General features: G+C 37.5%; 6 protein-coding genes and 2 long non-coding RNA genes across 20 annotated transcripts in view; 1 reads left to right on the forward strand and 7 right to left on the reverse strand.

The window, feature by feature from the left end:
* Window positions 1-8,799: 8,799 nt before the first annotated feature.
* On the reverse strand, window positions 8,800-10,566 carry LOC125262923. 5 transcript variants are annotated; one of them, XM_048181767.1, is made up of 7 exons: window positions 10,407-10,566; window positions 10,270-10,305; window positions 10,148-10,196; window positions 9,705-10,043; window positions 9,274-9,567; window positions 9,073-9,157; window positions 8,800-8,964 (listed from the first exon to the last, which is right to left on the reverse strand). In XM_048181767.1, exons 1-6 carry the CDS (start codon window positions 10,407-10,409, stop codon window positions 9,081-9,083), a joined length of 798 nt encoding a protein of 265 aa, XP_048037724.1. In that variant the 5' UTR covers window positions 10,410-10,566; the 3' UTR covers window positions 8,800-8,964; window positions 9,073-9,080. The 5 variants fall into 5 exon arrangements, with proteins under 5 accessions (XP_048037724.1, XP_048037725.1, XP_048037726.1 ...); XM_048181768.1 differs by lacking the exon at window positions 10,270-10,305; XM_048181769.1 differs by lacking the exons at window positions 10,148-10,196; window positions 10,270-10,305 and having other exon boundaries at window positions 9,705-9,789.
* Window positions 10,567-17,847: 7,281 nt separating this feature from the next.
* LOC125261518 lies at window positions 17,848-21,600 on the reverse strand. 3 transcript variants are annotated; one of them, XM_048180086.1, is made up of 5 exons: window positions 21,449-21,600; window positions 20,425-20,730; window positions 20,051-20,249; window positions 19,457-19,570; window positions 17,848-18,402 (listed from the first exon to the last, which is right to left on the reverse strand). In XM_048180086.1, exons 2-5 carry the CDS (start codon window positions 20,431-20,433, stop codon window positions 18,269-18,271), a joined length of 456 nt encoding a protein of 151 aa, XP_048036043.1. In that variant the 5' UTR covers window positions 20,434-20,730; window positions 21,449-21,600; the 3' UTR covers window positions 17,848-18,268. The 3 variants fall into 3 exon arrangements, with proteins under 3 accessions (XP_048036043.1, XP_048036037.1, XP_048036029.1); XM_048180080.1 differs by having other exon boundaries at window positions 19,457-19,537; window positions 20,051-20,323; XM_048180072.1 differs by having other exon boundaries at window positions 20,051-20,323.
* Window positions 21,601-31,308: 9,708 nt separating this feature from the next.
* On the reverse strand, window positions 31,309-32,703 carry LOC125262924. The gene is made up of 4 exons (XM_048181770.1): window positions 32,546-32,703; window positions 31,977-32,297; window positions 31,558-31,839; window positions 31,309-31,400 (listed from the first exon to the last, which is right to left on the reverse strand). Exons 1-4 carry the CDS (start codon window positions 32,607-32,609, stop codon window positions 31,330-31,332), a joined length of 738 nt encoding a protein of 245 aa, XP_048037727.1. The 5' UTR covers window positions 32,610-32,703; the 3' UTR covers window positions 31,309-31,329.
* Window positions 32,704-35,809: 3,106 nt separating this feature from the next.
* Window positions 35,810-37,724, reverse strand: LOC125261535. 3 transcript variants are annotated; one of them, XM_048180102.1, is made up of 5 exons: window positions 37,588-37,724; window positions 37,215-37,376; window positions 36,408-36,701; window positions 36,191-36,286; window positions 35,810-35,965 (listed from the first exon to the last, which is right to left on the reverse strand). In XM_048180102.1, exons 1-5 carry the CDS (start codon window positions 37,649-37,651, stop codon window positions 35,928-35,930), a joined length of 654 nt encoding a protein of 217 aa, XP_048036059.1. In that variant the 5' UTR covers window positions 37,652-37,724; the 3' UTR covers window positions 35,810-35,927. The 3 variants fall into 3 exon arrangements, with proteins under 3 accessions (XP_048036059.1, XP_048036053.1, XP_048036050.1); XM_048180096.1 differs by having other exon boundaries at window positions 36,408-36,677; window positions 37,056-37,376; XM_048180093.1 differs by having other exon boundaries at window positions 35,811-35,965; window positions 37,056-37,376.
* A 105-nt stretch (window positions 37,725-37,829) lies between these two features.
* On the reverse strand, window positions 37,830-55,140 carry LOC125262694 (hemicentin-2-like). Its single transcript, XM_048181511.1, has 10 exons — window positions 55,071-55,140; window positions 53,950-54,255; window positions 53,501-53,779; window positions 42,590-42,895; window positions 42,141-42,419; window positions 41,337-41,432; window positions 39,431-41,122; window positions 39,055-39,333; window positions 38,707-38,826; window positions 37,830-38,416 (listed from the first exon to the last, which is right to left on the reverse strand). The coding sequence occupies exons 1-7, from the start codon at window positions 55,138-55,140 to the stop codon at window positions 41,112-41,114; spliced, it is 1,347 nt and encodes a 448-aa protein (XP_048037468.1). The 3' UTR covers window positions 37,830-38,416; window positions 38,707-38,826; window positions 39,055-39,333; window positions 39,431-41,111.
* Window positions 55,141-61,612: 6,472 nt separating this feature from the next.
* LOC125261555 (HMG box transcription factor BBX) lies at window positions 61,613-102,466 on the reverse strand. Of its 5 annotated transcripts, none has more exons than XM_048180116.1 (17): window positions 102,316-102,466; window positions 94,700-94,781; window positions 84,770-84,941; window positions 82,359-82,616; window positions 81,886-82,087; window positions 81,579-81,646; window positions 75,860-75,940; window positions 75,624-75,698; window positions 75,412-75,489; window positions 71,343-71,420; window positions 69,399-70,272; window positions 68,743-68,881; window positions 67,072-67,220; window positions 66,799-66,888; window positions 66,227-66,418; window positions 62,823-63,018; window positions 61,613-62,745 (listed from the first exon to the last, which is right to left on the reverse strand). In XM_048180116.1, the coding sequence occupies exons 3-17, from the start codon at window positions 84,926-84,928 to the stop codon at window positions 62,664-62,666; spliced, it is 2,721 nt and encodes a 906-aa protein (XP_048036073.1). In that variant the 5' UTR covers window positions 84,929-84,941; window positions 94,700-94,781; window positions 102,316-102,466; the 3' UTR covers window positions 61,613-62,663. The 5 variants fall into 5 exon arrangements, with proteins under 5 accessions (XP_048036073.1, XP_048036091.1, XP_048036081.1 ...); XM_048180134.1 differs by lacking the exon at window positions 102,316-102,466 and adding an exon at window positions 100,347-100,695 and having other exon boundaries at window positions 62,823-63,015; window positions 71,343-71,417; XM_048180124.1 differs by lacking the exon at window positions 102,316-102,466 and adding an exon at window positions 100,347-100,695 and having other exon boundaries at window positions 71,343-71,417.
* On the forward strand, window positions 67,067-70,338 carry LOC125261582. Its single transcript, XR_007183371.1, has 4 exons — window positions 67,067-67,173; window positions 68,703-69,645; window positions 69,798-69,939; window positions 70,036-70,338. It is a non-coding gene; the product is annotated as an uncharacterized LOC125261582 (long non-coding RNA).
* A 12,136-nt stretch (window positions 102,467-114,602) lies between the features above and the next one.
* LOC125262926 overlaps window positions 114,603-127,767 on the reverse strand; it is a 14,433-nt gene continuing 1,268 nt past the window's right edge. The window contains exons 2-3 of the long non-coding RNA XR_007183663.1: window positions 122,420-122,491; window positions 114,603-115,090 (exon numbers count right to left, since the gene is read on the reverse strand). This is a non-coding gene — a long non-coding RNA (uncharacterized LOC125262926). The remainder of the gene's footprint in view (window positions 115,091-122,419; window positions 122,492-127,767) is intronic.

The following is a 127,767-nucleotide window of genomic DNA, read 5'->3' on the forward strand; positions in this document are numbered from 1 at the left end:
TTTGTTCAAAGACCATTATTCCTAGTGAGAACTGGGGTTTTTGCATTTTTCACTGCAACCCACAAGTTCATCAGTGCCTAGATCGTGTGAGATAGCAACAGTTTGTTTTGACAGTAGAGTGGCTTTGACGCAAAACATTTTTATGACATGTTATTTACAAAAAATACACACAATTCATTTGTAAATAAAATACAGTTTCAATATCATTAGTCCAAAGACCATAACAAAAACAAAAGTCATGTGACAAAAAGTGCAAAGAGAGATCGCAATTCCCTAGCATTTTAGACAAGAAAAATAGATATGAATTTCCTGCTCATAATCATAATTTAATTTAAAGGGGTCATGACATGAGAAATCAAATTTGCCTTCATCTTATAAGAGGTCTTTATACCATTAAAACGTCCTACAAGTTTCATAGCACAAAACCGTCCTCCTCATTATAAACAAAGCATATATATTTGCATCTGACTACCTCCAGAGCAAGATATCGACGAATAGTTATACATCATCACACCATAGGCTCCACCCACCAGCATTCAGTCACTTAAAAGGCACAATATGTAAGATTTTTGAATTAAAATATCCAAAAACCACTAGCACAATGTTATATATTTTGCTGACTTGTGTACTTACATTATAGCAAATGTTTGCAAGAATGTTTAAATGTTTAAACAGACATATGACAAAGATATGGCATATGACAAACAGAGATATGGCTAGGAACTATACTCTCGTTCTGGCGTAATAATCAAGGAAGTTTGCTGCCATACCATGGGTGCAGCAGGTGCAATGATATTACGGCCATATCGGCCTAGAAAATCGCAACTTTTCTTTTTCCGTCGGAAGAGTCAAGTTTTAAATAGGAAAAATATTGAAACTCTTTGGTAATTTTTGAGCGAAATGCTAATGGTCTTATCAGATTCAATGAACTATGCTAAGCTATGCTAAAAAAGTGGTACCGCCAGACCCGGAGATCGGCTGAATGGATTCGAAAAACGGTAAAACTCAACTTTTTAACTCTAGGGGAGCTGGAAAATTAGCCTATTTTCAAAAAAGTGGAGTGTTCCTTTAAAGGGTCATGAAACCCCCCTCTTTCAGCTCAAGTCTAGCTCACAATCTTTTTGAAAAATGCAACTTAAATGGGCGTGGTGGCTGTGAGAGGAGAGGAGAGGAGAGGGGAGGGGGGAAACTCTCATCGCCAGTAGCCCATGCATATCGACTGTCACTAAAAATCAGTGGTAAAACGTGAGGAAATACTACAATTTTTTAAAAAACTGGAAAAGTTAAAATCTAATGAAATACACTGACACTTTATTTTTGTCTTTTCAAGAGTTACTGAATGCCCTGCTACATATATCCTACAGTAATCGTAATTCTATTTAAAACATATTAATGTACATGTGTAATTACAGTCATTATAAAATATATAGTTGTTTATATACACACTATACATGCATATATTTGGAAAAAAAAATAACGCTTAAAAAAAACCCTTGCGTACATAGCATAGATCTACGCGCCGAGCCTGCAACACGCTCAGTCAGTCAGGCTTGCGTGTCAACTGGAGCAGAGCAAGCGACCAGAGCATTTTTAGATTAATTCCTATGGAAGTTGAGCGTCACATTTAACTTACACGCGGCTCAACTTCCATGAACCGAAAACACTCGCGCTTACCCGCTCGCTCCGCGCCAACGGACACGCACCGTCAGTCAGTCAGTCTCTCTCGCTGTTTAGTGCCGTTAACCGTCCTCGTCATTGGAAAGATCCACGTGGTGTCATGAATAATTAAGAGAGTGTCTTCTCATTGGATAAAAAACTCAGTCTCGTTAATAATTATGAAACACCGATGAGTCATCAAAGTACTATTGTGCTCTGCCACGTCACAGCCTGTGACGTGGACAGGATGAAGATTTTAAACACGGAAGACGAAAATAGCGTACTAAAACTAAAATTTAACCATTTCCCCCTACTATTAAATCTAACAGATGCTAACATTGTCTTCAATGGTGTTCAACACACATACCTCTGTTAAAATCTCAGAAATTTTGGTTTAGGGTTTCATGACCCTTTAAAGGAGCCACCCCGTAAAAATGTATATTTTCAGAGGGCCAGAATGAAGGTTGAAAATAATAGTTTTTTATATATTTATATATATATAAAACAAGCGTTATTAACATTATAAGTGAACCTCAAGGAACATATACAATGTTTAAAAACAATGACAACACAGTTATTCTGAAAATATTAAATGTATGTGCCAACTTACCGTTTTATTATTATTATTATTACTATTACTGTTATTGTGGACTGTCAACATGAAGGCATTATAAACAATACAATAAGAATTTGCTTCACACTCAGAGAGCACACGATCTTCTCAGTAAAAGCGCTTAATACACTTTAGCCTACATGTTGCCTTTGTAGCAACTGTAGGGCACGTTCGGCATTAAAGCAAAGGTTAGTTAGTTCTTATAAATACACTCGTGGCTGTGGTTTAGCAAAGGCTTTATTACAGAATCAATTACATTTTTAGATGCATTTCCATCTCTTGTCTTTCTGCCTGCACAATCAAACAAACCCAGTGGGTAATGTTAGCTTATGTTAGCAGTTGCTAAATTTTAACTCCCATATGATGGCAGCAACTAAGGGGGCTTTAATAATGGCAGTTTAGTTCAACAAAGAATGGTTTGCATGAAAAATTAGTAATGTGTATGCTGTCATGAGGACCGGGTGCTCACCGGGGTACTAAACCTGAAACTACCTGTAGGAGGTGGTCAGAGATCATTTGCAAAGTAACTATGGCGCGATTTGCGTGAATGTGAAAGCAACTCACTCAATCTTGAGTCTGCACTTGTTCAGGAAGTAAAATATCATGCACAATCTATACCGACAAAGATGTTATTAGTTCAATGAAACATGTGGGGAGATGACAGTGCTGAAGATTTACTTTGGATACGAGTGTGCAGTGTAAGATCGAGTGCAATCAGAGTGGCAAATGAATGGCTCGCAATCAGTTGTCTCTTCAAAAGACATTGTAGCCTAAAATATATTGACCTGAGTTGTGTTTTCTATCATGCACTGCACTGTGCACTTTTGTGATGATGCAAAATGAACCCAAATTTTTTTTTTTATGCGTTTTTATGCGTTTTGGACTTGTTGTTTAAGCTCGGCTCATTAAGCGACCAGGTTTATGGAGTAATTAAAGTGAGCAGACACGAGTCGCGATATTTTGTTCTTATTTAGAGCATAAAGCATTTGGATTTATTTCGCTTTATTATGGGCTTGTTCTTGTTCGCTGATTTGTCTAGCAAGATCTGGCAACACAAAGGCTCGTGCTTTCCCTGTGATTCATCACCACACATACAGAAGAGATCCCAGATAGCACACGTACGTCTGCAAGATGTCTGTTAAAGATCACTTCATCTGGAAAGCATCTGCTGTTTACAAACATCTGATAGACATCTTTAAGATGTCAGTTTTACATACATTCTAAATCATAAACATCTTAAAGACATCTTCTAAACGTCTATTTGACATCTGACAGGAAACGTCCTATAGACGTATTGCAGATGAGCAAACACTCTGAAAAACAGCCTACATTTTCCAGACGTAAACACACACATCAAATAAACGTCTCCGAGATGTACGATGCACGTTAAAAACATCATTAACACTAGTTGTTCAGTTCTGTTCTGTACACACTGCACAGAATTTCTGTAAATGCGCTTGTCGCTACCCTTTTTCGGGAGTTAATATGGTTGTAGAATGCGGTGTCACTCCCGTATTTTACTGAACTGTGTGTGTACAGAACGCAATGAAGCACTAAAAGGTGAACTAATAACCGAATTGGCCAACGTAGGCTATAGCATTTTGTTCTAAAGTTGAGAATATTATAAAGTCTAGATAACTTTGAATTAACATCCTACTAACACTACTGAAAAAAGTTTGTTTGTCCTAAGTTTGAAAGAACTTTGCCAGAACATTCTGAAAATGTTCCGTTTTTTGTTTTCTCATAACGGGGATGTAAGGGTACCATATGCTACAAATGTTCATTCACTAATTTTAATTTTTAGCCTTCCTTAAGATTTTGATGTCAATGTGACAGAAAGCAGAAATAGACATAAGGAAGGATTACTGATGTAGGCCTATATATAGAGTTTCTTGAGTTCTTTTTTAAACTGCTGAACTACTCCTTAAAATGCATTGTGAAACATATGAATAAAATAATAAATTAAGACTCTTCATGGTAATTTACCAAAGTTATCACACATTTATGATCTTCATCAGGCAGGAAAATTATTTTTTGGTTATGGTTGATTGGATTTGACCAGTATAACAGATGCAGTGTAGCAATGCTCTGAAACAAATGGTTAAACCAAATGTCCTGTAAACCTCATTTCCACCAAAACCTCTTTTGTAGATCAACATCTTCATGCTCCGATTGGGTAGCTGAACTGAACAAGCGATGAAGTGGTCTGGCTATTTTAACCACAACGTGTGGGAGGTTGTAAATGTATGTTTAGGCAGGTGATACATCAAAGGTTGATGTAGGTCAATGATGAACGTGCAAAGGCAGTACATGTAAAATAAATTAAGATTACTTATCATGACCTTTACTGCTTGCAGTTGCACACACGTTTCATCTGCACATCATAGGGCTGGCATAAGATGCTCTTTTTGAAAGCTATTTCCTCATGAACATTTATATGATGTTTTATTAGCAAAGTTTTGGAGGAACATGTTCAAATTATCTAATTAATCACATAATTCCAACCAGCAGTCAGCAATCAGCAATCAACATGTCTACCCAATCAGCATGAGTGTTGTCATATGCAGTCGACTCACCTATGTTTTTTGACAGTTTTCAGCATCCCTTCACCACCCCGTCTCCTCACACTCACCTGGTTACTTTCTTAACCAGAAATACGAGCGGAGAACTCTGGGTTCGGGCCAAAATACAGAGATTGGGGCCCTCTCCTGAGACAGCACGGCAAATATGCATACTACTTTACTCTTTACTACTTTACTACTCTATCAGGGCCCGTATAAAACGTCTTAGAAATGCTCTTAAGAATAGTCTTAAGTTCAGGAAGCTTCAGAGCATTATGAATCAGCATATTGAATCATTATTCGAATCGCGTGTCAAACCGCCAAACTGCTGAAATCACGTGACTTTGGCGCTGATTCGAAACGCCGATTCATAATGCTCCTAAGCTTCCTGAAGCAGTGTTTTGAAATCGGCCATCACTATATAAGTCGTTATTTTGTTTTTTTGGCGTACCAAAAATATTCTCGTTGCTTTATAATATTAATATTGAATATCAAAAATATCTTAATTTGGGTTCCGAAGATTAATGAAGGTCTTACGGGTGGAACAGCATGAGGGTGAGTAATAAATTACAGAATTTTCATTTTTGGGTGAACTAACCCTTTAAGTCTAAAATTTGACTCTGAGCGGCTTTTTACATATGGCCCCCGATTATTTGTAAGAGTGAACTTGTGAAATAATATATGCAGTGTTATTTTAGGCTGTTGTGTGTTGAAGCTACCCTGAAATCATTTTTTTTTTTTCATGTCATTGAAATGCTGATACTATATCTAACTTGAGTGATAGATACAACAATTTAAAAAGGTTTACATATGCTATAATACCACATTCAATGCTATCACTACAGACTCAGGAAATTAAAATGTCAACACAATTCACATTTAGCAAATGGCATGCATTCAAAAATTACAACATTTCTCTTCAGGGGAAACGGACCAAAGTGACTCATCTACATATTTTCCTTCCCTAGAATTAGCATGACCCTTCATATGCCCTTTAATAAAAAATGTTAACCTCCCTTCCCCTCAAACTGGCGTCTTTTCTCTTCATGATCATGTCTTGGTAGTCTCAACCTCAGACGTCACGCCCACAGATTCTTGGCTGAACGTCTGATGCATATGGCACACAAAATTGGAGACTTCAGGAGTTTTGAAGTCATCATCTGATTGGTTAAATTCTACAGGATTTCTGGGTGATGTGTGTGTCGTGTTCTTAAACAGTCCACCTGGAAACAAAGATGCCGTGACGCCAAACACCCACAAGGAAGAAAGCTGTCTTGTTAACCCTTGTTAACCCCAAGTGTGAGTTTAAAATATTCTAGCTGACCCCCCAGAGTGAGTTTTTTTAAAGCGACGTGCTTGTCATGTAACATCGCAGCCACAATTACCTTATTTTTTTTGTTTTTCCTTTTTTATTTAAAATATTCACACACTTGCTTACCACTTGCTTACCATCATCAACTATCTGATATTCCAGTTTTCAAATACGTGTGAGTGTGTTTTGTTGTTTGAAAAACTTGATAAATGATCTTTATCTTAATCTATAACGCAAGATGGGCAACCACCATCTTAGTTTGTGCCACAGTTCACAGAGTCCTGTCGGACAGATTTACAGCATGTGAATTCATCAGAAATACACCTGAAATACATGCAAGTAAGTGGCTGGTGAACTGAAAGAATAATAGAGTAAACTTTATAGTTACTTAGGCCCACTATGTGTGCCTGATATGAATAAATGTCGGCAAATTATATTTGAATGGATTGTTATTGCTGCTTCCACTGATGTCTGACATCAGTGTGTATTTTATAAACTCTAAATGTACTGTTTTACTGGTGCTTATGCGTATTTAAATGTCTGAAACCTTAAAACAATGCATAGTTGTGATATATGACAAGTGCTGATGGCATCCGTCTCACAGCCAAAATGCGAAAGCACAGTTTGAATCTGGCAGTTATGTGACATCACTAAACTTTCTAAGTCCCATATGTGGGACCGTACCGCTCAAAAGGTTAACAACTGTGACAATGAGTGCTTATCAGGATCAACTACATGCTGGATTGTCAAGAGTATGTGAAGTAGCCTATGTAAATTTCATGACATAGATTCTTTAAAATATGTCTGTTATTGTAGGGACAACGTTACATTTTTACGCCACTAAGCGGAACAAAACAAACTGGTTGCTTTACATGTCAGTCAGATGGCCTCTGGGCAGTCCTTAGCCAATGAAAGCTGCTATGGAGTCCAGACCTTCTGCTGTCGGTCTGAAGGTCTGGCTACATGAGACTAGTGTCTCGGTGGAGGCCGGGTGGGCCTAAATATCCTCCACACCTGACTGCATACTGGCATTCAGCTCTGCCTCCATTTAGAGATAGCAATACCCAACTTCCTATGAACCAACCAAATAAAGTCTGATCTACATTTGTTGTCATTAAAGAAGCCGTTTCACTCAGATATACATCACAGTGGGGAAGAAGAGACTATTGCAACTTCTGTTTCATGCCGACTTTAGCTTGAGCGCTGTTTTTAGAACAGCATGTCTTGAGCAAGATGCAGAAAAATACGCAAGACGTGATCGCAGTGGTCAATGACATACGTCTAATGCAATGTTTGCATAGAAATGCAATGGAGCAGCCCAGTGGAATGCAAAAACGCATCAATTCATTCTTATGCAGTCTTGCATTCTTATGTTCTCATATTAAGTCATCATCAACCGTCGAATTTCAGTTCAAATACTCAAGAACACAATTACAGAGGATGCATGAAAGCACCCAGATGATTTTCTTGATATCAAGGGTGCAACGAATGCAGACTTGAGAGAACTGAACCGTTAGAAATCCTAAAAGTAATTGCAGGCTGATGACATACAGAAGCCTGTACATTTTAAGCTTCTCTTGTTCTCGCTTAGGCTGCATTTAACTCCACTTTTAGACACACACTCACAAACCTCCTTAAGAACTTTCTCACAGGAAAATTCCCAACGCCATTTTGGAGTGCAGTCAATTTCGTCAAGTGGATGAGGGAAGTTTATTTGGACAGACCCTCGACCCCTCGATTTTGACCGAGGGAGTGAATCTACTCATATGTACACTTCAGGCAGATCCATAGACCACACTGCAAAATGATTGTGACGTCATAACAGTAACTCACACGGCGGGCTCAATAGCAGATTCCAAGTGATCAAGGGCTCAGGGCGTTCCATTCAAACCCATTGCAAGGGTTCTGCAAGTAGTGGGCACTCGTGCAATGTAAGCAATGACGTACATCAGAGTGAGTGAGAAAGAGGGAAGATAGTGAGGGAAGGGCATAAATAAGCCTTAGTCGGCATGAAATGGAACCTGCTGTAGTCTTTTCTTACCTATTGTGATGTATATCCAAGTGAAACGGCTTGTCAAAAATGTTGGGGCGGGGCTTGATTCTGTCCATCTGGAATTGATTGGATCATTGTATGGTTGTGGTTTGCTATTGCTGTGATCTCATGTGAGTGACAGGTTGTCCCGCCCTCACATCAGTAAACACGTCATCAGAGAAAAGAAGAGAAAAGAAGAGAAGAGAAGTTGCTGCAAGAGGGAAGGGAAGTTATTTTGATTAAAGATTATGAGGGCACATGAATTAAAATAATAATGATGTGCACGGATAAATCATTTATAATAAATAGGCCTACTATTGCAATATTCAATAAAAAACAACAATTGTCCATTTTGATTCGGTTACATGATTCCCCTCTGCAAACTTGAAAAAACATGGTGGTTCATGAAAGAAAACATTTGTAATTTTGTTTGGCATCATTTTAACAAAGAGATAAATACCTGGACAAAATCTGCAGTTCTTTATTGGTATACTAAAAAGAGTCTTAACATTAACAAAGCATGGGAAACATTAAAATATACAAACTCATTTACACACTCATACATTTTAATATTAAAATAAAAAGACGTAAAATATAAAAAAACAATTTAAGTAAATGACATCTGTGTTGTTATGTTTTATTTATTGTGCATTGTGTGGTCCTGTACCTCTTATACATAAATTGTGATAGGATGGATGAGAAACAAGATCACAGCACATTCTGTGACCTTGTGTACTTCAAGGTAGCAAGACAGGTCATCAGAACACCGTTCTCCATTCTTCTTCATGTTCTTCAATTAGAATAGAGAAACAGCAGTTTACAGTTCCAGTTTCAGAATGACATTTAAAAGACTAATAAAAAAAGATGCTTACTAGAGAAACTCGTACTTGAGACTTACTGTAACATCTACACGACTACGATGATCAAAAAGACAGTCAACACTGCAGAGATGACAAAAGCCACTGCCAGAGCCACAGTTAAATCTACAAGACAGAATTATTGCAAAGACCTATAATAAACCACCTTATACTGCCCACTAATTATGTCATACAGTATTTAGTACATTTAAATAAGAAATACACAATATCTCAGAACTTACCTCCTCTTTCATAGCAGACAGAGCTTGATAAATTGGCCACAAGTGGTTTGTTTAATGACGAGTGGTTTACCCAGCAGGAGTAGATTGTGTCAGCGAAGGTTTGTGGCGGCAGTATAAGGTATGATTTCTGATTGAAGGATCCATTGAATGATTTGTTTGAGTATGAACTGTTGAGGACGTCTCCATCTCTGATCCACAGCTGTTCAAGAGAATTGTGGTAAAATCCCACAGAGCACAGAATCATGGGAGATCCATCAGGGCTCTTCACACAGGATAGGGACAAGATGGGACGTACTGTAAATAATGGAAGGATTGATACAAAAATATTACAGTAATATCACATCTTTCAGATCTATCAATCAATTGATCTATTAATCTGTCTATCTATCTATTATTTTTTTCTCTTTTAATTACAAAGAATTATTATTTACCAATAACTTGAACTCTTTCTATTCCCAGATCCTCTTCAGGTGGTTTTGCAATCCTCTTCACAGTACAGGTGTATGTGCCGGCATCCTGAATTCGCAGATTTAATAGCTCAAATGATATTTCCATAGTCTTATTAATAAGTATCAATCTTATGTGATCTTTACAATCTTGTTTTTTCCATGAATCCACATGTAAATACGAACACAGTGTATGATTTAATGTTTGAAGCTTCACTGTCATGATTTCTGTGTCATTTGTTCGTCTGTAGTTGCAGCTAATTTTGGCAGAATGTCCATGATTGACAAATAAGGCTGTAGTGTGATTTGCCGCATTGACAAAAGCTGAAAAAAGACAAATCATGCCAATCTGTAAAGTGCACATTTAGTTATAGAATATTTTATGTCATAATTTTTCATAAATTTAGCGTATTTAACATTCTAATTACCGAAAGCTGAACACAGAAGCATCCACCCACAATAGTTCAAAAATAAACACTGAAAAAGAAAGAAAGTCACAAGCAGGTCGGAACAATGTGAGGGTGAGTAAATGATGACAGAATTTACAAACCTTTTGAAGCATTTTTGCATGTAGTGATATGAATACCTGTGGTTTTAATACAACAACTAAAGCTAAAGATTAATTAAAAAGTCACATCACATCCATACACATATAAAATAGTTTTTTCATAAGATTCACATACTCACCATTCCTCTTTTCAGGGAAAGCGCTGCATGTGGCTGCTGTCTTTCTGTTTCTCTTAAAGGGTTACTTCAGGATTTAGCATTAAGCTTTGTATTAGTAGAATACCACTAGTATTTTCGAATTAGCGTGCTTTCCCCCTTCATATCAGTCCGAGATGAGAGATTTATGCATTTTTATTCTGTAAAAAAGCCTCCGATGACGCAAAAATCGTCATTTTGCGTCATCGGAGGCTTTTTTGGCCAGAGGCTTAAAACTACAGCCAGTAATAGCAGGTAGTTCCGCATTTTTTCACCACGCCCATACATATGCGCTTTTGAGGTTACTCACGGACATAGATCAAAGATTTTATCAAAAGTGGGTGTCAATTATATTTTTAAGCTTACAGTAATTCACTTTATTTTGTCTGCACTACATCAGTGGTTCATCTCGCAAATGTATCGGTCTCTGCAGTCATCTCAACCAATACAACAACAGGCTTTTGTGGTAACATTAGCATAAATAGATAAATAAACTCAGTTTTACAGAACAGAGGCTTTACTTTGATAACGGTCAACTTATATGCAACTTATATGTAATTGTCTATCTAACGTTACTTTGCTAAGTTTGCAGTTTTACTGCTACCTACAACACTACATATAGGCTACTGTGTTATCAGTCTAGTATCAGCGAGTCTTACCTCTAGGCGAATACGCTTAGTACCAGATGCCCAGGCTGTTCGTCCTCTGGGAAAGTGAATATCGATGGTATCGCGGTGTCCTTCAGAATGGTTCTCTTCATTGCAAGGATATTTGGTTCGTAGTCCTCGTGCTTGAAATGGAGACTACATATTCTGCGTTTTTTTAGGTTTTCTATAACGGTGTCATCTCCAAACTTCGGGTGTTTGATGGCCCGCAGCCACTGTTTACATCGCTCCAAATCTTTAACTTAATCGGAAAATGATGGAAACTTACTTGTCCTTTCCTGGTTTTGGGTGTACATCCAGGTACAAAGCAATTTAGCACCATTTCGCTGTAAATGTATGAACTAACTCACGATTTATTTGTTTGAATTTTCCTGAATGCCGCCTGTAACCGATAGGCGTGGTTTGGGTGTGGCCTCGCAAGGGCAGCAAAACAAGTGCATTCTGGGAGTTGTTGTCTTTCATCCACATTAGTCAAAAATACATTTTCTGCCTTTTCTCAGTCTAGAAAGCTCCAAATTCAAAAATAATTTCACATTTCTACTACATAAATGACCAATTTTAAATACACATTCATCTTTCCAGGGGTGAAGTACCCCTTTAAGTGTCTTGTGCTGTAAAACTGGGCAAAGGTGGCCATTTCCTCTTTAGGCAGTGTTGGGGAAGCTACTCTGAAACTGTAACAAGATGTCAACTTGTAGCTACACTACAAGTTACTATCAAAAAGTAGCTAGCTACATTGAAACTACTTTGATTTTTATTTTTTTTTAAATGACATAGCTTATTACAAATAACTGAATAACTGTTAATGAAGAATGTTTAAGTAAGATGTTTACAATTATGATGCATTACAATTATGATTTCAAAGTGAAAGATTATGTGTATTTTCATTTATCTTTTGTTAGATGCATTTACATTGTGACTGTGCCTCAGATGCAATCAACTCTGTGTAGGGCCCTATAACTTCCGCGATCACGGAATCGCGGAATCCATTCATAAAAACGGAATTTACAATTTGTCAAATTTTTGATGGATGAATTAAAAGCAGGTCAGTACACTCAAATTAAATCGCGATATAGACTAGTGTCTGTGAATATTAAACCGCAAAAAGACTATTTAAACATAAATCCTGCATGCATGTGTGCCTCTGAAATGAATAATGCGGAAGCGCAGTTTCATTTACCTCACACCGCCTCACACACAATCGCGCGGGCGCACGCACGCTGAAGCACATGCGACGCTCGCGGTGTTTTCGTCCTCTGACGCCTCACTATATGAACGCACGAATTCATCTCCAGAGCTGCTCTGAAAGTCACTTCATCAGCATTTAACCGCTTCGTTTGAGAAAACTACCGTCATAAACACAGAGAAACTCAAAGCTCTAGGCAAACCGTCAAAATAAAAGTTAGACAGAACTTCTGAAAAAAAAAAAAAAATCATAAAAATATATTTTTTAATTAGTAAATATTGTTGTTTTTAAGAATTCAATTACTTAGACATGCTTTTTGATTATTAAAATGGAATTAAACCATTAAAATGGAATCCAGAAAACAGAATTTGGTAAAAATAAAAGTTGAGGGGAAAGAATAAAACGTTTATCATAGGGCCCTAAAATTTATTTGTTAAACTTTTATTAAATTGTTGGTAAATTGGACAAGATTCATTATTTCAATTAATTAGACATGCTTTTTGATTACTAAAATTTAATTTAACCATTAAAATTGAGTCAAAAAATAAATAAAACGGAAAAAAACAGAATCCAGAAAAATTTAAATGGAAAAAACAGAATTTGGGAAAAAATAAAACGGAATTTGGGAAAAAATAAAACGGATTTTATAGGGCCCTATCTGTGTTTGTAAAGGTGTGAACCAAATGGCCCATACAGACGTATGGCCCACAGAAACTGATGGGTGCACGACAAACAAACAGCATTGCTCAGAGTAGATTGCAGGGAAGATCGATCTCCTGTGGGAGGTCCTTACAGTATTCTGTTGTTTATAGCCCTTTTGTGTTCATGTATAAAGTTCTGTCACACAAATAGAACTTTGGGTTAAGATGTTTTGAAGGCCGACACGCTGACATCGCTGCTGAAGAACTCCCAGCAAGCAATTTTATGCAGGGTTCGGAATGACTTAGGACTCTTGGGGGGTCCCCTAAAATTTAATTATTAAACATTCTGAATCCCACCCCCCACCCCCCACGCACCTCTTTGTTAAAAAAATATAGAATAATAGTAAATAGATATATTTAGTTATATTTGTATATTAGATATAATTAATAAACAGATTGTCTCTTTCAGGGGCGTCATGCACTCATTATTTTTGAGTATCAAAAATCTTTACGAAAGAAACACTAGTATGTCTATAAAGTTTCATATTTTATGCATTTGAGGCCTGAGACTGGCGGCGGAGAGAGAGAGAGAGGGGGCTAGCATTTGCCATCTAAGTTAGTCATAGCCAATAGCATACAAATAGCCTTAAATAGCCTGTGAAAACAGTAGTATTACATATACTACTATATATATAAAATCTATATAACTTTTAGGGGTGTAACGATTCACTCGTTTTCTCGATGCATCGATTACAAATCCTGACGATTTTTTGAATCGTGAATCGTTTATTTCGGTCGATAATCGATGTAAAATGCAAAGAATCGGATTAATCGAGATTCTATAGTGATTCAGTGCTTTAAATATATAAACATTAAATTACTACATGCGCGAATTGATGGAGACGTTGTGCGCCGTTATTTTGCGTCTTCCCTCGCAGCTCTCATTCACAGACACGCGCGGCTGCACTTTACCGCCTCTCACTGGATTGCGCTCGCGCTCAGTCCGTAGCCCACGTTTGAGCTCTCCCCAGGACGGCCACTGCTATTCACATGAGCATATGACAGTTCTCTATTAAGACAGCAATAGTCCTGAGTCAAACTACTCCATTGATAAAGCTGCCAAGTCATTGCGCGGTCACTACTGTTGAAATAAAATGCTTTTATTGCGTGGAAAAGTCGGAAATGGTTCATTGACATTACCTGAGCAGTTTCAAGGCGCACATTTATTGCATGGACGAAGCAAACACATAATGTAAGTTTCTAAATGCATACGCACAGTTCAATGAATGATAAATTACGAACTTAATGTCATTAAACTGAATGTGCGAGGAAACTGCTGAAATAACTACACCATTAACAACAGTGACATAAGAGCGCGCGGTTTATCAATCAAATGCGCGTTAAAGTTGCGTTCGTTAGTAGGCTATAGCAACAGTAGAAACCCAGCGCGTTTTCTTTCAGAATCACCATAAGGGAAATGTTCCGTATGAGAACAAAGAGGGATTTTTACTATTCCGTGAAGAAAAGTTAGTTTAGGATTAGTTGGGAAAGTGCATGATAATCTCTCCATGTAAGCATTAGTATTTTTAATGTACCTGGAACAGTTTAATAAGGTTGTGTAGCCTTTAACACTATCCTCCACTATTTAACATGAACTAGGCCTAACAATACTTTTAAAGCACTTTAAAATTGGCTTATGTAAATTTCCACAAATGCCAATTTTTATAGGCTGTTAAAATAAAGTTATGTAGCATCATTGAGAACTAACATTAACAATGGACAAAAGTTTTGTTTGTTTGTTTGTTTGTTTGTTTTTGACCTTACTCTCTGACCTCCTGAAGGCCGCTGTGTAATTCACACCCTGACTAAGACACGTTGAAGGAAGCATTTCAATATCCCTATAAATGCATATTAAAATGCAGAATTGAATCAAATTAATCGAATCGTCTCGAATCGAATCGTTCTGAATTTGCAAAAATCGTACACCTATGAATCGTGAAACGAATTGAATCGCTGTCTACCCAAAGATTTATAGCCCTAATCTGCACTTTACTATAGCATCCTGACTAATTTCAGGAGCACCCTCAGTGATTTGATTCTGGAACCTACACCTGCATCCATGCAAGAACAAAATATGCAACTTAAATTGGATACACTGAAAAATGCAGGTTAAACTTTGAAAAGCTTTGAGACGCAAATCGTGCGCTTCTTGCGTGAACATTCTGAAATCCACGCTACCTATTTTATTAGATCAGCCTTTGCCGTGTGATAAACGCACTAAGCTATATTGCGATTTTGTTTTCTGTTCAATTTACGGATGCTTTGCCAATGCAATGACGAAAAACACCGCGTTAGTGATCTTAGGTTCATTATAAAACTGTGTCGGGGCAGATTAAACTATGGCGGGTCACCACTATAATAAAATAGTTTGCATATACATTTGATATAGACTGCAATAAAGAAGGACAATCAGTTTAAAAAGACTATTATTCACCTGTATGTGCTTGAAGTCTTCGACACAGACAGCGTTTTAATCATTTGTTTATAAATTAAGCGAAACCTTTAATGCTATAAACAACCCATTCCTGTCCTTTACATAATCATCAGGCGATCTTTTCTCAATGAACTAAATCCACAAAATGCGTGATATAACAATATATGGCGGAAATGCACGATTTTAGTTCGTGATCTGAAGAAGCTGTGCTGCTTCAAAGCATTGCAGGCTCGTCAGAATCACAGTCTATAACCAGAACGCAAAACGCAATGTAGCTTGTAGCTTTTGGTCGGCGTTCACCCCTACTTGCTGGTAAAAGTAGTTAACTACTGGAAAAGCTACACTGTTTTAAAAGTAGCTGAACTACTGACAAGCTACTGAAAATGTAGCTAAACTAGTAGCGTCGCTACATGTAGTTAACTACTGCCCAACACTGTCTTTAAGTAATGGAGGTAGTTAGCAGCAGCCAGCAGTCAACAGCAGCACATAATCTGAATCCTGTCTTATTCTATATAGTGTGTGCATTACACATTTTACAAAGGATTTTTTTTCCTCAAAACAATATGTTCAGATCTCTGAACAAGTTTCCTGTTCCCATCAGATTTGAGTTTCTTATTGGTTTAAGCAAATCGCATGTGTGCAAAAGAGAAAGTACAATTGTCTAGAATTTGCATAATAACTAAATGCACATGGCTTGTTGAAAAACTGATGAGTTGATTCTCAGTGAAATTGTCGAACTCTTCACAACTTCTATTTTTTTCATCGTGTGAGCCATCACATGCAAAATGATCCATTCAGCTATCAAAATCTGTCAGACGTGTGTATATTCCATATATATCTGACAATTTTAGTAATGTCTGTTTAATTGGTAAATGGCCTTCCATAGTAATGAAATAGGAATCACAATCTTACCAATCAATTTTAGAATCATATATACAGTTTGCCTAATCACTACCAATTTTGAACATGGAGGAACGTCTAAATCCCTAAACTGCAGCAGCTACAGCAGTACTGTACAAATAAATGTACTGTATAAATACAAATGTTCATTTTCTTTTGTGTACAACATTGACTTGATTTTCCTAAATGTATACGTACTGTATCTAAAAAGCTCAGTGTGATACAACAGAGCATTAAGCTAGACAACTTGTACAGAAAGCAGTCAGTGTCAATAAAAAGCAGAAAAAAACATGAAGATTTAAACAAATATTTCCATGGTGAAAAAAACATCTAAACATTTTGAGCAGTATGGCTCACACGATGACAAAAACACTTTATATCTACTGACACGAACTTCATTTTAATGCATGATTGAAATGTTTTGGGTGAGTTACTACATTTTGCAGACATGCAATAGAGTTCTGATGTTCCAGCAAACAGTTGTGACATTTGCACTTACAGTTTAGAGAATGTTAAGAGTGTTTCAGGAATGTGCCAAAAAGCGATTGAGAAAAACTATATAAAATTTCTAATGACTATACTATGCAAAAATGAGAGAGTTACTGTAAAAAGAGAGGTATATTTTATTAAGTTAGCTTGATCTGGTTGGTTGGTTATCTGATGATGGCCTTGTTTTTTAATTAGTAAAGTTAGAGCGCTGTAAGAGTGAGAGTTGCACCTTTGTTCAGTTCAATAAGTTGGTTGGTAACACTTTACAATAAGGTACATAAGTCAAACATTAGTTCATGTATTAACTAACATGAACTAACCATGAGAGATACATTTGTTACTGTATTTACTAATCTTTGTTAACGTTAGTTAAAGAAAATACAGTTGTTGATTGTTTGTTCATGTTAGTTCACAGTGCATTAACTAATGTTAACAAACGTTGACTGTATAAGTGCAGTTCTATCTATCTATCTATCTATCTATCTATCTATCTATCTATCTATCTATCTATCTATCTATCTATCTCATTTCAAAACTACTTAACTAAAACAAACTATTTCAAACTAAAACCTTCAAACTTCAAGTTTTTAAAACTACTTAACTTTCAGGTGAGGCTTTTTCAAGCCAATTTAAAGTGTTTCTCGATTAACCTTTTTATTTAGTTTTATATATTCTTTTATTTTAACTAGTATTTTCAGCTTAGATTGTACCATTCAGAATAGTATCAGATTTAATGTTTAATATTAATGTTTTGATGTCTTATTCATGTGCGGTGTGACTTCATAAGTACTTGTCAACCACAAACACTCATGGCCATGACTCCCTGTGCTAAAAGGAGCAAAGTATGCATTTTTACTAAATAAACCCCTACCATTTACTCAGAACTGAAGACACCTTTGCTCAAACTATGACCTGTATTAAGTGATAATTTTTCATGGCAACCCAAAGTTCATCAGAGCATATGAGATTGGTGTGAGATAATGACTAAGTGTAAGATTATTTTCTGCTAAGTTTGATTTGATAGTAGAGACTACAAAAAAAAGGGCTTTTATGGTGTTTTATTTATTTATTTATTTTTTACAAGAAATGAAATACTACAAAATGTAGTCCAAACACCATACCAAAACCAAAAGTCACATGACAAAAAGTGCAAAGTGAGATTGTAATAATGCCCCAGCATATTATCTAATAAAAACAGATATGAAGTCCTGTTCATAATCATATAATTTAATTTAATTTACGGCACATAATAGTTTAGTAGGCTACTCCTATACAGTGCTTAAATACAACGAGAACTTCAAAAATACTCATAAAAGTACCTACTTACAGTTTTCAAGTCAGTAAGTGGCCATTTTGTTCACATTCAAGGTGCACCATCAAATGTCTTAGAAAAATACGTAACACGCGTACTTCGTTCGTAACAACTGTTCCCATCTGGCGTTAAACAAAGCTAATGTAAGCAGCAGCAGCAGTTAGTTCTCATAAATACACTCTTCTGTCTGAGCTTTAGCAATGGACGGTGTGTTTTGGCGGGACATGGCGAAGCTGAAGTTCTCATACACTTTATTGCTGAACACTATAGATCCATTTTCGTCTCGCTTTCTACCTGCAAAATCAAACAGACACCCAGTTAGCCAGAGAAAACACACACACACAAATACAATGAACATACACGTATTTCCTTTCCACAGATAAACCGTCATATTAACATATTTAGACCTAAATTATTTATGAGTGGTTTGTGCAATATAAACTGTTATGGCCATTATGGTAAAAGTGGATTTACTGAAAATTAGTGTCTAAATTGTCAAATTATTTAAAAAAAAATAAAAAAAATCAAACTTTAATTTAAAGAAAAAAAACTTTTTGTGACGATAATGGGGCTCATGTTTATTTACCGCATTAGTTGTCGCCATCTTGTGGTGGTCTCTAAAATATGTTTACAATATACTGGATAAGTTTTTAGTGATCCGTGAGAACTGTTAATACATCAGTAGACGAATGCAACAACCTCAGAACATCCTTAGTTACTTTCCCACGTAGACCTAACTACTACAGATATTGTTTGTTTTGGTCTTGGTCTTACTCATTTACTCAAAATAAGATCTACAACCAGCTAATTTGTTGTTTCTAGCTGAATGGTTAGGGTTTTGTTTGCTGGTCAGGCTGGGAAACCAGCTAGACTAGATTCAACCAGCTAGGACCAGCATTTTACCTTCTATTTAAGCTGTTTTTAGTTCACCACATGCTACAAACAGATATGTTCATTCACTTGTTTTTAATTTCAGATGATGTTCTGAAAATATAAAAATGCTGTCCTTAAGATTTTAACGTCATATTGACAGAAAGCAGAAATAGACATAGGGAAGGATACAGATGTTTAGAGATAGAGAGGTGTTGGAACAGAGGGAGGGAGATTTTTTCTGTCATTATTTCCGTCAAATTCTTGCATTCTTTTTTTAACTGCTGAACTATTTCTTAACTTGCATTATTGTGTAACATATGAATAAAGTAAGATTCTTCATGCAATGTCATTTTTTTGTTTTTGAAGTCGCAGTTACTGTAATTCGCCGCTCCCCTGTGGGAGTCAAGGTTTCTATAAATCAAAGTAATCTGAGGTGTATTAATTGTTAAAGAGATAAACATAATCATATACTCACATTTGCAAAGAACAACAATGATGATGATGATGCAGAGGATGAGGCCTGCAGCAGCACTGCATATGATGATTAACTGCTTAGCTGTCATGGTCACAAAGAGGGTATGATCAGATCCTACATATCAGACAGATTAATCTTTAATAAAGACAACAAGAAAACAGCAAGAATTTCTCCTTATTTAACCAGTCAGGTTGCTAGAGACCATCACATACTATTTGCAATAAAGCAAAAAAAAAAAACCCGTATAGGTCTATGTACTGGAATTAATGTGTATTAGCATTTTTAAGTATTAAACAAAGTTCCTTGATAGAAATGCTTAATGACATCAAAAGCATTAAGTATTTGGAGGCAGTGGTATTTTAGTATTTTAATACAATTGAAAAACTATGTTTTTTTTAGTCTGGTTAAAGTCAAATCCTGTTATTTAAACAAACTGCTCTGTATCTAACATTTAAACAGGTATATGTGGTTTCAGCATTATTTAGCAGTTAACAATAAGGCTGGTGGGAATTTGCTTACTTGACTCATTTGGTATATTAAACATTGTACTCTATTTTGTCCTGGTTAAAGTGATAGGTAGTTTAAAAGACACACCTTTGTCAGAAGCAGTGAGTTGTATACTTTTTTGGGTTTGATTATTTGAGTAGCTGGCGTGACAGGTGATCGTGTCTCCATCACTCCAGTCAGGTTTACACAGATGCAGCTCACTCTTCATGTCATAAGATGTGGATGGATGAAGTGACCTTTGACCCTCTCGGCTCCAGGTAAAGTTCACCAGCTCAGGGTTCAGACCCTGCAGAGAGCAGAGCAGATGAACACAGGTGTCATTACTGCTGTTCAGGAGCTGCAGGGACAGATCTGGATGTGCTGTAGGGGAGATGGAAAATTTGTTTATTACGGACATCTAGGTAAGATGGTCAACAACAACAAGCGACAGTTCAAATAAATCATTTATGAATGGCAATCACCTGCAACATGAAGTGTCACATTTGAGATGTTGTCCAATGATGGTGGTGGAATTATCCTTGTTGTTTTACAGCTGTAATTACCAGAGTCACTGGGCTGAACATTTTCTATACTTAGTGTAAAAGATGTTCTGTTTAATGTAAAACGAGGAATGCAATTACTGGAGGAAGATCCAGTCCATTCACAAATATTTTTGTTAGTTGCACTATTTTCTGTCCACTTTACAGACACTTGTACACTGTCATCAGGTGGAGAGTGGCAGGGCAGATGGACAGTCGCTCCTTCATCTGCTCTGATAGACTCCGCATCTGTGGATTGACACAAATTTCAGTGTAACCGACAACAGCACGTTCCCTTCAAATATACAGTACATATATCAAAATTATTGTTTAAGATTTCACAGAAAGTCTACCACATATAAGATCCATTGACAATAAACTTTACAATAGTTTCATTTGTTAACATTAGTTAACTACATTTGTTAACATGAACTAACAATAAACAATACTTTTACAGAATTTGTTAATCTTAGTTAATGTTAATTTCTACATTTACTACTACATTTAAAAAAAACAAAACAAATTAGTTTAAGCATGTGAACTAACATGAACAAACAACGAACCTGTGCTGTACTGTATTTTTATCGACTAACAGTAATAAGAGTTAATAAATGCTGTAAAAATATATTGCTCATAGTTATTCATGCTATCTTATGTTAAGAAGTGAGACCTTATTATGAAGTGTTACCACATTTATTAAGCCCATCACTGGCATTGTTGTCTTGTGTAACTAACAGCAGAATGGTCCCTTAAAATATGCAGTACATTTATTTAAAAAACAGATATCACAAAAAAACATAAAAACAACCGCATCTAAGATGCATTCATTTAGTCTATCACTGAGATCTTTGATTTTAGTAGGTTTATATTTCTTAGACAGTATAAGTTATAACTGAGACATTAGGCTATATTACTGTTTCTTTGCTTTAAATAAAAGACCAAAATAAACAGAACTGAAGTCTCTTACCTGTATGTGGGAGACAAATTAAAGTCAAAAATAAAAGACAGTTTGTAACTTGTTTTAAAAACATGTCGATGCGCTCAGTGTGTGAGACACTTCTGTGCTCGTACACACACGTTCTGAGTGATGAACTTCCTGTCCATGAGCCCACCCATAATCTAGATCACAAGCCAAAAAAAGAAAAAAAGTCCTTTGGTCATGCACTCAGAGATTCACTTTAACACAGATTGTATTTACTTACAATGGATATTACCATCACATCGTTGTTTTACACCATTCTGAAAGGACAGTATTCATAAACTTAATCTGTTTCTGTAAATAGAGATTCTATTATCTTGAATGAAATTTTTCTGACTCGTTGTTGTGTATTCAATGGCATGGAGGAAATGAAAATAAAGAGGTAACATTTTTAAAAATGCATTTTACTTTCAAACATGGAGGGGTAGAGAACATGGAATCTGTTGTCTAATTTGCTTTCTTTTTTCAGTGCTTCTGCTTTCCACATAAAAACCTACACAAGACGCCACAGAGTACTGGAAAGGGACACCACAACATTTCACAACATGCTCTGACTACTCAGTGTTCACCTCCTACTAGTGCAGACAGATGTGTCATGCACTTGATGTTTTGTGGGGGCACCAGTGACAGACTTAGCACAACCTCTTGTAATTGTGGGTCAACTGATAGTCTAGTGGTGTCATTTTAGTTTAGTATATGCAAGGGAACAAGGGTTTTTTATGATAAACCAAGCAAAGTGCAACTGAACTTGACAGCCCTTAAAAATGACAACGGCAAACACTTGACTGCAAAATCTGTTGTACAAATCATGTAAATCCCCTGTAGTGCTGTTCAGGAGCTGCAGGGACAGACCTGGATGTAATGAAGTGGAGATGGAAATTATGTTTATTACAGACATCCCTTAACACTCATCTTTGATCATCAAAGTTACGTATTTTAAAAAAAATCATGTGAAAAAAAAAGTGTCTTCATGCTTTAAAATAGCCTGAATGTAACTTTACACCCTTGCTTCATCTAATATACGTGGATCTATGAATATGCTAATTAACCACGCCTCCACTCACTCGTGTGAGATCAGAGATCCACTTGGTTAACTTAACTAAGGTTAATAACGCTGCACAATGGTATGGCTTTTACAACGTCGAACACATGACGGTAATTAAAGGTGCTCTAAGTGATGTCACGCGTTTTTAGGCCAAAACATTTTTTGTCACATACAGCAAATATCTCCTCACTATCCGCTAGCTGCCTGTCCCCTGAACACACTGTAAAAAAACGCGGTCTCTGTAGTCTCCACAAGCTCCGAAAACGGCAATAAAAACAAACTGGTGCAGCCTGGACCACGAAACATAATAAACATGCTCCAGCCAATAAATGACAAGAATGATTTTTAATGCGCGTTCATGACTGTTTCAGGAAGCACGGAGGGGAGGAGGAGGAGGGAGGGTCTAGCTAGCCTCTGTTTTGTTTGACAACACTTCGAACGTCAACAGGAAGTTATTCCACCCAGGATCGCTTAGAGCACCTTTAATATGATTAGCATTTTGTTTGACTACATTAGCAAGCAGCTGCTAATAATTTGTTGCTAATGTTACAAACCATGTTCCAGTTCACCATCTGAATCAGACAGATGCCTTCTAAAAATCAGTGTCCTTAGAAACGCTTTGAACAACTTTGAACGTCAATGGAAAAAGGTAGGCTATATTATTCATCATAACATTGTAATATACATCATACACCCACTATATTGTTAAATCTACCCGATTTTTCATATCAACTGAAAAATATACCAGGATATATTCTCTTGAGATTCATCTGCTTTAGAGCGGTCATAGTAATGGGTAACACTTTACAATAACAGTACATGAATAACCATGAACTCATGGGCGTCGGAACCATTGTATGTGGGTGGGACAAGACCCACCCACTTTTTAAGACCAATGATATTGGACCCACTCACTTTTACCGTCTCTAATTCAGCATTTGTCTAATCCCCCTCACGTGATGCTAGTCCACAAACCACCAACAGAGCATAAAAAATACCAAAAAAAAAAATATTTTTTAAAACATCGCCAAGTAAAACGCTGCGTTTATATAGAACTGTGTCTTTACGACCACAACAAACGGGACACTTTTCAGACGCGCATTCCACCTTCGCCTCAGCGCCAGGCGCAAGTCAAATGAGCGCGGAAAAGGTAGCTTCAGTTGAACAACAGTGAACTGTGGTCAGATGAGATGTTGTCAGGCTATGTCAGTAAAACTCCAGTCATCCGTTAGGCTATAGCCTACTGTGCTCGAAGCGTGAACTCAAGAATTGCTCGCGCAAATGCGCCGGCGCGCGCTGCATATTACTTTATTATAGGATAACTAAAGCGCTAAAGAAATTACGGGCATGCACCGTCGTTATTCTGTTGAAAATGAAGTCATGAAATTATCAAACATGCGATTGAAGCTGCCTCAAAACTGTGCATGCATGTATGTATTTGTTGACATGGTTTTAAAGCTATTGTTATCCAATTTGTTGGCCTTAAAATGCTTATATGTACACCAGGGAAATCAACATTTTCTCGGGGGAGCATGCCCTACAACCCCCCCTAGCATAAAACATTTTGTCACCTCGGTAAATATAAAACCCTGCGTACGGCCCTGCTTCTTTTCTATCTAACGAAATCAAAGGTAATCGTGTATTTCTCCAGTTGTGCGCACTTTGGGACTAAACTTTGTATGCACTGTGTAAACAATGTGTGAAAATAAATGGCAGCAAAAACGCGATTGAATGTAAAGGTTTGTGTCTCGTTGTTCTATTCAAAAAAAGCACTACCGATTGATCTTGCCATTCTATCTATCTATCTATCTATCTATCTATATGTGTGTGTATATAATATATATATATATATATATATATATATATATATATATATATATATATATATATATATATATATATATATAATTGCATTAAAAAAAATTTGGAGGGAGGACCCACCCACATTTTTTTTGCTTCCGACGCCCATGCATGAACTAATACCTGAGTTAATAGTTACTTCAACATGAACTCAAGATTAGTTAAGATATGAACTAATGAAGAGTGATCCTTAACTACGACAGGAGTCATAGGGATTCATGCATGAAAACAGAAGCCTTAACTATGCGTTAATACATGTTTGATAATTAATGCATTAATTAACATTTAGGGTAAACTAAATCAAACAGTCTCTATAAGAAGGAATAATACATATTTGGACTTTGAAATAAATGTAAACAATTTATTATTGTCAGAATTTAAACTACTGACATCAGCAGCTTCATTATAAACATTACTGAAAGGCACATGATTAGTTTTGCCATTATTTTCACTTATCCTCCTTATCAAACATATAAAATATTAAATACACTATTTATCTTAAAAGGTCTTAAATCTGTTTTGTGATATTCTTTCCTATCAAACTAAACTACTGTGACTTACATCAGTTCCTGAGGAATCGGTTCCCAAAAAAATAACCAAACAGGAAACATGAACTAAGGTCAGGGAGCGTTTGCTGGGATCAGATTCAGAAGTTCACTCTCCATCCAGACGCAGGCCGTGATCATACTGTACCTCCATTCTCTGACTTTTTGAAAAGTCACACAACATCACTTAACTGGGCTGAATACTTATATAGTTGTGTTAGTACATGTGTATTTGATAGTAAGTTAATGATAATCATGAGCTGAATTTGGTAAGTAGTTAACAGTGAATTAATTATGATTGTGCCCCCTCAAGTAAAGTCATGACATAAGTATACATTAACAAACCATTAGTTGATGTTAGTATATGCTTAGTTAATAATGAGTTAATTATGATTGTGCCATCTCAAGTAAAGTCATGACATGATGCACATATCACACATCATTAACTAATATATGAATAAACACTATAGAGTGCCATCCTTATTCCTTTACACCCCGGTACAAAAAAACTCAAATAAAAAGTATTTGTATTTTATTTTTATTTATATAATTAAACATATATGGACTTGAAAGCAAGCCATAAACATACCTGTAAAGAACTTCGGTAAAGTTGGTTTTATATTCGCACATTCGGACTTCTGATAAATTCAGACTTTCCAATAAATGTGCAATAAATTAATGTTTGCGAATTTTAAGCAGCGACATGATATTGACAACCAACGATTGTCAACTTACAACATTTTTCACAGTCGATCAAAATAGACAAGTATTGTTTTAATGGCATTTTTACTTGTGAATGTCCACTGAATGTCCAATGTAGTGTGATTAACAAGGCTATTGAATACGGATGTCTGAATGTGCGAATATAAAACCAACTTTACCCAAGTCTGTAAAGACACACATAAGCGTCCACAAGCTAATGCTAATCAAAGCATATACATTTAAACGACAAAAATACAAATACAGTTAATAACTGCACATAACCTCCTGAAAATCCCAATAAAACATACATGTAAATATGTCTTTAATTATTAATTCGGCTTACCAAAGCAGTCAACATTTATTAGTTTAAAATGCCAGCAACACAACAAACGCGCCAGGAGAACACCTAGCGTGCGCCACTAATGAGTGTCCCACCAGAAACAAACCCTACATACTTTAGTTCCGGGAATAAACTATGACTATTTAGCTATGACTAAATATAAATGAACTATAAAAATCAGAAAACAGTTTAGATCAAATTAAATTTATTAGTGGTAGTTAGTCTATTTTCCACATTTGATTTGACAGATCTATGTAATTAATGGCTAAATAATCATGTGCCACTGCAATTATTTGTCACAAAGCTGCAGATGGCAGATTATGATATTACAGTGTAAATTATGACAGTATTAAATCACGTTTAATTCAAATTCAGAGTACTTCTTGTTTACTCTTATGGAGGCTGATTCATTTAGTTTACCCCTAAATGTTAATTAATGCATTAATTATCAAACATGTATTAACGCGTAGTTAAGGCTGCTGTTTTCATGCATGAATCCTTATGACTCTTGTCGTAGTTAAGGATCACTCTTCATTAGTTCATGATTAGTTCATATCTTAACTAATCATGAGTTCATGTTGAAGTAACTATTAATTTAGGTATTAGTTCATGGTTATTCACGTACTGTTATTGTAAAGTGTTACCTAGTAATGATATGCTAAAGCCCAGCGGCACTTTGATGTGATTGGTTACAAGGTAGTTTGTGACATCAAAAAAAAAAAACACACAAAAAAAAAAAACAGCGATTTCAAATTCAAAATGCGTTTTTGAAACTGTCTATATATCACTGCGGTTTTAAACAAAAAATACTGGTGTTGACTTAGGAATTTGCACATGGTTTGTCTTAAAGCATATTAAAAACACCACATAGACATATAAACAACATTAAAAACTAAAGAACCCTTTTTTTGTTGTTTTTCATTTTTGGAATGTACATTAAAAACAACTTCTCAGAATCTGAGGGGTTTGAATGAGAACACTTCTGAGGGTCTCCTTATGAGGAAGAATTATGAACCTCTCAAAGGGATCCTAAAATAATGTAATTTACTCATCCTCATGTCGTTCCAAATCTGTATTAGATTCTCTCTTCTTTGGAACACACAAAAAGATATTTTAAACGATGATGGTAACAAAACTGTTTTGGTGACCACTGACCACCAAAAATAATAACTTCTAAAAATATTTTGTTTCATATTCCACAGAAGAAAGAACATCATAAAGTTTTGCAACAACATTAGGGTCATTGCTTCTTTCATGTTCCACAGAATAAAGAAATTTATAAGAAATGACATGAGGGTGAGTAAATAATGTACAAATTTTCATTTTTAAGTGCACTATCCCTTTAAGTGAGGCAAGATAACCCTCATGGACACCATATTTAGAGCATCAAGTTACAGTGGTGCTCAGAATTATTGGCACCCTTGGTAAATATGATCAAAGATGACTGTAAAAATAAATCTGCATTGTTTATCCTTTTGATCTTTAATTCATAAAATTAGTAAAAATCTAACCTTTCATTGAAGGAAAATAATTGAAAGTGGGGGGAAAATCACATTATGAAATAAATGTTTTTCTCCAAAACATGTTGGCCATAATTATTGGCACCCCTAGAATTTTTTATGAGTAAAATATCTCTGAAGTATATTCCCAGTCATATTTACATTTTTTTAGCACACCAGGGTGATCATAAACATGAAATTGTCCAGCCATGACTTTCTGTTCCACAGGAGTATAAACATGAGGAAACACAAAGGCCAAATTCCCTTAATCATTCATCACAATGAGAAAAACCAAAGAATATAGTTCTGATGTGCAGCAAAAGATCGTTGAGCTTCACAAAATAGAAAGTAGCTGTAAGAAAATAGCTAAAGCATTGAAAATCCCCATTTCCACTATCAGGGCAATAATTAAGATGTTCCAATTAACTAAATGTTACAAATCTGCCTGGAAGAGGACATGTGTCTAAATCGTCCTAATGCACGGTGAGGAGGAGAGTTTGAGTGGCCAAAGACTCTCCAAGGATCACAGTTGGAGAATTGCAGAGATTAGTTGAGTCTTGAGTTTTAGAAAGCGATAAAAAAATATCAAACAGCACCTACATCCCCACAAGTTGTTCAGGAGGTTTTCAAGAAAAATCCTTTGCTCTCATCCAGAAACAATCTCCAGTATATTAAGTTGGCAGACATGATTGGAACTTCAAACGGGACCGGCTTCTATGGTCAGATGAAACTAAAAAAAAAGAGCTTTTTGGCAGCAAACCCACCAGATGGGTTTGGTGCACACATGGATAAAAAGTACCCCAAGACCACAGTTAAATATACTGCTGGATCTTTAATGTTGTGGGCCTATTTTTCTGCTGGAAGTCCTGGATGAAGTCTTGTTCAGATACATGGTATCATGGATTCTACAAAATATCAACAGATAAAAAATCAAAACCTGACCGCTTCTGCTAGAAATCCTATAATGAGCCATGGTTGGATCTTCCATCAGGACAATGATCCAAAACAAACATCAAAACCAACACAAAAAATGTGTCACTGAGCACAAAATGAAGCTTCTGCCATGGTCTTCCCAGTTCCCTGACCTGAACCCTAAAGAAAATGAGTGAAGTGAACTGAAGAGAAGAAGCACCAACATGGAGCTGGGAATATGAAGGATCTGGAGAGATTCTGCATGAAGGAATGGTTTCTGATCTCTTGTCAGGTGTTCTCCAAACTCATCAGGCATTATAGAAGACGAATCAGAACTGTTTTCTTGGCAAAAGGAGGTTGCAAAAACTATTGAATAAAAGGGTGCCAATAATTGTGGCCAATGTGTTTTGGATATAAACATTTATTTCATAATGTGACTTTCCCCCCACTTTCAATTCTTTTTCTTCAATGAAAGGTTAGATTTTTGCTAAGTTTGTGAATTAAAGATCAAAAGGATAAACAATGCAGATTTATTTTTACAGCCATCTTTGATCATATTTACCAAGGGTGCCAATAATTCTAAGCACCACTGTATATGACACTTTCAGCTTTCATTTTATATTTATAACATTTGGCTTTATACAATCAGTGGACAAGAAAATTCTTTGCATATTAGATATTTATAAGTGATTACATAAAACAGAACAGAAGTTGACCTATAATTGCTATTTAATTCTAACAGCACGGTCAAGGAAAATTTGCAACTTGCATTAATTCTCTGGAAAACACAAAGCAGCTATTTTTAAGAAAGTATAGTTTATAAGAAAAGTATAACTGGTAAACATTCATGTAATTTATTGTTTAGTGTGTCTCCACGGCAACAGGCCAGAGTCTTGTTTGCAGGATGACACATATTGGCTCTCATTTATCAAACGATCCTATGCCAGAAAACTGGGCGTACGCTAATTTCTACGCAAAATTTGGCATTTATCAATATGAGCGTGAGCGGTGGCTACGATTAAATCTCACGTCAGGTCTCAGCTCATGTACGGAAGTTTTTGAGTCAGTGGGAACTTGCGTGTGCAGGTGGAGAACTGTTATGAGAACATTTAGATTATTTTCCTGACCGACAATCACTCACTAACCGATCATTAACCATTAAACGACACGATTAAAATGTTAAATTAAAATTAAAATTGTCTTAAAATACCACAAATGTTGTTGTTTTTTCCTTTCCAGGATTTAGCTTATTTAGATGCGCAAATGTCAACATCGACAGAACATTATGATTCACACATCATGCACCTGCAACGCAGAGAAAAACAGAATAATATAGTCTACAAGGAATAAAAAATAGGACTATACACAAAATATATTTCACAGAAATAATTAACAGATTAACAAAAGAGAAAAACTGTGCATAAAGTTGGGCTACAGTCTACGCTCGCGTTGTAGTCGTTTCTTTATTTTAAATAAAATATTTATTTTATTAAATCCAATTGATCGCGCGGGCGCCTCACTCACACAAGCAGACCCAACATATCAGTTCTAGTTCTAGTGTTGCTAACTTTACATTTTAGCCATTTATCAGCAAACTAAAATGCAGACAAAGTTAACACTGCTCAGTTTAAAGGTGCAATATGTAATATTTTTGCAGTAAAATATCCAAAAACCACTAGGCCAGTGTTATATATTTTATTCACTTGAGTACTTACAATATCCCAAATGTTTCCAACTATTTGTAAATCGTGAGAAAATTGGAATTTTAACCAAGGCTCCGGGACGTGTGAGGAGTCGCCTGTCAATTGCGTCATGCCTGGAATAGCAGAAGCGGCGCCGGCGATTGTGACATAATAAAAGTTCCACTGCTCGCGGCGTGTGTTGCGCAATCGCTCCAGCGGCCTCATTCAGCTCCCACAACACTCGGTTCCGGCTCTGCTTCATACTACAGTAACGTTAATAATCGCATCCATGAACATGATTTCATCCCAAGTCCTATCCCTATTTTTTTGCACCGTCCGTTGAGGTGAAGACCACATGTCCCAAGATTCCGCGCTCAAACTTGGCATCATCAAGCTACGCCTTTGTTTTGAATAGACCTCTATCGACTTCTAGCGGACAAAATTATTACATACTGCACCTTTAAATGCTCAGCAACACCCAACCAAACACACACATTTTTTGCGCATGTGAAGGATGATGTTTTACATGGATATTGAAACAATAGTGAAATACAAAGCCTTGTTTACATAAGGAACAGTAGTTCAGCAACCAATAAATGTTTCATTGCGAATATGGAAACATTTGGATTCTTCCCGAATGAGAGAGGTAGACTATGTGAGCCCAATCCAGTTTTACTTTAAATAAATTAATTTCTGCTTTATAATGAATGCCACTGTAGCCTAATTTGTGTTTCAATTTATTATAGCTACTTATTTTTCGTTCTTGTTCTGTTGTGAATAAAATAAATTTAAAGGATTTTCTGTGGAGTGAGGTAGGCTACTAAAATAACCAAGTTTATTAATAATGTTTGTAAGTATTTAGTTTTATTTATCATTTTATTGTTTGCAATTATGAGGTTGAGGGGTGTTTTAGAGTTAAATTTCTTTTTCATGCGATTACTTCCTCTTCATGGCCGGGTTACGTTTCTCTGTGTTGTAAACTATAATAGGGCGATGCTTCTAAAATTTGGGGCGTGTTTTCAGTCGGCACATTTATCAACACCTGTTCATTCGTGCGACGGAATTGGCCACATACGAAAGTTTAATGAATCACACTTGAGCGTTGTCGTACGCTGATTTTTTTCGTTCGGATGTACGCTGGTTTCTACGTTCATTTGATAAATGAGGGCCATCGTCTCTTAATTTAGCTTGTTTTTGTACAAAGCTAGCAGTGCCCCCCTCCCCCTCCCCCCTCCCCTCCCCCTTCTTCTTTTTTTTCTATTGTTTGAACATGCAGAACAATATCTAGATGAAGACGATGCAGATGAAGATGCTGAAAATGGCCACAAAAACAGCTGGAAAGTTCTGTATGGATTCTGGAAAAGACAGAACTTTGGTTAGCCTGATGGATTGGTTGATTTATATATATTTTTTTATATAAAAAAAAAAAAAAAATCAAATTTATTTCCTTTTGAGAGTTAATGGCAATGGAGCAGCTTTGCTAAAAAGTCATAGATACTTTAAATGACACACCTTTGTCAGAAGCACATTGTGAGTGGAGTTGTATACTTGTTTGGGTTTGGCTATTTGAGTAGTTGGTGTGGCAGGTGATCGTGTCTCCATCACTCCAGTCAGGTTTACACAGATGCAGCTCACTCTTCATGTCATAAGATGTGGATGTATGAAGTGACCTTTGACCCTCTCGGCTCCAGGTGAAGTTCACCAGCTCAGGGTTCAGACTCTCCAGAGAGCAGAGCAGATGAACACAGGTGTCATCACTGCTGTTCAGGAGCTGCAGGGACAGACCTGGATGTGCTGTAGGGGAAGAAGAAGAGCAACATGACAAGCATGTTTTGGTTAACATTGACACATTACCATTGTGCATTAGAGACATCTAGATCAAGGTGATTCTCTACTATTTAAAAAAAATAATTTATGAAAGGCAAAATCACCTGCAACATGAAGTGTCACATTTGAGATGTCGTCCAATGTCGGTGGTGGAATTATCCTTGATGTTTTACAGCTGTAATTACCAGAGTCACTGAGCTGAACATTTTCTATACTTAGTGTAAAAGATGTTCTGTTGAATGTAAAATGAGGAATGCAATCACCGGAGGAAGATCCCAAAATTTTATTAGAAATCCATTCACAGATAGTTTTGTTAGTTGCACTATTTTTTGTCCACTTTACAGAAACTTTTTCACTGTCATCAGGTGGTGAGTGGCAGGGCAGATGGACAGTCGCTCCTTCATCTGCTCTGATAGACTCCACATCTGTGGATTGACACAAATTTCAGTGTAACCAACAGCAGAATTTTGCCTTCAAATATACAGTAAATAAATCACATTGTGAAAGATACGCATCACAGACAAATGACCACATTTATTAGGTCCATCACTGGGATCTTTTTTTTATTAGTCAGTTAATACTTGTTAAGAAGTGTAAGTCACAAATGAGACATTATAAAAAACTTCTTTGATTTAGATGAAAGGTCAAAGTAAACAGAACTGAAGTCTCTTACCTGTATGTGGAAGATAAATTAAAGTAAAAAATAAAAGACAGTTTGTAACTTGTTTTAAAATCATGTCGATGCGCTCAGCGTGTGACACCTCTGCACTCGTACACACTATTTCTGAGTGATGAACTTCCTGTCCATGAGCCCACCCATAATCTAGATCACCATTAAAGGTTAAAAATACACACACACACACACACACACACACACACACACACACACACACACACACACGCACACACAATCTTCCACTGGTCAAACACAAAGAGATTCACTTTGACACAAATTGTGCTTATTTACAGTAACTGTAGATTATTATCACTGTTATCTGTTTACGCTGCTCAATACGGTTTGTAGACTTGATTTATTTCTGTGAATAGAACTTTATCTTTTGTTTTGAATGAAATCTTGCGAACATTTATTGCTGTGTATTGGCCTGGAAAAGAGGAAATGATAGTAAACTAGTTTAAATAGAAAAAGATAACTGTTCTGCTTTCCGTGTTAAGACAAAATATCACATCCTGGAAGGATTTCACAATCTGCCCTAAATAAACAATCTTCAAACTATTTTTTTTACAGTATCTTCATGAATCAGCCTCACACTCAATAAGGGCAAGCTTGCTATTATTTTATTTAAAAAGTTTGGTTTTATACAACTGGGTGACAGGAGGATCTGTATATTACAGGTTTGTTCAGTGATACTTTGATTACATAATCAGAGATAGTCTATATAGCTACTGTAAGGCAAGGCAATTTTATTTGTATAGCACATTTCATACACAATGGTAATTAAGTGCTTTACATAAAGAATAATAATAAAAATAGAACATAAGGAATAGAAATAACAGTAAAAACAGAGAAATTTGCTATCTGGATGAAAGAGCGAGGAAGTTTCAGGGAGGTTTTTTTGTTGTTGTTGTCCGTCAGAGTGGATCTAAACGGATCTATCCATAAGAACTGATCTAAAAGGATCTTCCTCACATGACAGGACCGCTGTCTAGCTCTACCTGTTAAGGCACTTCAAACTGATAAAACAAAGTTTCAATCTCCTTTTGCCAAGACACCTCAAACTGAGCCACACAGCCCTAATCCCCCTTCCGGAGATATCTTATCTATGCAACGCAGTTCAAATTTCCCCTTTGGAAAGTGTCCTGACTGTAATCCAGAGATATCTTAACTATGCACCACAGCTCAAATTTCCCCATGGTTTGTCCCCTTATCCAAATTTACCAAATTTTAACCTAATCACAAATGCTTTTTTCCTTATTCTCCCAGCTCTTTCAACCAGACAGCAATATTTAAAATGCTTAAAAAGTCAGAAATAACAAGATGATACGTAAAAGATATAAAATGCATTAAAAATGAAATAAAAACAGGAAAAGGAATTAAAAGAATAAAAAGATAATACGTATAAAATAAAATGCAAACAGTTCGGACATAGCACAGTGCTCAATCAGCAAATGCATAGATGTGTTCTGAGTCTGGATTTGAATGGGGCTACTGTTGGATCTCTTCAGGAAGCTGGTTCCAGCTGCGGCTGGCGTAACAGCTAAAAGCAGACTCTCCTTGCTTTGAGTGAACCCTTGGTATTTCTAAGTGACTTGATCCTGATGATCTGAGTGATCTGTTAGGTTTATATTCTATAAGCATATCTGCAATGTATTGAGGTCCTAGGCCATTGAGTGATTTATAAACAAGTAACAGTACTTTAAAATCAAATCTAAATGCAACTGGAAGCCAGTGCAAGGACCTGAGGATATATATATATATATATATATATATATATATTATATACAGTATCTCACAGAAGTGACACCCCTCACATTTTTGTAAATATTTTATTATATCTTTTCATGTGACAACACTGAAGAAATTACACTTTGCTAATGTAGTGAGTGTACAGCTTGTATAACAGTGTAAATTTGTTGTCCCCTCAAAATAACTCAACACACAGCCATTAATGTCTAAACCACTGGTCACAAAAGTGAGTACACCCCTAAGTGAAAATGTCCAAATTGGGCCCAATTAGCCATTTTCTCTCCCCGGTGTCATGTGACTCATTAGTGTTACAAGGTCTCAGGTATGAATGGGGAGCAGGTGTGTTAAATTTGGTGTTATTGCTCTCACTCTCTCATACTGGTCACTGGAAGTTCAACATGGCACCTCATGGCAAAGAACTCTCTGAGGATCTGAAAAAAGAATTGTTGCTCTACATAAAGATGGTGTAGGCTATAAGAAGATTGCCAAGACCTTGAAACTGAGCTGCAGCACGGTGACCAAGACCATACAGCGGTTTAACAGGACAGGTTCCACTCAGAACAGGCCTCGCCATGGTCTTCAGCGTCATATCCAGAAGTTGTGTTTGGGAAATAGACGTATGAGTGCTGCCAGCATTGCTGCAGAGGTTGAAGGGATGAGGGGGTCAGCCTGTCAGTGCTCAGACCATACACCGCACACTACATCAAATTGGTCTGCATGGCTGCCGTCCCAGAAGGAAGCCTCTTCTAAAGATGATGCACAAGAAAGCCCGCAAACAGTTTGCTGAAGACAAGCAGACTAAGGACATGGATTACTGGAACCATGTCCTGTGGTCTGATGAGACCAAGATAAACTTATTTGGTTCAGATGGTGTCAAGCGTGTGAGATGAGGAGTACAAAGACAAGTGTGTCTTGCCTCCAGTCAAGCATGGTGGTGGGAGTGTCATGGTCTGGGGCTGCATGAGTGTTGCCAGCACTGGGGAGCTACAGTTCATTGAATGAGCAGAGCATGATCCCCTCCCTTCGGAGACTGGGCCGCAGGGCAGTATTCCAACATGATAACGACCCCAAACACACCTCCAAGATGACCACTGCCTTGCTAAAGAAGCTGAGGGTAAAGGTGATGGACTGACCAAGCATGTCTCCAGACCTAAACCCTATTGAGCATCTGTGGGGCATCCTCAAATGGAGGGTGGAGGAGGGCAAGGTCTCTAACATCCACCAGCTCTGTGATGTCGTCATGGAGGAGTGGAAGAGGACTCCAGTGGCAACCTGTGAAGCTCTGGTGAACTCCATGCCCAAGAGGGTTAAGGCAGTGCTGGAAAATAATGGTGGCCACACAAAATATTGACACTTTGGGCCCAATTTGGACTTTTTCACTTAGGGGTGTACCCAGCAGTTTAGACATTAATGGCTGTGTGTTGAGTTATTTTGAGGAGACAGCAAATTTACACTGTTATACAAGCTGTACACTCACTACTTTACATTACAGCAAAATGTCATGTAACTTCTGTGAGATACTGTGTATATATATATATATATATATATATATATATATATATATATATATATATATATATATATATATATATATATAAAACTACAGAAACAGAATTATACAATAAATTTCTCATGCTGATGGTCCACTGCAGCAGGTCACACTCTTATCTGTGGGATGAGACATGAATACAGTTCTTAAACAGTCAAAGCTAAATGATCTTGTAATGTTTCATGAAATGGTTCACCAATAAAAATGAATCGGCTCTGTCTTTTTTATTTAATAACATATCACACACTTTTTTTTTTTTTGAATGGAAATTAATATTTAGTAGTTATTTTTAATGTGTCAAATTTGGCATATACTGAATGTGCAAAGTGCAGAGTATGTCTTACATTTGAAAAAGCAGAAGAACATCCAGATGAAAATGATGCAGATGATGAAGGTGCTGAAAAGGACCACACAAAACTCTGGAGATTTCTGGCTAGATTCTGGAAGATAGAAGATTTTATTTTGATTTTTATGGTTAATTTATTTACAAATTATTTTGCATTTCAAATATTTAATTTCATTCAATTTAATTTTCTTATTTCCTATTTTAAAATCACTCACCCTCATTGCTGAAATCAAGTGTAATGGTCCTGCTGAGGGGTGTTTGAGCGCTTGAGCAGCTGGCGTGGCAGGTGATCGTGTCTCCATCACTCCAGTCAGGTTTACACAGACGCAGTTCACTCTTCATGTCATAAGATGTGGATGTATGAAGTGACCTTTGACCCTCTCGGCTCCAGGTGAAGTTCACCAGCTCAGGGTTCAGACTCTCCAGAGAGCAGAGCAGATGAACACAGGTGTCATTACTGCTGTTCAGGAGCTGCAGGGACAGACCTGGATGTAATACAGTGGAGGGATCTGAGGAACATGACAAGCATGTCTTAGTTAACATTGATACATTACCATTGTGTATTAGTGACATGTAGATCAAGGTGATTCTCTACAGTAAGATGGTTCAAATAAATAATTAGGTAACACTTTATTTTACAGTGCCATAGTTATACGTTACTACATGTACTTACTATAGTAATAACAGTAAATTATGCATAATTACAAGTAACTAACCCTAAACCAAACCCTAACCCTAATTGTATATAACTCTATATGTACATGTAGTTAATTAATAGTATCAGTACTTATTTGAGTAATTATAATGTAATTACAGTACTGTAAAACAAAGTGTAACCAGTCATTTATGAAAGGCAAAATTACCTGCAACTTGGAGTATCACATTTGAGATGGTGTGAAATGTTGGTGGTGGAATTACTCTTGATGTTTTACAGCTGTAATTACCAGAGTCACTGAGCTGAACATTTTCTATACTTAGTGTAAAAGACGTTCTGTTGAATGTAAAATGAGGAATGCAATCACCGGAGGAAGATCCCAAAATTTGATTAGAAAACCATTCACAGATAGTTTTGTTAGTTGCACTATGTTTTGTCCACACTACAGAAACTTGTACACTGTCATCAGGTGGAGAGTGGCAGGGCAGATGGACAGTTGCTCCTTCATCTGCTCTGATAGACTCCGCATCTGTGGATTGACACAAATTTCAGTGTAACCAACAACAGCACGTTCCCTTCAAATATACAGTAAAAAAAAAAAAAAAAAAAAAAAATCTACATTTCAATAGGTCCATCATCTCTGCTATAAGTCAGTTACACATTATAAGTCACAAATGAGACATTATATAAAACTTTGATTTAAATAAAAGGGCAAAGTAAACAGAACTGAAGTCTCTTACCTGTATGCGGGAGATAAAATAAAGTAAAAAATAAAAGACAAATTGTAACCTGTTTTAAAAACATGTTGATGCTCTCAGGGTGTGTGACACTTCTGCGCTCTTACACACTATTTCTGAGTGATGAACTTCCTGTCCATGAGCCCACCCATAATCTAGATCACCATTAAAGATGAAGCACGCACACACACACACAATCTGACATTGGTCAAACACTTAAGAGATTTGCTGTGACACAAAATGTGCTTATTTACAGTAACTATAGTTTATTATCACAGTTATGTTTACTCTGTTTAAGCTGTTCAATACTGTTTGATATCTTTCCATCATTTTTTGCAAAGAGCAATTGAGAATATACTAGTTTAAATACAAAAGATAACTTTTTTTTTTTTTCTCTGGTGTTCTGCTTTCTGTGTTAAGGTGACATATCATGGCAAGGAAATACCACAAAATTTCACAATCTGCCCTAAATCTTCACACTTACTTTCTTTACGGTATCTTCATGAATCAGCTTCACACTTCTTAAGGGCAAGCCAGCTATTATTTTATTTAAAAAGTTTGGTTTTATACAATTGGGTGACAGGAGAATCATTTATATATTACATGTTTGCTCATTGATACTTTGATTATATAATCAGAGAAGTAGACCTTTGCAGTTTATGATACATAATTTGTATGCAATGTATGCATTAAATTAAGGATAGTGGAAAAACTTGAAGGATCTCAACAAATGTGTGTACAGTATATATATACAACATAATGAATTACAGTAACATAAGGATTTAATAAGTTTCTCATGTTGATGGTCCACTGCAGCAGGTCACACTCTTATCTGCGGGATGAGACATGAATGTTTTACATACATAAATTAGCCACAGTTCTTAAACAGTCAAAGCTAAAAGAACTTGTAATGTTTCATGAAATCTTTCACCAATAAAAATGAATTTCCCATACATATGTTCAATAAAGTCATTTGTCGGCTCTTTTTGTCGACTCTCATTTGTCTTTTTTTAATTAATAACATATCACACACTTTTTTAGTGGAAATGAATATTTAGTTATTATTTTTAAAATGTCATATTTTGCATATATTGAATGTGCAAAATGCACAGTATGTCTTACATTTGGAAATGCAGAAGAACATCCAGATGAAGATGATGCAGATGATGAAGGTGCCGAAAAGAACGACACAAAACTCTGGAGATTTCTGGCCGGATTCTGGAAGATGGATCTCAGGTTGGCCTGACAGATTGGTTGATATTTTAGTTATATTTTTTATTTTTATGGTTTTCTGCATTTCAAATGTTTCATTTCATTCAATTTAAAAATGTATTTACTTTTGAGAGTTTAAAAAACAAGGGACATTATAAATGCCACCCACACCCACAGTGCTCTTTATGCATTTCATTTTCTAATCAGTGCAGCTGTGTGGACAGTAATTTTATTATTTCTTATTTTAAAATCACTCACCCTCATTGCTGAAGTCAAGTGTAATGGTCCTGCTGAGGGGTGTTTGGGCGCTTGAGTAGCTGGCGTGGCAGGTGATCGTGTCTCCATCACTCCAGTCAGGTTTACACAGACGCAGCTCACTCTTCATTCCATAAGATGTGGATAGATGAAGTGACCTTTGACCCTCTCGGCTCCAGGTGAAGTTCACCAGCTCAGGGTTCAGACTCTCCAGAGAGCAGAGCAGATGAACACAGGTGTCATCACTGCTGTTCAGGAGCTGCAGGGACAGACCTGGATGTGCTGTAGCGGAGATGGAAATTATGTTTATTACGGACATCTACTAGGTAAGATGGTCAACAACAAGTGGACAGTTCAAATAAATAAATCATTTAATCACCTGTAACTTGGAGTGTTACATTTGAGATGTTGTCCAATGTTGGTGGTGGAATTAATCTTGTTGTTTTACAGCTGTAATTACCAGAGTCACTGGACTGAACATTTTCTATACTTAGCGACTTTCTGTTGAATGTAAAATGAGGAATGCATCCTCCAGCAGAAGATTCAGTAATTTTATTAATATTCCATTTACAAATAGTTTTGCTAGTTGCACAATACTTTGTCCACTCTACAGAAAATAGTTCACTGTCATCAGGTGGAGAGTGGCAGGGCAGATGGACAGTCGCTCCTTCAAATGCTCTTATAGACTCCACATCTGTGGATTGACACAAATTGAGACGTAATGTCTTCAAATGTACAGTAAATAAATCACATTCTGTTATTAGTCAGTTAACACTTTTTACACAGTCACAACTGAGACATTAAATGAAACTTCTTTGATTTACATAAAGTCTCTTACCTGTATGTCGGAGAAAAATTAAAGTCAAAAATAAAAAACAGTTTGTAACCCATTTTAAAAACATATGAATAGAACACATTTTTAAGCTGTGCTTAGCGTGACACTTCTGCACTCGTACACAATCTGAGTGGTGAACTTCCTGTCCATGCGCCCACCCCCAATCTAGATCACCATAAAAGATAAAATGAAAAACCTTTCTTTGACCAAACACTTAGAGATATAAATTGTGCTTATTTAAGTGTAGGTTATCATTACCATTATTATGATACACAATTCTAAAAGGACTGTGTTTGTAGACTCAATCTATTTCTGTGAATGTAATGTAATTTTTTTTTTTTTACCTTGAATGATATCTTTCCAACATTTATTGCTGTGCATTTGCTTGGTAAAGAACAGATGATAGCAGTCAGGTTGTACAGCGATCACGTGGTGCAAGTAGGAGCTCTTAGAAAATTCCCAGTTTACAAGTTGTAATTACGAGCTCTGCGAAGACTAAATCTTGAGTGACATGCTTGCGACATGCCGTGAATGTACCTATATAGAGTCATATGACACCTTTAGCTTTTATTTTATTAAAAAAAATTGTTTTTATACATTTGGTTGACTTGAATTATTTGCATATGTATTTGTTTAGGGATATTAATTACATAAAAACAGAGAAGTAGACCCATTGTCATGCTGTATCGTAGAAACACTTGCTAGAAGTAGGATTCGGATCCACAGAAATGTTATTTCAAGCCAAAAACAGAAGATTAGGGAAACGCAGGAGAAAATAAAAAAACTACGCAGCTTAAACAAGACAAATACTGACCCAGAGCAAACTGAAACTTTGGGCTTATACATGGAAAACAAGGGAGCAAATGAACAAGACACACCTGAACAGAATACTCAAATCAATCAGAAACAATGGCGACAAACAAGCAGGGGACAGTGACAGAAATAATTAATAACCTAGAAGATTAACAAAGAAACTCAGACATGAATAACACAGAAAAACCAACTCTAAACATGAACGTATAAACTCAAAATGAGACACTATTTTAAATTAATGATACATTATACTACATGTGAGTTATGTATTCAATACATGCCTTCAACAGTGAATAATCTAAAGGATTATAACAAAAGTATATATTTTTATAAAAATATTACAGTAACAGAATGACTCCATAACTTCTTGTGATGCTCTCATGTTGAGGGTCCATGGCAGAATGTCAAACTCTCACTCTCTGCCTATCAGTAAAAAAATGTTTCATTTTAGTAAGATCAGCTCATCTTCAATTTAAATGAATGCACGTCTAGAGATTCTAACCCAAATCACCCACTTTCTGTTTGCTGGATGGAAAAGCATTTATATACAATTATTTTACAAATTTTATATACAATTTATATATAGTTATTTTTTTAGAGTGTCATACTTCAGAGCAAATATTAGTGGAGGCCTTACATTTTAACACCCAGAACAATATCCAGATGAAGGCGATGGCAATGATGAAGATGCTGAAAAAAGCCACAAAAACTACTGAAAAGTCCTGGCTAGACTCTGAAAAAGACAAATCTCAGGTTAGCCTGATGAATTGGTTGATTTATATTTGTTTATTTCTTAAACGTTCAGATTTTATTACTCTAAATAATTTAAAGGGTTCGCCCAAAAATGAAAATTCTGTCATCATTTACTCACCCCCATTTCCGTTTGTGTTTGGTGCGTCTAACGTTACATTGCTTTTAAACTCACAAAAGTAAATTAATTTAAAGGGATAGTTCACCCAAAAATGAGAATTCTGTCATCATTTACTCACCCTCAGGTTGTTCCAAACCTGTTTGAATTTCATTGCTCTGCTGAACACAAAGAAAGATATTTGGAAGAATGTCGGTAACCAAAGAGATCTTCCCCCCATTGACTACTATAGTAATAATTTTTCCTACTATGGTAGTCAATGGGGGACGAGATCTGCTTGGTTACAAACATTCTTCCAAATATCTTTCTTTGTGTTCAGCAAAGCAATGAAATTCAAATAGGTTTGGAACAACTTGGTGAGTAAATGATGACAGAATTCTCATCTTGGGGTGAACTATCCCTTTAAATTAATTTACTTTTGTGAGTTTAAAAGCAATGTGACGTTAGACGCACCAAACACAAATGGAAATGATTGCCCCACACAAATAAGCATTACCCACTTCCTAAATGGAGTCTAATCAATGCAGCCATATGGACTGTGACTTTCTTATATATTTTTTTAAAATCACTCACCCTCATTGCTGAAGTCAAGTGTAATGTTCCTGCTGAGGGGTGTTTGGGTGCTTGAGTATCTGGCGTGACATGTGATTATGTCTCCATAACTCCAGTCAGGTTTACACAGATGCAGCTCACTCTTCATGTCATAAGATGTGGATGGATGAAGTGACCTTTGACCTTCTCGGCTCCAGGTGAAGTTCACCAGCTCAGGGTTCAGACCCTCCAGAGAGCAGAGCAGATGAACACAGGTGTCATCACTGCTGTTCAGGAGCTGCAGGGACAGACCTGGATGTGCTGTAGGGGAGGGAGATGAGGAACACCAACATGAACTCAAGTATTCATAACGTGACTTGGTTTACATTACTATATTACCATTGTATGGGGATATCTAGGTGATGGTCTACAACAAGCAGACATTTCAAGTAAATTAAAATAAATAAATAATTTATGAAAGGCACAATCACCTGCAACATGAAGTGTCACATTTGAGATGTTGTCCAATGATGGTGGTGGAATTATCCTTGTTGTTTTACAGCTGTAATTACCAGAGTCACTGGGCTGAACATTTTCTATACTTAGTGTAAAAGATGTTCTGTTTAATGTAAAACGAGGAATGCAATTACTGGAGGAAGATCCAGTCCATTCACAAATATTTTTGCTAGTTGCACTATTTTTTGTCCACTTTACAGAAACTTGTACACTGTCATCAGGTGGAGAGTGGCAGGGCAGATGGACAGTCGCTCTTTCAACTGCTCTGAAAACAAACACACCTGTGAAGTGAAATTAAAAGGTAATTCAGCTCAACTCTAAATTAAAAGGAGAAATGAATTTATAAAAACTTTTTCCCCAGTAAAAAAAAACAAACAAAAATTTTTTCTACATTATTGATTTTGTTCAATGTGCTCAAAGTAAAAAATAAACATCAAAATAGTCTTCAATAGAAATACATTCTACAGCACACAAAAACACTGGTACGCATACTGGAAGTAGGATAGCAAATTAGCAACAAAAAAAAAGACGGTCATGACAATTGTTTTTTTTTTTTTTTTAAATTAAACATAAATAATGTATTTAATTCTATATGCTTAACCCTCAGGGGTCTGAGGATTTTTGGGGCCCTGGAGAAGTTTTGACATGCCCTGACATTTGTGCTTTTTTCAGTTGTTCATAAACATATTAATGGAAAAAGTGTCATTACACTGTATTCAGCACAAACTAGGCTACAATAATATGTGAGGAACATGTATGTACATGTTTGTGTTTTTGAAGGAATAACGTTTATGCGTGGTTATTGAAAAAACAAAAAACTTAAGTCACTGAAATAAGGCCAAAAAAAGTATATTGAATCTGTGTTCATAAGACTTCTAGGTATTGGAGGTTGTAGACTAGAGTTTTTGCTTCAGAATGAAGTAAAAATTATCCTTCCTACTCCTTCATAAAAAACAATAGAGAGATTTAAATTTTCTAAGACACTTTTGGTCAAGAAACACAGTATGCGAGGAGGCGGGAATCCTCATGTATAATGGGTGATTCTCACCTGAGAAGACAAAAGAATTGAATAATAATGACCTGAAATGACTTGCATATTAATGAGGCCTTTCAGTCAGGTAGGCTGTGAAAAAACCCTCTGTGATCATGCTAATAACAGGATTAAAGTCCACTCAGGACAAAAAAAAACATGATTTTTGTGATCTCATGCATGCACGTATTATTGCACATGATATGAAGAAAATTTTGTATAGGCCAATGTTAAATTACACTACCAGTCAAAAGATTGAACACATTATAATGCCATTATAATGTTTTTAAAAGAAGTCTCAAGTCTCTAACCAAATAATGGTTTTCTATTTTAATATACTTTCAAATATAATGTATTTCTGTGATGCAAAGCGTCTGAACATTCCTACCTCTAGGGCATTTCATATAGGCTACTATATTTGTTATATTATAGAGCCTAAATGTTGATGTGCAGTTGACAAACTATACATCATTAAAAAGATCTAAGACTCAAGCTTCACATTTTGACTCTTAAAATCTTATATTGACCATAATTTCTTAATATGCTTAAAAGCATACACATTTGGAGAAATATTGATGGATTCTCATATGTTTATATCAATTTTCTATACAGAGATAATATTTATTATTCTATATTTATTGTCATTACTATGAGTGCTGGATACTGTGTTTTCATCATTCATACTTGCAGCCGGAGGGCGCTCTGCCCCTTTTGTCCACAAATGCCTCAGTAAAAGAAGAGGAATATCATGTGACAATCAAGGAACTAACAGAGGCAAGAGATCGCTAAATATGGCTATTCAAAACACTTTTGAAGACAATAAATACACGACTGAGATGATGAATGCATGTATTGCCTCTGAATTTGCGTCTGAATAGCGCTCGCTCCGTGGGCGTGGCCGCATTAGCGGATAATGAGCTGAATCACGGACTTCTGACATGGCTCTCTTTTCATACAGATTACATAAACACAGAAGGTTTGTTTTCGATTTGACTTAAATGTTTTAAAACCTGACATCTTAACGTTTTTTTAGACATAAGTGCAATTTTTTTTGTCATTAGTATTCACTAAGTTACAGTTCATTTTCTAAGAACTATCAGATTGGACTTCGTTCAGAGGGAGAGGAGAGATCACGCATCATGTTAGTTTTCTTTATTTTACAAAGAGCACAACATTTTGTTTTTACTCTGAGTGTACACAAATGAAAGAAGATATTCCACAGATTAAAATGGTGTATAACTCTTAATTGTATGTGCAACATTGACGGAGTATTTTGAGTCTCTTTCACACTGATAAGAAAAAACCACGGTGGTATCGCCGGCGATACCTTCAGACCTCAGAGTGTTAAAATACAATACATTAATATACACAAAAATGTATGCAACCATCATATTGTTACAACAGAGACACGGAGGCAGAGGTAAAAGCTATCCAGGTAAGTTTATTTCACAATTAGCAGAGCACAGGGTGATGGTAAGCAGGTATGTAGTTCTTGAGAGAAGGAGAGAATGTAATACTGTCCTGATTTTGTCTTGCAGATGCTGGCGGAGAGATGCAATGGAGGGAGATGACGGAGACACTCACACACACAGGCAGGTAGGCACACGAGGAGAACAGGAGACAAAGGAGATGGAGGAGATCGCTGGAGCAGGTAAGTATGTAGTTGGGAGTCCTTAAGGTAAGCATACATGTGTAGTAGTGCAAACGAGACCGGACAGTGAGTGTGTGTGAGTGTGGTGGTTTTGTAGTGGTGGTGATTGCAGTGCTGATGAGTAACAGGTGGCGGTGATCAGTACGCTGGTGATTGAGTGCATGGGTAAGGGAGTGAGGTGGAACCTGACGTGTCTGTGACAGTACCCCCCTCCCACGGCCCGCTCCTGAGGGCCGCGGACCCCGACGTCGTGGTGGTCTTCCTCTAGGGCGTAGGGCAGGTCTGTCTGGGTGGTTGGCGTGGAAGGTCTGTAACAGGATAGGATCAAGGATATCATTCTTGGGAACCCATGAGCGTTCTTCGGGGCCATAGCCTTCCCAGTCGACGAGGTATTCGAGTTGACCACCACGGCGCCGGGAGTCCAGGATCTCGTGAACCACGTAAGCTGTGCCGTCCTCCAGGATGAGTGGAAGGGGGGGCTCGGCGGCTGTCACGTCAGGTTCTGTGGAGGGAACAACAGAAGGGTGGTGAGGCTTTAGCAGTGATACATGGAATGTAGGGTGGATTCTACTGTACTGTGGAGGGAGTTGGAGTCGGTAGGTGACGGGGTTGATCTGCCGGATGATGGTGAACGGGCCAATGAAGCGGGGACTCAGCTTCTTGCAGGGCAGACGCATCCTGATGTCCCTGGTGGACAGCCAGACCTTCTGCCCCGGTTGATAGACAGGAGCGTCGGAGCGCCGAAGGTCGGCTGCCATCTTGCGTCTGCGCAGGGCTCTCTGCAGTTGGTGGTGAGCTGAGTCCCAAACCCTCTCGCTCTCCCGGAACCAATAGTCTACTGCAGGAACGTTGGAAGGTTCCCCATCCCAGGGGAACAGTGGGGGTTGGTAGCCGAGTACGCACTGGAAGGGTGTTAGTCCAGTTGTGGCTTGGCGGAGGGAGTTCTGTGCGTACTCGGCCCAACCCAGGTACTGGTTCCAGGAGTTCTGGTGGCCGTGACAGAAGGTACGCAGGAAGCGGCCTATCTCCTGGATCTTCCGTTCCGTCTGCCCGTTCGACTGAGGATGGTATCCAGATGACAGGCTGACGGTCACACCCAGGAGGGAGAAGAAGGCCTTCCAGACGTGGGAGACGAATTGGGGTCCTCTGTTGGAGACTATGTCTTCAGGAATTCCATAATAACGAAACACATGATTAAACATCAATTCTGCAGTGGCCATGGCGGTAGGTAGACCCTCCAGGGGTATCAGACGGCAGGACTTTGAGAAGCGGTCTACCACCACCAGGATGCACGTGTGACCGTCAGACTCAGGGAGATCGGTAATGAAGTCCACTCCCAGGTGTGACCAGGGTCTCTCAGGAACGGGCAGAGGAAGGAGCTTGCCGGTGGGAAGATGGCGTGGGCTCTTTGAGATGGCGCACTCCCTGCAGCCCTGCACGTACCTTCTGACATCGTTGGCCATGTTGGGCCACCAGAACGTTGTGTAGTGATTTTTACTTTGTCCATCAAAGGACACAAAGTAAAATAGGGATTGGTACTCAAGTCACCGCTGACGTTGTGATTTTTGGATCATACGTCTCTTGAGGTGTGGTTATGAGTACATCAGATGACCACTTTCCCCTTTTTCCCTAGTTCAGGGCACCAGTCAAGGTCTGTTACCTTGGCAGTATGAGAACACTCCCAACAGGGGCTTTTATTCATTTAGAATTAATGTAAAGTGGTCAGCTGATTTATCTGAAAGATTGGTGATATTGCTAACTTGTAGAACCTTTTCTGTATTATCAGCACAAGGAAGACACAAGTGTAATAAAATAAATTTTATTAACAAAAAGATAAACAAGAATAACTAACACAACTACTAAATGAATACCATGAATGATAAAGGAATAAAGTGCATAAGATACATAGAATACAAGTGGTTAAGTTGGGTGTGGCTATGGAAGAGTTACGCTATCTTATGGAAAGATAAACTGTTTCTCTGAAAATAATAAGGTGGAGAACCTTATTATGCACCAAACAAATAAACGAACGATTATTTGTTATTAACTAAAATCAGCTATATTACATCTAATGGAAGTTAGGAAATTATATACTGATAATATACAACAATGCCAAGGTCTCTGGAAAGAGGTTTGGTTAAGTGATATTTACGTTCCACTTGGTCGAGTCCGATGATGGTGACGTCTTCCACTGTTTGTGCTGGGTGACAGTGCAGTGGGGAGAGGAGCCAGAATCTGTTTCAACAGTCTTGAACACGAAGCTCTGTGGGATGCTGATCTCCTGGAGCACCAAAGGGTCCTAAAATCTGGAACACGCAGATGAGGCCCTGGTGTAGGTGCAGAAGGTCCTTAACAATCTGGAACACGCAGACGAAGGTACCTTGAAGTGAAGGTTTGCTCTCCTGAGCTTAACCTTGTTGCGGATGTCGTCACTGTTTCGCTGGATGGAAACTTTGAACGTAGTGTTGGTTAACGTCTCTTTCCTCAAAAGCTGGAGGCTTAGAACATGGTCGTCTCTGTTGTTGTCTCTTCTGGATGGACCAGAGGCTCAGAACGGTATATCTGTTAATGTCTCACTCCTTACAGAGTTAAGACCCAGAACCGTGTATCTGTTGTGTCTCAGCTTCGCAAGCCGGGACTCAGAACAATATCTGTTATGTCTCACCCGATGGGAGACTCAGAACAAGGAGTGTCTGTTGAAAGGGTACCTTTATCCCTTTCCGATGAGGAGGAGATTGCATTTTGGCGCTTCTCCATTCGAGTGCTGTGATTGGCTGCTGGCATCAGAGGGGACACACAGAGTGTGGCCCACCCTTCTTTCTCCTGTGGAACTCATTTGCATAAAGCACAAAGTTGGAAGTCTTTACAGTGTCTTTAAAGTTTACCAATGCATTTCTCATTTTCCAAACCACCACCAGAATACCTTTGGCAATATTCTAAACAAATAGAGACTAAACATGATGGAAAAAGATTGAACTGTCATTCAATTGTACATTAACAGCTGAATTTGTATCAGATGTTGCACTACAAATAGCTGTCACTGAGAATACTTATTTCTGTGAATAAGTATGAAATGGATGTGTAGTTTGCATCAGTTCTAAGGTTTTCAAACATAGTTTTGAATGGATTTGGATGGATCTTTGTGATCTCTCTTTGTTTCACCCATTGCTGCTAAGGTCCCGAGGAATTTTTATGGCAGTCTCCTTAGGAAGTAGTGACTAGATGGGTGAAGGGCAGTAACTGCCTGTGGACCAATGAGAAGCCTTGTCCTTCTCAGGCTTGGTACAAGAGGTCTTCTTCTTTCCCTCTAAGAGAGGTCTGGATGTTGTCCTTACATCTTTATCTGATGGCGTTGGACAGTTTGTTTGTGTTAGGCCACCAAGATCCAATCAAAATGTAGCAAACCTTTGTCCACTGTTACGGAGAAAGAGGGGCCCGGCCGTAAACTGGGCCCTGGAATTCACTACAGTTGTTTGAGCAACGAGAGGGTCTCATTGGCCCCCGGGTGGCCAGTGCCAAGTGAAGAGTGGGTATTGTGCAGGAGTGGAGTGCGACGTGCCCGTGTGACGTATTGCAAGCCTTGGGGGCAACCCGGCGGAGTGCGTGTGGAGGCATTGGAGGAGGGAATGGTTTCTTCGGACCACTGGATAGGGTTCACAAAAATGGACTCCGGCAGGATTGTTTCAGGATCTTCAGGCTTTTCCTCAGGGGAATAGAGGCGAGACAGGGCATCAGCTTTAGTATTCTTTGAACCAGGGCGATAAGAGATGGAGAAGTTGAACCTTGAAAAGAACATGGCCCAGCGAGCTTGGCGAGGGTTGAGTCTTTTGGCAGCCTTCAGATATTCTAGGTTCTTATGATCAGTGAGAACTTGAAAAGGATGAGTAGCCCCCTCCAACCAATGCCTCCACTCCTCAAGGGCAAGCTTGACGGCCAGGAGTTCGCGGTCACCGATGTCATAATTGACCTCCGCCGGGTTGAGCTTGTGGGAGAAGAAGGCGCATGGATGGAGTCTACTTGGTGTCCCCTGCTGCTGTGAGAGGACCGCTCCCACTCCGGTGGTGGAGGCGTCCACTTCCACGACGAATGGGAGATCTGGATTAGGGTGGACGAGGAGGGGAGCGGTGGTGAAGGCTCTTTTAAGGGTCTCGAAGGCGTTAGTGGCTTGTTGGGACCAGGACAGAGACTTGGGCTGGTGACGGAGTAAGTTGGTGAGTGGACTGACGATGGTACTGTAATTCTTGATAAACCGGCGATAGAAATTGGAGAAACCTAGGAAGCGTTGGAGTTCTTTGATTGTTGATGGAGTGGGCCAGGACTGGATAGCGGAGACCTTCTCCTCGTCCATCCGGATGCCACTGTGATCAATTATATACCCCAGGAACTGGACAGAGGGCTGGTGGAAGGAGCACTTTTCAGCTTTGAGGAAGAGATGGAATTGCCGTAAGCGTTGGAGGACCTCCGCAACGTGGTGGCGATGTTCGGCCAAGCTCCGGGAGTAGATGAGGATGTCATCAATATATACCAGCACGAACTTGTGGAGAAACTCCCGGAGCACCTCGTGTATGAAATCCTGGAATACGGAGGGGGCGTTGACCAGGCCATACGGCATGACGAGATACTCGTAGTGTCCGGTGGGCGTGACAAAGGCGGTCTTCCACTCGTCCCCCTCACGTATCCGGATGAGGTTGTACGCGCTGCGGAGGTCCAACTTAGTGAACACAGTGGCACCGCGGAGATGTTCCAGGGCCGCTGGGACGAGGGGAAGTGGGTAGCGGAACTTGACAGTAATTTTGTTGAGGGCACGGTAATCAATGCAGGGCCTCAAGCCTCCGTCCTTCTTCGCCACAAAAAAGAAGCTTGAAGCAGCAGGGGAAGTAGACGGGCGGATGTAACCTTGTTCGAGTGCCTCTTTGATGTATTCCTCCATGGCCTTCTCCTCCGGTATTGACAGGGGGTAGATGCGTCCCCTGGGCACTGGCTCACCCGGTAACAGATCGATGGCACAGTCCCATGGCCGGTGTGGAGGAAGCTTGGAGGCGCGTTGCGGGCAGAAAACGTCACTGAAGGGGGCGTAGTCCGGGGGAACATCCACGGAGCGCTTCTCTACAGGGCTCTCGATGGACGTGGCATTGATGGAGAGAGACTTGGAGAGTGGAGATTTCGAAACAGGAAGCGCTGGGAAACAATCTGGAAAGCAGTGGTCGCCCCACTTCAGGACTTCGCCCGTGCGCCAGGAGATGGTGGGATTGTGTTGTTCAAGCCACGGGCGCCCTAGAACCACGTCAGCAGTGGACTCCTCCAGAACCAGCAGATGTATCTTCTCCGAATGCAGGATGCCGACACAGAGTTGAAGTGGTCCCACACAATGACGGATGTTCTTACGGCTCAGGGGTTTGCCCGTGATGGATTGGATTTGATAGCTAGTCGGAGACGGGGAGATCTTGAGCTTGAGTTGTCGACAGAGGGCACCTGAGATGAAATTTCCTGCTGACCCTGAGTCGAGGAGCGCCACCACTGGAACAGAGGTATTTGCAGCAGTAAGGATTACAATAGTAGTGAGTGGTTTCATTTTCTGAATGGAGGGGAAAATTGCACTCACCACGGGCCGAGGAGGACGGGATGGGCATGTGGAGATGACATGCCCCGGAGATCCACAATATAAGCACAAGTTCAGGGTCAGCCTTCTTTGTCTTTCATTAGAGGTGAGACGTGAATGATCAATTTGCATCGGTTCGGTGGCTGGTTCTGGAGGGCTGATGGGTTCGGACCGACGGAGGAGGTTGGTGGTAGATGACTGGCCCTGGTGCTCTAAGAGACACGACTGCATACGAGAACCCACGCGGATGGCGAGTTGGATGAAGCGTTCAAGTCCCATTGAGTCCTCGTATGCAGCGAGATGCAGCCGCACATTGGGTTCCAACCCCTGACGGAATGTGGTGATGAGGGCTTGTTCATTCCATCCGCTGGTGGCGGCTAGCGTTCGGAACTGCAAGGCATAATCGTTAACAGATAGATTTCTTTGCTTCAGATTATAGAGTTTCTCACCAGTCGAAGAGTCCGCCAGAGGTTTCCCGAAGACCTCACGGAAGTGAGAGACGAACGCCGAATATGATTTGACAACAGGGCCTTTTTGTGTCCACAGGGAGTCTGCCCATTGCAGGGCCTTACCTTGCAGTTGCGAAATGATGAACGCTATTTTCGCCGTGTCGGTTGTGTAGAGGTGCGGCTGCATCTCCAGGACCAGTTCGCATTGGAGAAGGAATCCGCTGCATTCCTCCACCGATCCAGAGTAGGGCGCCGGTTTGGCCATGGGACTGGCGGTGAACGCTGGAGAAGAAGCGGTGATGGTGGGTGCGCAAGCTGCAGCGTTGGTGGATGACGGTGAGGATGGTTGTGGAGTGAGTGCTCGGCGCAGCGCGTCCACAAGCTCCTGAAACGGATCGTTGGTGCTCATGCTGTGAAGTTGTTATGGTCCGGTCTTCTGTTACAACAGAGACACGGAGGCAGAGGTAAAAGCTATCCAGGTAAGTTTATTTCACAATTAGCAGAGCACAGGGTGATGGTAAGCAGGTATGCAGTTCTTGAGAGAAGGAGAGAATGTAATACTGTCCTGATTTTGTCTTGCAGATGCTGGCGGAGAGATGCAATGGAGGGAGATGACGGAGACACTCACACACACAGGCAGGTAGGCACACGAGGAGAACAGGAGACGAAGGAGATGGAGGAGATCGCTGGAGCAGGTAAGTATGTAGATGGGAGTCCTTAAGGTAAGCATACATGTGTAGTAGTGCAAACGAGACCGGACAGTGAGTGTGTGTGAGTGTGGTGGTTTTGTAGTGGTGGTGATTGCAGTGCTGATGAGTAACAGGTGGCGGTGATCAGTACGCTGGTGATTGAGTGCGTGGGTAAGGGAGTGAGGTGGAACCTGACTTGTCTGTGACACATATTTGAAAGATCAAATGAAACCTGCACATTAGGTTCTTCAGAAGCTTAATATTTTAATAATCCAGTTATGAAGCAAAAGTGAAGATTCAAAAGTGAAATATTTTTGAAAGAGAACTCTTAGAGAGTATCTATCTAATAGAATCAGACAGTAGAACTTTTTTTTTATGTTTTAACCGGGGCCAGTTACATAAATTGCTAAGACTATTCTTACAAGTTAGTCATCCAATTTTTTCTTTATTAAGACTGTTAAGACTATTAAGACTTTATTAAGACTTTTAAGTCAGTTACATAAAAATGTAGATTGGTTTAATTTGATTCCGAACAGTAAGACTGATTACCCTTAACTAACTGCTAGTTGGTCATGCTGGTTCTTAAGACACCGTCTTAACATAATGGCTATGCAACTGGCCCCTTAACTTTTGTTTTCAAGAGTGTGCTCACATTAAAGAAAAAATAACAGTTGCTTACCCTCACATCCACACATTGTGAAGCTGAAGATAGTAAGAATCAGGCAGTAAACAGCCAGTAAAGAGACCATTGTAATCACTGCATGAAGCATCTGATTTACACAGTGTTGTAAAATGGTGCACGTCTAACACGTTCATTCATAACGAAGGAAGGCGTTACCTGTTTATCAGTGCGCACTATAGCCTAAATAAGTGAACCACAGAACTTCTGTTCTGCTTAGAACTTTTTTTTCATTTCATTTAATTTCATTTATTTATAAAGCACAAATAAACACAACAAAAGTTGACCACTGTGCTGTATAGAGAAAGGAATAAAATAAAAGACAGTAGTATTAAAAAGACATCACTAAATTAAAAAAAAAAACAAGATTCAGAATGAATGAAATGCAAGACTTAGATGAGACTGTAACTTTGATTTAAAATCATATAAGGATGAAGCAGATCTTGCAGATAAAGGAAGACTGTTCCATAACTTCGGACTGGCCACTGCAAACGCACGGTCCCCTCTCAACTTCAGTCTTGATCTTGGATAAGACAGAGTAATACTGTCTGAGGATCGCAAGCATCTAACTGACGTGTTCACGTTTAAAAGGTCTGACAAATAGGAAGGTGCCAGACCATTTAAAGACTTTTGTGTGAGTTTGAAAGCAATGTGACGTTAGACGCACCAAACACAAATGGAAATGATTGCCCCACACAAATAAGCATTACCCACTTCCTAAATGGAGTCTAATCAATGCAGCCATATGGACTGTGACTTTCTTATATATTTTTTTTAAAAATCACTCACCCTCATTGCTGAAGTCAAGTGTAATGTTCCTGCTGAGGGGTGTTTGGGTGCTTGAGTAGCTGGCGTGACAGGTGATTATGTCTCCATAACTCCAGTCAGGTTTACACAGATGCAGCTCACTCTTCATGTCATAAGATGTGGATGGATGAAGTGACCTTTGACCTTCTCGGCTCCAGGTGAAGTCCACCAGCTCAGGGTTCAGACCCTCCAGAGAGCAGAGCAGATGAACACAGGTGTCATTACTGCTGTTCAGGAGCTGCAGGGACAGACCTGGATGTGCTGCAGGGGAGGGAGATGAGGAACACCAACATGAACTCAAGTATTCATAGCGTGACTTGGTTTACATTACTATATTACCATTGTATGGGGATATCTAGGTGATGGTTTACAACAAGCAGACATTTCAAGTAAATTAAAATAAATAAATAATTTATGAAAGGCACAATCACCTGCAACATGAAGTGTCACATTTGAGATGTTGTCCAATGATGGTGGTGGAATTATCCTTGTTGTTTTACAGCTGTAATTACCAGAGTCACTGGGCTGAACATTTTCTATACTTAGTGTAAAAGACGTTCTGTTTAATGTAAAACGAGGAATGCAATTACTGGAGGAAGATCCAGTCCATTCACAAATATTTTTGCTAGTTGCACTATTTTTTGTCCACTTTACAGAAACTTGTACACTGTCATCAGGTGGAGAGTGGCAGGGCAGATGGACAGTCGCTCCTTCATCTGCTCTGAAAACAAACACACCTGTGAAGTGAAATTAAAAGGTAATTCAGCTCAACTCTAAATTAAAAGGAGAAATGAATTTATAAAAACTTTTTCCCCAGTAAAAAAAAACAAACAAACATTTTTTCTACATTATTGATTTTGTTCAATGTGCTCAAAGTAAAAAATAAACATCAAAATAGTCTTCAATAGAAATACATTCTACAGCACACAAAAACACTGGTACGCATACTGGAAGTAGGATAGCAAATTAGCAACAAAAAAAAGACGGTCATGACAATTTTTTTTTTTTTTAATTAAACATAAATAATGTATTTAATTCTATATGCTTAAAATACAATACATTAATATACACAAAAATGTATGCAACCATCATATTTGAAAGATCAAATGAAACCTGCACATTAGGTTCTTCAGAAGCTTAATATTTTAATAATCCAGTTATGAAGCAAAAATGAAGATTCAAAAGTGAAATATTTTTGAAAGAGAACTAAGAGTATCTATCTAATAGAATCAGACAGTAAAACTTTTTTTTATGTTTTAACCGGGGCCAGTTACATAAATTGCTAAGACTATTCTTACAAGTTAGTCATCCAATTTTTTCTTTATTAAGACTGTTAAGACTATTAAGACTTTATTAAGACTTTTAAGTCAGTTACATAAAAATGTAGATTGGTTTAATTTGATTCCGAACAGTAAGACTGATTACCCTTAACTAACTGCTAGTTGGTCATGCTGGTTCTTAAGACACCGTCTTAACATGGCTATGCAACTGGCCCCTTAACTTTTGTTTTCAAGAGTGTGCTCACATTAAAGAAAAAATAACAGTTGCTTACCCTCACATCCACACATTGTGAAGCTGAAGATAGTAAGAATCAGGCAGTAAACAGCCAGTAAAGAGACCATTGTAATCACTGCATGAAGCATCTGATTTACACAGTGTTGTAAAATGGTGCACGTCTAACACGTTCATTCATAACGAAGGAAGGCGTTACCTGTTTATCAGTGCGCACTATAGCCTAAATAAGTGAACCACAGAACTTCTGTTCTGCTTAGAACTTTTTTTTCATTTCATTTATTTATAAAGCACAAATAAACACAACAAAAGTTGACCACTGTGCTGTATAGAGAAAGGAATAAAATAAAAGACAGTAGCATTAAAAAGACATCACTAAATTAAAAAAAAACAAGAGTCAGAATGAATGAAATTCAAGACTTAGATGAGACTGTAACTTTGATTTAAAATCATATAAGGATGAAGCAGATCTTACAGATAAAGGAAGACTGTTCCATAACTTCGGACTGGCCACTGCAAACGCACGGTCCCCTCTCAACTTCAGTCTTGATCTTGGATAAGACAGAGTAATACTGTCTGAGGATCGCAAGCATCTAACTGACGTGTTCACGTTTAAAAGGTCTGACAAATAGGAAGGTGCCAGACCATTTAAAGACTTAAAAACAAACAGCAAAATCTTAAATTCAACTCTATAACGCACTATAACGGAGTAATGTGTTCTCGTTTACGTTTTATTTTGTAGGTATGTTCACTTTAGGGCTGTAAAAAAATGTTAATCATGATGATTATTTTTATTGATAACAATAATAATAAATATTATTCATATTGTTGTTATTGTAATTATTATTTACAGCCTACAAAATAACGTAATATCAAAGCATAATAATGTAATTAATATTTTAATAATAATATACAGTTGTTTAATATATAAAGCATTTAAATATAAAATATGCATTTTATTGCCAAATTTAAGTTAATTGTATTGCCAATTTTAGTTGATCAAAAATTAAATTGAAATTAATAGTAATAATAATATTGTGCATTTTCATTTACAACCTTACAATATTTTTAAATAATAATTTTAGTGAATAAAATATTATATCACTTAAAAATAACAGAATTTTGGTTAAAATTAAAATCAAATGCATCAGATAAGTAAAATTGATTCATATTGGTGAACTAATTGAAAATATATTGTCCAAAGCTACTTTGATTAGACCCAGCAAGTATCAGTGACTTTCATGAAGCAAGACAGCAAACAGACAGTTTCATATGTATGTTACTTTAATAGGTGTTTAAAGAATAACATTTGCGTCAGCAGACAGTGTTATGACATAAGACTCAGTGAGAAGGGCAATGGCAAAGGGGTCCCTCTCTCTACGCAGGGGGTCAGTAAGGCAAGGCTGCATCAACAACTGGGCTGTAACAATCAGATCCATACATTGCATCATACAGTACTAGTGACAATAATCAGATCAAGCACACAAGTATAAACTCCTTAGAGGAATAAAGAACAGGATCTCGGGTAAGCGTTTAAAAAGACGGCGCCACAACTGCATCTAAAGCCATGAACGTACATTCTTGTACAGAGCAGAGAAAATCCTCATCATTGACGGGGTGCATATTCAAGGTTATTAAGACTCGAAAACGAGTTGAGAAGGTGAAACGTGGAAGGTTTGGCAACTGATATCCGTGATCGCTGATATTGCACGTTTCAGGGCTAAATGCGTAAGAGTGAAGGTTATTTGATGTCAGATATGACGGTGGCAGTCGCACTGCACACTACGGAGGTCAGGGTGTGTGTCTTGAGGATGACTGGAAGTTTTTACAAATTATTCAGGTATTGTTAGGAAGCAGCCTAGAATTCCTCCATATAAAGCCACCGCATACAGAAAGACTGGATTGGAATTAGAAAAATACAGGTACAAAATCCATTACATTCAAGAGACAATCTAGCACAAAAGGGAAATATTATAATCTTTATAGCTAATATAGGAATTTCTGTTTCATAGAGGCATTTTGCTAAGAGGCATCTTCTAAATAGAAAAACGTGGGGTGAAATTCATGACGGGGGCATCATGGGATGGGATCAGATTCTAAAGATGCATCATGCGGGGACGTTCAAATAAGCCGTGTTTTCATTCAACGCGTAATAATTCTCGCTGACAATGACAAATTTTAAAATACATATATTCTCCCTCTTGATATGCAAGAGAAGTTGTGATTAAGAATGACAATCATGAGGGGACACTGGCGAGATGGGGAGATCAATCTTTATGGAGGAAGTTCACTCAAAAATGTAATTCTGGTACCATTTTCTCACCCTCATGTCGTTCCAAATATACATGAAGAGACGTTCACACTGCATTTTTCTGTACAATGAATGAACGGTGACCCAAAATGACGAAAAAGCACCATAAGAGTATCCACTAATGACTTCGATTTTCTCCACACAAAACTATTATATGGCTTCAGAAGACTTGAAATAGTCATATGAACCACTTTTATGGTGTTTTTTATGACATTTTTACATTCGCTTCAATTATTAAAGAGTGCAGCCTGAACATTCTGCTAAACTTCATCTTTTGTGTTCCTCAAAATAATGCAGATATTGAAACGTGATGACAGAATTGTAATTTTTGGGTGAACAATCCCTTTAAAAACATGATGTTGTTTTGGTATGGGTTTAAGGTGCAAATATTGTCTTTCTAAAATAGGCATTAAAAAGGTGCCAACATTTTGCACACCACTCTCACTGCAGGTTAATTCAGAGGAAAAGATTCAGAAAAGATTAGAAGAATTAGTTGTGCTGATAAAATACATTTGAAACCTGAAGACGGATCCGCTGGCTAAGCCCAGCGGAATAAAGCCTGGCTCTCTGCATCATGAAATTTCCCTTACAGACTATTTTCGCTTTTCTTTGGCAAATGTCTGAGAGAACGACGCGCGTACAACACGTCTCCTGATCGCCGGGAAGAACTTAAATTGCGTCCGATGCGCATTATGCGCGAGGGAAGACGTATTACAGTAACTTCCTGTGAACAACAAACATGGAACTCGGGTGAGTTGCGAAAATTATGATATATCGACCTTTGAGGAAACGGAACATTTTCCAATGGGCCTTACGCTGCGGTCACATTAGCGACGTTTCAGCTAAATTTTATGTGTGAAAAAGGTCCACTGTCTATTGTCAATAGCGAAGAGATGCATGAAGCACAGCTCACGCCGAAGCCACTTTCAAACGAATTACAATTGTAATGACTGCATTTCGCACACAAAAATCTCGCCGAGCAACGGTAAATGTAACCGAACCTTTAGTCAGGGTGGATGCATTTGCATAAAATTAAACAAAGCATTCATTCTGACTAAGTTATGGAAGCTTGTTTCAACCACTGAATAAAAAATAAAGTAATATCGCAATTGCGAGTTCATTGAGATGTAAACTCGCAACTGCGAGAAAAAAGTCAGAATTGCGTGATATAAATTCGCAATTGTGTGTTATAAAGTCAGAATTGTGAGTTACAAACTCAAAAATCTGACTTTTTTCTTGCAGTTGCGAGTTTATATCTCAAACTTACAAGTCAGAATTGAAAGTTACATAGTCGCAATTGCGTGTTATTAAGTCAGAAATGGGAGATATAAACTCGCAATTTTGATGTAGAATCTCAGAAATGTGAGTTTATAACACGAAATTGCGAGTCAGGAAGTCAGAATTGTGAGATAAAAACTTTTTTTTCCTCAGAATTAGACTTTATAACTCGCAATTGAGAGTTCATCTCTCACAATTCTGAGAAAAGAAGTCATAATTGTGAGATAAAAAGTCGCAATTACCTTTTCTATTTTTTATTCAGTGACGGAAACGAGCTTCCATACTAAGGTCCAAAGAGGGGATAATTCACGATCAGATTACTGGTTGATACAATTCAAATTGTCCAGCTGAGCAGGAGGTTTAACATCTTATAATTCTTGATTTATAATATTTTTACCCTACTATACACTTTTAAAGTTTTATAAGCGGGGCCGTACAGGTGATTTATAAAATTAGCTTAATAAAATGACACTTATAAAAGTGATTAGGTCCTGATTTTTCAGGTAAACATCATCAATACGTCTCACGACTGCCTCAGGCACAATTACAGCCTACAAGCTTTCTATTACTTAAAATACACTGAGGTTTAAACCCTTGGCTTGGAGTAAATGCCTCTATTGTATAAATAACAGGAAAGGGGGACATTCAGACACAGATCTCGCGCCCCACCACGCACGCCAGACGTAGGCCATATGCGGCAATGCAGTTGCCTCGCACGTGCGCGTCAGTAAGCAGGAACTAAACGTCTAGAGGCGCTGCATTCTTTATCAGTGCTTGTTGGCTTAACAGGTAAGCATAGGTATATATACACAGATATTTGTATATGAGCTTTTGACAACAGTCTCGATCCAGTAGAGCACACCTCAGGAAAGGCTGAGGTTTCTAAACGAAATGTTACGAACCAAGCGAGGAAAAACAGCGCCCTACAGAAGGTGTTCTAGGGAGAACAAATTAAATACAGTATTTCGAAGGAGTACAAAAAAACCTTATTAGTTATAAGTTCATAAATTCACAGACAATATCATTTATAGAAGAAAAACGGGTGACTTTAAAAAGCAAAACAAACAAAAGAACATCAATCGTCTTATTAAAAAGGAAAAAGCTTGACTGTAACAGTGAAAGAGTGTGCGGTTTTTAAACCTGTGATCTGGCTTATAGCATTCCTTCATTTATCTAATCTAAGGCTCCCTGCGACCTCAGGAGGGTTTCGGGAAGAAGAGTCTGAGGTTCGAACCAGCCCAAGAACACAGGGAACTGATGTGCACTGCAAAAATCATCTGGTTTTCCAGTAAAATATCTAAACAGCCTGAAAACAAGATTCATTTACTTGAGAAGCAAAACCGTTTACGATAATTGAACGAATCTGTGTTTTTGAATAAATCATTTGCATTTATCATCCACATTCAGTTCTCATAAAACTCATAAAACATTTTTAGGCACTCAAATTGTAATGAATGATCATAAGGCGGGTTTCGAACATGAATAACTCTGTGGTTTTTAAATGTTTCAGTTCATAACTAAAAATGAAACTCACATGCCACCATTTACTGGCATAATGACCTACAGACAGAAACACTGAATGAATCTTTTTAGTGAACTCATTCAAAATGTTTGAATCTAAATCAACACAACTAATCTCAAATTATTCTTATTTTTCTTTACTTATATCTAACAAAATTTTGTTAGGTTTTTTTTTTTTCTCCAATCGTAAAAAATACAATCAAGTCTAATCTTACACAATTTTGCTTCACAGATAAATTGATCTTGTTTTAAGAATTTTTTAGATATTTTTACAAGACAAAAAAAAAAAAACCTAATAACATGATTTTTTCCAATGAGTCGCTGATACAAAGCACATAATCTGGCTTGAAGACCAGAAGATGACCCTGGAGGGGTCTGACTCAAAAGTGCCTGAAACACAGGATGTGCACGTTTCAGAAGAACATGCTATGCTGACTCTCACAATTCAAGATGTATGTGTGTGTGTGTGTGTGTGAGAGAGAGAGAGAAAGAAAAACACCTTTCTCTTCTACATCAATCCCTGTTTTCTTTTCCTCTCCAACTCTCTCCCACCATGTGCTTGGAGGAATGGACAGAATCAGCAAAACTTCGAGTTGGAATGGCGTCTACAGCCTCGGGTACAAGAAGAAAACGAGGGCTGAGTATCTCAGTGATGATACAAAAGCTAATCTGAGACTAAAACGAAAACAAAGCAAAAACACAAACAAAATTTGCCGTTATAACAAAAGCCAATGACAACTACAAGCATCGTCTACGGTAGCTAGAAATTAGTGCAGTGTCTATTATTAAACTATATTAGAGAGGAGTAGCACTCTTTTGGATTAGCCAGCAAGATGCTACACACTGCAGTAAGGTCAAGTATTGACATAAAATGCATTTTTTCGTTCAAGTATCGCCATACTGCTCTGATAATGAACTTATCGATAGCTGTGCATGTCAGAGAAGAGCGCAGAGCTAAAAGTGACGAGGTGTCACAATATAAAAAGGTTTGACTGACTTTCCATCGGGTGATTCAGTCAGAAACACTTGTAGGCAGGGTCTAAAATTAACTTTTGCAACAACTGCCAACGGTTAATGAAAATTGCTGGCCAGAAATATTGATTACTTACAACAAACTTTGTTTTACATTATAAAAAATGTGTTGGGGGGGGGGGTATAAATATATATGTACTGTTATTTTTAAGAAAATACACAACCTTTCAAAGTTTGGGGTCAGGAGGATCTTTTTTTTTTAAGAAATTAATACTTCTATTCAGCAAAGTCGCATTAAATTAATCAAAAGATTTCCATCTCAAATAAATGCTGTTAAAAAAAAAAAACGAGTAAAAAAAAAGTATCACGGTTTCCACAAAAATATTAAGCAGCACAACTGTTTTAACATTGATAGTATTAAGAAATGTTTCTTGTGCTCCAAATCAGCATATTAGAATGATTTCTGAAGGATCATGTGACACTAAAGACTGGCTGCTGAAAATTCAGCTTTGCATCACAGGAATAAATTACATTTTAAAATATGTTAAAAAAGAAAATAGTTAATGTAATAATATTTCACAATATTACTGTTTTTACTGTAGTTTTGATCAAATAAATGCAGGCTTGCTTAGCATTTGATACTCCTTTCATAACCGACCGCACACTTTTGAACGGTAGTGTATTTCCATTCATACATATATATATATATTTGGTGCTATGCAAATGCTAATTTTTGACCCTGCTCGTCGGTATGCCTGCGGCTGCAGCGCATCTTGCGCAAACATCCGGCTTTCCCTCCGACACGTAGCGCTGCTGTTTGTAAGAGGATAACAGGTGGTTTTATCTCTGGTTAACTGTCATCTACAGAGGCACCAGACACATCGAGGGTCATTGCTTGAAAGAAAGAGGCATCTAGGCATTGACTGTGCATTATGAAGGTGAAGGTGGTGCTTCTGTGCAGAGAAAAAATCTGAACAGGGTTGTGAGGTATGAGGCTGAGGTTGAGCAGTCTGAAAACACTCATTCTCTCTCTCTTCATAAGATTCAGAGCAGGAAAGAGGGCAGGAAGCCACAAAACGTTCCTCTGACCAAGAGAAGGTGTACGCTGCTGTGTGAAAAAGACGTTTGTGCAATGAAGCTAACCAGGAACAGAAACGTAAAAGATAGACAAAGACAAAGAGGGAGTACTTGCTTCAAATGCACTTTTTGTAGGCAAAACTTGACCTTAAATAGTAGCCATTTCTTGCAGATTGTAAAGTCTGATAACTGGTCCGGAGCCACCAGAGGAAACAGGCTTAGGGACCAGAATTGGCTCCCCCAGGGCCCTGAGGGGGGTGAGAGGGAGGGAGGGTGGTGTTGGGTGTAAGGTGAAGGCTTCTGGGATAAAACATCTCCATCCATCTCAGAGCTTCCCTCATCCCTTTCCAGTCTCTCTCGCTCTCGTTCGCTCTAAACCCTCGGCTGCAGAGGCCGAGAGTCAAGAATAAGGCCCCAGCATGTCCATACATAAGCCCGGTCCGGACTAAACCCGGCCCGGGCCAGGCTGAGGCCTCACTGGTCCGCGCAGGAAATCAGCACAGGAGCCATGTCCTTCACTTGACCTTCGCTGGGGATGCTCACAGCACGCTGGGCTCTGGAACAAACACACAGGCTTTATTATCAACACACACACACCATTACGCCCATGAGTTTGCAGGGTGTCCCATCTACCTGTGCACATTCTCCATGGCTGCAACCTCAGCGAGAGCAGCTAAGCTGAAGAAGGCCGGGAGGCTTCCGGACGTATCCGGCGCGTCCTCTTCCGCTGATCTGGGGTCATTGTAGGAGACCCCCCTATTGCATAATGTCTCTTGAGTGAATGGCTTTTCATCCTGATTCTTGGTCTGATCCTTAGATTTGTCTTCTGCTGCAACAGAGAAATATAATTTTAGACTTTTAGACAAATATGTTACCCCTCCCCCCAATCTTCTTTTATTGGCAGGACAGCATAATCTAACAATCCAAGTATGTTTCAAGTGATGCACACTCACATGATATGAAGAATCCAGTCATATACAGTAAATGGCCTAAAAAAAATCGATTTTATTCAACATGAGGAAGTTGCGCCAGGTTAAGATGGTGTGGCTAGCTTACTGTTTTTTAGTAACCTTCTATTGGTGGACGCTTTCGGTTGCGGTATACATTGGTGACAAATACTGCATATCTGCAAATAGTAAGTCTACAATGGCTTCAGTGGCTAACTTTTTGTTACTGCAAAATGCTTCATCAGTGTCATTATAAATTTGAAGAAATGAAAATATAAATACAAAGCAGAACTGTTCATCTCCGCACAATGCACAGCAGTGTTTCATTTCTGAATCCGTGTTTTGAAAGAACCGTGAAAAACCAATTGTTCAGCGGACCATTCATATAATAATTGTTGGACTCACTACACAGACCTAATCGCTCTCGTGATGCTTCGATCTCGTACACCGACCGGTCTGTGTAGCACCGCTTCAAGTCCAACAAGCCTGAAGAGAACCATATACTTCACTCCAAAATGAATCAGCCATTTGAATGAAATGAATTAATGAACGACTTAATCATTAAGACATTTATTGCCACCTACTGGCAGTTTTATTGTTTGTTTTTATTTATTGTCTAATTTTATTTAAAAAATAATTTTATAATTCCATATTAATTAATAAAAAAAAAAAAAAAAAGTATAGTTCACCCAAAAATTAAAATTCAGTCATCATTTACTCAACCTCATGGTCCAAAGGTTCATGTGTAATAAATTCTGTGGAATAAAATAAAGTATTACTTTCTGAAGCTACTTTTTGTAATGTCTATTTCAGGGGTCATAAAGTACGTTTGGCATTGGACCAAAAAAATTTTTCGCCGCTAGTTGGTGGGCCAGAACATAGTCAACGGATAATTTAAGAAATTAATTGATGAAAAATGCAACTAGAATTGCCTGTGACAGACTGTTTACAGTGTCTTTTGTAACTGGTAGTGAGCTGTTACTCCTGTGTAAAATCCTGTAGTAGGACAGTCATTAACAAAAAGCCACATTTATGTGGGGGTGTCCGGGTTTTACACTGGATAAATTAATAAAGCAGAGTAGTGACACATAACCTGGCAAGTATCTTGATTCACCAACTTGCAACACAGACCGTCTTGCTAAAACACACATATGTGGGAGATGCAGAATGGATTAAAAAAACCTCAAAAAATAAAAGAGGACTTGAATAAGCCCATTAATGGCATGTTTGAGTCATGCTCTTAACGAACTATGTTTTATTTCCTCTTTCCATATTGTGAATAATAAATGTGTATCATTTTAATTTGCTTGTTACACAATGGAGCCTAACTTATTGTAATAATTATTTGACGTAGCCTACTTTTAAACTCAGCATCCTCACATACTAAACTGCATTTTTTAATTGTTTTTTATTGTTTGCATGCTGGAGGTGTGCAGAGAAGCTGGTGAGAGAAAATGGCACTATCAAAGAGTCTAAAAAGTAAAATTGACAGAAGAATGGAAAGCGTCAAAAGATAATAGAACCCATTATAATCAGTGATATTGTCTACACTGTATGCGGTGCAAAAAATGTTGCATCTGGTGTTGCAATTAATTAGATTAATAAATCGCCACATCATGCAATTAATTATTAACTGTTCTTTTGATCTTTCTAATCATGAAAAATGCAGCACAATATTACAATATTGGTAACACTTTACAATAAGGTTCATTAGTTAAACATTAAAGTATTAACTAACATGAACTAACCGTGAGCATTACATTTGTTACTGTATTTACTAATCTTCATTAACGTTAGTTAATGAAAATACAGTTGTTCATTGTTTGTTCATGTTAGTTCACAGTGCATTAACTAATGTTAACAAGATTTTAATAATGTATTAGTAAATGTTGAAATTAACATTAACAAAGATTAAAGGTCCCGTTTTTCATGGTTTTTTGAAGCTTTGATTGTGTTTATATTGTGCAATATAACATGTGTTCATGTTTCGCGTGTAAAAAAAAACACAGTATTTTTCACATAATTTACTTATCTGTATACCGCTGTTTCCACTGTCATAAAAACGGGCTGATGACGTCCTTGTTCTATGAAGTCCCTCCTTCAGAAATACGTAACGAGTTCTGATTGTGCCAGCGGTTCCTGTGTTGTGATTCGACAGCAGCTTAGCGAACCTTGCCCGGAAAGGTCACGCCTCTTACCATAACGTGGAGATGCACGCGCTCAGTGTTATTGTAAACATGTCTTTAATTTTACCCTATCAATTTGAGCCGGAATCAGACCCGGTGATTGGACTGCGGGATGAAAATAACAGCGTTTCGACGACATGGCGACAAACACACTCTACAAACGCAACTCTTGTGTATTCCTGTGGGCGGAGGTTAGTCAAAAAACTGTTTTAGTGACGTCATTAAAGAAGGAAGTAGAGGGATGTAGTCCAAACTGGCCGTTCGATGTAGGCGACTTCTGTTAAATAAAATATCTCGCTTGGCATTGAACTTTGAGCTTTAACATTTTACAGATTTTATTTATACTCTAACAACAACATTACACACTAACTAAAGTTTGAAACATGGGATCACGAAGAACGGGACCTTTAATAAATGCTGTAGAAGTGCAGTTCATTATTAGTTCATGTTAACTAATGTAGTTAACTAATGTTAACTAATGAACCTTATTGTAAAGTGTTACCACAATAATAATAATCATAATAAGAAGAAATGCTTCTTGAGCACCAAATCAGTATATTAGAATGATTAAGGATCATGTGACACTGAAGACTGGAGTAATAGATGCTGAAAAATCAGATTTGACAGGAATAATTTACATTTTAAAATATATTAAATACATGTTATTTTATAATAATATTTTACAATATAACAATATTACTGTATTTTTGATCAAATAAATACAGCCTCAATGAGCAAAAAAAAACCAAACAAAAAAAAAAAACTTTCTGACAAACTTTTGAACAATAGTGTACATAAAAAAACCCCAACCAAAACCAAAATGGGTGCAGAGCGTTTCTTGAAGGAGTTATCTGTTTAGAAATCATAAATAAGACAGTAACAGGATACTGTGTGCTCAGCTCACCCTCTGCAGGTGACACTCGGCCATCGGCTGTGCGCACCAAGTGTGTGATTTTACTCTTCCTGGCCTTCCTTTTCTGACTGCCCACAGGTGTGTCCAGAACCTTCTGGGGTTCAGGAGAGGGAGACACACACGGACTGCCCGACTTCACTATTGGACTTGATTCTGTACCCATGGGGTCAGGGGTGGTGATGTCTAAAAGAACACATGAAATATGTCAAGACTGAGATCTGGAATTCCTAATGTAGACATCCAGACAATAATTGGTGCTTAAGGATACTATATCGCATTTAGCTTGTGCCAATTGTACTAAACCACAACAGGCTGCATCAAAGTATTTACATAACTGGTTCACATGTGCCCCTTTAAGATAACCAGAGTATACAGTGACCTAGATATAACAGCGTTCCCTGCTATGCGGCAGGAAATACTGAGACACACTGGGCAAAACCACGGATAAACAACAACCAACACCACGCAGACACAGTTTCCAACACTCGTGCACACACTCTTGCTGTCTGAACAGAAAATGAAGCTGATATCTGAGCAGTTTCTAATGGCTGTGGGGGTGTCACCTTTGTCTGCGGCACTGGATTTCTCCTTCCTGTGTTTGTACTTGTTCACTATCTTGTGGAATAAGGTCTTTTTCTGAGATGAAGATGAACCTAATTTCAAAAGCAACAAAACAGAAAAAAAAAAAAAAAATACAACACAGCATGCTATGTTAGGTGGAAGTCATGTCATTCTGAACATGAGATGGCTACTTCCTAATAAAGTAAGCAAATGAGGAAATGAGTGTGGGGGCCAGGAGGATGTGATGTCAGTTTCCATACATGCAATACACTTACCCTTGCAGGTTTTGGGCGGTTCAGGAGGGCTGGATGTACTGTTTTTTTTCTTCTTGATGACCGCCACACTCTTTTTGTCAAATGTCAGGGGGCTGTACTGTGGTAAGCTGTTGAACTTTTTCTCGAACTCCTCCTCAAGCTTTCCTAGTCTGTGAGTTTTATAGACAGTAAAAAATTAGCAATCTGTGTGCAATGTCTGCTCACCTGGATTCAAAATCTTCTAGACAAACTGACTTCAATGTTGCACAATGAAACACGACGGAATGTTCTTAAAAACGTTTAAACTATGATGACGCACCATGAATACTATCATTAAGGGATGGCAAATATGAGCATGGCACATGCGTGAAATGTGAAACAAAATTCCTTTGACTATCTAATTAATTACCAAACTATAGTAATGCACAGTTGTGCTACACTGCTACAAATGTCACATAAATGCAAGAACAAAATATATGCAACTTAAATTGGATACACAGAAAAATGCAGGTTAAACTCACAGCACATGCAGTGATGATGATTTGAGACACGAATCATGCGCTTCTTGGGTGAACATAGTTCATTTCATTCTGAAACCCATGCAACCTATTTTATTAGATCAGCCTTTGCCGTGTGATAAGCGCACTAAGCTATATTGCGATTTTGTTTTCTGTTCAGTTGACGGATGCTTTGTCAATGCAATGACGCAAAACACCGTGTTAGTTATCTTATAGGTTCGGGACAGATTAAACTATGGCGGGTCACCACTGTAATAAAATAGTTTGCATACATTTGATATAGACTGCAATAAAGCAGGACAATCAATTTAAAAAGACTATTATTCACCTGTATGTGTAAGTCTTCGACACAGACAGCGTTTTCATCATTTTTTTATCATAACCTTTACTAATCGATTCATGTGAAGTATAAACCCACTCCTGTCCTTTACATACTAATCAGATGATCATTTCTCAGTGAACTCAAAAGCCGCAAGATGCTTTGGGGGTGAGGGCAGGAGATCAGCAGAAAAAAGAACACAGCAAAGAAAAAGCACTAGCTGCCATTGAACTTTTATAATTTTTAGTGAAATTACCACTGAACTTTTATCATTTTTGTGAAATTATTAATTATTGTTAAATTATTAAGATTTTTTAAAGGTTTAAGGGGAGGCGTGACCAAAAAAGTTTCAGAACCACTGCTAAAGCAATGGTAAATAAGGCTGCAACTAATCATTAAATTACTAAAAAAAAAAAAAAAATCAACAAATTTTTAATTATTTTGTGCCAGATTTACTAACAGCTTGCGTAAGCAAAAACACTCTATTGTCAGGATTTACTAAAGACATGCAGTGAGAAATTAGCACTGAAATGGCATGGACACAGTTACTTTTGCGGCTGACCTTACTGCATATGAATTTGTAGGAGTTTCCCTTTCAGACGCAAAATTTATGGAAGGAGAGTATTTAAATCAATCAAGCAACGGGATTCACTAAGGTTTGCGGTAGTCAATTTACTGGTATTTACGCCATTGTTTAACGGCATGTCAACCCATTTGTGATTAATCTGGAAAAAATTCCATTACAAAAATAGTTGTTAGTTGCAGCCCCATTCAAAAAACTCCTCTGCAGAAGAATAATCACTGTTTCCCTGCAGATTCAGTGATGTGATGGAGAAATTACATCACCCTGCTCACCCTGGGGTGGTTTCCTCCTTAGACTTGGACTTCTTGAGCTTTTTTGGGTTGCTGGTAGCAGCTTGAGAAAATCCCCAGCTTTCATCATTCCAGCCGCCCTCATGATCGGACACACTGCCTCGAATGGAACCTCTTTTCCCTAGAAAACAGATCAGCAGCATTTTTCATTTACTGTATCAAATGTTTTGAGTTTAAATATAAATCATGAGATAATGGTCAACTGAATCATATTAAGTATTATTTTAGTTTTATGTTTGTTGCTTTATAGATTGTAATTTTTATTTTCATTTGAGCATCTTAACCTGTACAGCACTTTGGTCAACCTTGGGTTGTTTTTAAATGTGCTTTATAAATAAATAATGAAATGAAGTGAAAATTCTAAATGATATTCGGCATGTCGTTCAACGTCATTGAAATTGTACTTCAACCTTACAGCGGGAGTAACATTGGAAAGCACTTCTTTAGAAATGATAGAAAGCACAATTTAAAGACTTTTTATAGTGTTGTCATTTCTGCAGAATAACACCAATGAGGAAGTATGTTTTTTCCATGCTACTATTTGTTACACATTATCAGCTGGAACTAGTGGGAAATGAGTTTCAAATCCAGTCTCTAACTAACAGGAAAGGAACCTGTGGGAGGTGTGTGTGCGTTACCTCTGTCTACATTTGCTCTCAGTGATGTGAGCATCCCTTCGGACACTAGAGTCTTATAAAGTGCTCCTTTACAGCTTCGCTCAGACTTCCTGGACCCACAGTTCTCTGGCTTAACCTCCAGGTCTTTATCTTCCTGTCTGGTTTGAGGTGGTTTGGTGTCTGTGTCTTTCTCCTCCAGTTCTGTTGGCTGCAGAGGAGAGCAGTGTGGTTCCATGTCCTCCACGCCACTAGGGGGCTCCACCTTCAGGTCTGGTTCACTCTCACACTCAGCTTTAGGGGTCAAAGGAGCTTCCTCAGATTTCATCTCTACATCCTGTGGCTTATTATTAGCCTCTTCGTCCCCTTCTTCCTCTTCTTCCGTGGCGTCGTCTTTTAACTTAAGATGTTTTTTCGGTTTAGACTTTTTCTTCTTCACAGCTGGAGACTGGTCCGCAGTGGGGCTGCTTTCACTCTCTGAGGGACGAGCTTTCTTCCTGGGCGTCTCTTCTGAGCCCCAAGCACCTTTTGCGACTGCTTCAATGGTGAACATCACGCTGTCCAGGTCCGACTCGGATGACTGGCGCTTCTTCGCCTTTTTGGGCGATGCAGGATTTTCATCAGACTCTTTATTTTCTTTCTTCTTTTTCTTCTTCTTCAGCATCTTACAAGGGCTGATGTCAGATGGGGTGGTGTCCGTAGGGGAGGATGAGGTGGAGCCGGAGCCAGAGGTAGAGGATGACGATGTGGGGAGAGGAAGTTCGGGAGCGTCCCCCTGCTCTTCGTGGTCTGGGATGGCTGTGCTAATTGAGCTGTGCTGAGCACAGAGAGAAGAGGAACCGCCAGAGGGCTGGGAGGATCGAGCTTCCATTTTCTCAGCCTCAGAAGCCAAACACATCTATATAAACACATAAGGACATCAGGTTATGGAGCTTTGCAATAAAAATGACCTCTGGCACAGATATTCATGTCTTACTGGCTATTAGATATCATGCAACATATCAGCTGCCTGAAGGCCGTTCCCAACCCATTTTACTTCAATAATGTGACATGCTGCTAAGTGAAACAGGATATTAAATTGGGAAAAATGTAGGGCCTTTAATGTTATCCATTAGTAATTTTTGAATTATGTGGTTTCTACATTGTTACAAATTCAATTCCTATTCAGTATCTTTGTATTGCTTTAAGTAAAAATATCTAAACATACTTAAAAATAAAAGATAAGTTAATTGCAACAAGTTATTTTAGAACATACTGATAGAATGAATGCTTGCCAGGGTGTTGCTATGCAGTTGCTAGGTTACTTACTCGCCTAAGTGTAATTAATATCTTGCCCAAAATTTGTAGCGTAAGATTTTAAAACTACTTTTCAGCAAAAACTTCTTAAATACAAGTGTTCAATTGGGAGATCGTTTAAAAATCTTGCTTTAAAATAAAAAATGTATTTAAATGTATATAAATTAATTGTAAATAAGTTACAATATTTTTATATTTATAATATAATTTACATAATCCTATTTAGAAATAAATATTACATTATATATATTTATATAATATTATATATAGGAGAAGTATAAATGTTAATAAATCAGTTTTTTTCATAAGCCTAGTTGTTTTTAGTACATTTTGAAATTTTTACAACATTTTTCAGGAAATGTGTACCGATTAATCATTCACAGCAGTAACGTATTAAGAAAGTAAATAGGTCATTTTTACCTTTATGTTGACTTAAAAATATAAACAGCCACCAGGTGGCAGCATACACATCAAAAGTTTCCTAGGATTTATTACATAACATTGCCTGCCACTGTCCATGCCAACTGGTCAACACCAGCCACTGCCTCAGTGAGCTTTAATTCTGCACTATAACATCAAATACTGTATGTAGCATAAGATTCATCCCCGTCTTGTATCTTTGTGTAACCCGGGGCAGTGATTGTGCCATGTGACTGTGGGTTGGTGATGTACCTCAGCGAGCTGGAAAAGAGCCGACTGGCCGCACTGCCTCACCTCAGACACTGACTGAGACCTACTGGAGGAGATCTGCTACAGAGACAGAGCAAACACGTATATTAAGAGCAATAACAAGCACATTATTTACCCACAGAGAAGAATACACGTAGAAATATGGAGCGTGTTTAGGGAAAAATATAGACTGCTCATTTGTTAAGGAGGATTCTGGGTAAAATCACAATGCTGTAATGGCATTTAAGTAAAATATATTTTAAATTGTATTTAAGTAAAAGACATTTGAAATTTTTTTTTACATGTTCTAAAGAAAATGCGAGTGGTACTCGCACATGCAAAACTCGCCGCCATAGGGGCACAGTGTTAAGGGTGGTTGCCAGGGTGTTGCTAGGTGGTCAAAAGATCCCGATCTCTATAATACTCTGGGTCCTATATGACTTGAGAAACTTATTCAATGTAAGGGATTTTTTTTAAATTTCAAAAAATTAATTAAAATTAATATTCACTGCCTAAAAGTGTTATTTTACTAAGTATATACTATTATAGCTTTATCCATTTTTTGAATAAGCTTTTATTTTAATTGTATTTTTATATTTTTATTTTTTGTTTGTATTTCAGTTTTTAAAGTTTTAGTAATTTTGTTGCTTAATTTTTTTTATTTGTAATATTTTTATAATACTTGAATATTTTTAACATTTCTATAAAGCCTTTATTTTTTATTTTATCTTTATTTTTAGTCATTAAACTAGTCATTCAAGTCAAAGTATTTTACTTTTTTCATCTAAAATGTATTATATTTTATTTTAGCTTTAATTACTAGTTTTTGTTTTATTTAACAGTAACAACACTGCCTAATATAACCATCCTCATGTGTCACATGCTGTCACATTTTGTGCCACTGTTTAAGTGCAAACTTCTCAAATTCATCAAACCAAACAAAATCAGCTGAGCGTCTTTCCAGTTAATGATGATGATGATGAGAAGTGCTGAAAACAAAAGCAACAACTTGAAATGCAGGAGTATCAAAATGGCCGCCTGGATGGAGGAAGTTGGTGTTTAACAGGTAATACACCAGCAAAAGCAGAAGCGAGACATTTTATTTGGTACTCTATGAGTTACTGAGGGTTTTTGCTGTGGTTTTAGTTTTATTTGTTTATTAACTGAAAGTTGTGGGGTAAAAAGGCAGAAGGTTTTATCTTAGATTTCTGGTATTAGTATAATAAAGCTAAATAAATAACAAAACTAAATTATTTACAAATATTTTACATATGATTTAGAAGTATTTACACTGAGTTCGAAGAAAAAGTTTATTCTTTTTTAGATAATTTTTTACATACCCCAATTAAATGTTCTATATACATTCAGCTAATGAATGACATTATTTTTTACTAGTGCTGTCAATTGATAAAAAAAATCAACTAATTAATTGCAAATTTTTTTGTAATTAATCCTGATTAATCACAACTAACATTAAAGTTTTTAATGTTTTTATATTGTAATAATTTCAATATATTATAAATATAAATACTCAATACTATATAAATATCCTAGCCTGACTTCGTCATACTCATATTCTAGGCAGAATGTGAGTCTGATACTGCTCCATTGCACTTGAATTATGGGGCGTGTCTTAACCGAACCAGTAAAAAAAACAAAACTCTGCACTCAATTGGATAGACCTACAACCAATCAGAGCAACGCAGTAAGTGACGTATGTTGAACTTGTACTTAAACTTTTGCCGAATCCCGTTGGAAGGACGGCAAACACATCTTTCCCATCGACAAATGCCTTGATTGCGGTTCTTTGTTCGTCTTTTAAAATTAATGTGCTGTCGATTACTTTTATTACAGACGTGATAGCGGAATCTAAACATCTTACTTCTCCAGCTGCAGTCATCGTTGGTGAAAACCAATTCAACCCAAGCGCTCTTTGATGACGTGGGTGGTTACGTAACCACAGATAGCCTGTCCATCATCGATTAAAGCCCGCCCTGGCAATTTGATTGGCTCGGCCTTCTGGGAGCCGAGCATAATTACTCCACAATGGATCGAGTCCAGACCGAACTTCCCGTCCAAAAAATGTTGTGGGCGGGGTTCGGGCTGGCACCCAGGCTATAAATATCCAGAAATTGAATCAAACACTTCACAGTCTTCACTGTTTCATTAGGCTATATTTATAAATTAAATATAGATTAATTTTTATTAAGCTACAAAAGTGATTCAGTCAAGAGCAGTGAGTGATTTTCTCTTTTTCTTTTGTTTTTTGATAAACATTAATGATGGACTGCAGCAGGTTTATTAGGCTGCTGTCAATTTAAGACTTGCCGCACATGACGCAGATCTGACACGCATCGTATTTTCTCACAACTCTTCATGTTCACTTAAAGGCTGGAACTAGTGGCGACGAAAGCAGACTGTGGGGTTGGCTCACATCAGCAGCGTCTGTGTCCAAAGTTGCCCTGACACACCAAACCAATGCTAGACAGCCGACGGCCAAGCAGCACGTCAGTTCTGCGCCTGCGTGAGATGAAATGCCTTTCTGTACCAGCAGGTGGCAGTAGCTGAACAGCCATCAGAATGATCAGATGGCCCGACGGACCGACGCTGATTCAACATTTCGAATCGGCTGAAAAAAGCCGATGAGGACCAACTTCAGCCGATGGTGTGGAACACACTGAGAAAACTTAGTCGGCCGACCGTTGGCTTGGTGTGTTTCTGCCTTAAGACTTTAACTCATTTAAAACTGTGCTTACCTGACACAATGGGCGTTTTGGCATAATTTTGTGCATTTATGTCTGTTAAAGCAAGAAACAAAGCGACATTCTGTGTGCAGTTCTGAGTCGTGTGTGTGTCACACAGACGGGGGATTCACAGACAGCGTGACTGTACTGAACTGAGTTCTCTTTTGTGTCTGTCATGCTTGAATGCTTTAATGCTTGAATGCGTGATCATATAAGCTAGTTAAAAGGATGACGGAAAAAAAACGGATGCTGCGTTAATTGCTTTAAATATTTTTAATGCGTTATTTTTAAACTGAAAAAATATATTTTTAAACTGAAAAAATTAAATAAAATGCTTTAACGTGTTAATTTTGACAGCCCTATTTTTACTACTGTGGCCAAATAAATTGCAGTCAATGTGAACACCCCAAAATGCATTTAAAGGGGTCCTATAATGCCCCTTTTACAAGATGTAATACAAGTCTCTGATATCCCCAGAAAGTGTCTGTGAAGTTTCAGCTCAAAATACCCCACAGATCATTTATTATAGCTTGTCAAATTTGCCCCTATTTGGGTGTGAGCAAAAACATGCTGTTTTTGTGTGTGTCCCTTTAAATGCAAATGAGCTGCTGCTCCCAGCAGCTTTCCAGAAGAGGGCGGAGCTTCAACAGCTTGTGCTTCGGTTGCTCAACAACAACAAAGCTGGAGAATCTCACGCAGCCAAAATGACGATTGTCAGAATGTTACATTGTTCAAACCGGAGTCGGACACTGATGGAAAGACTCAGGAAGAAGTTATAACTTTTAGAATGGTTAGTGGATAAATTTATATAGTTGCTGTGGAGCTGATTTAACTCATCGACTAGCATGTGCCATCATGATACTCTTTTGTGCAAATCCAGCGCTGAATTGACCCTCATTTGTGAAGCAGTCCGGCATAAAATGACGACATGGCAAAAACACTCTACTACAGCAAATCGCCCTCTTCTCTAAAGCAGCCCAACATGGCCTCGCCCCCTATGTTGCGTGTTCTTGGGGGCAAGGTTTATGTACATTTTAGGGTTAATGATGTCACTAACCCGGGAAGAAGCTCATTGTAGTCCCTACCAGCAATTTGTTGTAGTCCTTAAAAAGCGATTTCTTTAAAGAAAATATCTCCCTTTGCATTGAACTTTGCAGATGTTGTTTTTGCTCTTACAGCAACATTACACACTAACTAAAGTTAAAGTTAAGATAGATGGAGCAGGCTTGGCTCCAGCTCTAAAATGTACGGTGGGCCAGTGGACATTCAGGGTGGGAAGTACAGTGGGGGGTTGCAAGGGTGGAAAATTGAGTTTATTACAACTGTACCTCAGCCAGCTGAAACAGGGGTGATTTAACACAACTCTTGGGCAGGTCTGGTGAGCTTGGCTGGGATGGTCCAGAGGCCTAAGAAGGACATTAAAGCAAACCGAATGAGTGCTCTGATATCATTTGACATTAAAAAGATAACCAAACCTTCCACATTAATATAGCACCTATTACACTTAAAGTGTCCAAAACCATGTTTGACTGTCCCTCACCTCTACATGTGTGAGAGAGCTTGTGTCCTCAGCATTCTTACTTCCTCCAGCAGGCTGCGCTGGACTGGAAGAAATCTGAGGAGAAAAAGTAAAAGAGTGTCAACAAAATGCATTCAGATCATTAAGCAATTCATGTAGACGCACACAGCCAACCATCCATATCTGAGATGTCTCACTGCTAAGGAGGTTTTTAAGGGTCTGTTGTTAAGAACTGACAAGTCTTCAGGTGGTCTCACCTCAGCCAGCTGGAAAAGGGCTGATTTCCCAGTGTGCTTAGCAACATCTGTGCATCCTGTCTGGGAAGAGCTAGAGGAAATCTAAAATGAAAGCATGAAACCAGAAAAAAAAAAGAAATCAGTAAAGCAGAACAAAGCCATAAAAGTAAATCTTGAATCAACATCCTGTTTGAAATGACCACTGACATTTACAACTCAACACCTCCCTCTGTTGACAACTTGATGGAAAAGCCACAGGTAGATTCAATAAAATAAAAAATACCCACCAATTACATTGTCTAAACAGGAAGTGACAACGTGACAGCTTGAGGTGTCTACACTGGAAACTTGCTGCATGTCAACTCAGTAACTAGTACTGAAGACATCAGCACAGTAAAACAATTGAATAATTATGTATACTTTATATTCAATGAAATAAGTATTTCAAGTATTTATAAAAAGAAGTATTTTAAATAAATTGTTTTAAATAAAAATGATTATAATTATACTGTTTTTCAATTACATGTAATATATTTTTTCATAATGCTACATGTGGTTACATAATGTAGAAATTTAGAAACCAAAAATTATTTAAATAAATAAAAGTCATAGAAATTAATTCACATTTGATATTTATAAATTAAATATATTTTTGTCATTAAAGTGGCTGGAGTACACTAACATTTAAAAGTTTGGGGTTGGTAAGATTTTTTCTTTTATGCTAACTAAGGCTGTGTGAAATATTACAATTCTAAAAAACAATTTTCAATTGTTATATATTCCTAATATGTAATTTATTCCTGAATTTTTAGCAATCATTACTCCAGAAAGAAACTACAACAACAACAACAACAACAACAACAACAACAAAACTGCATTTATTTGAAATGGAAATCTTCTAATATTTTGGGCCCTATAATACACCCGGCGCAATGCGACGCATGGCGCAGCGCAAGTGTGTTTGCTAGTTTGCGTCCGGCGCCGTTCGCATTTTCCCGTTCAGCGCCACGTCCTTAAATTAGTAAATGCATTTGCGCCAGTTAGTGCGCCCATGGGCGTGCTGGTCTAAAAAAGAGGTGTGTTCAGGCGCATTGCTATTTTAAGGAGCTGAAAATAGACTGCGCCATAGACCAACTCAAACCTGGTCTAAAGTCTAAAGTCAATGGCGCAATATTTTTTTGTTAGAGAGCGTTGGTAGAAACTGCGCCTCTGGGCGTGTCCACAGTGCGCGTTGACTTTGTTTATTACACACAGGGATGCGCATCACACAAACATGCCAAATATTAAAAACAAAAGGATTACAGTGTAAAAGAATATTATTGTGTAGGCTACATAAATATAAAAATGTAATGATGAATAGTCATTGCGTGTATTAGAATTAGGCTACCTATTTTCAATTCAGCCTATTACTACTTATAAATGATGAACGAAATTGATTAATTATTTGAACAATCGTGCCAATACACACACATATATATTAACTGACTCATCGCGTGTACGCCATGTAAATAGCAATCCGCCATGGCGCAAGCGCATCTTGCTCTTAAAGGGAATGGGAGATGACACTCTGATTGGTTTATTGAATGTTACGCCCATTACTCATTAAGAGAATAGGGACAACCGATTTCAAAAATGCGCCCCGGCGCACGGACCGTTTTTCCGTCGTTAAAATAGCAAAAGTGGATTTGGACACGCCCTGAGTGCACCTGCGCCGTGCGCTTTACACTTTGCGTTTAGATCGTTAAAATAGGGCCCCTTGTTTTTACTTTCACTTTTAACATGTCCTTGCTGAATAAAATTATTAAAATATGTACATATATATTAATTATTAACATATATATTAAATAAAGAATATATATATATTTTACAGACCACAAACTTTTTAAAGTTAGTGTTGATGTACAGTGAAAGAAAACAGACACAGATCACAGGCTGCCCATAAACACAAAGGATTGCCCTGCATTGGGCACTAGAAATATCACATACATTTTTATGTAACAGTCAAAAAAATATTTGAATATATACTGAATTAAAATGATTAGAAATCAGTTCCCACTAGGGTTGGTTATCATTTGAATTTTAGCGATTCCACTTCCGATTCTGCTTATCAATTCCGATTGTTAACAATTCCCAGTTTCGATTCCAATATGTTAAAAAAATGAAGTCAAAATTTTAGTTATCAAACATACTTATTCTGTCATTTTGCAAAAAAACATTCTTTTGCAGCTGAATACAATGAACAAAAATTAGCAGCCTAAAGAACAAATAACTAATATAAAAAAAATATAGATTAATCTTTATTAAAGTTACAAAAGTTATTCAGTGTTACAAAAGATCATTGAGTGATTTTCTTTGTCTATTGTTGTTTGATTAACATTAATTACACAGACGGCAGCAGGTTTATTAGGCTGCTGTCACTTTAAGACCTGCTGCACGGATCCAATATACTGTTACACAAACATTTTCTGTTTACGTTCACTTAAAGGTGCTAAATAGGATGTTTTGTTTTATACATTTTTGCAATATTACTTGAAACTGTCTTTACTAACTGATAAAAGACTATTTATTAGGTGCACTGAAAGTAATAATATTAATATACATCATCTGTGCATGAGGTAGGGCCTTAAAAACATCAGCCAATCGTTTACGTGATCATCGCGTAAACGATTGGCCCTCTGGCTTGTCAATCATTGCCGTGACGTTCCTTGTGAGAGACGTGCGCGGATTGGCCCTCTGGCTTGTCAATCACTGCCATGACGTTCCTTGTGAGAGACGAACGCGGCTGCGCTCTCCAGTAACTTTCCACACTTTTTTGTCAGGAGACTGAAGTAACAACTGCAGATTATGAGTTACCTGCGGTGAGTCCGACATAATGAATCCACTAACACGACACAGCTAATGCCGGTGGTGAACACTCGTGTTCCAATACTCGTGCACGAGTTTTGGGAGGTGTTCCCTTGAAATGAGCTGTGAAGGAGGGGGGTTGTTCTTACGCATGCGCTCATTTCAAAAACTCAGTAACAGTCTTTGGTTTCTCAGTCGACGAAAAGATCCTATTTAGCACCTTTAAGTCATAACCGATTGTGTTTACAAGGATATTTTGACATAATTTTGTGTAAATGTCCATTCAAGCACAAGAAGATGCGAAAGAGGAATGAATTCGGTATCCGTGCACTATATGAGAGACAGCATTCAGTATTCGTGTGCACATGTGCCGAAAAGAGTTCTCTTTTGCTTATGCTTGCGCTTGAATGATTTAAAACCACATTAAAATGCGCACATAGGAATTGATAAGCAGAATGGAAATTATAATTTTATGACAAATATCCTATTCCTGACCTTGAGAATATTCCAGAATTAGAATCGATTTTCGATTCCCAACCCTAATTCACAAACATGCTATTGCTTTATTATTTTAGGCAAACTGCGAAAAGAAAGTAGCTGGCGTAACTACGCAGCACAAAAAAACGAGACGTCCGTCAACACAAAGCAACGTCGACATGGCGTTACTCTTAATTTAGCAGTGACTTTTCATTTGCAGTGCACCAATGCCAGGCACAGTCGCTTTGGATCAACCTGTGTGTGTGAGATTGTGTTTGACAACAGAGAGACTTAGAAGACAATTCCTGTTCAAACATTACAGGCAGTCAACAGGTAGAGCATTCAGCCCCGTCCCTTGAAAAGGACCAAACATATGATGTATATGTCTGCAAAACAGGGAGGCGCTGCCTTTTGTTTTGTATTAACCTCCCGTGGCCCTGTTCAGTGACAAATGCACTGCGCCGAAGGCAATTAGGATCACTTAGTGGCAGCAAAATGGAATTTACAGAGGATTAACCAGGGTGAGAGTCTGAGGAACCCACAGGAACACACACAAACAGCTCACATCCCTGAATCACACACACACATTGGCCTGATGTCTCAAACGCCTCATAAAGCTATACAATTTATGAAGTCTATGCACCTCCTAATGGTACACAAACCCAGTTTGGGGCCCAAAACAGTCATCCCAGTCTGTTTAGTCACAGACCGCTGCGGCTGCTGTATCCGTGGAGATGGGCTTGTCACAGTCTATTTACGTGAGCACTGATCATGTGCTCATTATATCAGAGGTCTGCCGTGAGTACAGAATGATGCAGATTTGTCTCAATCACATCAAGATATGAGGACATGGATCTAGACTAATAACTGTTATTCTCATCTAGAGCCCTCTTTGTGCTCCTGGTTTTAAAACCTCATTTAACTCGACTGTGGTTACACTGTGCTCCTACTACTAATCTGCATATTAACATGTGCAATTACATTGTAATCTTTTCTAAATGTTATTATTGTGGACTATTTGTGTTTTCGGTCGCTGTTCTCATCTGCATATAAACTACAGGAATATTGATATTAATAACAGATGCACTGATATTAAAAATCTGGCCAATATCTTCAAAACAATAATTGTTTTCATATTATGGCTGATAATAAAATCTATATTATTTTGTCTAATTAAATTAAAAATAAAACACTAAAAACTAAAATCAACCATTTTAAAAATGGATATACATTTAGGGATTTGTTAAAGATTACATTTAACAGTGTTTTTAAAGGGTTAGTTCACTCAAAAATAAAAAAATGTCCCATGATTTACTCACCTTCAAGCCATCCTAGGTGTATACGACTATCTTCTTTCAGATGAACACAATTTTAAATATTTAAAAATATCTAATGGTAATATATAATGCTAGTGAAGTGGCTCTAGATTTTGAAGCCCCAAAAAATGCATCCATCCATCATAAAAATAATCCATACAGCTCCAGAGGGTTAATAAAGGCCTTCTGAAGCGAAGCAATAGGTTTTTGTAAGAAAAATATCTATATTTATAACTTTATCACCTATAATAACTAGCTTCCGGCAGACGGCCGCACGCATCGATTTGCTGTGGAAAAGCAACCACTGACCTGAAGCATAACGTAATGACGAATGCGGGAGTGCAGAGGATAGAGCAAAACAAAACACCGGTCATGAATTAGAAGTCTAAAATGAGAAATTTTAAAGAGAAATGTCAGAGGATTTTGATATTAGAGAAGAAGAGCTTGAGTTTGTTGCCCAGCCATGTTTGTTTGAACCGCAAGAGGTGTCCAAGCTTACGCTACTCCTACATCCTGCATCACAGATCACTTCAGGGGTTAGTTTTGTGGCATAAGTTGGCGTAAGCTGGTTTGCGCAGTATGCGTGCGGTCGTCTGCAGGAAGTTAGTTTTTTTTAGCTTATAAAGTTTTAAATATGTGTATTTTTCTTACAGCTTCGTTTCAGAAGGCATTTAATAACCCCCTGGAGCCATATGGATTATTTTTAATATTTTTAATATTAATGAATGTGTTCGTCTGAAAGAAGATAGTCATATACACCTACAATGGCTTGAAGGTGAGTAAATCATGAGATAATTTTCATTTTTGGTGAACTATCCCTTTCAATCATTGTCTTTAAAGATTAACTTTTAGTGAGAGTTAGATGATGACAAAGGTATTCTAAATATAAAAATAGTATGCATGAGCATGCACAATTAAATATTCATAATCATCCAATAATGGTATGGTAATAAGCATCTCTAATTTTAATCAAAATATGGCATTACGTCATACAGTCCATAGTTTTGCATTCACAGAACAGTCTTGAATGTTTTAATTTGATCAAAGGTGGTTCTTGGGCTGAAAGGTTGTTTTATATATGTATTAAAATTATGTTACTGTACCTCTCTGGCGGTCAGCGCGTGCTCCCCGGCTAACAGCAGCATGCTTAGGCCCCCCATCTTATTGGGATCTATAAAAACAAATATTAAGTAGCTCAGCCATTTTAAACCTTGATAATAATAAGAAATGTTTCTTAAGCACCATGTGACAATGAAGACTGGAGTAATGATGCTGAAAACCTTTGCCATCACATACTTTTAAAAATACATTCAAATATAAAATTGTTACTTTAAATTGTAATAATAAAGACTTTTTTCAAAAACAGCAGTGTATGTATGTACACATTCAGGTGCATTATTTTGTTCCTACCAGCCATGGCGAAGTTGAGCTGAGGTGTGCTGTCAGTTTTGGCCTGTTTTTTGGCAACTGAAGGATCCTTACTAGGGTTGGAGGGAAGAGACCAGACCTTCTTGCGGGCGTTACTCACAGAGTGGGAGGGACTCTTTACTGGCTTGTTGGTGGCAGGACACCATTTGTAACCAGGGTTAGCTTTCATGAACGCATCCTTGTACTGTGTCAGACAGAACATACCATCAAATAATAATTTGAACATGTTAAAATTCACATTAGCCTTTTGACATTTTTCTCATCCTTTCTAACAACTGATAAGCCTATTTATATGTTTTATATGTTTTTTTCTTGCTGTCTTTGAGGAGTTAAAAACTAGCAGCTTTCCAAGCAGCTTAAGTCAATTTTATGTTAGATAAGAGTTTAACATTTCCAATCGTTATCACTACAAAAAAAACAAGGGACTTATCGTGTGTGGTCTGCCTCCTTTTTACCTCCTTAGCCATGTCTGTGTATTTCTGTTTTTCTTTGGGGTCCAGTACAGCCCACCAGTCTGCCAGGATCTTAGTGGCCCCCCGGTTGTCTAGTCGCGGATGCTCCTGTCGGACCAGCGAGCGGTGGCGTTTGCAGAACAGCAGAAAGGCGTTCATGGGCCGCCGAGCCCGCTGCTCAGAGGAGTATTCTTCACTGTCATCTTCCATCCCGCCACACTCTCCCTCCTGGGCTCTGGTCTCTGCACATAACACTGGCTCCTGGGGTGAAAAGTGGGGAAAAAATTGGATAGAGACATACAGGGACCTGGTTAATTTCAACAGCAACAGTGGACAAAGCTACACTAAGATAAAATCAAGGTCTATTCACACATTTTTGCTGCAATATTTCACCACAGTAAGATATTAAAATGAAACAATCAATATGGATCGCTTCACATCAAACAAGGGAGTCGTGTTTTTATTTTAAAATCATTTTAATTTTAATTTTAGATTTTAAAGATTTACATAATTATTAGCTTTTCATCAACTCACAAACTCCCTGCAGTTCCCTCATAAACCTCCAGGGATTCACAAAAAGTTTGGGAAACCCTGCATTTGAATTGCAAGGAAACTACCCAAGGTAATTGGATTTTTTTCCTTCCTCCATAAAATAATTGACCAAAAAATAAGCTTTGGCACATGATTTCATAGCTGTACTCATGCATTTCTGAAACTGAAACAGATTGGGTGGAAATGGCACATCTATTTTTAATAACCTTAGTTTAGCCCACCTAAAGTTAATCTTATGATCATGCTATTGCTATTTGATACTGATTATTCTCTTTCTAAAGAGTATTTGATATGGACAGTAAAGACATTAATAATGTTACAAAAGATTAAGTTGAAATAAATGCTGTTCTTTTGAACTTTCTATTCATCAAAGAATCCTGAAAAAAAGTGTCAGTTTCCACAAAAATATTAAGCAGCACAACTGTTTTCAACACTAATCAGAAATCTTTCTTGAGCACCAAATCAGCATATTAGAATGATTTCTGAAGGATCATGTGACACTGGAGACTGGAGAAATGATGCTGAGAATTCAACTTTGCATCACATAGATACATTTAATTTTAAAATATATTAAAACAGAAAACTGCTATTTTAAATTTTTGTAATATTTTGCAATATTACAGTTTTTACTGTATTTTTGACGAAAAAAAAAAAAAATGCTGTCTTGGTGAGCATAAGACACGTCTTTCAAAAACAGAAAAAAAATCTTACCAGTCCCAAACATTTGAAAAGTAATTTAAAGCTGCAGTCTGTAACTTATTTTTGGTTAAAAATGATCCAAAATAAATTTTTGAGCAAGTACATAACCAGCCAGTATTCAAAACTATCTCATTATCTTAGCCCGATTCACAACAGTAAGCTTGTAATAATGTTTTAAAATAAGAGCGACCTGGTGGATTTCTGCGTGAAATTCGAGCATGCAGCAGTTCATCTGTGCGTCATTACGTCACGTCCGTAAACAGAAAAAAAGGAGTCCAGGCAAGTCGGTTTTATCATGTGAGGATGCTGCTTGTAGCGAATCATTTATAGCTTGTTCTCACAGCAGCTGAAATAATTAAACACCAATCTGACACTGACAATCATCAGTGACAACTGGAGATTCACCCGTAGTCAAAAAGCAAAAGACTTTGGACTGTGGAGTGGCTACAGAAATTGAAATCTACAGGTAACACTAATATACACTAAATACACATAGCGTGCATCTCAATCAGCTCCCTAGTTCAGTAGTCAGGGCACTGATCAGGGAATCTGCCACATTCATTTACATGATACTGATTCACGACCTAGGGAGCTGATTGAGACGCAGGGATAGTCATGCAATGCGGATGTTGTTAACATTAACAATTTGAGAACAAAGTATAACAGTATTAATAATTTGCATGGTTTGGTGTGATCCGAGCTAAGCCATCATTAGATTTAATCATTATTAGCAGCACGATTTGAAAATTCTTATACTGGTCATACTTTCAAGACGTAGAATCTGTGATTCTGAAATATAGTATCCACACCGGTGTAATGATTGACAGCAAACATTAGATTCATCCGCGCTGAGCCGTGCCGATGCACAACCCACGTAACGATAACTATTCCGCATATGACTGCAATTGCATGTTTCAAACAGAGATGGCGACAAAGAAAAATGGCGGACTGCAGCTTTAAGTAAACTTTAAACGTTTAAATTGCCTAAAAGCTAATTTTGTCAATGTTTAGAAGTACACCAGCATACAGATGACCTCAAAACACGTGAACCAAAAGCCACAAAACTCTCATTTTACACACTTCCGGTCTTTAAAGAGCAACTGCCATAATGATCAAAACACTAATGGCAGGGTTAATGCAATGCAGTTTGATTAATCATTCACCTTCTCCAGCTCTTCTTCATCTTCCTCCTCCTCTTCCTCAGAGAAGTCTGGGGCTTTCTTGGCCAGCAGCGGGTGCCACTGCAGACACTTGCGTTTGGGCCGCTTTCCGCTGACCTCTCCCTCCACCGGAGGTTCTTTCCCTCCACCTCCACCCTTCATACTGCTGCTGACCCTGATGAGGGCAAAGGTCAGAGGTCAAACACGGCCCTTAATGCTCTTTAACATCAAATAACAGACAATAGGACAGGAAGAGGCCATGACACACTGATAATTACATTGTCTGGTAGTTAATTCAAGGTGAAATGTGTAATTGGTTACAACGAGGAAAAAAAAAAAATTAAGAGACAGAAAGGCAGTCACAGTCTGTAAATATAATTTGATGGTCGCCATAAGATTATAAGAAAAGCCAAGACTATAATAATGTATTTTTGATACAGCTATAAATCAAGTGGGGTGAATCTAAGTATTATTAGCTGTGGATAAGGAAACTTAAAACACTGTTGATTCAGCGCAGATTCAATGTACAGTGTGTTCCTGTGTGCATTGTTAGTTCAAGAAAAAAACAGGCGTGCTGTCGAGTGCAGTGCGGCGCAGTGTTCGCTGATGGAGAGCGGACACAGGGTTCCCTGTCTATCTCAGCACTGTTCTTCTGCATCTGCAGCACCGGTGCAGCTCTACTGTACATGTGACCTTCACATACACCAACTCTCTCCTCTCCAATAGGACCAGAGCACACATATCGCACACGTACGCCGCATGCACACAAACAGGAAGGGGAACACACACACACACACACACCCAGTCACATCACCATGAAACTTACCATACCAGCTCACTTTTAGCTAGACTGTTTCCTAACTCATGTGCCTCAATTATCACGTGTTACATTTTAAACTGCACACAGGAAGGATCCAGAATGGATCTGAATTTGGGAGTACAATGTTTTAGCAGCAGACATCTTCTGGAAGGTTGTCCATAGCTTGTGTCTGCTGCCCTCTTGCTGTTAATTCAGTTACAGGACTGAACAAATGCTGACGCTAGACGAGGTCTTGCACGTTCATTCAACGTTGTTAATGTGAGAACTCAAAAAATAGCAGGTTATTAGTGGATGTAAATGTCATTTAGTCCAGATGTTTTCATGTTTTTTCATGCCAAGGACCCAAAAATATGATAAGCATTTTAAAGGTAGCTATATATTTCCATGTAAAAGTATCATATAACTGTGTGAGAATATATGTTGGTAAATTAAATAATCTGCAAAATACAAAATTAAAAATTGGATTCTGTATTGTACTAAAAACAATGTGATTAATCTAAAAACAATTAAGCTAAATGTGAGAGTAGAGAGGAGAAATGCCACAGAAAGATCTCTCCCAAATAATGCTACAAACTATACAGGGAACCCTCTTATTTGGTACACTATAATATTAGAGGTTACAATTAACAACAGAGGTTCAGCTGCTATTTATTTTCAGATATAATAATTAAACTCAAATAAAAACTCAGTTGCACATAAGGTAGTTTTCATAACCACTCTTCTGTCATCATGGCAAATTTATTCAAACATATCATTAACAGTAAATAAGCTCCTCTCTAGTGTTTTTTTTTTTTTTCAAATTTTATAGCTAACTAATGAACTGTGAACATATACGAAAACATTCCTGAGGTAAATGTGACGTTATGTGACATATTGTTCACAAGACGTCTTTCTGCGAAACACAGATTAAGTGATTTACATGAGACATGATACATTCCAGTAAGTTGTACTGTATCTTTCAACATGATGTTCATGCATATTTTTCGAGATATAATTTGTATTAATGTGGAAGAAAAGACTCGCACTGCCGCTCGAACTGAGGCGCAACAGCGACCTGTCACGTCACACTTAAGATGGTCAAAGCACCATTTATTGTTTGAAATTCAAGATAAAATGGACAGAATTTGAAAACTGACACTTTATTTTTTATCGTAAGTAACAAAGCACAAAGCTCTTTGTAATTATTGGATTGGAGGTGCTACAAATAATGTTAGATTTAAAAAATAAATAAATAAAACACAGACCTGGTAACCCTGGCTTGAACTACGGATGATTCATAGGGTCAAATAGAGCCTGCTTTAATGTCGCTATTTTTTAACTGTTAATGCGTTAACCAAATTCAACACGAGAGATTTTCTTCAAAAACAGTATGAGGAAAGACGCGTTCAACACGTGTGCACAATTTTTTTTTTCAAGCACTCAAGTCACTCGCACATGCGCTGTTGTACGCAGACTGTCCATGCTTTCTCAAACATTGGGCTGGGTGTGCGGACGTCCGCGGACCCTCCTGAAAACAAAAATTACATCATACGGACGGCTGAAGCGTACTTTGGGCTTAAAGCATTTATAAATTTCAGTTAAAGGATTAGTTCATTTTCAAAAAAAAAAATGTCCTCATAATTTCCTCACCCCCATGTCATCCAAGAAATTAAGGTTTTTGATGAAAACATTCCAGGATTATTCTCCTTATAGTGGACTTCAATGGCCTCCAAATGATTGAAGGTCAAAATTATAGTTTCAGTGCAGCTTCAAAGGGCTTTAAATGATACCAGACAAGGAATAAGGGTCTTATCTAGCAAAACGATCTGTCATTTTCTGAAAAAAAAAAAAAAAATGTAAATGTATATGCTTTATATAAACAAATGATCGCCTTGCATGTGTTTCCGCCAAAACCGCACTTTCGTATTCCTCAAAAAGCTTACGCTGTATGTCCTACGCCTTCCCTATTCAACTTACAGAACGAACGCAGCGCCAGTTCCGTTTTTTTTCCGTAAGTAGAATAGGGAACATGTAGGACATACAGCGTAAGCTTTTTGAAGAATACAAAAGTGCGGTTTTGGCGGAAGCACGTGCAAGACGATCATTTGTGTTTATAAAGCATAAACGGTTGTATTTTTTTTGAAAATGACTGATCGTTTTGCTAGATAAGACCCTTATTCCTCATCTGGTATCGTTTAAAGCCCTTTGAAGCTGCACTGAATCTGTAATTTTGACCTTCAACCGTTTGGAGGCCACTGAAGTCCACTATAAGGAGAATAATCCTGGAATTATTTAATCAAAAACTTGAATTTCTTTTCAACTGAAGAAAGAAAGACATGAACATCTTGAAGGACATGGGGGTGAGTAAATTATCAGGAAAATTTTATTTGAAAGTGAACTAATCCTTTAATGTTAATTTCAACAGGTATTAACTAATGTTAAATAAAAAATAAATACTGTAACAAATGTACTGCTCATTGAGCCATTGTTAGTTAATGCATTACCTAATGTTAATTAATGGGACCTTATTTTAAAAAAAGTTACCAAAATATTTCACAAAACTATGCAGATTTGTCACTTTGTTGTTATGACTATAACTATGACTGTCACCAGAATAAAATAACAGCAATTAATCTAATGATCTGTTATGTAGAAAGCAAAATGAAATTAAACGAAAGAAAACAGAAAAATCTGTAAATATTTAATTGTTTGCTAATTTAGAGTAAATGACTAGTTCACTGAATCATGTGCTTTTTTTTTCATTTCAAAACTATCATTTGTGTAATTTCAAATCCATTTTTTCCTGTGGGCACACAAAAGGAAACATTTTGAGGTTGTTCATGTTGCACTTTTCATACAACGAAAGCATACAGTACCAAGTCGTTCATATGACATTCATCTCTTTTTATGGTCCACAGAAAAGCTTTTGCGGGTTTGGAACAACATGAAGGTGAGTAAATGATGACAGAAGTTTAATTTATGGGAATGCTGATTCTTTTCTGAAAGGAAAAACGAAGCACTGTAAAGCTCCATAAATCAGGCAAAAATTGTACACCAGCCATTTGAATGACACCAATCGAGTCTTGCAGGACAGCAGTTCTCCCTTTATGACCGGTCACTATGCACTAATGGGTGTTCAGCCTGAGTGGCAATAGCCCCTCTTAGTGTGTGACGGCTTGATAAAGTGCAATAAAATAGACATAACAGCAGCTTACATTATCAAAAGAGAATAAAAAGCACATTGGAAAAAAAAATAAAATAAATTCACATGGGAAAGAGTGTCATTGATATAAAAAAAATTTCATCTAAAAATGAATGTAAATATACATTAAAATATACTATTAAAAAAATGTTCTAGTAGCAAACTGTTGATTACCACAAAATCATTTTGGTGTAAAAAAAAAAAAAAAATTGAAAATTCCCATAGCTAAGTTTACAATGGCAATGTAAGGTGTTTTGATTAATAAATCTACTGATTAAACAATCAGACTTGAATAATACAGACTCTCGTAGATCTCATAGACATTTGATCATGTATCATTTGATTTTAGTGGTTAACTGTGTTTCTGCCTCTATGGTGTAAATAACATTACTGTCAAAAGAAATCTGAGTGAAAAGTGAATGCTTTGTTTACAGTTCAGGCAACATGATGAAATAAAATTGGAAATCTTGAAAGAACATTACAATTTAAGTTTTTACTCTTCCTGCTAGGGCTGCATGATATAGCGTTTCAGCATCGATGTACAGGATGTACGATGTCTAGCATAAGGATTATTAATCCATACGGACCAGACACCACGGTTCACGTGATTAATTGCAAAGATTAACCATCATTCAATGAAGGTTTATCATCTGAATGTGTTTTAGGTCCTGTAAGTTTAAACGTTTAAGAGATTCTAAACCATTTGAGCGCACAAAGACGCGAAAGAGAACTTAATTCTGAACGCGCAGGTGTTTACTGTGCGAATACGCGCACACACACACAGCCGTGCAGATGCACGTGAACACAGATTGCAGTTCTCTTCCGCGTCTATTTGTGCCTGAAAGGACACATACATGGAAAAAATTGCCAAAATGCATGTTAAAGATTGACTATCCTCGTAAACACGATTGATTATGGATTAGGTAAACGAAACAATTGAAAAAGAAAACCGGATGTGTAACAATATTTATTTTGGATCCGCACCGCGCTGCTTTCTGTTTCGTTAATGTTAATCAAACAAAAGACGAGAAAAATCATGTTTAAAAAAAATCAATATATTTAATTTATACAGTGAGACTATGCAGTGTTATTTTACATTTGTTTATTCAATTTCTGTACCTGAATACTGTTATACTTACCTGAAAAAAATAAAGCACTATTTATTTCATGTGTATCTTTCTATGATATTTATCTATGCTTGTAATTTGTTCATTATTTTCTATGCATACTCACTCACCTACAAAATCACCCCAATTATCCTAGAACGATTAATTCTTTCCAAATAGAGCTATTCAATTTATCTGGTGATTTTTTTTCAAATAGCAGAAAAACAAAATATCGCAATGTCAGTTTTTTCCAATTTCGTGCAGCCCTAATTCCTACATGTGTTTTATGTTTGCATGGATTCTATGACATTCCTGTCAAAAACTACTTTCAAAAACAAATTTTATCTAAATTTCCCAAATTTGAATGAAGCAAGAGTTTGATTCAGTTTGAACCCTCACTGAAACAAGACAGGGATACAGGACTTGCAACAACAGGTTTGCAGTTAAAAAAGTTATTCTTCATTAATCATAACTTTAATATGAATGTAGTCTAAATGCTTTATTTGAACAGCAAACATAACGCTTAAAAGAGCAGATACTGACAAACAGGTATGTGTTGTGGCACCTTGATACCTTAAAGGATTAGTTCACTTCTGAATTAAAATTTCCTGATAATTTACTCACCCCCATGTCATCCAAGATGTTCATGTCTTTTTTTCTTGGGTCAAAAAGAAATTAAGGTTTTTGAGGAAAACATTCCAGGATTTTTCTCCATATAGTGGACTTCAGTGGGGTTCACCGGGTGGAAGGTTTAAATTGAAGTTTCAGTGCAGCTTCAAAGGGCTCTACATGATCCCACCCGAGGAGTAAGGGTCTTATCTTGTGAAACGATTGGTCATTTTCTAAATGTTTTTTAAAAAATGTATATACTTTTTAACCACAAATGCTCCTCTTGCACTGCTCTGCAATCCACCATGCATGACAATATCACTTTAGAAAGGTCATGCGACATAGGTGAAAGTACAGATCCAGTGTCTACCAAGCGAACGTGCAAAGACTAAGCCAAACAGCCTTTATAAAACAGGTAAACCAACAATGTCGGACGATTTTGAAGTTGGAAGAGAAAATGAGAAATGTTTTTCGCCCTACCGCAGTACTTCTGCCTACGTCATGTGTGACCTTTTGAACGTGATTACATCAAGCGTAGCATATCACAGTGCAGTGCAGGATGAGCATTTGTGGTTTAAAAGTATATAAATTTAGATTTTTTTAGAAAATGAACGATTGTTTCACTAGACAAGACCCATATTCCACGCCTGTGATCGTGTAGAGCCCTTTGAAACTGCACTGAAACTGCAATTTCGACCTTCAACCCAGTGAATTCCAGTGAAGTCCACTATATGGAGAAAAATCCTAGAATGTTTTCCTCAAAAACCTTACTTTCTTTTTGAATGAAGAAAGAAAGACATGAACATCTTGGATGACATGGGGGTGAGTAAATTATCAGGAAAGTGAAGTGAACTAATCCTTTAATACCTTAACGAAGTTGTGGCACCTTGATACCTTAATATTGTCTAAAAGACTGTAATGTAAAACAATTTTAACTTATAAAGATATACCTTGATGATCAATTAAAAGGTCAAAATGTAAAGATTTTCAGACAGGATGGTGGAGAGGTGTTGGCAAAGTTCCTCATCTGATTTGTCAAAATGCAATAATACAGACCAAAAATGTGGCTTTAAAGGTGCCCTAGATTATGTTTTTAAAAGATGTAATATAAGTCTAAGGTGTCCCCTGAATGTGTCTGTGAAGTTTCAGCTCAAAATACCCCATAGATTTTTTTAAATTAATTTTTTGAACTGCCTATTTTGGGGCATCATTATAAATGCGCCAATTTTATGCTGCGGCCCCTTTAAATCCCGTGCTCTCCACCCACAGAGCTCGCGCTTGCCTTAAACAGCGCCTTAACAAAGTTTACACAGCTAATATAACCCTCAAAATGGATCTTTACAAAGTGTTCGTCATGCATGTGGCATGCATGCGTCGGATTATGTGAGTATTGTATACTGTTATATTGTTTACTTCTGATTTTGAATGAGTTTGATAGTGCTCCGTGGCTAACGGGTAATGCTACTCTGTTGGAGAGATTTATAAAGAATGAAGTTGTTTATGCATTATACAGACTGCAAGTGTTTAAAAATGAAAATAGCAACGGCTCTCTTGTCTCCGTGAAATACAGTAATAACCGATGGTAACTTTAACCACATTTAACAGTACATTAGCAACATGCTAACGAAACATTTAGAAAGACAGTTTACAAATATCACTAAAAATATCATGTTATCATGGTTCATGTCAGTTATTATTGCTCCATCTGCCATTTTTCACTATTGTTCTTGCTTGCTTACCTAGTCTGATGATTTGGTTGTGCACATCCAGACGTTAAAACTGGCTGCCCTTGTCTAATGCCTTTTATAATGTTGGAAACGTGGGCTGGGATATGCAAATATTGGGGGCGTACGCCCCGACTGTTATGTAACAGTCGGTGTTATGTTGAGATTCGCCTGTTCTTCGGAGGTCTTTTAAACAAATGAGATTTATATAAGAAGGAGGAAACAATGGAGTTTGAGACTCACTGTATGTCATTTCCATGTACTGAACTCTTGTTATTTAACTATGCCAAGATAAATTCAATTTTTCATTCGAGGGCAGCTTTAAGTCTCAGGTATAATATAGGCTGCTTTACATAAAACAGTATTTTGGGGACCGTACAATAATGGTAGTTAAAGGGATAGTTCACCCAAAAAATAAAATTTGATAAAATTTTAACTCCAACCATTGCCGTCTGTCAGCCGTATAATGGGTGTCAATGGTAACAATTTATAAGAGTCAAGAAATATGCATATACAAATCCAAATTAAACCCTGCGACTCATGACGGCACACTGATGTCCTAAGACACGAAACAATCGCTTTGTGCAAGAAACCGGACAGTATTTATATAATTTTTTACCTCTAATACACTACTATGTCCAACTGCGTTCAGCATTGCAACGCAGTGATGTCTAGCACTGATTGAAGTATGAGCGCAAGATATCACTGCCATTGTCAGAGTGCGATCATACCTCACTAATCGAGTGCTGAACGCAGCTGGAGTTGTATTAGAGGTAAAAAATTATATAAATGATATAAATACTGTCCGGTTTCTCACACAAACCGATTGTTTCATGTCTTACGACATCAACGTGCCGTCATGAGCCGCAGGGTTTAATTTGGATTTGTCTGTGCATGTTTTTTTGACTCTTATAGATGGAGTTCCCATTGACACCCATTATACGGCTGACAGACGGCAACGGTTGTAGTTAAAAATCATCATTTGTGTTCTACTGAAGAAACAAAGTCACCTACATCTTGGATGCCCTGGGGGTAAGCAGATAAACATCAAATTTTGTTTTTGGGTGAACTATCCCTTTAAACAAACTCAGGGTTTAAGGATTAGTTCAGGTTGACAAAACCAAACCAATCCAATCATGCTTTGTTGGTACCATGACACTGATCATCAACTTTCTCTGTCAACTCTGTCAAGATCCTGAGTTTTTGAATAACTATGGAGCACGTGCACATGAAAGCGAACAGCTAATCACATTCAAATTTCAGAATATTACGAGATCGAAAAATATTAAGTATTTAAACGAATTTACACAGCAAGAAAAGAGTTGTCTATGAAAGAGGACAATTAAAAGAAAACATCTTGTTATATCAGTGTTGTGAAGTAAGTTTATATACTTTGATAATATATTCACATGTAGTCAATTTTAAAATTATTGATTCTAAAGCTTATTTATATTACATACTATCTTTACATATATATTCATTTAAACTACGTGCTTAATAATAATTTACCAACTAAAATTGTGTGTAATGGATTAAGGGTATAATATTATTACTTAAATAATATCTAAATCATACAAAATTATTATTAAAAATGATCATGCTACTTACCAGCAGAAATAATGAAATCAAACTTTAATGATGCACTTTTAATTAATGGAATGCAAAGCTACAGTTTGATGATACTGTGTAAGTGGAAAGGTTAAAAAACAATAACAGTTTTTGGTATTCATATGTAAATATCAACAGTGAACTTGGGTTTGCATTATCAAACTATTAGCTAGAAAAAAAAAAAAAAAAAAACCTTGAATAGCACAATCATACAAACATTAATTGCTCTTTAAACCTCCTTGTGTCGTGTCCTAAGAAACTGCGTTCACCTGTTATCCTTAGGTTAAATTTGACCAACATCGAAAACCATTAAAAATTCATGAATTCTTAATTAGGGTTCAACGGATCTGAAGAAACATTAATTAAAGAAAATCACTTTTGCTGGTCTTAAAGTACATGATGATGAAAATCGTTATATACTTGTTAAATTTGAGAAAATTGATGGAGTATAACAATTTGATTAAGAACTTTTCCTTAAATTCATTCACTTTTGGCATTTCATAATATCTCACATTAGAAAACTATTTCTATATTACCTGTGATAATAGAAAATGAATGACATGTTATGGATTTTATAATATGCTGTCGTATGATTATCAAAAGTACAATTTGTTATTGATGCAGTCAATCAGGAAAGTAGACCATGTTTGAACAGACTGGCTCTTTGCATGATAAAAGGTTGAAGAATGAATATGTGTTTTATCTCGGATTGAGCACAACCCAATAAGCAGGTGATTATGTACAGACACAAGCTTAAAATCTGTGATGTAATGAGTGTTTGATCCGTGATGTTAAGGCATCAGATCCCAATTAGACTGTGAATTTAAGAGATATAACAACTGATGAAAGGGAAAAACACATGGCATGAAGTGAAGGCGTACTTACAGAGCCACAGAATATGGAAATACGGTATTTGAAAGATGAGGATGGATCTGTCAGTCAGGCTGTATCATGCGATGAAGATGACCTACAAAGTAAAACAAAAAAAAAAACACACTGTGCCCTCAGTACAGGAATAAAACGTTGAAAGCAAAGCCAAATGCACCAAATAACGCTGTCCCGAGTCCGACCTCGTTGGTCAGCGACATTTTAACTGTGTTGTGGATTTGATTAGTTAGAGGCATACGTGCACCGCTTCAGCTTCAAACTACGGTGGCATCTTTGGTGTTACTGATGGAAGCATAAAGTTATGACATAATATACAATGAATTCATTAAATACACTATAATTATGGCAAGCTACAGTAACATTTACTCCCTAGCTAGTATATATTTACAAATTCTTATTTTTTAATGTTACTAATACAAAAGTGTCATTTACAATGACAGTGATTTGCAGCAAACAAGTGAACAGAGTACAGACATTGATTTTCGGATTACTACTAAATAGTCCAATAGTGACTAGTATCTCTTTCAATTTAACCATTTATAATTTATTAATCTGATATTAGTTCTCATTCATTAGACATTTGTTCTTATTCTAACAGAGGACTCTATAATTTAGTCACCTGTACTTATTCAATAGATGCTAGTATTATCTAGCAGTGACAAGCAAATGTAGTAATAAACAACATAATGACTTGAATTCAAACTCGAATAAGTACAACTATTGAAAAATAGTCGGAAATGAATAGCTGATTTCTGAACCACAGATTCCCATAAAATTCAATTCAATTGCAACTGAACAGACACTAGATACTTATTGGAATTAGGGATGCAGCAATGTATCGGCCAATAATCGGTATCAGCCAATAAAAGCAATTATTATCACTATCGGCCATCGGTTTATTGTTTAAAAGCAGCCGATGATCAGGGCTGATTATATCCTGTCAATCAAAAGGGGGCGGAAAAACGTGTCAGACTTCAACTTATATTGTGTGTGAAGAAAATGTCTTGTGTTGAATTTAGGGCTGTTGAAGTTAACACAACAGTGACGCATTAACAATTTAAAAGCAATGTTAAAGAAGGCTCTATTTGACCCTATGAATTACCCGTAGTTCAAGACAGGGTTGCCAAGTCCATGGTGTTTCTCTACACCAAACATTTTTTGTAGCTCGCCTTCCATCTAATAATCGCAAAGAGCTTTCAAATTCTGTTCATTTTATCAGAAAATTCAAACAATAAATAGGTTTTTTTGACACTCATAATGTGACATGACAGATCGTTGTGGCGTCTTAGTTCAAGCGGCAACGCGAGACTTTTCTTCCACATTAATATAGCACGAAAAAACATGCACAAACATCAAAAGGTATATTGAAAGGTACAGTACAACTTACTGACTTAAATGTATCATGGTCTTATGTAATTGCTCAATGAGTGTTTCAACTGCGGAAAGACGTCAATAAAACAGCTTGTGAACAATATGTTACTTAACGTTGCATTTACCTCAGGAAAGTTATCCAATATTCACAGTTTCTTTGTTATAAAAAACAATAGAGAGAGGAGCTTATTTACTGTTAATTATACATGTATGTTTGAACAAATCTGTCATGAAGACAATTTGTGAAAACTAACTTTTTTTCTTAAGAAAATCTAAATATCTGTATTGGTAGATATCATTCTGAAAAATCGGCTATCAGTATTGGTGGAGAAATTTACTATCGGTGCATCTCTAATTGGAATAAGTACTAGTATCTAATGAATAAAGCCACGTTCATACTAGCAACTTTGTTGTTGCATTTCTTTAGTCGCTGCACTTGTTGGTTGCTAGTAGCCGTTCTTAGTTCAGGTTGACCTAGTCTCGCGTAGCCAGACCTTCAGACTGACGGCAGAAGGTCTGGACTCTATCGCAGCTTTCATTGGCCAAGGACCGCAAAAGAGGACGTTTGACTGACATGTAAAGCAACCAATCACAATTTGTTTTGTTACGCATCATGTTTAAAGGCGTGAAAATGTAAAGTCGATGTTCTTATAATAACAGACCGGCATACATCTAATAAATTATTCATTCAAAAACGTTGTGTAAGTTTACTGCAACAATGGAGCCGTGAACTTCACATACGTTTGAAAATCCAGCATTTAGTTTATCCTGGTAATCACTAATTGTCACAGGTGTAAACATGACAGCGTTCTTCTTCTACGAGGGGGTTTGGCGTCACGGCATTTGTTTCCAGGCGGACCATTAAAGAACGCTACGCACAATTACTTGTCATGCATTGTTTACATTACATTTTATATATATATAGTCACTGCATGAAGTCAAATTACATTTACATTAAAGTTAAAGTCGGTATGAAATGAAAATTCATCCTATTTTTTAAATGCATGTCACTGATCTTATAGTGAACAATTTATTGGATGTTATACGTTTCATTTTTGAAAAAAGTTTGACCTCGTAATGTTTAATCAAAACACTGGATTTTCTGGTGAAAATGACAGACTTCTCTCTGGTGACATATACCAGACTTCTCCAATCATTTAGCCCGCTTAAACTCTTGCAAGATCACATTCATCTGCCTCCACTTTTGAGTGCAACACCCACATCTCAATCAACAACTGATGGATTGAACCAAGTTCCCACCTAACATTTGATCTTTTTCGATGATTTGTTACACTTGGATATCCATAATTCCCTTTCATTGCTAAGCAACCTCACAAATAGTTGTGAATAGGGATGGGCGATATGGCCTAAAAAAATTATCACGATAATTTCAGGTATTTATTGCGGTAACGATACCAATGACGATAATATATATATATATATATATATATATATATATATATACCATAAACTTGATAGTCATTAGTCAGCAAGAAAAATAACAAAACAAACCATTTAAAACAAAACAAACTGGATTAGAAACTGAATTATTTAAGTATAAGTATCATAACTTTATTATTATTAAATATACTTAAACTGAGTGCTTGCCGGTGTGTAATCAAACGCATCATTTTATTCTGGAGACTGAACTCGTGCTCTGCTGCCACACTGGAGTGCACTTACCACCTACTGGGCAGGGGTGGGAATTACATTTACAAGCTACATCAGCCTCAGTAATCTGTCAAAATGACGGACGGCCTTCATATTTTTTCCGTCATTGCTAAAAAACAAAAACAGTTAACGCGACCTCATATATATATGGCGCGGTTGTCATGCCGACCGTAACAGCCCTAACTGTATCAAAAAGTAACAATCCCAACTATGTCTTCAGATAGTTTACAAAATATATCTGTGACACAGCTCTCCGTGTAAGCGCTTCAGATGAGTACACACAAATCTCCTCACAGCGCGCGCAAGTTCTCTTTTGCGTCTTACAGTTGAATGTTTAAAGTGGCAACTGGCAAGGTTTAAATGAGTTTAGTTTAAACAGTAGCGGCGTGAGATGTTCAGGTCTCACCTGCACTCGCGCGCTATCAACACCCGGGTGATGACGGCGTGAATGACATACGGCTCATTCATTGAACATTTGTTTATAGTGATTATGGTAGTTTGCTCTGCATCTGATTTTCTATAATCAAACCAGTTCCAAATTGTGAAGGGAACTCCTCGCTTAACAACAAGCTGCTCCTCAGCCTCACGTCTGCCTTTCGTCATGCTTGTTTTAATTCCGCACGTGAACAGTGAATCGGTCGCGCACGAAACTACGTCAACAACTAGACTTATCGTAATTATCGCGAGGAGACAAATTTTTATTGTGAGGAGAATTTTCAACGATATTTATCGCAAACGATAATATCGCCCATCCCTAGTTGTGAATGGTCGTTCATACTTAGAGTGTTGGACATTACTGAGTTGCTGTAGCCTATTGCTGGTTTCCAGTCTGCATTCCTACTCATACTCCTACTGATGTCGCGTCGCTGCACGTTTGCTTTTCAACTTTTTGCATCGCCAACAGTCATAATCACTCATGTCGAATGAACAACTTCCTGCTGCTTTTCCACTGCATATCACTGTCAGTGTGAACACCTTTATCGCCATATGCATTTACATCTAATGAATAGTTACTAGTGAATGTAAACAATAGGGCTTTTCACAATGTGCTTAACCCTGGGTTTTGTCATTCTAAACCTTGCTTTTAACCCGGAGTACAGGTAGGATTCACACTTGTAACTTGGAAGCGGGACTGGCACCGCTTTTTACCCGGGGACGGGGTTATGAACTCTGCTCTGAGCAGGGTTAGCATGGCTTTGGCAATGTTAACCCCATTACGGTGCCAAACTTGCTCAGTGTGAAACAATGCACTGTTAGAATGTTACGGCTAAATGCTTAGCATAAGACAACCAAATGCGTGCCTCATATTCACACGCTTTGGAAAGTCATGGAAACACTGCGTGTTGTATATACAGTATAGCGTTTGGGGGGAAAAACGTCTAATGGTGACAGAAAATGCGACAATTGGAGTGAAGAATAGGACACTTCATTCTTACCTTTATAGTCCAAAAAGTCCATTCAGGATAACTTTGATAATACAGGGCAATATATAATATGAGGTTGCAGAATGCTAGAGCATTTATGTAAATATTTTTCATGCAGCATTCTTCCAATGAGTGACAGTGACAACAAAAATGTGGAGCTAAAGGTTAAAGAATGTACAGTGTGGAACCCCGGGTAAATTATGAGCAATATGAAACATGAATTAAGATAACCCAGGATGTCATTTAGGCTGACCCAGGGTTAACTATTTCAAGTGTGAAAAGCCCCAATAAGACCTAGTAACGTTTCAAAAGATACAAGTTTTAACAAACCAATGTTTAAAAGGCTTGCCATACTTCGGCTCGTTCACGTAGGTCTTATTAAAGCAAATCCGACACAGTTTTGTCGAGTGGATGGACGATATATAGAGTATTGCAGCGTTTCGTTTTCAGGTACAGCCGGAGCGCGGTGCTCTCTCTGTGTGTGTCTCCCTGCACAACTATCGAACACCGAATCAAGAACTCCACAAAGCACCATGTCGACGATATCCTCTGATTATTTAAGCCATCGTGCTCATTTCATAACTCATTTGACCCCTTATTTGAACTGTGCTCGGTTTGCATCTCGGTGCAAAATGTCGATCTGGGCTCTGACAAGACAGACAGCCGAGAGTCCATCTTGCTTTGGGGAAGATGAAGTATAAATCTCACTCCTGTCAAACTCCGCCAGGGCATTTTCAGAGAGAGATACCCCTCCACAAGCTTTCATTACTTAAACTAGGGGTTTTCAGGGCAGACTTTTCAGATGAGACGGTTTTGTGCTCGGGTTTCTCGCTCCGTTCAGTCAGATAGAATAAAAGTAGCTGGCTAGCCTGCTAGCCCCTGTGATGCGAGATTGCTCTAGCTCGCCTGAACGTGTCATTAGCAGACCCATATGCAATAATCGCACGGTCGGTGGTACATGTTAAAATCGTCGTGAATTTCACAGAAACCCTGATGTTCGGTGAGAGCAGGTGTCAAACACGCCTATCACCAAAGTTGTTTATGCCGAAGCACAACAAACTGGCACGTATTTCGCACTGTCTAAGCGAGAGCTCCCGATCAATCGGAACTCGGGGCTTTTCGCAAACAAAATATGTCCAAGTTTTCAGTCATCGCGGCATATGTGAAGGCAAACTTACCCCTGAAATCCAGTCGAAACGCCAGGGCCTTCTCATTCCAGCCTCAAACTTATTGACACATCAGAACAGTTCTGCACTGGCCGTCCGTACAGTAGCCCCACAGACACTTATATTATTTTTACCGGATGCTTGGAATGGAGCGACACCTCAGCGTGAAGTCGACAAAACTACATCACGATCGCGCCGATCACTCCGAAAACGAATAACGGTGGGGACCGAATGCCACTTGCTATTGGTACTTTCGTTTCAGGCGAACAATTTTCTCAGTTTGTTTTCTCTCGCAGCCCTCCTCCCCCTCCGTGCGTTCAAGTGTTCCCACTGACTGCTCTGTTATGAAGCCCGTGTGCACAGTGTGTGGATGTTCACAGCGCTGGACTCACTGGCCTACCGTGTCACATCATCATCATCATTCAGTCAGTCGGTGTCCTGTTAGAAAATACAGTCTAATTTGATACCTGTTTTATATCTGGGGTCTGGCTGGTTGACCAAAAATCAGCTTTACCACCTTATAACGAGCTGGTAGGTGGTTTGCTGCTGGTCCAAGGTAGTTTACAAGCTTTAACCAGCTGGTCATCAGCTGGTCGAAGCGTACAAACTATCTTGACCAGCCAGAAACCAGCTACCACACCAAAACACATCTAGTTAGTTTGTGAACAGCGAGTAGCTGTTTCTAGCTGGACTATATCATCATCATAATTAGATGGTTGACCAGTCACAAGGTTCCATAAAGCAGCTTGACCACCTCACATGACTAGCCAGTAGCTGGTTTGTTGATGGTCTACCAGCTTATTTAATATTTTAGAACAGCTACCAACCAGCTAACACGCTCCAAAACACATCTAGTTAGTTTGTGGCTGTTCTGGACTGACTTGAATATATCATCATTATAATAATAATTAGCTGGTTGACCAGTCACCATGTTCTGAAAACTAGCTTCACCACCTCATATGACCAGCTCGTAGCTGGTTTGTTGCTGGTCTGCTAACTTAATGACCATCTTAGATCAGCTAGAAATGAGCAACTATGTTGCAAAAACATGGCTGACCAGCTTAAGCTGGTATTAATGACTTATAACTTGTTTGTTGATGGTCTAAGATGGACCATCATCTGGAAACCAGTACCATGCTTCAAACACATTCTAGTTCATTTGTGCACTTGACTACCTATATCATATCATATTTTTTGGCCAGCAATGGTTGACAAGTCACTGTGCTCCAAAAACCAGCTTGACCAGCAGGTAGCGATTTATTTATTTATTTATTTTTGCTGGTTCAGGTTCATTCTAGTTCATTTGTGCACTTGACTACCCATATCATATATATATATATATATATATATATATATATATATATATATATATATATATATATATATATATATATATATATTTGGCCAATAAGCGTTGACCAGTCACTGTGCTCCAAAAACCAGCTTGACCAGCAGCAAGGTAGCTGTTTATTTGTTTATTTAATTTTGCTGGTTCAAGCACTTAATGACAATCTTAGACCAGCTATAATGCTGCAAAAACCTACTTGAAAAACCATAAGCTGGCATGACCGACTGATCACTGGTTTGTTGCTGGTCTAAGATGGTCCACCAGTTTAATGACCCTCTTAGACCAGCTAGAATGTTTCAAAAACATGCTTGACCACCTTAAGCTGGTATGACTGTTATGATAGCTGGTTTGTTGATGGTGGACCATTTTAGACCAGCTTGTTACAAAACACACTTATCATTTTAAACTGGATTTCCCAGCAGGTTTTAGAGTCAAACCATTCTGCCTAAACTTCCGTGCTGCATTTAAGTTGACTCACTGCACCTACTTCTAGAGGATGACACGACCATACTGGGAATGCTTTTCTGATTCAGATCCACTATCTCTAGAGCTTCCTGGATGTTGTATATTAGTGTCAGATCGGCGTTGCGCTGGCAAAATAAAGTCTAATAATGCCTGTGCGTCGCCACTTACCTGCAACAGGCCACCAAAGTGACTTAACAGCTCCGTTGTCCACCTCTCGCACCCCTTCGATGGTGTCTTTCTCTGTTCACTTTTTTTTTTTTTGCAACATACAGTCTACTGTACATGCACTGAGTGAAAATATAGTTTTCATGTAAGGACAGTTATGATTGGCCGCACGCTTGAGTGACAGCTAGAGACAGCCACTCAGAGTCCGCGAAACATTTCGGCACGGTTCCGAGATAGAGAGATTAAAACCACATCTTCATAATGTCCTAGACATTCACATAACCCACAAAACACACAACAGTTACAGAAGAAGTGTGCACTATCATTCATTAGATCAACAGGAGGTGTGAATTTATCGATATAGAGACGCCATCGAGAAAAGAGAGCGAGTGACATACGCTTCAGAGCAATCCCAACACACACTAAACAGTCCCCGAGTGCAAACACACATTAGTGAACAACATTGATGTTTTTGCCCCGTATTCACTCTTTGCATGCGACTATTGAAAGCTCGTTGTGGCTAAAAGACGATAAGCCATGCGTGTGTTCATTCGTGTCACAGCCTCGTTCTCTCACATACTGGTCCACCGTTTTCCTGTCTCGTTGCCCTCTTTATGAGAGTTTTTCATGAGATGGCTCTACGTGCTAACAAGAGAGTGGACATCGCATTAGCACCTCTACATATCATTTTGGCCACACACGAGCTGAAATAAAACAAGCTATTTATGTTCATGATTATTTATGACGTTGATATTGATGAATGATGATGAGGAGGAAGAGGAAGAGGGGGGTCAACAGAATCGTACCTGAGCGACGCGATTTTTTTTATAACTGTTAAGTTCATACTTTTCTGTCAATCTTTCGTGAAATACGAAATTTAACTCTTATCTCTCCTGAAAAAAAAAAAAACTAAACAAAAACAAAAAACAGCGTATACCAGCCTAAACTGGTTTGCTGGTCTTAGCATTTCTCCCTGGCTGGTCAAGTTAGTCAGCTTGCTGGCTTTAAATGGGTTTTGAGCACTTTCATACTGGTCTAGCTGGTGTAAATCAGCTGAGCACCAGTAGCTTCACCAGGCTACCATCTTAAACCAGCTAAGACCAACAAATCACCTTTTATTTTTGTCAGTATAAGGTATACATGTGTGCACTCCTGCACAATGTCTTCTTTTATACCTTGAAAATATCCTAAAAGATAGGCTACATCACTGTTATTTGACAAATTTATTATGTTCTTTAGGCTTTTTTTTAAACTTGTTTTCATAGATTATAGCCATTTTTCTCTGATGGACTATGACAAGTTATAATGTAATGCTTAGGTGTAGGAGGGTGAGTGATAAATGTGATGATTAATTGACTACTTAAATTTAATGTACCTGAATCACTCTTGTAGTTTGTCACTTATGTGTTTATCATATTTTTATGAGTTATGCAACACAACCACATGAATGTGAAACGTGATATTCCATAAGCAACCATATGCTTATTAATTACTGCTTTTCTTAATGAAAATGGACTGACTGTAACAAAACTACCACTCAAGCCAAAGGAATCGGCCTCAGTGAGTTAATCTAATGGGCCAATCATTAACCTCCTGGTCAGATAAGTTTGATGAGACATTCTGTTCCCACAAAAGTGAAATCAAATCAGTTGTATTTTGATGTTTAGTGTTAATCACATTAAAACAGTATATGTTAAAAGTCATTTTGTAAAACTGAGCCGTTGAGAGACTGAAAGAGAGAGAGAGTGAGTTGAAGAAAATCACATTAATGACTGATCAGATTATTGCTTTCAATAGAAGTGGCTCTGAAATAAATCAAGTTGTTTGCTTTGGTGGTCTTTATTAACCCTTCAGAAGCCCATCTTTCACAGTCCTGAGAGTGATAATAAGGGCTTCAGAATTACATTGTGCCCTTATGTGTAAACGGCTCCTTTGTGTACACTCCCTCCAAAATGAATTTGTGTATTTCTTTTGTTTAGCCTTGGAAAACCTGGACGTTTTGTGTATTGAATATACATATCAAACAGTAAAACATATCCTTGCCTAAATATTACTCATGTAGAGTAAAACTTGTTTAGAAAATCAAACTGAATCAGTCTTATGAGTTGGTTCTTTCCAATGAATCAGTCAAGTTCAATAATCTGAATGATTCATTAATCACTCTGAATCAAAATGTTTTTTAAAAATCCTAATGGAAAGGTCATGGAAAACTGAGTGCAAGTAGCAAGACTTTCTGGCTTTCTGTAACATGTATGTTACATTAATTTTTCATCTATGGGGCCATAAATCATTCATTTTAAATATATAAAGCTGCAAGTGTTTGATTGTGTAGTTCAACAGACAAACCTTCTGCACTTTCTCTACAAAATAATCTGTATTATAAATAAATAATATAATATATAGAGATTGTTAACAGCAATAAACATCACAGAACAAAAATAGCTATTGCCTTGATCTACTGGGGCGGTTCCAGCAAATACCTACACTTTCTGAAACAATATTTTCCACGTAGGAATGAATTTTATAAAACCACACCTAAGTTGCTGTTTCTGTATAAAGACAAATCTTCCTGCTTGAATTTGCATAGAGCAGCAAAATGCACTGTAACCACTGAGGCTGGCAGGTGTGATGCCCCTATACATTCAGTTTCTAACATCTCACTTTTGACTCTTTTACTGAGGATTTATAGTATACAGTAATACATATTAAGGATTCTTTTAGGGGGGATCAAATGTAACCGTTTAAAGGCTTAGTTCACCCAAAAATGAAAATTCTGTCATTAATTACTCACCCTCATGTCGTTCCAAACCTGTAAGACTTTCGTTAATCTTCAGAACACAAATGAAGATCTTTTTGATGAAATCTGAGAGCTTTCTGTCCCTCCATAGACAGCTACGCGACTACCACTTTGACGCTTCAAAAAGTTCATAAAGAGATCATAAAACTAATCCATACAAATTGAGTGGTTTAGTTCAAATTTTAGTCCAAAAAAGAGACTCGATCGCTTTATATAATGAACAGATTTAACTTAGGCTTTTATTCACATATAAACGTTCATCAGCGAACATGAACAAAAGCTCAACTGAACCTGCTTCACGTGTCAGAACAAACCTCTTCCTGAAGCTCAAACGTGCTGCGTAACACACGAGAATGAACCTCATTGGTTCTTGCACGCGTCAATCAAACATGCTTGAGCTTCCGTTTACCACAACTGCTATGTGAGTTGATGATTGTTTATATGTGAATAAAAGCCTAAATTCAAATTGTTCATCATATAAATTAATTAAAAGCAATTCACATGGATTAGTTTTTCAATCTCTTTATGAACTTTCTGAAGTGTCAATGTGTCAGTCACGTAGCTGTCTATGGAGGGACAGAAAGCTCTCAGATTTCATCAAAAAGATCTTCATTTGTGTTCTGAAGATGAACAAAAGTCTTACGGGTTTGGAACGACGTGAGGGCGAATTTTTGAGTGAACTAACCCTTTAAGGACTTGCAATTGAAAAACCCACTAATCTGTAGATTATATGAAGTGTGAGGCCAATTTCTTTAAACTTCTTAAAGGTGCCCTAGAACGTTTTTTTAAAAGATGTAATATAAGTCTAAGGTGTCCCCTGAATGTGTCTGTGAAGTTTCAGCTCAAAATACCCCATAGATTTTTTTTTAGAGATTTTTTTAACTGCCTATTTTGGGGCATAATTAGAAATGAGCCGATTCAGGGTTTGTGGCCCTTTAAATCTCGTGCTCCACACCCCAAGAGCTCGCGCTTGCCTTAAACAACATAAAAAAAGTTCAAACAGCTAATATAACCCTCAAAATGGATCTTTACAAAGTGTTCGTCATGCAGCATGTCTAATCGCATAAATACAGTGTTTATTTTGATGTTTACATTGATTCTGAATGAGTTATGCTCCGTGGCTAACGGCTAATGCTACACTGTTGGAGAGATTTATAAAGAATGAAGTTGTGTTTATGCATTATACAGACTGCAAGTGTTTAAAAATGAAAATAGCGATGGCTCTTGTCTCTGTGAATACAGTAAGAAACGATGGTAACTTTAACAGTACATTAGCAACATGCTAACGAAACATTTAGAAAGACAATTTACAAATATCGCTAAAAATATCATGTTATCATGGATCATGTCAGTTATTATTGCTCCATCTGCCATTTTTTGCTATTGTCCTTGTTTGCTTACCTAGTCTGTTGATTCAGCTGTGCACATCCAGACGTTCTGCCCTTGTCTAATGCCTTTCATAATGTTGGGAACATGGGCTGGCATATGCAAATATTGGGGGCATACACCCCGACTGTTATGTAACAGTCGGTGTTATGTTGAGATTCCCCTGTTCTTCGGAGGTCTTTTAAACAAATGAGATTTATATAAGAAGGAGGAAACAATGGAGTTTGAGACTCACTGTATGTCTTTTCCATGTACTGAACTCTTGTTATTTAACTATGCCGAGGTAAATTCAATTTTTGAATCTAGGGCACCTTTAAAGTTCTTAATACATATTACAGTAATTGTCTGGTGAGCAAATAGTGCTCGATTTGCAAAGTATAACTTTCCTCAAATTACAACAGTACATTGATTATGAACAATGAAAATGCATAATAATAATAATAATAATTATGTATTGATCCTGCCATGTCTATCTATTCATTAATTGAATTATTATTCATAATAATAAAAAATTAAACAATATAATAATAATAATAATAATTCTCATCGTCCATTGATCCTGCAGTGTCTCTCTATTAATTTAATTCACAGTTTAGGTTAATAAAGATCAATAAATAGGCCTATATTTAAAGTTATTAAGTGAGTTGTCAGATTTCAATTGTCTAATCTCAGTCTTCATATTCATACAGAAGACAGTATGTTGTGATTTAATAGAAAAAAATATTACTATCCTACATTAACTAAAGAAAATTGTTAGATTCTCCTGCACAACATGCATAGCCAGGACATCACTGGAGGTTAAATTGACATTTATGTTTATCTTCTTACTAATTTGTATTATTGTTTATTTTAGTAATCATATTTTTATTTGCATATCTATTTTGTATTGATAACTTAAAAAAAAAACAACCTTTGATTGTTTCTTGAGAGTTTCGGTATTTACCAACTTTTCTCTTGACAGGCCATTTTTTTGAATGCTCACACTGTGGCACAGTTCCTCAAGCAGGTTTTGAGGATTCCTTCCTGTGATATTTGACCCAGATAAGGAAATTCAGATAATCCGGTGCATTCTGGAGCATCTGTAGATCAATGGCAAAGAGGCATAAGAGTTGTCCTGCCCTTTGGCCTCAGAAGATAAGGAGAAGAGAATCCATTCATCTCACGGTAAGGCATGCCTGATGGCCTCAGTATATTTACTTGCTGATGTCTGGTCTCATTACCGAGTCTGATGTGTGGTGTACGTTGATATTTGCCACTGGTGTCGTTTCCGCGGTACATTAGCACTCTCTAGTGAGGGTTAAAATAACAGCTTCTGTGTTTGTTCCGCGGCACCTGCTGCCCTCTGCCGGTCACCTGCTACAGTACAGCGTCCTTACAGGTATGTGAAATGATCAAGTGTGTTTTTAAATATGAATTTCATTGTCATAAGCGAAATTTAGATATCATAAGCCAAAAATAATGATGATGATAAATCATGATAAGAAATGTAAAAACATTATAAAGATAATAATGTATCTACATTCAGAACAGAAGGTCATATGAGAAGAGATCGAAAAAGATACATGAAATGAAGGAGTAAAAGAACATTTGGTTCATTTAAGAAGCATCAGTGTTACAGGATTCGATTGGAGCTATAGTCAGTCCATGCTTGATTGTGATTGGCTGGCTGGGGATTTCTAGGTTAGTGCTGTAGGGTAGAGCTGTCTCACTGTTGAGAGAGAGAGACAGGCAGAAAATAGTCAGCATCAGTCCAGTGGAGCTTGAGATGTGCAGTTTGCTTTATTAAAGTTCTAGAACTCTTTTTATGCCTCTTATAAGATGCTAGAATGAAAGATGAAGGTGTTTTGGATGATTTTGGAGGAATTCTTTTTTTTTTGTACTATGAGCTCTGTGGGGCCTCCCTACTATGCGTCCCTCTCGTTTAGACTAATCTCTCTCTGCATGGGTCAAGCAGCGGATGGAAAGACACACAGGAGGTTGCATTGCTTATTAGCATAAAAAGAGGGATTACATGATAATTGTCCCAGCTGTGAAGGCCATCTAATTTAGCGCTTGGGATGGGAGATCTGGTCCTCCAGTGTGCGACTGGGTTTATGATGCCATAGTTCTAGTTAATGACTGTAGTGAGTTTTGTATAGATAAACACCATTGCTTACAGCAGGGGGCAGCTGGCATTTATGGCAGGGGAGAAGAGAGGGGAGAGCTAGTGGGCAGAGAGATTTGAAATGGAGATTCTCTGTGTGTGCGTCTCTCTTTCTGCTCCCCTGGTATCCCGTTTATCTGACACTAACGAGCTTCAGAGCCATTGAAGTAGACACAGTCCCTCTTCACTTACTGGTAGGCCTCCGTCCCTTCAACTAGTGTGAAGATCTGTAAGTTATGTAGCAAGAACATGGTCAGGTATCAGCATATTGTTGCTTATCAGTGTTGCCTACAGAAATAATTCATAAATATTTAAGCCATAACATCAAATAATGTACACTGCTAGGTTATTTTATATATATATATATATATATATATATATATATATATATATATATATATATATATATATATATATATATATATATATTGCATACTCTTCCTAAATGAATTAAAGCTATAAAATTCAACAGTTAGTTCTGGTCTTAGAATTTAATTGGTTTGAGAGGCATTTTGTCATAGGTAGTGAAAAGTGACTGTGTCAGAAACCATAAATTAACCATTCATTCATTTAGGATCAAGACATTTAGCCTACATATTATGCAGTTGGCAGATGCATTTATACAAAGAAACTTACATTGTATTCAGGTACACATTTTATATTGAAAGTAAAACAGATTGTCTTCATGAGTGAAGGCCTGTTCACACTCTATATTTGAAGACTTCAGATGCAAAAGCCTCTAAGTGCCGTCTGAAATTTTCTTCTAAAACAAGCAAAATTTCAGATGGCACTTAGAGGCTTTTGCATCTGAAGTCTTCAAATATAGAGTGCAACAGCAAATGTGTGTTTCAGACCAAATTCATATTTTTTTACAGAGCGGTGTTCTAATGTCTTTTCGCACTGTGTCGAAAACTGGACAGCCAATTAGATTCAGTCTTTTGGTCATATTCCCAGAGGCGCTGCTGTTACATAAAGCCACGATGCTCACAAACAGACTATTTTGTTAAGCAGACTATTTTGTTTTCATCAAAGTGTGAATTTGCATGTTCATTCAGCCTGTCTGACATTTTTTTTTTACACATTTGTACAAACAGACAAATCACAGGCGAAAATTTGAACGAATTTTCATGCTGGACATTTGGGTGTGAACATGCCGTGAGTCATTGAATCATTTACTCAAACGATTTGTTCAACAAAACAAACAAACAAATAAACCAAAAAAACAAAACACTGATGCTGCCTCCAAAATTGCATACTGTAGGTACTACATTTGGTTCAAAATTTACTTTGTGATCATTAAAAAAGTACATTCTATGTAGTATGAATGTGTGTTTGTATATGAATTAAATTAGGATGTACTACATTCGCCATGCTGTCATGTGACCTACCAGCATCAGTTGCATTGCTTCTCTGCCATTCATAAATCCTCTTTCGTGGACTCTCGGAGTTGTAAAGACTAAACCTATAGACTAAACGCATAAATGAACGGCAAGAATGCATTAAAGGTATTCTGGTTTTTTTTTTAAGTATAGGAAATGTGTAATTTAAGCGGCCCCTAAAGTAATAATTACATTTTTTTTACAACAGAAGCGATTCAATCAAAAACCAACTTTAGCTCGATAATAATTTTCCTATTGTCACTGTGAAGCTGCTTTGAAACAATATGTATTTTGAAAAGCGCTATATAAATGAAGATGACTTGACTTGACTTGAGTAAAGTGTCCATTGTGCGTGCGCTTCAGAAACTCACTGGAAGTAGTAGGTCATCGCCTACTTTTTTGTCAATACTAATCGGACATACTTCTTGGCTCACATACTGTTTTTCATCTACTATATAGTATGGAAGTAGGCATTTTCAGATGCAGCGTGGTTCATTCAGGAATGAAGTCATTGAATCAATTAATTTAAATAATTTGTTCAAAACACTGATTCATAGAGGAATGAAACACCACGTGCGTTGCTTGAAAGACATACTCAAACCTTTGTTTATGGCACTAATGTGTTTGCACTTGCTGTTACTACTGTTTATATGAACAAAAGTGAAAAGCGAAAGTGACGATTGGCCCATATTTGGAATTTGTGCTCTGCATTTCACTCACACACACTGGGGAGCTATTGGGGGTTAGGTGTCTTGCTCACGGGCACCTCGGTTGTGAGGTAATGAGAGTGGAAGAGAGCACTGTTCATTCACCCCCCTCCCCCCCACCTACAATTCCTGCTGGTACTGAGACTTGAATCTTCTGACCTTCGGGTTACAAGTCTGAATCTCTAACCATTAGGTCACAACTGCCCCAACAAGATATTATAATTCAAATAAAGCTGCAAGCAGCAATTAAGCTGCAAGTATCAGACCAACTGCAACAATAAGCAATTAAAGATATTAAGATAATTTTAGGCAAAATTACTGAAAAATCAAATAAACTGTCACTAATAATTTGATTTAATGGTTTATGACTTTTTACCAGTAGGTGGCGCTTTGACCAAATTGATGTGCTGTGGTCAGAGAAGGGTGACAATGACACATGCAAAGCTTGGTGTCAAAAGCTGCGTCTCATTTCGAAGGCTCGTCCTCTGGAGGTCGCATTTGTCATTTAAGAGAAGTAACCGTAAAATTGCAAATTAAAGAAATTACAGTATTTTACACCTCACGAGGAATAACAGTATATTTTATTATGGTTACTTTTCTTAAATAAAACATCCTCGATGATGTATGCAGCCTACAAATGCGACCTCCGGAGGACGCAGCCTCCGAAATGGGACGCAGCAAATGTGACAAAACATTGCAGACATGTTGATGCGGTATGCGAAAAGGGTTTCGTCTATCAAAACAAAATCCAGAACTTTTTGCCAGCATGGTCTGAAAACAATTCAATTTTAGTGAAAGTCTGAACAACGTCTAGGAAGAGTTAGAAAAATGGACAAAATGAATCAAACATTATTAGCATTTTTGGAAATTTCATTATAACTTTTGTCCACAAGGTGGCATGGTGCTGAATACACATACAGAGTTTTGTAACGATATGTCAGTGTGTTCATAAAATATAGCTTCTAAATGGCAGATATGGGAACACTGGGTATCATTTGTGATTTTTGGACAAAACGTTCAGAAGTCATAAGCAAAAAGAGCAATTTTTCATTTCTCCTGACCACTAGGTGGCACTGGGCCCAAACAGTGCAGTTACCCTCATGTCATGGTTGTCATAACACACAACACTGCATCCGAAATCAAATACTTCTCTACTATATAACACGCGAAAAACAGTATGCGAAAAGACTAGTATGTTTGAATTCATAATATTCAAAAAACAGCTGGCGAAATGTACCTGGATGACATACTACTTCTGGCGAGATTCTGAAGTACGCATACGATGGACACTTTACTATCCCATTAGGCCACGGGAGAGGATGTAGTACATTTAGTACCTGCTCAGACATTACGCGATTTCAGATGAAAATCACGTACTGTCTGAGTAGGTACTACATTTGAATTTAAGTTTACTTCACGACCGTTGAAAAAGTAAGTATATACTATATATGAATGTGTGTAGGATGTACTACATCCGCCATGTTGTTACTGTCACATGACCTATCAACGTCAGTTACATCCCCTCAACTCCAGTCACAAATCCTCTCCCTTGGTCTCATGGGATGGTAAAGTGTCCATCGTATGCACACTTCAGTATCTCGGCGGAAGTAGTAAGACTTTTCGCCTGCTGTTTTTCGAATACTGTTCGCATACTGTTTTTCACGTACTATATAGCAAAGACGTATTCGATTTCGGACGCGGCGATAGATGCAAATCTATTTTGCCATGTTCTTCTTCAAATTCTTTTGTGCGTTATTCAAGAATGGTTTGACGAATCAACTTGAATTCCATTTTTTTCCCATCCCATTTATTTTTTTGGCATGCTTTGAAGATGATCTGGTTCAATTTTCATGAAAATCTGAGCAATGGCATATGAGGAGTTAAAAAAGTAGGTTTTTCAGAAAATTCTAAATGGCAGTAAAATCTTCAAAATGAGGTCATGCAATTGAATCGTCTTGAGCCAGTGGACCAGAGGAAAAATAATTTTGTTTCTGGCCCTTACAGTTCAAAAGTTATTAACATAAACGTGAGTGCAACTTTGGACAGTTGGTGGCGCTAGAGCGATTGCGTTAGAGCAGTGGTTCTCAAACCTGTCCTGGAGTACCAGCAGCCCTGCACATTTTGTATCTCTGTCTCATCTATCACACCTGATTCAACTCATGAGATCATTAGTAGAGACTGCAAGACCGGAAATGGGTGTGTCGGATATAGGGAGACATACAAAATGTGCAGTGCTGCTGGTAATCCAGGACAAGTTTGAGAACCACTGCATTAGAGACCCCAAAATTGCTATGGTGACAGTTCAGACTGTCTCTATCTGTGTGCCAAATTTCATAACTTTACCACAAGCGGCTCTATGGGCTGTCATAGACTCAAGAGCAAAAGAAGAAGAAGAAGAAGTGGAAGAAGAAAAAAATTAAGAACGTCGTCAACTAATATATACGCCAATATATAAATACGCCAACCTTCGGTGCTTGGCCCCTAATAAATACACTCCTGGATTACAGAGTCAAACAGTTTGATTTTCAGCACTGGCTGGTGAACTAAATTAAAGTGGTTAATTGTGGAACTGCAGGCAATCTGTGAGGTTGTGATGGAAATGCCAATTCTAAATTAATTTATATAAAAATGCTTTTATTGCCAAAACTTTTTTTAAATAATACAACTAATAAAATAAGTAGAATCACAACAAATCAAAATATAACACCTTTCTGATTCATTACATTTACTTTAATTATTAAAGGTGCAATATGTAATATTTTCTGTCCGCTATAGGTCACTAGAGGCCTATTCAAAACAAAGGCGTAACTTGATGACGCCAAGTTTGAGCACGGAATCTTGGGACATGTGGTCTCCACATCACAGCCGGTGGAAATAATCGGGATAGGACTCAGGAAGAAATCATGTTCATGGATAAGATTATTAACGTTACTGTAGTATGAAGCAGAGCAGGACCGAGTGTTGTGGGAGCTGAACGAGGCCGCTGGAGCGATCAAGCAGCAGAACTTTTACTATGCCACAGTCGCCTGCGCCGCTTCCGCTTTTCCGGTCATGAATATGAGGTAACACAGCTCTGTTTATCATATTAGATACATTTGAGTGTGTTGAAAATGATGTAATAATGTTACTCTGTGCCTTCGCTCGGCGGCTGCTGTGAGACACTGTTGCACACTGCTGTAAGCTAGATCGATTTTAGAATATCATATTAAATGCTGGATGGCTTGTGTTGATAAATGGCATGCAATTAATTTTAAAACGTATTGTATCATGGAGAAAATGCTGTATTACTGTTACTAAAAATAAAGCTGCATCTGATTATGCTATTTTAGCTACTTCACAAAATAGTGTTTTTCTCTGAGGCATGGAAAAAACATGGTACTTGCAAAAAATCAAGAAAATTAGATTTAAACAATAAGACTAAACGTGTTGAGCTATATAACAACAATTAGTGTTCTGTCTATAAATGTAACCAAACAGTTGTTCCCTTGCCTATTAAAACATGTAATATATTAAAGTGTCTTTGGTTTGTCCATGGTTTCTACAAAATAAAAACGGAAACCGAGGGTAATGACGCAATTGACAGGCGACTCCTCACATGTCCAGGAGCCTTGGTTGAAATTGCAATTTTCTCACAATTTACAAATAGTTTGAAACATTTGAGATATTGTAAGTACTCAATGAACAAAATATATAACACTGGCCTAGTGGTTTTTGGATATTTTACTGCAAAATTCTTACATATTGCACCTTTAATGAATAATTATTTTTAAAATATCAAATAAAAATAATGATTAAATTATACTTATAAAAAAAAAAAAACAAATAAAAATAATAAAATAAAAAATGATCAGAAAAGAGAGATTTATTTTAGTTCAGTTTAGTTCACAGGGGTACAACTGACAACATTTTTGTGAATCCCCATTCTACAAAATTCCAGTAAAGAGGGGTTTGCAGTAAAGTTTTTTGTCCAGCAGGTGGCAGTATACTCTATCTTTTACCCTATGCTTGAGGCGTCCAAAGAGATGACAAATATATCAAAAGCTAACTATAGATTTTACACATACATTCAAATGATATAAAAAAGATTAAACACATTTTCACATTATATGAACCAGCTCAGACTGTATCTGAACAAAAATATCTCTTGGCTTTATTTTTCAAACAAACTCGTTCTAGAACTCTCACTCTGTTGCATATGTGGGACATCAGTAACAGATCCTGGTGGCATCAAGGACAGAAGATCAACCCTGTGACATTTAGATCAGATGGACTGACACGACCAGATCTCTCAAATCTCTCTCTCTCTCTGCTTTCCTATAGAGACGAATCGTCTGGCAGACAGTGTGCGGCAGGGAGAGCCTCAGGCCTGATGGAAATGGGGAGATAATGTGTTTAGCATCAGATCTCCTGCAAAGGAAGCACTGCATCACAGCGATTTGATTAGGCCTTTTCCAAACAATCCCATTGATCAGAGTCATTATCTTTACTCAGATTTATGTTAACCAACAGGAAGCCATTATGTTGGGTCAACAAAATACGTTGAAGAGGACTCAGCACAGTATCATATCCCATTTCTAATGATGATGAATAGTAAGAGAGTAAATGAAAGACGCTGAGGGGGGACGACAATTGTGTTGACCTAATGTATGTGTGTGTTCATTGATCAAAAGGTCCTGCTGTATTTAAAAGAACACACTAAGATAATAGATCCTGCTTTAACTCAAAACTGGTGTTTACATGCACATTCATGTGAGTATGCAGGCATAATGCTGCCTTTTGAGCACATTTATACTTTTGACCAGTAGTGTATGTGATACTTTAACTCATTGAAAGGCTCTTTGAGCAATCCAGACATTCTGATCTTGAGCTGATTTGATTTTGACGTGACAAGAAAGAAAGTGCCTCTAGCTGCCCATTTGAGTGATTTGTTTAACGTGACATCTCTTACAGTGCTACATTACATCTCATTTTCAATCCTGATGAAGTCATTGACTATGCAAAACACTAGCGTTGCTGTCGAGATATGAGACATTTTTGGACACTATGCCAGGAAGTGGCTTTGCTGAAAACGCCAGTTTTGTTAAGTTGTTTGAGGTAACTTTAAAAGACAGAAACACAAAACTGGGCACATCCTACTGCTGAATAAATGCTTTTGGCATTTGGCCTCCACAGGCAAACTGATCTCTTTCCTTTCCTCTCACATCAGAGATATGGACATGCTAGTCAGCATAATTTGATTTAGGCTGGGAGCCATTTCCTGTGGAAGTGGACACTGAAAGAGAGAGAGTCTGCACCCAAGTCTTAGTTGACAGAATTGAGCCTGACATTGTCATAGAGCCTCTTCTAGCACTTGTAAAATGCTTCTCAGGTGTTTTGCCACCCATGCAGAAGTCTACAGCACATTTAAGCAGCTGAAACATGGTGTGAAATGAATAGAATCATGCAGTCGCAGTATAGTATATGACTATATATACTATATGCAGTGTTGGGGGTAACGCATTACAAGTAACTTGAGTTACGTAATCAGATTACTTTTTCAAGTAACTAGTAAAGTAACGCATTACTTTTTCAATTTACAACAAAATATCTAAGTTACTTTTTCAAATGAGTAACGCAAGTTACTTTTTCACATTTATTGACTGACATGTTGTCCCCATGTTGTGAGAAATAAAGTGCAGAGATATTGTGTGCGCTGTGTAAGCATGATGGTTATTGTAGTTCTAGACTAAATGTGAACATGCATTTACTCATCTCACTTGCACAAAAACATTCAGTATTCCTCAAAATGAATAAAAACAGTGAAATGCAATCTCAGAATTTTTGCAAACCTGTAATAATTCACTATATTAAATTACACAAATATACCTTATGTATTTAATCTCAATTATTAACCAATGTCTCTGCTGCTGACCTTCAATATATCTAATTCAGCCATACTAATAAGCAGAAATACTTTAGATTAGATTTAGAAATAAGAACTAGAACTTCCTTCTCCTGTATCCTATTCTTCTTAAATCCAGAACGGCAGCACATCTGAAAGGTTCGTTTGAGCTGCGCCCTCTACTGTACAGGTGTAAATATGCTTTTCCTTCAGCCTGAGGCTTATTGATTTCACTTTTGGTGTGAAAGGGCCTTTTTTGCCAAAAATAGAACTTTTTTGTTATTAAAAAACAAACAAACAATCAAGCCCAGCCCCGGTGAGAAAAAGTAACGCAAAAGTAAAGTAACGCATTACTTTTCATAAAAAGTAACGAAGTAACGTAATTAGTTACTTTTTTAGGGAGTAACGCAATATTGTAATGCATTACTTTTAAAAGTAACTTTCCCAAACACTGACTATATGTATATGCCATACCTATATATACCTATACCTATATACGAGCTGAGGTGATGTGACAGCAGCAGACAAATGGCTAGTCAAGTAGCCGCGCCCTTAATTATGCAGAACTTTAAGGCTTAATGTAATTTAAACGGATGAGTTATTAAAAAATTCTCCCCCCTCACAGTTGTCATGAAGGGCAAAATTAGCTATATAGACCAAAACCACAATTTGTACCAGGCTGTAAACATGTTTTTTTTCTGCTGTAATGTTGGGCATTTTAACATGGGGCTCAATGAGATTCTGCTCTGTTTTGGAGTCTGCCCCTAGCGGCCAGTCGATGAATTGCAGTTTAAGTCACTTCCGTATTGGCTTCAAGAGAAACGGGGGGAGGTTGCCGCTTGCAAGGAGCTCACTAAATCGAAAAAACAACAACAACAACAACAACAAAAAAAACGCCGAACAGAGGAGAGTCTGCTGATAAAAGAGAGAATGCGACAGAGCTCATAATAAAACGTGAATCAACATTTGCTTGGTTGAAATGTTGTAAAAGCAACACGGAGATGCCGTTTTTATCACTCAACAGGTGAGTAAGGTGTTTTATTGAACAGATAAATTGCCATATGTACCGCTCTAACAGAGTTCAGTGTAAAGCATTTTCTATTGTACATTTATTTCATTATGGTTGTTGTAGTACTGTGTAGTACTTATTTTCAAGGAAGTACTGTGTCTACTATCGGATAACTTCTTCAGCTAGTCAGCTTGAGATCCTTTCCATCTAAACTTCTTATATATAAGCCTAGTGAATGTTTTATGAGCAGTAGGATAATCTCTATCTCTTTTTAATTATGAGAAAGAACCATACGCACATGTTATGCACAGCCACAACCAAAACAATGCAGTATTGTTTTTTAACCGATAAAGAGCCAAAGGTTACATATATTCAGACATGCCATGTCTTTTTGGAGTTAAATATGCACACTGATTATGTATTTTAAGGTACATAATGTACAGTCCAAATGTTCTACGTTGAATATCTGGCATTCAAAATTTAAACTTACAAAATGTTAAACTTAACAATAATAATAAAAAGGATTTGAAACATTTAAAACAAATATCACAAAAAATAAATATCATTATTACAAAAGTAATATTAATAAAATAAATTCAAAATAAAATATATTTTGAAATATTTTTATTCATTTCACTCAAATTCTTTATTTTTTTCTTTTTTCTTTTGTGTTCTCAGGCTTTTGGTTCCCACTGTACTGTATATAAACCGACAATGGTCTAGTATGACTGACAGTGAAAATAAAGGAAATCTGTTATTGTAGACCGGTGTAAAAAGTCCAAATCTGTGGTCAATGGATCTGTGGAGTTCTGGATTTAAAACAGGGTCTGCGTGTGTTTGAGTCACTCGTTGCTCATTGCGGTCAACTTTGATGGATGACAGGAGTTGTGTGAGCTACACAGGAAATGCACCAAAGAGGATCCTTTGTTGTACTATACACCAATAGGGCAGGCTGAGTCATGCTGAAGCGCTAAGATGTCCCCCAGGACACGCACACTCAGATGTTAGAGATGGTTTTGTGTCCAATGTCAGGTTGTAATCTGTGTGGGAATTAACCCAGCTGCATGGACAATGCAGATGGAGTTGGCAGATGGAGTTGGCATTCTCTCAAACACTTTCTCACACCTTACAAATGCACCTCACGATTTTAAACAATGACCAATACTATTTTTATACATTATCTCAATAAATCAATTGTACTTCCAGAACATCTGAACATGTTGTGCTTTGTTTCATGAGACCTTTACAGTTAACACAGGTATTTCCTTGTAAAGCTTACATATTAGGCCTACTCTATTAATTGACTTTTTGTGTATATGGGATATGTGTCCCGTGCTGGCAAAACAAGTAAAAAATGTCAATTTTGGTTGAAATTAGTTCATTAAGCACTCATCTAAGGATCCTAACACGCAAACATTATCTGTTATGTCTTAAGTGAATGTTTGGTTAACCGTTGGGGAAAAACATTTGATGTGTAACATTATATTAGATCCGTTTGGTACAGTAGGTCTTAATATATTAGGCTGTCTGTTTCATAAATGTTAAAGGTGATAGAGAAGATTTTTTCGTCGACTGAGAATCCAAAGACTGTTACTGAGTTTTTGAAATGAGCGCATGCGTAAGAACAGCCCCCCTCCTTCACAGCTCATTTCGAGGGAACGCCTCCCAAAACTCATGCACGAGTATTGGAACACGAGTGTTTACCACCGGCATTCGCTGTGTCGTGTTAGTGGATTCATTATGTCGGACTCACCACAGGTAACTCATAATCTGCAGTTGTTACTCCTGTCTCCTGACAAAAACATCGCATGCGGCGCCTGTCAAGTCAAGTCAAGTCACCTTCATTTATATAGCGCTTTTTACAATGCAAATTGTGTCAAAGCAGCTTTACATTGATAATTGGTATATCATTTTTCCTTTTAAAGAATAGTGTCAATGCAGGCAGATCAAAAGCACTGTTGAATAAATGTCAAGGATACTGTTGAATATCAAATGTCAAGTCAAATTAAATTAAATTAGGGCTGCACGATTAATCGTACTTTATCACGATAACGATATCTGCTTCTCTCGATTGATTTTAAATAATCGTCACGATATTGGCCCGCTCTATGAAAATGAACATAATTTGGAAATATTGGAAGTAATATTAGGAATTTCGCTGTTTTATCTTTTGAAGTTCCTAAAGGTTTTACCATTTTGGAGTGGAGTGCCTGTGGAGTGTGGAAAGTTACTGGAGCGCGCAGCTGCGCACGTCTCTCACAAGGAACGTCACGGCAGTGATTGACAAGCCAGAGGGCCAATCGTTTACGCGATGATTGCGTAAACGATTGGCTGATGTTTTTAAGGCCCTACCTCATGCACAGATGATGTATATTAATATTATTACTTTCAGTGCACCTAATAAATAGTCTTTTATCAGTTAGTAAAGACAGTTTCAATTAATATTGCAAAAATGTATAAAACAAAACATCCTCTTTAGCACCTTTAATCAAACTATTGTGGAATCATAGGAAAAAACCTGAATATTTTTCCTATAGATATGGATTTTGACTTGGTTTGTGCCAAATTTGGTGCAGTGATTTTAAGGAATGGTTGCTAGGTGATTTTGTTTTGGAACCTTCAGAAAACTTTTTCGTCGATTTTTCTCAAAACTGACTTTGCTAACTCTATCTACTTCAAACAGGTGTAGCTCAGTCATTTTTTGTCAGATTCCAACAAAAATCATACATCATTTTAAAGTTTTTTTTAATAGAGAATGTGAGAATTACAATAACACATTTTTTGAAAAAGCACGGGTCACATATATTTAAATGAACAAAAAGTAAAAATTATATATATATATATATATATATATATATATTACACAGTACAGTCCAAAAGTTTGGAACCACTAAGATTTTTAATGTTTTTAAAAGAAGTTTCGTCTGCTCACCAAGGCTACATTTATTTAATTAAAAATACAGTAAAAAACAGTAATATTGTGAAATATTATTACAATTTAAAATAACTGTGTACTATTTAAATATATTTGACAAAGTAATTTATTCCTGTGATGCAAAGCTGAATTTTCAGCATCGTTACTCCAGTCTTCAGTGTCACATGATCCTTCAGAAATCATTCTAATATGCTGATTTGCTGCTCAATAAACATTTATGATTATTTTCCATCTTGAAAACAGTTGTGTACTTTTTTTTCAGGATTCCTTGATGAATAGAAAGTTCAAAAGAACAGCATTTATCTGAAATACAAAGCTTCTGTAGCATTATACACTACCGTTCAAAAGTTTGGGGTCAGTAAGAATTTTTATTTTTAATTTTTTGAAAAGAAATTAAAGAAATGAATACTTTTATTCAGCAAGGATGCATTAAATCAATCAAAAGTGGCAGTAAAGACATTTATAATGTTACAAAAGATTAGATTTCAGATAAACACTGTTCTTTTGAACTTTCTATTCATCAAATAATCCTGAAAAAAAATATTGTACACAAATATTTTGTACAATTGTACACATTAAATGTTTCTTGAGCAGCAGATCAGCATATTAGAATGATTTCTGAAGGATCATGTGACACTGAAGACTGGAGTAATGATGCTGAAAATTCAGCTTTGCCATCACAGGAATAAATTACTTTGTGAAATATATTCAAATAGAAAACAGTTATTTTAAATTGTAATAATATTTCACAATATTACTGTTTTTTACTGTATTTTTAATTAAATAAATGTAGCCTTGGTGAGCAGATGAAACTTCTTTTAAAAACATTAAAAATCTTAGTGGTTCCAAACTTTTGGACTGTACTGTATATATATATATATATATATATATATATATATATATATATATATATATATATATATATATATATATATATACATTTAATATAGGCCTATATATAATTAACATTATTTCAAATGACACATAAAAAATGACTCATGGTTTACTGAGAAAGTCAGTTAACGGCTGTGAACGATTCACTGATTGTGTTTGATTTGACCCACTTACTCATGAACACATCAGCCTGTGAAGTGTAAGTCATGCACCTCAATGAAGATATAGAAGAAAACTTAAGTCGCTTACACCCAGCATAGCCCTTTGAAGTGCAGCAGAGGGGGCAGCCCAGCCCCTTGGTCTCCTGCCCAGCTGGGGAGAGTTAGTGTGTCCTGGGACGTTCAGATGCACAGTGACACATGGGGGTGTTTGAGGCTGCTGAAAGGGGCCCCGACCGAAGCTAAAACCACTACGCATTTGATCTAATAAGCATGTCTGTTTTCTATCAAGACATTTTGTGCAGTGATTGACAGAAGTAGGCCTATTGATAAAAATTTACATGGAAGAGAGTAAATACATGTCAAAAACAAGTGTAACTGTCTGTATAAGTTGCCTTCATAATGCTAGGATGCTCTGGGTGGATGCTAGGGCATTGTTTTATGGTTGCTTTGGTATTTTTAGCATGTTGCCTAGTGGTTGTTAGGTTGTTGTAGGTTGCTGCTAGGTGGTTTCTTGGCTCAAGTCAAAAGATCTCATTCCCAAGTCTTTTTATCTTTCTGGTCCCTAGATACCTCATGTCTTGCTTATTTTTGTCTTTTAATTGTCAATCAAGAGGTATTGATCACTTAGAAAACCATTTCTCCTCAATGTAGCACAGAAGTATGAGCAATAGCAATAAGTGTTAGTGTTGCACTAATTGTGATTGCCTATAGATGGCACTGTTGTAAAAGTGTAAAAATACTTCAAATTACATATTTACACATATGAACATCTGATGGCACATTGAAATCACACTACATAAATGTGCTAAGCATACCTTTCACAATATTCCCGATGTGCTGTTTTCTTTAAGACGTTGTGCAGCGCTCCATTGGTATGGTCCTCATTTCTAGCAGCAAGAAGTGTGAGAAAAGAAGAAGAAAGAGACAGAAATGAAAGGCAGAAGGGGCCAGAGTGAAACTGTCCTTTGTGATCAGATATCAGAGGGCTCTGTTATTAGCCCTCCTCTCTTCAAGCCCGCAGACTGCTTTTCATCTTTACTGAGTGTCAGTAGTAAAAGCTGGAGGTCATCTGGAGCGCTATACCTGCGTTAGCGCATGTGCTTCTGTGCTTTCAGCTTTACTGAGGTCAGCTCACAGCCATGTCAACACTGCCATTTAACAAAAGACCACTGACAGGAGATCAGACACTCACCCCAGAAAAGATCATTTACATGGTCCGGCGTGACATTTACACTGATGAAAAACACAGGGTGCTTCGAGTCACTTTTGATTAACATGATGGTCTTTTAGGACTCTTGTTTAGTGAACTTAGACGCTTTGTAGATAAATCTGAACGGGATGTTCTCGCAGGTAGCCTGAGCAAACATCATCTTTCATTTGGCTGTTTTCTTTGCTGCAAGTTTCCCTGCTGTTTTTCTGTGCTCCTGTTAGTGTGCATGACAGAATCTGAACTGAAGGCCTGTCAAGTATGTACTCGATGGTGGAGACTTTCTGCCAGTCAGCGGAAAAGTTTGATTAAAACATGTCACCTTGCAGAAAATCTGCCAAGTCACTTTGAATCACTCGGTTTCCTACAGTTCTGCCGGGGACTTATAAATGTCAGAAGGTCACTGAGCGGTCTCAAAGTGCGAGTTGAGTTAGCTTATGAGATGAGTTTACTGTGTTAGTAAGTGGAAGTGTTAGTTCTCTTATGGTTAGTTGCATGCTGAGTCAGCACAGTATGCCCGTGCAAGAAGATCCAGATTTGTTAGGAAGATTGAGTTAGCTTTACTTTGCATTGCGCTGTTAAAACCCTACGTATTAAACTTTGGCATTTAACTTGTTTGTGCTGTGGACATGAATGATGATATTGTTGAGGGGAGTTACTTTAAAGTGATCAAACTATAATGCAGTATTAAAGGTATAATTCACCCAAAAATGAAAATTCTGCCATTAATTACTCACCCTCATGTAGTTTCAAACCCGTAAGACTTTCGTTAATCTTTGGAGCACAAATGAAGATCTTTTTGATGAAATCTGAGAGCTTTCTGTCCCTCCATAGACAGCTACGCAACTGACACTTTGAGTGGTTTAGTCCAAATTTTCTGAAGAGACTTGATAGCTTTATGTGATGAACAGATTTAATTTAGGCTTTTAATCACATATAAACCAAACCTGCTTCACACGCAAGAACAAACCTCTTCCTGAAGCTCAAACTGTGTAACACACAAGAATGAACCTCATTGGTTCTCACATGCGTCAAGCAAACATGTTTGAGCTTTCGTTTACCACAACTGGTGTGTGCGTTGATGAATGTTTGTTTATATGTGAATAAAAGCCAACATTAGATTTGTTCATCATATAAAGCGATCAAGTCTCTTCAGAAAATGTGGACCAAACCTGCTCAATACATATGGATTAGTTTTACAATCTCTAAGAACTTTTTGAAGCGTCAAAGTACATTGTAAAACATTTTCAGCTGGTTAACCTGAGTTAACTCAACTTGAAGATAACCTTTGTTTCAACTAAAAAAATTAAAAAATTACACTTAAAGTAATGCATTGTCTTGACAATTTGTGAGTTGAAACAAAGGTTATCTTCAAGTTGAGTTAACTCACATTTTTAAGGCAGCAGGTGAACTTTAATTTCTAAGTTTAACCAGCTGAAAATGTTTTACAGTATGGAGGGACATAAAGCTCTCAGATTTAATCAAAAAGATCGTCATTTGTATTCCTAATATTAACGAAAGTCTTACGGGGTTGGAATGACATGAGGGTTTTCATTTTTGGGTGAACTAACCCTTTAAACCATTTAAAGGTGCCCTAGAATCAAAAATTGAATTTACCTTGGCATAGTTGAATAACAAGAGTTCGGTACGTGGAAAAGACATTCAGTGAGTCTCAAACTCCATTGTTTCCTCCTTCTTATGTAAATCTCATTTGTTTAAAATACCTCCGAAAAACAGGCGAATCTCAACACAACACCGACTGTTACGTAACAGTCGGGATCATTAATATGTACGACCCAATATTTGCATATTCTAGCCCATGTTCAAGGCATTAGACAAGGGCAGCCAGTATTAATGTCTGGATCTGTGCACAGCTGAATCATCAGACTAGGTAAGCAAGCAAAGACAATAGCGAAAAATGGCAGATGGAGCGATAATAACTGACATGATCCATGATAACATGATATTTTTAGTGATATTTGTGAATTGTCTTTCTAAATGTTTCGTTAGCATGTTGCTAATGTACTGTTAAATGTGATTAAAGTTACCATCATTTCTTACTGTATTCACAGAGCGAATTTTCATTTTTAAACACTTGCAGTCTGTATAATGCACAAACACAACTTTATAACTTCATTCTTTATAAATCTCTCCAACAGTGTGTAATGTTAGCTTTAGCCACAGAGCACTATCAAACTCATTCAGAATCAAATGTAAACATCCAAATAAATACCATGCTTACATGATCCGACGCATGCATGCAGTATGCATGACGAACATCTTGTAAAGATCCATTTAAGGGTTATATTAACTGTGTGAACTTTGTAAATGCACTATATTATAGTCGAGAGCTCAGGGGCGGGGAGCGCGAGGATTTAAAGGGGCCGCAGCCTGAATTGGTGCATAGTTAATGATGCCCCAAAATAGGCAGTTAAAAAAATGTATTAAAAAAAATCTATGGGCTATTTTGAGCTGAAACTTCACAGACACATTCAGGGGACACCTTAGACTTACATTATATCTTGTAAAAACTGGTTCTAGTGCACCTTTAAAGTTTTTCACCATATATGGTTTTAGCATTTTTTTCCCCAAATTACAAACATTTTTATAGTGCATACCATTAACCAAGATAAATAAATGCTCTTAAGAATTGTTCATTGTTTCACTCATGATAGCTATTGCATTAACTAATGTTAATGTTTAGAGGCCAGGAATTTACACCGCACAGAAAAATGCCAACAAAAACCAACAAACACGTTGGCAGTTGGATTTAGAATTTTATGAAGAATAACTCTCATGTTTACACTGCCCCAACAGACACCAACAAACACTGATTGAACATGGTCAGTCAGGTGAAAACTAAACTGTGTTTTGTACTACAGAGTTATTTCAGTCAGATCTTACTTGGCGCAGCAAGGTCATAGAGATCTGCTGATATTCTGAATGAACCTTGGAGTTGCTAACGATCTCATTAATGTAAAGTGTTTTCTCTCACAGGCCATAATTCTACTGCTTCATTTCCTTGTCACACACCACCTTCCAGTTGAGAAGCAGAGTGCATCACATGTGCAAAAGAGAAGCGGGTTACATTGTTTGCGAAGCGCTGCGGCAAGTGTTCACACCCCATCAGGTTAAAGGGAAGCTCAGTAGATCCAGTAAATGATAGTCTGTGGTTTAGAGCTTTCGATTTTACAACACATTGTTGGAGCGAAATGGCATTTCATTTGCCAAGTGGGAATTACTTGCATATGGTATTGGAATACTCCTCTGTTAGGAAGCACCTTTGAACAAAACCCTTGTAAAACATTAAAGGATTGTGTAGGACATTTTTGAAAGGTCTGGATTTAACTTGCACAGTTTAGTCCATAATTGTGTCGCATTACTCCTGTGTAAATGTAAATATTTCTTTCTTTTGTGTCATGGATTATTAGGCTTGTGTACTATCTATCTATCTATCTATCTATCTATCTATCTATCTATCTATCTATCTATCTAAAGTTCAATACGGTCAATAAGTTCACAGAATTCAGGCTACATAACATTTGACATTTGATTTGTAATCATCTGTTTGCTTCAATTTTCAACGCTCTGCCCCTCAAGTCGAACAAAAGTGACATTATCTCCAAGCTTGACTTTCATTTGAATCGAAGAAGTCATTTCCGTGGACAAAAGCTATGTGTAATTTACCGAGGAACAACATCACACACATGAATCAAAGCTAATGAAATGTGTAGGTTTTGTTTTGAGAGTCCCTTGGATACTTTACAGTCAAGAGTTTGTCATCGCCCAGAATTCCCAAAAACTCTCTGCACTCCACATTTAATCCAAACAAAGCCCACATACTCTCAGCATGCCAAGATTGCTCTCGGCTGGAAAGGTGCTTATTCTCTCTAGTTATTCACGTTCTACATTAATCACCTCGTCCCACTAGACTGTCACTGCTTTTGCCAAGAGACTCTGGGAATTGTTGTTCAGTCTGTGTAAAAGGTTGTGTACCTTTTGGGTTCAATGTGTAGACTAGAGGGAGTTCTTTCTGTGGATACAGTAGCTGTTGAGAACGGAAGAATGAGTGGTTTTGGTAGCGCTTGGATATTGAAGAGTAAATCAACATGTGTGGATCAGGGACGGATTATGATGTTGGCATGCCCTGGGCACGGATGGGGCCCATCACAGGACGTGTTCTTGCTTTCAAAACAGACGGACTGCAGCAGAACTGAACAGAAGGTGTATTTATAGCTGCATTAAATTTCATGCTGTTGCAAATGTAACACTCAAGATATTTGTCCAGTGCGATGTGCTGTGACGGGCAAAGATGTCCATTTAGCTACACTACTGTTCAAAAGTGTGGGGTTGGTAAATTTTTTTGAAAAGTCTCTTTTGCTTAGGCCTACGAAAGCAAAAATATAGTAAAAACAGAAATATTGTAAAAATATAACTACAATTTAAAATAACCGTTGTCTATTTTAAAGGTGCCCTAGATTATGTTTTTAAAATATATAATATAAGTCTAAGGTGTCCCCTGAATGTGTCTGTGAAGTTTCAGCTCAAAATACCCCATAGATTTTTTTTTTATTAATTTGTTTAGCTGCCTATTTTGGGGCATCATTATAAACACGCCGATTTTATGCTGCGGCCCCTTTAAATCCCGTGCTCTCTGCCCACAGAGCTCGCGCTTGCCTTGAACAGTGCCTTAACAAAGTTTACACAGCTAATATAACCCTCAAAATGGATCTTTACAAAGTGTTCGTCATGCATGCGGCATGCATGCGTCGGATTATGTGAGTATTGTATACTGTTATATTGTTTACTTCTGATTTTGAATGAGTTTGACAGTGCTCCGTGGCTAACGGCTAATGCTACACTGTTGGAGAGATTTATAAAGAATGAAGTTTGTTTATGCATTATACAGACTGCAAGTGTTTAAAAATGAAAATAGCGATGGCTCTCTTGTCTCCG

Source organism: Megalobrama amblycephala, linkage group LG2, assembly GCF_018812025.1.
Source record: "Megalobrama amblycephala isolate DHTTF-2021 linkage group LG2, ASM1881202v1, whole genome shotgun sequence".
NCBI classification, from domain to species: domain Eukaryota; kingdom Metazoa; phylum Chordata; class Actinopteri; order Cypriniformes; family Xenocyprididae; genus Megalobrama; species Megalobrama amblycephala.

What these genes read in the sequence shown, in the direction of transcription:
- LOC125262923 (XM_048181766.1), bottom strand. Translation starts at nt 10,289, where the DNA reads ATGCAAAAATGCTTCAAAAGGTTTGTAAATTCTGTCATCATTTACTCA. An exon ending in GCTTCTGTGTTCAGCTTTCG is followed by an intron (nt 10,044 to 10,147) that starts GTAATTAGAATG and finishes GTCTTTTTTCAG; the next exon opens with CTTTTGTCAATGCGGCAAAT. An exon ending in AGAAAGAGTTCAAGTTATTG is followed by an intron (nt 9,568 to 9,704) that starts GTAAATAATAAT and finishes CATTATTTACAG; the next exon opens with TACGTCCCATCTTGTCCCTA.
- LOC125261518 (XM_048180072.1), bottom strand. Translation starts at nt 21,512, where the DNA reads ATGTTTTTAAAACAAGTTACAAACTGTCTTTTATTTTTGACTTTAATT. An exon ending in AATTTGTCTCCCACATACAG is followed by an intron (nt 20,731 to 21,448) that starts GTAAGAGACTTC and finishes GTCAATCCACAG; the next exon opens with ATGCGGAGTCTATCAGAGCA. An exon ending in CATTGTTGTTCTTTGCAAAT is followed by an intron (nt 18,403 to 19,456) that starts GTGAGTATATGA and finishes TTGATTTTGCAG; the next exon opens with GTAGAAAGCGAGACGAAAAT.
- LOC125262924 (XM_048181770.1), bottom strand. Translation starts at nt 32,609, where the DNA reads ATGATTTTAAAACAAGTTACAAACTGTCTTTTATTTTTTACTTTAATT. An exon ending in AATTTATCTTCCACATACAG is followed by an intron (nt 32,298 to 32,545) that starts GTAAGAGACTTC and finishes GTCAATCCACAG; the next exon opens with ATGTGGAGTCTATCAGAGCA. An exon ending in TGTGACACTTCATGTTGCAG is followed by an intron (nt 31,840 to 31,976) that starts GTGATTTTGCCT and finishes CTTCCCCTACAG; the next exon opens with CACATCCAGGTCTGTCCCTG.
- LOC125261535 (XM_048180093.1), bottom strand. Translation starts at nt 37,651, where the DNA reads ATGTTTTTAAAACAGGTTACAATTTGTCTTTTATTTTTTACTTTATTT. An exon ending in ATTTTATCTCCCGCATACAG is followed by an intron (nt 37,377 to 37,587) that starts GTAAGAGACTTC and finishes GTCAATCCACAG; the next exon opens with ATGCGGAGTCTATCAGAGCA. An exon ending in GTTCTTCTGCTTTTTCAAAT is followed by an intron (nt 35,966 to 36,190) that starts GTAAGACATACT and finishes CTCATCCCACAG; the next exon opens with ATAAGAGTGTGACCTGCTGC.
- LOC125262694 (XM_048181511.1), bottom strand. Translation starts at nt 55,140, where the DNA reads ATGGTCTCTTTACTGGCTGTTTACTGCCTGATTCTTACTATCTTCAGC. An exon ending in CACAATGTGTGGATGTGAGG is followed by an intron (nt 54,256 to 55,070) that starts GTAAGCAACTGT and finishes TTCACTTCACAG; the next exon opens with GTGTGTTTGTTTTCAGAGCA. An exon ending in ACTTGACTTCAGCAATGAGG is followed by an intron (nt 42,896 to 53,500) that starts GTGAGTGATTTT and finishes TTCACTTCACAG; the next exon opens with GTGTGTTTGTTTTCAGAGCA.
- LOC125261555 (XM_048180116.1), bottom strand. Translation starts at nt 84,928, where the DNA reads ATGAAGGGTGGAGGTGGAGGGAAAGAACCTCCGGTGGAGGGAGAGGTC. An exon ending in ATGAAGAAGAGCTGGAGAAG is followed by an intron (nt 82,617 to 84,769) that starts GTGAATGATTAA and finishes TTTTCACCCCAG; the next exon opens with GAGCCAGTGTTATGTGCAGA. An exon ending in AAGGAGGAAACCACCCCAGG is followed by an intron (nt 67,221 to 68,742) that starts GTGAGCAGGGTG and finishes TAAAACTCACAG; the next exon opens with ACTAGGAAAGCTTGAGGAGG.